Source organism: Lissotriton helveticus, chromosome 1_2 (assembly GCF_964261635.1).
Source record: "Lissotriton helveticus chromosome 1_2, aLisHel1.1, whole genome shotgun sequence".
NCBI classification, from domain to species: domain Eukaryota; kingdom Metazoa; phylum Chordata; class Amphibia; order Caudata; family Salamandridae; genus Lissotriton; species Lissotriton helveticus.
This window is the reverse complement of record NC_136058.1, coordinates 328,249,949-328,394,127: the sequence shown is the minus strand read 5'-3', so window position 1 is coordinate 328,394,127 and position 144,179 is coordinate 328,249,949. Positions and strand designations below refer to the sequence as shown.

The 144,179-nt window shown below is 47.0% G+C and overlaps 1 long non-coding RNA gene and 1 pseudogene across 2 annotated transcripts; one reads left to right on the top strand and one right to left on the bottom strand.

Annotated features, from left to right (window-relative positions):
• The first annotated feature begins 28,080 nt into the window (after positions 1 to 28,080).
• On the top strand, positions 28,081 to 88,120 carry LOC144803001 (uncharacterized; annotated as a pseudogene). The gene is made up of 4 exons (XR_013605494.1): positions 28,081 to 28,137; positions 60,179 to 60,279; positions 64,752 to 64,850; positions 84,748 to 88,120. The product of XR_013605494.1 is annotated as an uncharacterized LOC144803001 (transcript).
• Positions 88,121 to 112,813: 24,693 nt separating this feature from the next.
• Positions 112,814 to 113,443, bottom strand: LOC144807884 (uncharacterized). The gene is made up of 3 exons (XR_013606497.1): positions 113,353 to 113,443; positions 113,164 to 113,268; positions 112,814 to 113,064 (listed from the first exon to the last, which is right to left on the bottom strand). It is a non-coding gene; the product is annotated as an uncharacterized LOC144807884 (long non-coding RNA).
• Positions 113,444 to 144,179: the final 30,736 nt, after the last annotated feature.

Here is a 144,179-nt window from a genome sequence, read left to right as displayed (position 1 = left end):
CTTAATGGCCCAATCAGCACAATAAGTAGGAAAATTAACTTATTCCAGTATTATTTCCTCTTATAATTGCAGTCTTTAAATATAAGCAGACAGATTTTTTAAAACATGTTATAGAGCTGCCTCGACTGCTTTGAATGTTAATTAAAGTAAACAAAGACTAGAAAGCTGTGTTAAAAACTTAATATTTTATACAAACCCCTTTTTAGGTTTTGCCTCGCCAAAAAGATGCGCTCTGCGCATCTTTTTCGCGCAGGCGAAAACCTGATGAGAACTGTAGTGTGCTTTGGGTCGGCCCTCGTCATTCATTGGCTGGCTCCGTAAATGGAGCCTAGCCATTGGATGAGGGGCCTGTCCGTCAATGCCGGACCAGACACGGGGGCGTTCCTGACATTCTTTGGCTTTTGCCGACGTCACGCGACGCCGGGAACGCCCCCGAGTCTGGTCCGGCATTGCCGGCACTTCTGCGTCTCTCCTCCCCCGTTTCCCGCCCCGTGACTGGCCGGCCGGCCAATCCTAGCGCGGCCGGCCGGAAGTGCCCGCCCCCCGCAGCCCGGGGGAAGAAGGAAGACGGCAAGAAGTATGGCGGCGCCCGCGGGGCTCCCGTGGCCTGGAGGGAACCCCGGGAGATGCGGAGGACGTTGCCGGTCTCCCATGCCGAAGAGGGAGACCGGAGAAGTGCCAGAGAGATTGTCGACGTTGCCGGTCTCCCATGCCGAAGAGGGAGACCGGAGAAGTGCCGCCGTCGCAAGGTGCAGGTGAGTCGATTTGTTTTTGTTTTTTTTTCCCTCCTCTCTTCCCCTGCCTTCCTGCCCCAACCTCTCTCCCCCTGTCTCCTACCTTCACTCGTCGCTCGTCATGTCCTCCCGCAGACCTGACCCCGGCGGCCGTACTTCGGTTTAAGCAGGCTGACTTTAGAGAGCGTTGATTGTCATTGAGCAAGGAGGGGCAGAGGTAAAAGTGAAACTCTATGCTTGCGAGTTGGAGCTTCTGCTTTAAAGTTTTGCAAAGCATGTGCTGGAGTTAATGGAAGCACCCTTTGCATTTTTAGAATGGACATTCCGTCTGTGAAGATTCCTCGTGCTCTTGCTCTCAACAAATCCTTAAGAATTTCTATTCCGGTAGAACCCGCATCAAAAGAACATTATCAATGACATACTTTGTATTTTATTTTATTTTGGTCGCCCAATTACTTTCATTCATTTCCACGACAACACTTTACAAGTGTTTTGCGGGTTACACTCATCCTCTGGTCTTATGTCTCTGTGTGTCCGTTCTATGAATGGTGAGTTGTATGGAAAACGTTGTCAGGACCTGATCACATTATGCAGAGGCAGGCCTTGAAAATTTTCCTTGTCATTGGCAACCAGAATGAAGTCAATGTTGAAACGCTTGCCGTCGTCTTTACTTCACTCAGTTGTCAGTAACTGTGTCCCTTTGAACCTATAGAAACGCTGCATCCTTGAGAGCACTATTGTTAAAGACCTTCTCCAGACCGTTTGTAGGTGAGTTCATTTAAAGTGCTTGTAAGGAAGTAAATCAGATGTGGACAAACTTCAAGGAAATAAACTGCCAATAAAAGCTTTGGTGTTTTAATTTAGTAATCCGTATTGTTATTTAGTCCACATTTTCCAGTATGATATTGCCATTATCAAACTTTGTATTTATTACATTTAAGACTACCGATGTATAACTTGCCTCTGACATATGTTGGGTAGGGGAGCAGTTAGTTACAACTCTGCTAAGTGGTCCCAAGTCAAGTATGTTACACTCAGAACTGGTTTATAAACCAACATCATTTAACATGTCTTGACTTCAAAGCCTATATTTCTGTCAACAGGCATTGACAAAGCCCGTAGGTCTTGCTTGTGAAATCTGTTGGACTTTGCCAATGGTTTTTTCTCTCTCCCAGATGGATCCGCGATGGCGAGCGCATCCTTGATGGTTATCTTTGAATTAATTTTCTTATGCTTTAAGAAACTCAAAAATGTCCACCACAGATTGGCTGATCCAAAGCGACCATCTGTGCCATTTTAATATGTCTGCTACTGATGGTGCAGGAGGTAGCACTCAAAGCTCGAGGGTGCTGGTGCAATTGGCCACAGGTAAAGGGGGTTCTAATAAATAAAGGGATTGGGAGGACTGAAAAGGTTTATTAAAGCGAAGGGCTGGGGAACTAGGGGCAGTAGGGAAGCACAATAGTTCCTGATATGCACTTCAGTCTGATGTCGGCAGTGGAAGGATACCTTCCATCCAATCTAAACCCTGTGACTCTGAAATGCTTATTTGCAGGACAAACATATGACTAGTGAGGAAAGCCTTGGGAATCAGAAGCACGAAAGGGAGATGGACGATAAAGCCATCCGATCATGAGTGAGTGGCTAAGCCGACTGTTATATAATTCACAGCAGGTTTTTTACACCAGTCAGCTGAAGGTGTTGATAAGCGAGACCTAAAAAAAAAAATAATAAACCTACAAGTCTCAGAAGACAGACCACTGCTGGCTATAAAGCCTGGCCTCGTTGAGTGCGCTACATAACGTGGCACAACATGATAGCATTAGAGTCATCTCTAAGATACGGGCAGACTTGGAGCAAAGTATGTCTTGTATAATTTTATTGGCATTGCAGCAGGATTGAGGATTAGACCAGTGTTTGGCAATCTGTGGGTGGCGACCCATTGGTCGGTTGTGAGCCGAATTTTGGTGGATCGCATAAGTGCAATCAATAAATAAAGGTTCTTTTAGATTCTGTATCCATCTTCCCACATTTGCTGTACCTCAAAGACAGAAGTCAAGTGTCAGGCTGAGTCTTCTGGCAAATTGGTGCTTATTTTGTTTAACATTGGGGTTGATTAACTAAAAATTAGCATAACTGCTGATATATTGGGGTGAAAATAGAGTCCTGTGTCAAACACCATTTTTGCAAACCTGCAACACCTTCCTAAAGAGGTTTAGTCCTCATTGAATGTATGTGATGAAATCAACCTCATTCGCGAGGCAACAAAAAGGTTGACATTAATACACAGGTCCCGTGATGCAAATTGAAGAAGAAAAAAAAAACAGCCCTTCGTCCCATTCACTCCAGACATCTCCATTCGCACCTCTGCATTATCTTCCTAGAGAACAACCACCAGAGACGAGTTGTTCCCAAATAAAACACAGTGACTGCTACTTGAGGCCCTGAAATTAGAAGTGTGCACAATGCAGTTTCCGGGATCGGACATTAGCACAACTGATTTAAATATGCCTCAAGTTGTAACACGTAGAACAAAGATGGAAATTAAAGCCAGTTCACAAGAGAAGCAACATTCCAGTTTTCACTCCACAGCCATCACACAGCTCCACCGATGCACCCACCGCACAGCTCCACCGATGCACCCACCGCACAGCTCCACCGATGCAGCCACCACACAGCTCCACCGATGCAGCCACCACACAGCTCCACCGATGCAGCCACCACACAGCTCCACCGACACAGCTCCACCAATGCACCCACCACCCAGCTCCACCGATGCACCCACCACACAGCTCCACCGACACAGCTCCACCGAGGCACCCACCACACAGCTCCACCGAGGCACCCACCACACAGCTCCACCGAGGCACCCACCACACAGCTCTACCATGCCCCCACCACACAGCTCTACAATGCCCCCACCACACAGCTCCACAGATGCACCCACCACACAGCTCCACTGATGCACCCACCACACAGCTCCACCGACACAGCACCACCGATGCACCCACCACACAGCTCCACTGAGGCACCCACCACACAGCTCCACCGAGGCACCCACCACACAGCCCTACAGATGCACCCACCACAGAGCTCCACCGATGCACCCACCACACAGCTCCACCGATGCACCCACCACCCAGCTCCACCGATGCAGCCACCACACAGCTCCACCGACACAGCTCCACCGATGCAACCACCACACAGCTTCACCGATGCAACCACCACACAGCTCCACCGATGCAGCCACCACACAGCTCCACCGACACAGCTCCACCGATGCTCCCACCACCCAGCTCCACCGATGCACCCACCACACAGCTCCACCGATGCAGCCACCACACAGCTCCACCGACACAGCTCCACCGATGCACCCACCACCCAGCTCCACCGATGCACCCACCACACAGCTCCACCGACACAGTTCCACCGATGCACCCACCACACAGCTCCACCGATGCACCCACCACACAGCTCCACCGATGCACCCACCACACAGCTCCACCGACACAGCTCCACCGATGCACCCACCACTCAGCTCCACCGATGCACCCACTGCTTGTGCCTCCGTGTGCCCCTGTTGCCTGCTTGTGCTGTGTGGGTGTGTGTGGAGGGCTCTGTGTAGCTGTGTGTGTGGGAAGCTTTGTGTGGCTGTGTGTGTGGGAAGCTTTGTGTGGCTGTGTGTGTGGGGGGCTGTGTGGGTGTGTGTGGGGGGGCTCTGTATGGGTGTGTGTGTGGGGGGGCTCTGTGTGTGTTTGTGTGTGTCATTTGCGAGAGATAAAGCTAGTGGCATTGTAAATGGCAATGCCATTTATTTATGTTAAAAAAACATAAATAAATATAATGTCAAGAGCAATGCCAATAGCTCTAACTTTAACAAAGGCAAAACCATTGCATTGTAAATGCTTGTTAAGTATCTTGTCAGGTGCGTCTACAAAATTTTAAACAAGAACAAATTGCCTATATTTTTCTCTGGAAAAGTGAGCAACCCCAATAGGAGCTTCTGTGAATGAGTCTAACATTACCTCCGCTGTCCTTCAGACCCAGCGCCACTGATTCATCATCATTATGGTATCCGCTGAGTAGGATACATCCGGGTGGGTCGAATGTGATAGTTCTGTCTTCTGAATATATTGTGGCTACAATATTTTACTTTCTCTGTTTTCTAAGTGGTCCTTTTTTAGAGGGAGGTGGTCTACAAAGTATAGATGTCAACAAACCAGGTTCAGGCAGGAGAATCCACATTTGTAAAGCCAAAAATGTCTTTATTTTTAGAGGTCTCTATACATTCTGATAGATCTGATTGTGGTGGAAGACTCTTATTTTTTTAAAGACAAAAATGGCTTTATCTGTCTACTGCCTGAAATTGGCTCTGTTTCAACAGACGTCAGTGGAGAAAATACATTCTGCCGATTATTTTTGAAAAAATCTCTCACTTTGGCCTTTAAAAATTATACATAAACATATTTTTAGACAAGGGTGAGATTTTGAGAATAAAATTGGGGAAATATATTTTCCTCATTGATTTATTAGGAGGCTGAGACAATTTGAGGCAGGACACACCTAAATTAAAGGCATTTTTGGCTTAAAAAATAAGGAGTCCTCCATTTGAATTGGCATGTATGTGTCTTCTGCCTGAAATTGCCTCTGCTTAAATAGAAATCAATGAAGAAAATACATTCCCCCACATTTTTTTCTCATAGTCTCCCACATCCCTGTGCTAAAATGTTGACATATATGTCAAAGGAAAAAGTCTCTGGTATCACAGAGTGGCAGACAGAGTCTTCTGACTGAGTATTTTAAGAGGCAATTATGCCCTTTAACCACTAAAGTAAAACTTAATTTTGTCTCAACTCTCACAGTGTTGTTTGAGTGTACACAGCCGGATCAAATAGAAAGAATGCCCTACAGAAACAGGATAATTTGAAAAAAAGTCCGTTTTGGTGTAGAAGTCTTTCAACATTGTTTGCATATTGCATGGCCTATTTTTCCCAGTCTGTAACAATAAAAGTATATACTAGTAACAGCCTTTGTCTACATTTTCATATATTTTATTAAATACTTTTTCCCAATGTCATCGCTTTGTAAAGAAACTCGCATTTAAGGTCCTGTCCTTTGAGTGTGTCTGAAATACGTTCATGTATGTCAGTAACATCTATATTCTCACGTTTTTCCAGTATGAAGTTTGTATGAACTATTTTTACTATGGGAAAGAGAGGTTCTGTCAGTGGCCACGAGAGAGCGATCCTGATCCTTGCCTGCTGATGAAATAGAAGGGTTTCCTCTTTTGGGTCTGCGGTGGCAAAGACAGCACTAGCAGCTGATGTTTACATCACCACCGGCCTCTCCCTGCAGACAAGGTCTTCGTCAAACTTTCTAGTTGACTTGGGTGACCAGGGGTCCTGCTCTTCAGAAAAGGGCGACTGTAAGTAAGAGAAGGCACAGTTTTCCAAGGTAGTTTGAGCTAGCAGCTCTTAAAAGAAAGCAATTGGCACAAACGAGATTAGGTTTAAAATGTGCATTTTATTTATTCCCTTAGTTCCCCGTCTGTTTTCTGTGTTTTTATGCCAGCGTACAATTGTAATTGTAATTGTCACTGTATTTATATAGTGCTTACTACCCAGACGAGGCGTTGAAACACTTTTGAATGAGTAGCGCGCTACTCCGAACCCAAAAAGGATTAGTGGTTAGTTCATTTAGGGAAATATGAAATGTATTGAGCAGTGGACATGTGAGTTTGTTATTTGGGTTGAAAAAGATAGTGGAAATATAGAAGAGGGAGGGGTTTTCATTTATATAGCGTTTGGTACCCCTGATGAGGCATCAAAGCACTTTTTGAGGAGTAGCACGCTACTGCAGAACCCAAACAGGATTAGTGGTGAATTAGTATGGGGAAATTTGAAATTAATGGGAGCAGTGGAGATTTGCGCCTGTTAGTTGGATTGTAAAGGATAGTAAATCAGGTAGGGTGGAAGAGGCAGCGGAAGGGTTTGGAAATGCTTGTTTGGGAGATCTAAATAGCAATCGAGGTATGAGATAATGCAAGGGATGGATAGCGGAAGAAACAGTCTAGTAAGGGTTATTTTGGGGATCCTAGTAAGGGTAGAGTAGGAAAGAGTCTAGAAAAGGTTATTTTGGGAGATCGTAGTAGTAAGGATATAATGAGAGAAGTATAGGGTGAGAAATAGGGTAGTGCATTGGAGACAGTAGTAGATTGAGGTTTGGCATGAGTTGAGGTAGAGGATATATTCAGAGTGGTATGGGGTGAGATATAGGGTAGTGCATTTGAGAGGCTGAATTAGCAATAAAGTAATATATATATATATATAGATACATTAGTACATGACGGTATGTATGTATAAGTAAGATAATATATCTAGACTTAAGCGAGGGACTCAGCGGGCAGTATTCAGGTAGGTTTATTCAGAATTCTTGTGGCATGACGCATTTCGGGAATTTTTCCCTCATCAGAAGCCTCTGCTCCCTGTGCTGGCGCCTGTTGCAGTCCCTCTTTAAATGCGAAATACATCCTCCTCATTGGTGGAACAACGGAGGACTGCAAGTTCCAGCATCCCTCATTGTCGGATGTCAGAAGAGGCTGCCAGTACCCCAAAAAGTTTCTCTTGGGGCTGAATTTACAATCCTGCACTGCCCAACGCCTTCTGCAGCCTCGTTGTGGGCGTGTCTTGGAAGCGCCGTGTCAATGCTCCGTGCTTCACCGTGAAGTCAAGGTCCCATCTAGGCCGGATGTTCGCCCTCCCGTGGCCGCAGCAATCCAAGTACACCATCGATACCTCGATTTCTTCCGTTGTGCCACTTAGGTGCTTGGCTTGTTAGGACGGGTCACCTCAATTGCCCTGTAGCCTCGCAAGAAATATATATATACTAGCAGCCTGTCCTGACCTTGTCCGGGAGCTTTCAGGCTTCCCCCTACCCCCGCCTGCCCCGACATTGCCAAGCAGCCTGTGCCCCCACCCGCCATGTGCCCCCGCCCGCCCCCCGCCTGCCGCCTGGCCCGACCCTCGCGTGGCCTGAGTCAATCCCCGTCCCCCGCCTTCCCCGACCCCAACATTGCCTTTTGTTCGTTCCCCGCCTGCAGCCCGTGCCCCCGCGCGCCCCATCCCCCGCCTGCCTGCCACCTGGCCGGACCCTCGCGTGGCCTGAGTCAATCCCCGTCCCCATCCCCCGCCTTCCCCGACCCCCGCCTGCCCCGACATTGCCTTTTGGCCGTTCCCCAACTGGCCCGACACCCGCTTGCTTACCCTTTCCGCCGCTCCTGAGTGCACAGCTCCTCACTGCTTGTTCGCCGCCGCTCCTCCACCGCACAATGTCCGCCTCTCCGTGCTGCTCTTCAAGTGACCGCTCCTCCCCCGCGCCATGGCCGGAGCTCCTCTGACGCCGCTCCGACGCCGCTCCTCGACGTGAGCACGCACGTCGCGGCCGGCGCTACTTTGGGGGGGACTAATTTTTTAAAAATATTAATTTTTAAATAAGGTTTATTTATAAACTTTATATAGCCTATTACCATCTACACACCCTGACGATTTCTACGGTGTATCGGGTGTATAGATTGGCGCAGTGGTTCCGGAGTTTACCCGCCTCAAAGCCTGAAACTTTCTCCTTTATTATAGTAGTATAAATTCCCCTGATAGTCAAGCAATTGTAGATGAATAGCTATTATAAAATGTTACGTATTTATGCAGCATGTATGTATGTATGTATGGCATATTTGTATAGCGCAGAAACTGTCACCCAACGGGTATCTTGGCGCTTTTGACTTTAACCCACCATACACGATGTTACACTGTCACAATCTTTACACTGTCCTAGGGAAGAGGTACGTTTTTTATCCTTTTTTAAAGGAGGAGAGGTCCCCCTTTTTTCTCAACGGCAGGGGTAGAGAGTTCCACAGCTTAGGTGCGGTGAATCTAAAAGAGAGTCCGCCCATCCGAGTCCTCACAATTTTAGGAATTACCACCAGACAGGCTGACGAAGAGCGAAGAGATCTGGAAGGTGTATACCAGGAAAACATCGCCTGCAGTGGAGACGGCCCCTGACCGTGAAGGGCCCTAAATACTAGACATAGTGCTTTAAAATCAATGCGCTGGGCAATTGGCAGCCAATGAAGATCCATGAGCGCCAAGGAAGAGGAATCAGAACGCTGTCTAGAAAGGGCCAGCTTAGCGGCCATGTTCTGTATTCGCTGCAATTTATCCACTAGGGTGGCTGGCGCACCCAGAAGTAGCGCGTTGCAGTAATCGAGCCTGCTTAAGATGATACTACGCACTACCTCTGGTCGGGCGTGAACCGGGAGCAAAGATAGAATCTTCCGCAATGTGCGGAGCAGCATCATACACATAGCCACAGTTTTGTTGACAAACGTGTCTAACTGTAAGTTGGATTCGAACAAAAACCCCAGATTACGAACTGAGTCCGCCACCAGCCCAGAGCCCTGGCAGGCGGAAGGCCAAATATCCGGTGGCAAGGGTCGGGGGATACGATCCAACGAGCAGAGCAGTACCTCAGTTTTAGAGCTGTTGAATTGCAGGGAGTTTAGACTCAGCCAATCCGCGGTGGCTGTCATGCAGCGATGAAAGGTCTCCTGCGACACTGCATCCCTAGAGAAGATAAGTTGTGTGTCATCAACATAATTGATGACCGCAATGCCAAAGGATTTAATCAGCCTGACCAGGGGACGGAGGTATAGATTAAATAAAATAGGGCTGATGGCCGATCCCTGGGATACGCCCTGCCCCACCATTTCGATGTCAGATCGGTAGGGCGGCATGGCTACCACTTGGTGTCTGTTACCAAGATAAGAGACCAACCAGTCCAGGGCTAGGCCAGACACCCCAACTTCCTCCAGTCTCCTGACCAGGATGGCATGGCTGACCGTGTCGAACGCGGCCGACATGTCGAGCAGCACTAAAACGGCTGCTCGGCCAAGGTCGACACGCGAACGAATGTCATCCAAAGCGGTCACCAATGCAGACTTAGTCCCGTAGGCTGGCCTAAAGCCAAACTGAGCCGCGTCCAGGCAGATGTTAGTCTCTATAAAGCTGGACAGATGTTTAGTGGCCAGCTTCTCCAAGATCTTAATTGGGAAAGGAAGCAGTGAAATAGGCCTGTAGTTCGCTGCGCAAGTAGGATCCAGTGTATCCTTCTTCAAAAGCGGCGATACCACGGCTATCTTCCAACAGTCCGGGACCCGAGCAGTACTGAGGGACTGACAACAAATGGCATGAAGAGGAGGGAAGAGCTCCTCATCGAACAGTTTCCAGTATCTATGAGGTAACGGGTCAAAGGGAGAACCTGAAGAGACCCTGTTAGCTACTGAACAAAATTCCTCAAAGGACGGGAGGGGAAAGCTGTTCAACCGAGCCTGCCTACCGTCCACCTCCAGAGACTTGAGGGAGGTCACCGGTGCAGAGTTGGACATAACCTGGGAATCCGGGGTGGGTGGAGTACCTAGATTGCTCAAAATAGAAGCAATCTTGTCCTCAAAAGCCTTTGCCAGAGAATCACATAACGATTGGAAGGCTGGAATATCATTACTATCACAGGCAGGGCGAGAAAGATCCTTAACGATCTTAAACAAGGCCTGAGATTTATTCGCTGCTAGCAATATCGTCTCTTCAAGAAATCTGGCCTCGGCACTCTTGATCTGCATTTTGTAGACCGACAGTGCCTGTTTAAAGAGAGCCTTGTCTGACTCAAGATACTGTTTCCTCCAGGCACGCTCAGCCCGTTTACACTGGAGCTTCAGTTGAAGAAGCTCCTTGGAGAACCACGGTCTGGCGTGTTTGGCCCTGTCCCTGGTTTTCCGCACGGGGGACAGTTCATCCAAAGATTTAGAAATTTGCTGGCTAAGGATCTCATAGCTCTCCTCCACACTGCCTCCCAAGGAAAAACCCTCTGAAAGCAGAGTTGGCAGGCTCGACTGTTTCAGAAGCCTTGACCTTTGCCTGCCAACCTTAGTAGTAGCTCCTGTACTACCACTCTTCAGTGTGTCAACAGGAAGTAGGAGAGAGAAATGGACGAGGGCATGGTCCGTCCAGCATTGGGGGATAATGTTCCGTACAGTCACCGACTAGCATCTGCAAAGATCAAGTCCAGAACATGACCCTTTGAATGGGTCTGGGAAAGTACCATCTGCTGCAGATGGATATTGCAACAGGCCTGGACCAGATCCCTGTAAGCTAGATCTGTGGCCCCATCCGGCCACAGATTGAAATCTCCCAGAACCAAAGCCCTGGTGTGGGAGATAGAGAGGTCGTCAATCAAGTCTACCAGCTCAGGCACTGCAGACAAGGCATTGGCCGGGGTTCTATAGCATAGCAACCCGGAGTGCAGGACACCTCCATGTCCTTTTAAGGAGAAGCCCATGAGTTCACAACCCGGAATTTCCTTAATCTCCAGCTGGGAGATATCCAATGCTTCCCTAAAGACGATGCCTACGCCACCTCCTCTAGTCCCTACACGAGGGTTGTGCCTAATTTTGTAGCCCGGGGGACAGGCAAGGCCCAATTCCACTGCACTGTCCGCTCTAGTCCATGTCTCTGTCATGAAGAGCACATCTAACTCATGAAATTCAATGAGTAGTGCAATTTCCACATGATGCTTGCTGAGAGATCTGACGTTGAGCACGCCGCAGGACAGGGAGTCCCGACAGCTACCAGTGGTGTGAGGCTGGCGGCTCAGTGTAGAGCGAGGTTACATACCTATGAGCTCATCTCTCGAGTAGGTATGACGTGTCAGCGACCAAGAGGCAGCGTTCCCGGCACCCGGCGCGACCTGTGCGCGAACGGGCGCAAACGGGCTTACCTCTGGCGCACTTCCGGCGCGCCTACGTCGCGCCCGCTGCGCACCTATGCTGCGCGCTTGGGAGGTGTCCATCTTATATACCGTAGATCGCGGAAGTCCTGTGAGGGCCAGCCGCTGGCCCCTCAGCCAATAATGGCGCCTAGGATTAATCACCTCCTGAAACCCCACACCCAATATGGCGGCAAAAGACGGCGCGAAGCGGACCCAGCCCGCCCTAAATATCCCTCTGTCCCTCTGTCCCGCAAAGTGCGGGTGGCCAGCAATTATAATGCAGGTAAGCTCTACCTATGATTCCCGATAAGTCTACAGGTCAGAGAGCGCCTGCGTCCTGTACTCGCGCAGCGCAGCGCGATTGAAGCGAGTGCAATTATATTTTTAAAAAGTTTAAAACTGAAGGCAAAGGCAAATCAGACGAATAATAATAAAACAGTGCGAGCGCGCAGCAAGTTAGTAAGTCAGTGACATATATACATGTTAAACATAGGAAAATATAAACATAAGTAATATGTACATTTGTTAAACAGAACTAACGAAAATATATATATTTATAAATAAGATCATTATACACATTTATACAAAGAAATACCTATATCTAGGTACACATATATAATCCAAATAACTGCTTATATACACAGAGATGTGTTGTATGTTTATGTTTGAAAACGGCGGTTATGATGGGAAGAGCCGACTCTTGAGTAATCTTCTAATGATAAGGTAGTTTCCGTAGATCTTATGTTAGGGGTAAATAGTTCCATAGTTTGGCTGCTTGAATAGAAAAGGATGTGCCACCTATTGTGTTTTTTCTTGTTTGGTGCGATTTTGAGGCGAAGAGCCAATCTAGCGTGGAGGTTCCTTTGTTGAATGTTTTTGATGATTTTATTGCTGATGAGGTGCGGCCCTGTTCCATGTATCGCTTTGTGGGTGATACAAAGCAGCTTGAATGTGGACCTTTTGGGAAAAAGGTAACCAATGTAGGGCCTTCAAGGGAAATGTGGGCTTGTGGCCTTTATGAAAGAGTAGTCAGACAGCAGAGCTCTGAATCCGTTGGAGTTTTTTCACAGTTGTTATAGATGATCCGTGGTAGAGGTAATTGACGTAAATCTAGTTTTAAGAGATCAAGAGAGATAGTAGCCTGGACCTTGTGTGGAAATCCCAGAAGAGGAAAAATGCATTGCAGAGTTTTTATAGTAATAAAACTGGACTTTGCTAGTTTTTCCACTTGGGCATTCATTGATAGCTTGGAGTCCATGGTCATTCTGAGTTTCTTATTTCCTTCGATACTTTAGGTGGTGTTTCCAGATCGTCAGGCCAGAAGACGAGTTGGCCATCCTTTTTCTAATCTCCACATGTGAGTATTTCAGTTTTAGAAGCATTCAATTTCAGATAGCTCAATGTCATCCACTGATCAATGGCTCAGAGGCAACTGAACATTTGTGAGTTTCCAATTTATTTGGGGCTTTACAGTTTAAGGAGTATTTGTGTGTCTAAAGTTAGGACTCCTAACTTCTGTGAATACCGAAATGAGTAAGTGTATTCTGTGAATACCAAAATGAGTAAGTACCTTTTGTGACTACGAAAATGGTAGTAAGTTTAGGATTTTGTCTTAAGTTAGTTCTGTGAATCGGGCCCTTCATGTTTAAAAGCATGGATGGGATGATAGAGGCTTGAGGGACCTCTGCTTTTGTGAAGTACAGTTTGGATGAGAAAGGGGAGGTATGGGTGACATCAGTTCTTTTTTAAGGTAGGATGTGACCTATTTGAGAGCAGTCCCCTCTATACCAGCTTCGTAGTCTTTGTACCAGAGTGTCATGGTCAACCGTGTCGAAGGCAGCTGAGAGGACCAAGAAAAGTAGTGCAGCAACCCGGATGCAGTCATGTGTGTTCTTAAGGTGATTCTAGATGGCAATGAGGGCAATGTCTGTACCTCTTCTTGGAGGGAATCCTATTTGGAAGTCTGAAAGTATGGAATTATCTTCAATGAATTGTGACATCTGGGCGAATGCTGCTTTTTCTATCAGTTTGCCCAGGATCGGTCCATTTGTAGTTGGTCTGTAGTTGTCAGGATTAAGAGATCTAGTTTGTTTTCTTTAGTAATGTGCGTATGTATACCTTTTTCAGATCTTCTGGCAATATTACTGTAGTTAAGGAATTGTCAATGATTCTTCTTACTGAAGTGACAGCAGAGGTAGTTAACATTTTCTTGACTGTTTGTGGTGGGCATGGGTCAGAAAGGCTGTCGACAGGCCTGCTTGCTTTGACCAGGCCCATAAATTCATTGTGTGATCTTTGTTAGAAGAAACACAGAGGCTGGGTTAGCCTACTCTTGGAGGTTTGCTTTGGAAAAGGGGTGGTTCTGTTTTTTTTTTTCTTTGTTTTAAATTGGAGTCCAACGTGTCTGCTTTGGTGGTGTAATGATTTGCCAGTTTGCCTGTGAAATCTTCAGTGATGTGGGATGAGCTCCTTCTAGGCAATTTGGTTTATGAAATTTGGTGAGAATTTGATAGAATTCTTTATTAGCACATTTAGCTTTTTGAATTCTGTGTGAATAGTATCTTTTCTTAGCCTTTTTGATGGCTGACTAATTTAATCTGTTACATTTCTTTAGGTGAAGTTTGTCTTGATTGGTGTTTGTTTTGAGCCAGGTACATTGCAGCTTTCCAATTTGCTGTTTAATCTCTTTTAGCTCTGTATTTCTCCAAGGGGCTTGTTTTCTTTTGTGTTGTTCTGAGTGGTATTAGGATATCAAAGGCTTTCTGTAGCCACGCATATAGTTATTGAACGGAATTTGTCTAGATCTGTATTGGATGTTAGTTTTGTTTTCTAAGTGTTCAAAATAGAGTTTGTTCCACAGTCGATAGGTGGAGGTATGTACAGTTGTTTTTGGGGTGTTGCTTTGTGCTGTTTAATTTTGGAAAGCAAACAAATGGTGGTCTCACCATATAAATGTAAATGTAAGGGTATTTCTAAAATTCGAATGAGGTTGTCCTGGCACTCTGCACCAAATGTTTATGTCACCTAGAATTTATAGGTTGGAGTGTAATGTTATCAGGTTTGAAACTGTGTCTAGAAGTGTGTCTGGGAATTTAATTTATTTCTTTATTTATTTATTTTAAGTGTTTTATAGAGCGTGAACTTGACCCGTGAGGGTATCAGAACGCTTTAGAAGGTTTACAGAAGAGAACAAAAAGGCATACAAAAGGGCATTTCTGTACAGCAGCATACAAAAAATAAATAAAATGGAGAGGTGCAGTGATGCTGGACCCATGTGGAGTAAAGGAAACACACGTGGATCATTACGTTAACAGTTAGCGACCATAAAAACCCCACAGAATCTTGGGGGTGTGAATAGGTGAACTGCGGCAAAGGCGGTAGTCTTAGTATAGTCAGGCACAACTGAAGTGGTAGACGGAGGAGTTTAGATGAGGAATTTACCCATGAGGAAAGTTTTGGCCTCTTTTTTGAAGAGTGCCAAAGAAGGGATTCTTCTAATGGCGGGTGGGCGAGAATTCCAAATTCTTGGTGCGGCCCCGGAAAAAGCCTGATTGTAGGTTTTTTTCTTCCGGAAATGGGCAGGTTGGAGAAAGAGGTCTCCGGCGGACCGAGAGTTCCTGTTTATTCCAGATACCACTAGTTTCTGTGCCAGATAAGCAGGGGAGTTTGTGTATAGAGCCTTCTGTGTGATGCATCCCAGCTTCAGCTGTATTCTGGCCTTGAGGCGGAGCCAATTCAAAGCTTTTAAATGTGGAGAGATATGGTCAAATTTCCTGGTGCCGTTAAGTAGTTTAGCGGTACAAAAGGGGGTGGTAATGGACGGACCATCTGAACCAATCAAACACTCACACCCAGTCAAAAGATCTGTGTTTAATCAATCACCGTTCTTTAGCCAACTCTGCCATCCCAGTTCAGACATGGCTATATTCAAATCAGTCTGACCCTGTGCCTCATGGGAACAGTCCAGCCCGAACTGCCAAGCCATGCCTTCCCTGGACCGGAAACAAGCTTTGGTGTAGAAGTCTTTCATCATTGTTTGCATATTGCATGGCCTATTTTTCCCAGTCTGAAACTGTAGTGTAGCTCCTATTTTCCCAATAGGCTCTGCGCATTGGAATAGTACCTACAGCAGTAAAGGCCTAGGCCAGACGTTAACTAGGTCTACTACTGTCGATACTAGACTTAATTTTTGGGTTTGCCAGCTAAGCTCAGAGTTCGCTAGAAACTTTCTCGCATGTTCAAGGAAGGATTAACTCCCCTGATTAGACAAGAAGGGATTTAGTTTCTGACAACCATAGAACATGACAACTTTGCTCTCCCCTAATCAAGAGTCAATCTCGAGAGTCGTGTGAGCACAAGGCAATTATTTTACTCAGTCAGTACGTGCATTCTTAGTCTCATCAGAATGTAGAGAAAAGGAAGAGACGGGCGTGTTCAATAAAAGATGTTATTTATTGATCAGTCTCTTTTCTCGTACAAGAGAAATGGATCGATATTATTGCAATACTTATAGTTAAGTAAAGTGCATACATTAAAAGCAATAGTATAAAATAATACTGTAAAAACATTGATATGGTTTCTGAGCCATATGATGTTTTAAATGATTAAAATATATTTACATACACATATACATTTGACTAAACGTACTCAACTGGTGTTTCTAAATACGCCTACCCCGTGTACCTGACCTAAGTCTAATGCGTGGGCGGGAATAGAAAGTTACAGTTTAAGTTAAGTTTGTTTTTGCCAAGTGAATAACTAAAGAATTCTCTGTGAGGGGTTATTCAGTTCTGTACCTGGAATTTAGGATGGATGAGGAATGGTATCTCTTTCTCTGCTCTCGATATTCCAGGCTGCCTGCGAGGGCTACCCGGAAGCGCCGGTGCTGGGTCTCTCGGCTTGAGATAGCAGCGCGTCTCTCAGCGCGTCAGGAAGGCGGGGCTGCTGCCAGCGGGGTCTGCTTCTGCTCTTGGCTTCGGCAAGTATGGCTGCTCCGTCTTGTCACCACGCGTGTGTTTGCATAGGGCAAGGTCGGCAATATTTATACCTTAAAGGTGCCGGGATTGACGTAAGGATGGACATAGAGATGTCATATAAAGATGTCATACGACTTGCTCGTTAGCACATTCTTTACTAAAGTTCTCTGTGAAATCAAAACAATGGCCGCACGGATTATCCAGGTTGTCATAGGTTTGATTTGTTATGAGAACGTCGTATGCCTTATCAGGGGCTGGAGGAATGTCGCTTGTCTAATTAGATCTCAAGCGTTATGACCTAATCAGATAACACGTTCCTGTGCCGTAGTGTGACTGCGTCAGATAACGGTATCTGCATCATGGGGGATTTCTTGCCTCATGGGCTGACTGTTAGTTAACTTGATAGTTAGTTTAACCAGAATAGGGTCAGGAATAGGGGGATCGATTCAGAACCTATAGAAATACACGACACCCACTCCACGCTAACTATGGTCATATCTACTAATCAATGCATAGTATAACATAGTACAACATACTATAGAGTATAGTGTATACCTTACCACCCCAAAATACATAAATGCATTTCGAAATTTTCAAATATACTGAAAAATTGCAGTCATATGTATTGTATGCACTTAAGCCATGAATTAAATGCAAAAGTAAACACGCATTGTTATGCATTATTGCTTTTTGGTATATGAGAAATACACATGAAATGGCTCTTAATATGGCTATACAGAAAGGAAGTTCGAGACCATTTCATCACATAATAAAATATCTGTGAACCTACCAGCGGGCAGCTAAAGTCTATATAAAGTATCTAAAAATAGAAATCTTAGTTCTCTAGGAATAGTTTCTTACTTTAAGCAGAAGATCAGTGTCCCGGGAAAAAATATATAGAAAAATATTTTAAGGGGCTTGCTGAAAAAAGTTGCTGTCCGTGAACTGGATTGTAATTGTTCATGTGACTTTATTTTTTTTTAAAGTTGAAGGCCGAATTCAGGGAACGCCGTGTGCGAGTTTACTCAAAAGTCTCTATTTCTGTTCCGGAGAGAACATCATATCATTCAGGCTTTCGAAAAAACTGTCAACAGCTTCATGGGAAAGTTCCACTAAGTCGGAAATAGGTGTAACCATGCATTCATGCGCATGATTGTCTCCATTGACATTCTGATTTGCATTGCTGACAGAAGGTCGTACCTGTTCGATGTTGCTTTCATCTTGAACTTCACTACTCTTCAATCGCAGTGGTGAAGATTCCAGGAATGCCGTCATCAGGATTGGCAGCCTTTGAGGGCAGCACAAAGCGTGAACCTTGGTAGGAACCAACAGTGTATCTGCATCCACCGGCGCATCCGATTGTAGCGTCAGACAGGTGTCTAACACGCATTCTTCTCCGCATAGCAGACACCTTAGTACAGGTAAAACACATCTTTGCCACATTGGTCGAAATGATAGAAACCAAGTCATGTTTAGGTCTCTAAGCCGGGAGAGTCCCAGGATTTTTGATATCCGGTCCCGGTATCCAATGGCTAGGATCGTATCTTCCATTGTCGCGAGAGTTTGATCTGTGACATGGGTTGCCATAACGAAAAGTAAGGACTAGGAATAGGATTCCTGCAATTAGTCCCAGGATCAGGGGAAGTCCGCCAAAAATCGAATGGACGAAATCTGGAAAAATACCCAGTATGGCTTTGAATGGTGTTAATGCCATCGAAAATACTGTCTTAAATACCTTTGAGACCCCAGTGGTATCAGAAATATTTAAGATTTCGCTCAGGATTTCCGCGAAATGTACGGGGGAATTGGTTGATAATAATGTATGTATCTCTGCAGTCGTCCTTGCGACTTGTAGATCATACGTTTCTTTAGATGACGTGAGCCTTGTAGGCGTCTGAAGAAGCACTGTTTTCATTCTGCTTAAAGTGTCTATTCGAATAGAAGTAATTTTCAAACTGGGCCATGCCCTTGCCTCCCTGTCTGGAAAGGAGCTGGGGAATAAAGAACGTCCACAGCACTTGACCTTCGCCGTCGTAGTGACGAGATAAGGAGTCCCGGGCATAAGACTACAACATCTGCGGTCTACAATAAGAATGTAACTCCCATTATAGAGTCTTTGAAAGAATGGTTCTATTTCAGTTGCAGGTGCGCCTTGCTGGTGACATGAAAGGTTGTAAGAATTCCCTTCACAGGCTCCATGCAAACTAATTCCGTTACACAGAAGCGTGCCGCTTAGTGACATAGCACAATTGTTGCCACTAAGAAACACTTTCTGTCCTTTATTACTGACACATGCATGTGAATAGGGCAGGTTCCAAGTTGTTTTAAGGTACCCCTTTCCCAATTTCTCGTACATGCCAGCCTGTATATATTTTTGGCAGTATTGAAACCTGAAGGTTGAGATTGGAATATTTATGATTCCGTGGATTATCCATTCACTGACAGGTCGTTCTGACATTGTCAACGGTAATCTTTCTAGTTTTTCAATGCTCAAGATTGTATAATCAGCACCCTTCTGCGCCATACTGATTTGTCTATCAGTAAGGTTAAAGATTTGGAATAGTGACGTTGTGTTAATTAAACGCCAAGGCACATAGCCTGAACGCAGATTTTGTAACGTCCAGCCAAGCTGTACAATAGAACGCAATTGTGACTGACCATGTTGTAATAACAGTAAGTCTTGCGATAGTATATCGATTGCTGAAGACACAATGCTGTCCAATGAAAAAATTCTGGAGGACAGAGTCATTAACCCATTGTCCACTACAGAAAGTGATTTTTCCAAATTGATACGGTCAATTTCCCGTATTCTTTCTGCTGTTTCAATTTGAGTAACCTTCCAGGCCTCATTGTATGCTGCATATACAGAGGCTGCTATGAAACGCTTTTGACGCTGTTTGCGTGGTCCCAGAATGAAATCACGCAAGTCAGCACCATCAGTAAGTAAAGTTAGGTGTTGCTTAATTTCAGGCAGTGTGGAAGTCTGTAGCCATTGAAGGCATAATTTGCCCACACTGTAGGTTGTTATTATCCCTGGGTGATGTCTTTGGGGATATCTAGGGTCTGGCCTGGTCATTTTGAAACCCTGTGTTTTATTCAGGAATCTATCTTGACAGTTATTTGTATCAGTGGGCCAGATCAACCATTGTTTCCAATCAGGATATGTTCTGTTTTGGTTAAGTATATGGTTTATGTCTATTCATTCATCTGTATCAGAGCTATTGCTAAACATTGTTGGCTTTGGAATAGACGGATTATTTAAATCTTTGATTTTGGCTAAGCCAAGACAGGTGGTTTGTTGAACAGTGTCATTTAAAAATATCATTTGTTCTGGGATCATGCAGGCTCTAAACAAAGCTTCTAAACCCTGTACTTGCCATTCTTTTGTACCCCAAACACTTTTCAAATCAACATTTTTGTCCCAATAATCAAATCCAAAAGTATTCATCTTTTCAAAGAATATATCTGAATATATCAATTTTGTGTTCGTTATCATGGTTTTCATCCCTGTCTTGTTTGATAATTTATAATAAAATGTTTCAGCATTACTAGTGTTAAAACCTTGAAAGTATGAATATTTGTCATAAACGGTTCTAGAGCTCCCTTTTGGAGGTGTAGCACAATGTTCCCATTGATTATAATTTAAAACATTTCTTGGTTGTGCAGATTTATGCAAAAAACTGTTACCATAATGGTTATAGCAATACATACTATCATAATTTGTAGAACCTTGCAAATAATCATGTTTTGTAAATTTAGCAGACATCACTAAGTCAGACATCATATTGTTTATACTTTCAAAGTCCCAATCATCAGCAAATGAGTTTGGTTTTGCGAAGTCACTCAAGGAGATCTTGATTTGGTGTGGATATTTCAGGATCTCGACCGGACCATAAATTTCATAGTCAGTGTTGTCCCAGGCTACCCCACCAGGTATTGGAATTGCTGTGAAGTTGGCTGAAGAAAGTTCTGAAGAAAGTTCTCTTTTCTCGACGTGTGAAGATGTGTGTGGTTTGAGGATCAAGTTGATGTTCTGACTTGCTGTGTCCATTTTAGCATATTTTCCCTCAATGAAGCGTCCCAAAGTAAATACCATGATGAGCCAAAGTATGAGGATAAATGCACCAAAACCCACCCAAAATTCAATCCATGGAGAAACCAGATATGTTTCTTTCAGTTGTTTCAAAAGTTCCTTAGCTTTGTCTTTAAAGGATTTTGATGATGGCTGTGTTTTTTGTTCGCTGAAACCTTCAGAGGAATCATCGAAGTTGATGAAGTAACCAGATGCAGTTCTGTCAATTGTTCCAATTGGTTCAGGATTTTTGTTTCTTGCATTTTCACTTGGAACTTCATTGTAGATTGGTGTGTCTCTGCTAAATGTTTTTATTTGGGTTTTCAGAGGTCTTAGTTCTATTGCATTGTTGCATAGTCCTTGTTGTTCTTCTGTAGGCGTTTCGAATGTGATGAGCCTCTTTGATAGGACCTCTGTACTGGTAGCAAACCTTGGTGTTCTGCTACTTATTGGGAGTCCACTTGGCCTACTGTTTGTTATCGGCCACATGTTGTGGTTTTACCAGGTCGATGGATACAACTCGGTTCTCCTTTTTTCCAGCAAGTGGCGGTAGTACAACTGATCTTGTCCCGTTGACAGACAAGACAGGAACTGCTTTTCTGTAAGAAGGCCCAAATTCCTTCTTTACCGCGATCTTCTCCCTGACTAGATCCCCGACTTTTGGAATCCAGACAGGTCTTGCTGGGACAGGTGGTGATTCTTCAGTGGTTGTTGGCTGTTGTTTCAACTGTATGTTGCTCAGGTCTTTTCTTGTTTTGTTTAAGTCCTGCAAAATAGCCAAACGGTCTTTGACATCAAAGGTTTTTTCTATTACCACTGAAGTCTGACTATCAAGGTCAGAGATCAACATCCTAGTTCCGAATAATAATTCGTACGGACTGAATCCCTTCAGAGAATTTCTTGGCAAGTTATTTAGACTACGTTGGACACTTATTAGATGTTTGACCCACCCAGCTCCCGAACCTAATATCCTTTCTATTATAGATTGCTTTCTGCCTTGGTTTTTTCTTTACACCATCCCATACCCTCAGGAAGGAAGTGAGAAGATTCCCGCTGGGCTGTGCTCATTTGGCCATGTTTCCCCCCCAGGCTGGATTGCCTGAGTGAAAACAATGGTCGAACGTAGCATGCTCTTAGCGTATATGCCATTTAGACTCGCAAATCTTTGTATAACAGTCCGGACGTCAGCCGAGTGCTGAGGATCTACATTATAAGTGGAAACTAGCCTGTATATGTTAATCGCAAGCCATTCTTTTTGCTGGTAATATTATCTGCCTTGATTCGACGAGGTATTAAACTGCTTCTCTCCCCTCTGCGATCTCTGTTGCAGTTTGGGCAGTTTTTTACAAACATGGTGTAGTGCAGGCTCATGCCTGGCCACCAGTACCGTGATTGTAATTCTTCCAGAGAATCTTTTAATTTAAGGTGTCTGTAACCCTCGCCCATGTGTGCGTCTGCGATTAACAAGTTTCTCCTGTCCATGTTTGGAATCACTCTATCCCCCACTCCAGGGATTCGAGCAAAAGGGACGGAGTTTGCATCGATTATGTATGTATAATTGAGTGGATAGTTGATCGGTAACGCTGAGCAGTCGCCTTTTGATGACGTTTTCACCGCCAGCAATGTTTCACCGTCAATGTATTTTAATGTACGCTTTTTTCGATCTGCGGGAGCCGGTTTAGTGGCTGCCGCTGTGGCTGTCTCAGCCAATGAATTCCCCACAACGTGAACGCCATCACGTTGATGACTCAGTGAGTGTGTCACGTGAGTCTTTGGTAGTTCTTTTTGTAAAAGAGCTATTTGTTCCCATAGCAGTTTCTGCTTTATTGGTGCATCTGTGTCATCTTTGTAACCGTTCTGAATCCATGTCTGCAAATCCTTGTTATATGCTTTGACGCAGTAATATGAATCTGACACTATAAGTGTCGGGAATTCGCGATCCGCATTATCTAGCGCCATTTTCAAAGCTATTATTTCAGTTTGTAGTTCTGAATTAGTTTCTACTGAGTGTGATTTTGTTAATAGAGGTTTTAGTTTACCTCCGCGCCACACTTCTTTTGTAATCTCACATGTGGGGTTGTATGCATGTTCTCCCCAAACGGAGGGTTGAGCATGTCCGTCTGTATAGATTACACAGGCGTAATGTCGTAGAGGAAGAATGTCGATTGGCAGAGGATACGTCTTTTCATATTTTAGATTTTTTAATTCTTCTAGTTCTGGATCAAAGTAGTAGTATACTTTGTCCGTTGTGATTGAATTCACCCATTGTATCCATTCTGGATCCAATGTTGTTGATGGTAAATTACACGGTGTTGTTAATGCCTCAAAGGCTGATTCAGCTGTTCTGACTGTGATATGTCTACCGTCAGCTATGTCTTTTTCTCTAGCTATTGCGGTTTGAACTGCTTGAACAATTTTTCCTTTGTTGCTGAATCTCTGTTCAGCTTTTGTGTACAAGTGTGATTTGAATGCAATTGGTACCTTTTCTCCCTCATTAGAGGTCAGGTATGTGAATCCGCATCTCCCTGGGATGACTCGGATCACAAGGTTGCGTGTATTATCACGGGTTTCTAATTTTGTTTTAATTAGCATGTCTGTTTGTAAGGATCTCAAAATTTCTGTGTGTTTTTGAGTCCAACTGGATCTTTTAAAGTCTGGTTTAATTAGATCGTAAAGGGGTTTGACCCTTTCTGCGTAATTTGCAATGTATGTTCTTCCGAAATTTAGGAAGCCTAGAATTGACTGTAGGTTTTTTAGTGTTTTAGGAGCTTGGATTACGGCACATTTCTCTAGGAAATTGTCTGCCAGGCTTTTACCTTCACTTGATAACTCATATCCTAAGAATAGGACCGTCAGATGGGCAATTCTGGACTTTTTGAAGTTGAATTTGTAACCCTCTGCAGCGAACCCAAGTATTATGGTGTTCACTCTTTTCAAGTGAGTCTCCAAGTCATCATCTGTTAAGTAAATGTCATCAACATAAGATAATGCTTCATCATCATATAGTTGTAGTAATTCTGTTACTCTCGCTGAGAATACCCCCGGGCTGTTCTTGTACCCCTGGGCTAACCGACAGAATTGTTTTTGAGTGCCATTTACTGAGAATGCAGTTAAAGATCTGCTCTCTGGTGCTATGTTTTGACAAAAGAATCCATTGGAGATGTCCAAGGTTGTTTTGTATTTTTTGCGCACTATGTTATTCATTAGTGCAGCACTGTGTGAGTTTTGCACTGCAAAGGTTTTGCAACATGTGTTAAGGTGTCGGTAATCCAAAACTAGACGGTACGAATTGTCTGGTTTGGAGACCGGAAACAAAGGATTGTTCATTTGTGAGGTGCAAGTTTCAATCACCCCCTGGTATTCTAGCTGGTCTAGTATTTCATTTACTTGTTTTTTAGCTTCTTGCTTAATTGGGTACTGCCTTTGTGCAGTTGGTTGTGATTTTAACTGGATTTTGTGAGGAGGAGAATCCTCATCCCATCCTACATGATTTTTATATAAAGCAGGTGCTAAGGCCACTGCCCACTTTCTAGCAAGTGTATATTTTTTATGAATCGGTATTTGATTCGAGAAGGCAGGCATAATTACTTCTTCGCCATGAGGGCACTCCCTGACAAACTCTGGTGGCCAGTCTTTTTCAGCTAGAAGGATGTCATAGCCTTTGGAGAGGTTATCCCAAAATAGTCCCCTTATTTTCCTAGTCTTATCTCCCTCTATACGTAATGTTATCTCGTATATCTTGTGGGGCTTGCTAACTCTGGTATCTGCAGTTTCCACTTGAAGGTATTCATTCGTGTCCACTGTCTCCAGATGATTCATAAGGACTTTGCGAGCTATGCTCACCTCTGCTGCGCTGTCTAGCATTGTCTGAGCCCACTCTCCGTTTTTCAGTTGTGTCCTCAGTATTCTCGGCATTGTTAACTACCTTGATACTGGCTACCTTCTTTTTTGGAAATTGTAATTTCTTTTTCAGTTGAGCAGGTTCCTTGTCTTTGGACTTGGCGTGCTCTTCTGATCGTCCTCTTCTTTCCGATTTCTGTGAGGAATTCTGAAAAGATTGAGAGGGACGTGTATCAATGTCTTGATATCTATCAGGTTTTTTAATATTATCCCTATTTCTAAGGTTATATCTATTCCCAGAGGGGTCACTCTGCGGTGACCTCTGTCTTTGGTTTGGAGATTTCTCTCTTCGCCTAGGAGACCTTCCTCTGGACTGGAATTTCTTTTCTTTAGGATTGGATTGTTTATTTCCATCCCAGTTCTTTTTTGGTGAATTATTATTATTAAAAAATATTTTTTCTGGACTTGTAGTCAGTTGCGGTTTTACTGGTATTCCACCTAGACTATCTCTGCCTAGTTCTTCATAGGATTTTTCTATGATTCTGGCAATTTCAGCTGGTTGGTCTGCTATATCTGTCTCTTTTAACCTCTGGCGGATCGCCACGTTTGCTGCTTCACCTTTTATGTTGGCTAGTAATATAGCCGAAACCTGTTTGAAGTCTTTTAGTAATTTCATACCAAGAGTTAAAGCAGGTTCTGGACCGTATTCATCTTGAATTTGTTTTAGCACATCTGGTATCACCGAAATGGATGGGACACCGTGCGTTTTTGTGTAGATAGAAGCAAAGACTGTACCCCAAGTGTCACAGTCCTCAATGTGTGGTGCGATTCCCATTGGGAGACATATAGTCAGAATCCTGTGTTTTTCTAATGGGGTGGTGTCAGGAAACACCGCCTCTATTTGGGTAATTTTCTGTGCCAACCAGAATGGTATCTGTTCCCGTTTAGCTGGAACTTTACCTAGGCAGGATTGGATGTTCTGTGGTGTAATTTTGTTTGTGTTCCCCTGGTGGGGGGTCAGCTGTGGAAGTTTAATCGCTGGCTGTATTGTTGAAGTCCGCATTACATACTGAACTAATTGTCTATGAATTTTTAGTAGTTGTTTTAGCTGTATTAATATTTCAGCTGCAGGCATCCTATCGATGTCTGGATGTGGTGTGTATCCGGCTAAGACCGGCCACGTTGCTCCTGGTCTTCCTAAAGGACCGAGCCTTGTAATGTGATTATTATGTTTTAGGGCGCCATCAAATAAGAGCAAATGCTCTTGGAATTTGAGTGGTACTTCCACCTCCTCGAAAGGAGTGTACGTTTCAGGAGGTTCCTCTACTTTGTAATAGTGGAAGTACTTTGTTACAGCATTTGCTGCTGGAAAATGTATCCATGTATAGTATACCTCTGTCTGCCGATATTCGTGTGCCTCAATTACGAATATGACTGTGCCACCTCTAGGTGTCAGTCCATTTTCTATAAGTTTTAAGGTTATAGATCTCCTTTTGATGACCGGAATGAGTATTATATCCGGGTCTGCTGCTTGCATGGTAGCATCAGTATCTGCGAGTTCAGTTGCTAATCTAACTGCCTCTCTTTCATCATCACTCTCTGCCATTTTACTGACAGAATGGTATTATATTTATTTGCAGATCAGGTTTCTTTATGGAAACAGAGATTAGATGCACAATATTTTGGAACTGTTTATCCTTCAACGTTGACTAGACCAAGAACCATACATAGGAGTTCCCTCCTGCGAGGTTTTGGAGGATATAACCTTTCACCCACTCCAGACGTCTTTGGAGTATTCGGGAAAAGGGGTCTGAGTGAGAAAGCACGACTGAGTTACTCTAAATGTCTTACGTTAGTTTTATCGCCCTTTCCAAACGCGTTGGGCGCCATGTAGTGTAGCTCCTATTTTCCCAATAGGCTCTGCGCATTGGAATAGTACCTACAGCAGTAAAGGCCTAGGCCAGACGTTAACTAGGTCTACTACTGTCGATACTAGACTTAATTTTTGGGTTTGCCAGCTAAGCTCAGAGTTCGCTAGAAACTTTCTCGAATGTTCAAGGAAGGATTAACTCCCCTGATTAGACAAGAAGGGATTTAGTTTCTGACAACCATAGAACATGACAACTTTGCTCTCCCCTAATCAAGAGTCAATCTCGAGAGTCGTGTGAGCACAAGGCAATTATTTTACTCAGTCAGTACGTGCATTCTTAGTCTCATCAGAATGTAGAGAAAAGGAAGAGACGGGCGTGTTCAATAAAAGATGTTATTTATTGATCAGTCTCTTTTCTCGTACAAGAGAAATGGATCGATATTATTGCAATACTTATAGTTAAGTAAAGTGCATACATTAAAAGCAATAGTATAAAATAATACTGTAAAAACATTGATATGGTTTCTGAGCCATATGATGTTTTAAATGATTAAAATATATTTACATACACATATACATTTGACTAAACGTACTCAACTGGTGTTTCTAAATACGCCTACCCCGTGTACCTGACCTAAGTCTAATGCGTGGGCGGGAATAGAAAGTTACAGTTTAAGTTAAGTTTGTTTTTGCCAAGTGAATAACTAAAGAATTCTCTGTGAGGGGTTATTCAGTTCTGTACCTGGAATTTAGGATGGATGAGGAATGGTATCTCTTTCTCTGCTCTCGATATTCCAGGCTGCCTGCGAGGGCTACCCGGAAGCGCCGGTGCTGGGTCTCTCGGCTTGAGATAGCAGCGCGTCTCTCAGCGCGTCAGGAAGGCGGGGCTGCTGCCAGCGGGGTCTGCTTCTGCTCTTGGCTTCGGCAAGTATGGCTGCTCCGTCTTGTCACCACGCGTGTGTTTGCATAGGGCAAGGTCGGCAATATTTATACCTTAAAGGTGCCGGGATTGACGTAAGGATGGACATAGGTACGTCAATAAAGATGTCATACGACTTGCTCGTTAGCACATTCTTTACTAAAGTTCTCTGTGAAATCAAAACAATGGCCGCACGGATTATCCAGGTTGTCATAGGTTTGATTTGTTATGAGAACGTCGTATGCCTTATCAGGGGCTGGAGGAATGTCGCTTGTCTAATTAGATCTCAAGCGTTATGACCTAATCAGATAACACGTTCCTGTGCCGTAGTGTGACTGCGTCAGATAACGGTATCTGCATCATGGGGGATTTCTTGCCTCATGGGCTGACTGTTAGTTAACTTGATAGTTAGTTTAACCAGAATAGGGTCAGGAATAGGGGGATCGATTCAGAACCTATAGAAATACACGACAAAACAATAAAAGTATATACTAGTAGCAGCCTTTGTCTACATTTTCATATATTTTATTAAATACTTTTTCCCAATGTCATCGCTTTGTAAAGAAACTCGCATTTAAGGTCCTGTCCTTTGAGTGTGTCTGAAATACGTTCATGTATCTCAGTAACATCTATATTCTCACGTTTTTCCAGTATGAAGTTTGTATGAACTATTTTTACTATGGGAAAGAGAGGTTCTGTCAATGGCCACGAGAGAGCGATCCTCGCCTGCTGATGAAATTCACTGAGCACTTTGTATAGAAGGGTTTCCTCTTTTGGGTCAGCGGTGGCAAAGACAGCACTAGCAGCTGATGTTTACATCACCACCGGCCTCTCCCTGCAGACAAGGTCTTCGTCAAACTTTCTAGTTGGCTTGGGTGACCAGGGGTCCTGCTCTTCAGAAAAGGGCGACTGTAAGTAAGAGAAGGCACATTTTTATGTTTTCCAAGGTAGTTTGAGCTAGCAGCTCTTAAAAGAAAGCAATTGGCACAAACGAGATTAGGTTTAAAATGTGCATTTTATTTATTCCCTTAGTTCCCCGTCTGTTTTCTGTGTTTTTATGCCAGCGTACAATTGTAATTGTAATTGTCACTGTATTTATATAGTGCTTACGACCCAGACGAGGCGTTGAAACACTTTTGAATGAGTAGCGCGCTACTCCGAACCCAAAAAGGATTAGTGGTTAGTTCATTTAGGGAAATATGAAATGTATTGAGCAGTGGACATGTGAGTTTGTTATTTGGGTTGAAAAAGATAGTGGAAATATAGAAGAGGGAGGGGTTTTCATTTATATAGCGTTTGGTACCCCTGATGAGGCATCAAAGCACTTTTTGAGGAGTAGCACGCTACTGCAGAACCCAAACAGGATTAGTGGTGAATTAGTATGGGGAAATTTGAAATTAATGGGAGCAGTGGAGATTTGCGCCTGTTAGTTGGATTGTAAAGGATAGTAAGGTAGGGTGGAAGAGTCAGCGGAAGGGTTTGGAAATGCTTGTTTGGGAGATCTAAATAGCAATCGAGGTATGAGATAATGCAAGGGATGGATAGCGGAAGAAACAGTCTAGTAAGGGTTATTTTGGGGATCCTAGTAAGGGTAGAGTAGGAAAGAGTCTAGAAAAGGTTATTTTGGGAGATCGTAGTAGTAAGGATATAATGAGAGAAGTATAGGGTGAGAAATAGGGTAGTGCATTGGAGACAGTAGTAGATTGAGGTTTGGCATGAGTTGAGGTAGAGGATATATTCAGAGTGGTATGGGGTGAGATATAGGGTAGTGCATTTGAGATGCTGAATTAGCAGTAAAGTAATGTATATAAAGATACATTAGTACATGACGGTATGTATGTATAAGTAAGATAATATATCTAGACTTAAGCGAGGGACTCAGCGGGCAGTATTCAGGTAGGTTTATTCAGAATTCTTGTGGCATGACGCATTTCGGGAATTTGTCCCTCATCAGAAGCCTCTGCTCCCTGTGCTGGCGCCTGTTGCAGTCCCTCTTTAAATGCGAAATACATCCTCCTCATTGGTGGAACAACGGAGGACTGCAAGTTCCCGCATCCCTCATTGTCAGATGTCAGAAGAGCCAGTACCCAAAAAAGTTTCTCTTGGGGCTGAATTTACAATCCCGCACTGCCCAACGCCTTCTGCAGCCTCGTTGTGGGCGTGTCCTGGAAGCGCCGTGTCAATGCTCCGTGCTTCACCGTGAAGTCAAGGTCCCATCTAGGCCGGATGTTCGCCCTCCCGTGGCCGCAGCAATCCAAGTACACCATCGATACCTCGATCTACTTCCGTTGTGCCACTTAGGTGCTTGGCTCGTTAGGGCGGGTCACCTCAATTGCCCTGTAGCCTCGCAAGAAATATATATATACTAGCAGCCCGTCCCGACCTTGTCCGGGAGCTTTCAGGCTTCCCCCTACCCCCGCCTACCCCGACATTGCCAAGCAGCCCGTGCCCCCGCCCACCACGTGCCCCCGCCCGCCCCCCGCCTGCTGCCTGGCCCGACCCTCGCGTGGCCTGAGTCAATCCCCGTCCCCCGCCTTCCCCGACCCCGACATTGCCTTTTGTCCATTCCCCGCCTGCAGCCCATGCCCCTGCCCGCCCCGTCCCCCACCTGCCTGCCGCCTGGCCGGACCATCGCGTGGCCTGAGTCAATCCCCGTCCCCGTCCCCCGCCTTCCCCGACCCCCGCCTGCCCCGACATTGCCTTTTGGCCGTTCCCCAACTGGCCCGACACCCGCTTGCTTACCCTTTCCGCCGCTCCTGAGTGCACAGCTCCTCACTGCTTGTTCGCCGCCGCTCCTCCCCCGCGCAATGTCCGCCTCTCCGTGCTGCTCTTCAAGTGACCGCTCCTCCCCCGCGCCATGGCCGGAGCTCCTCTGACGCCGCTCTGACGCCGCTCCTTGACGTGAGCACGCACGTCGCGGCCGGTCCTACTTTGGGGGGGACTACTTTTTTTAAAATATAAATTTTTAAATAAGGTTTATTTATAAACTTTAAATAGCCTATTACCATCTACACACCCTGACGATTTCTACGGTGTATCGGGTGTGTAGATTGGCGCAGTGGTTCCGGAGTTTACCCGCCTCAAAGCCTGAAACTTTCTCCTTTATTATAGTAGTATAGATTCCCCTGATAGTCAAGCAATTGTAGATGAATAGCTATTATAAAATGTTACGTATTTATGCAGCATGTACGTATGTATGTATGGCATATTTGTATAGCGCAGAAACTGTCACCCAACGGGTATCCTGGCGCTTTTGACTTTAACCCACCATACGCGATGTTACACTGTCACAATCTTTACACTGTCCTAGGGAAGAGGTATGTTTTTAATCCTTTTTTAAAGGAGGAGAGGTCCCCCTTTTTTCTCAACGGCAGGGGTAGAGAGTTCCACAGCTTAGCTGTGTTGAATCTAAAAGAGCGTCCGCCCATCCGAGTCTTCACAATTTTAGGAATTACCACCAGACAGGCTGACGAAGAGCGAAGAGATCTGGAAGGTGTATACCAGGAAAACATCGCCTGCAGTGGAGACGGCCCCTGACCGTGAAGGGCCCTAAATACTAGACATAGTGCTTTAAAATCAATGCGCTGGGCAATTGGCAGCCAGTGAAGATCCATGAGCGCCAAGGAAGAGGAATCAGAACGCCGTCTAGAAAGGGCCAGCTTAGCGGCCATGTTCTGTATTCGCTGCAATTTATCCACTAGGGTGGCTGGCGCATCCAGAATTAGTGCGTTGCAGTAATCGAGCCTGCTTAAGATGATACTACGCACTACCTCTGGTCGGGCGTGAACCGGGAGCAAAGATAGAATCTTCCGCAATGTGTGGAGCAGCATCATACACATAGCCGCAGTTTTGTTGACAAACGTGTCTAACTGTAAGTTGGATTCGAACAAAACCCCCAGATTATGAACTGAGTCCGCCGCCAGCCCAGAGCCCTGGCAGGCAGAAGGCCAAATATCCGGTGGCAAGGGTCGGGGGATACGATCCAACGAGCAGTGCAGTACCTCAGTTTTAGAGCTGTTGAATTGCAGGGAGTTTAGACTCAGCCAATCCGTGGTGGCTGTCATGCAGCGATGAAAGATCTCCTGCGACACTGCATCCCTAGAGAAGATAAGTTGTATGTCATCGGCATAATTGATGACCGCAATGCCAAAGGATTTAATCAGCCTGACCAGGGGACGGAGGTATAGATTAAATAAAATAGGGCTGATGGCCGATCCCTGGGGTACGCCCTGCCCCACCATTTTGATGTCAGATCGGTAGGGCAGCAAGGCTACCACTTGGTGTCTGTTACTAAGATAAGAGACCAACCAGTCCAGGGCTAGGCCATACACCCCAACTTCCTCCAGTCTCCTGACCAGGATGGCATGGCTGACCATGTCGAACGCGACCGACATGTCGAGCAGCACTAAAACGGCTGCTCGGCCGAGGTCGACACGCGAACGAAGGTCATCCAAAGCGGTCACCAATGCAGACTCAGTCCCGTGGACTGGCCTAAAGCCAAACTGAACCGCGTCCAGGCAGATGTTAGTCTCTATAAAGCTGGATAGATGTTTAGTGGCCAGCTTCTCCAAGATCTTAATTGGGAAAGGAAGCAGTGAAATAGGCCTGTAGTTCGCTGCGCAAGTAGGATCCAGTGTATCCTTCTTCAAAAGCGGCGATACCACGGCTAACTTCCAACAGTCCGGGACCCGAGCAGTACTGAGGGACTGACAACAAATGGCATGAAGAGGAGGGAAGAGCTCCTCATGGAACAGTTTCCAGTATCTATGAGGTAACGGGTCAAAGGGAGAACCTGAAGAGACCCCGTTAGCTACTGAACAAAATTCCTCAAAGGACGGGAGGGGAAAGCTGTTCAACCGAGCCTGCCTACCGTCCACCTCCAGAGACATGAGGGAGGGCACCGGTGCAGAGTTGGACATAACCTGGGAATCCGGGGTGGGTGGAGTACCTGGATTGCTCAAAATAGAAGCAATCTTGTCCTCAAAAGCCTTTGCCAGAGAATCACATAACGATTGGGAGGCTGGAATATCATTACTAACACAGGCAGGGCGAGAAAGATCCTTAACGATCTTAAACAAGACCTGAGATTTATTCGCTGCTAGCAATATCGTCTCCTCAAGAAATCTGGCCTTGGCACTCTTGATCTGCATTTTGTAGACCGACAGTGCCTGTTTAAAGAGAGCCTTGTCTGACTCAAGATACTGTTTCCTCCAGGCATGCTCAGCCCATTTACACTGGAGCTTCAGTTGAAGAAGCTCCTTGGAGAACCACGGTCTGGCGTGTTTGGCCCTGTCCCTGGTTTTCCGCACGGGGCCAGTTCATCCAAAGATTTAGAAATTTGCTGGCTAAGGATCTCATAGCTCTCCTCCACACTGCCTCCCAAGGAAAAACCCTCTGAAAGCAGAGTTGGCAGGCTCGACTGTTTCAGAAGCCTTGACCATTGCCTACCAACCTTAGTAGTAGCTCCTGTACTACCACTCTTCAGTGTGTCAACAGGAAGTAGGAGAGAGAAATGGACGAGGGCATGGTCCGTCCAGCATTGGGGGATAATGTTCCGTACAGTCACCCGACTAGCATCTGCAAAGATCAAGTCCAGAACATGACCCTTTGAATGGGTCTGGGAAAGTACCATCTGCTGCAGATGGATATTTCAACAGGCCTGGACCAGATCCCTGTAAGCTAGATCTGTGGCCCCATCCGGCCACAGATTGAAATCTCCCAGAACCAAAGTCCTGGTGTGGGAGATAGAGAGGTCGTAAATCAAGTCTACCAGCTCAGGCACTGCAGACAAGGCATTGGCCGGGGTTCTATAGCATAGCAACCCGGAGTGCAGGACACCTCCTTGTCCTTTTAAGGAGAAGCCCATGAGTTCACAACCCGGAATTTCCTTAATCTCCAGCTGGGAGATATCCAATGCTTCCCTAAAGACGATGCCTACGCCACCTCCTCTAGTCCCTACATGAGGATTGTGCCTAATTTTGTAGCCCGGGGGACAGGCAAGGCCCAATTCCACTGCACTGTCCGCTCTAGTCCATGTCTCTGTCATGAAGAGCACATCTAACTCATGAAATTCAATGAGTAGTGCAATTTCCACATGATGCTTGCTGAGAGATCTGACGTTGAGCAGGCCGCAGGACAGGGACTCCCGACAGCTACCAGTGGTGTGAGGCTGGCGGCTCAGTGTAGAGCGAGGGTACATACCTATGAGCTCATCTCTCGAGTAGGTACGACGTATCAGCGACCAAGAGGCAGCGTTCCCGGCACCCGGCGCGACCTGTGCGCGAACGGGCGCAAACGGGCTTACCTCTGGCGCACTTCCGGCGCACCTACGTCGCGCCCGCTGCGCACCTACGCTGCGCGCTTGGGAGGTGTCCATCTTATATACCGTAGATCGCGGAAGTCCTGTGAGGGCCAGCCGCTGGCCCCTCAGCCAATGATGGCGCCTAGGATTAATCACCTCCTGAAACCCCACAACCAATATGGCGGCAAAAGACGGCGCGAAGCGGACCCAGCCCGCCCTAAATATCCCTCTGTCCCTCTGTCCCGCAAAGTGCGGGTGGCCAACAATTATAATGCAGGTCAGCTCTACCTATGATTCCCGATAAGTCTACAGGTCAGAGAGCGCCTGCGTCCTGTACTTGTGCAGCGCAGCGTGATTGAAGCGAGTGCAATTGTATTTTTAAAAAGTTTAAAACTGAAGGCAAAAGCAAATCAGACGAATAATAATAAAACAGTGCGAGCGCGCAGCAAGTCAGTAAGTCAGTGACATATATACATGTTAAACATAGGAAAATATAAACATAAGTAATATGTACATTTGTTAAACAGAACTAACGAAAATATATATATTTATAAATAAGATCATTATACACATTAATACAAAGAAATACCTATATCTAGGTACACATATATAATCCAAATAACTGCTTATATACACAGGGATGTGTTGTATGTTTATGTTTGAATACGGCTGTTATGATGGGAAGAGCCGACTCTTGAGTAATCTTCTAATGATAAGGTAGTTTCCGTAGATCTTATGTTAGGGGTAAATAGTTCCATAGTTTGGCTGCTTGAATAGAAAAGGATGTGCCACCTATTGTGTTTTTTCTTGTATGGTGCGATTTTGAGGCGAAGAGCCAATCTAGCGTGGAGGTTCCTTTGTTGAATGTTTTCGGTGATTTTATTGCTGATGAGGTGCGGCCCTGTTCCATGTATCGCTTTGTGGGTGATACAAAGCAGCTTGAATGTGGACCTTTTGGCAAAAAGGTAACCAATGTAGGGCCTTCAAGGGAAATGTGGGCTTGTGGCCTTATATGAAAGAGTAGTCAGACAGCAGAACTCTAAATCCGTTGGAGTCTTTTCACAGTTGTTATAGATGATCCGTGGTAGAGGTAATTGACGTAAATCTAGTTTTAAGAGATCAAGAGAGATAGTAGCCTGGACCTTGTGTGGAAATCCCAGAAGAGGAAAAATGCATTGCAGAGTTTTTATAGTAAAAAAACTGGACTTTGCTAGTTTTTCCACTTGGGCATTCATTGATAGCTTGGAGTCCATGGTCATTCTGAGTTTCTTATTTCCTTCGATACTTTAGGTGGTGTTTCCAGATCGTCAGGCCAGATGACGAGTTGGCCATCCTTTTTCTAATCTCCACATGTGAGTATTTCAGTTTTAGAAGCATTCAATTTCAGATAGCTCAATGTCATCCACTGATCAATGGCTCTGAGGCAACTGAACATTTGTGAGTTTCCAATTTATTTAGGGCTTTACAGTTTAAGGAGTATTTGTGTGTCACATGCATAGTTTTGTAGAATGTGAGGTGAAATTCACTGATCAGTGCCGGTAATGACTTCGGGCCCGATTCACAGAACTAACTTAAGACAAAATCCTAAACTTACTACCATTTTGGTATTCACAGAAGGCATTTACTCATTTTGGTATTCACAGAAGGCACTTACTCATTTCGGTATTCACAGAAGTTAGGAGTCCTAACTTTAGGACCCCTAAATGCCTTCTGTGAATACCGAAGGTCTTAAAATTAGGATTTTTCTCAGTGTAGCAGTAGTAGTAAAGTAAGGACTCCTAACTTTAGGACTCCTAAATGCCTTCTGTGAATACCGAAAGTCTTAAAATTAGGATTTTTCTCAGTGTAGTAGTAGTAAAGTTAGGACTCCTAACTTTAGGGCTCCTAAATGCCTTCTGTGAATACCGAAAGTCTTAAAATTAGGATTTTTCTCAACTTTACTACTACTAAACTGAGAAAAATCCAAATTTTAATACTTTCAGTATTCACAGAAGGCATTTAGGAGTCCTAAAGTTAGGAGTCCTAACATTACTACTACTAAATTGAGAAAAATCCTAATTTTAAGACTTTCGGTATTCACAGAAGGCATTTAGGAGTCCTAAAGTTAGGAGTCCTAACTTTACTACTACTAAATTGAGAAAAATCCTAATTTTAAGACTTTGGGTATTCACGGAAGGCATTTAGGAGTCCTAAAGTTAGGACTCCTAACTTCTGTGAATACCGAAATGAGTAAGTGTCTTCAGTGAATACCAAAATGAGTAAGTACCTTTTGTGACTACGAAAATGGTAGTAAGTTTAGGATTTTGTCTTAAGTTAGCTCTGTGAATCGGGCCCTTCATGTTTAAAAGCATGGATGGGATGATAGAGGCTTGAGGGACCTCTGCTTTTGTGAAGTACAGTTTGGATGAGAAAGGGGAGGTATGGGTGACATCAGTTCTTTTTTAAGGTAGGATGCGACCCATTTGAGAGCAGTCCCCTCTATACCAGCTTCGTAGTCTTTGTACCAGAGTGTCATGGTCAACCGTGTCAAAGTCAGCTGAGAGGACCAAGAAAAGTAGTGCAGCAACCCGGATGCAGTCACGTGTGTTCTTAAGGTGATTCTAGATGGCAATGAGGGCAATTTCTGTACCTCTTCTTGGAGGGAATCCTATTTGGAAGTCTGAAAGTATGGAACTATCTTCAATGAATTGTGACATCTGGGCGAATGCTGCTTTTTCTATCAGTTTGCCCAGGATCGGTCAATTTGTAGTTGGTTTGTAGTTGTCAGGATTAAGAGATCTAGTTTGTTTTCTTTAGTAATGTGCGTATGTATACCTTTTTCAGATCTTCTGGCAATATTACTGTAGTTAAGGAATTGTCAATGATTCTTCTTACTGGAGTGGCAGCAGAGGTAGTTAACATTTTCTTGACTGTTAGTGGTGGGCATGGGTCAGAAAGGCTGTCGACAGGCCTGCTTGCTTTGACCAGGCCCATAAATTCATTGTGTGATCTTTGTTAGAAGAAACACAGAGGCTGGGTTAGCCTACTCTTGGAGGTTTGCTTTGGAAAAGGGGTGGTTCTGGTGTTTTTTCTTTGTTTTAAATTGGAGTCCAACGTGTCTGCTTTGGTTGTGTAATGATTTGCCAGTGTGCCTGTGAAATCTTCAGTGATGTGGGATGAGCTCCTTCTAGGCAATTTGGTTTATGAAATTTGGTGAGAATTTGATAGAATTCTTTATTAGCACATTTAGCATTTTGAATTCTGTGTGAATAGTATCTTTTCCTAGCCTTTTTGTTGGCTGACTAATTTAATCTGTTACATTTCTTTAGGTGAAGTTTGTCTTGATTGGTGTTTGTTTTGAGCCAGGTACGTTGCAGCTTTCCAATTTGCTGTTTAATCTCTTTTAGCTCTGTATTTCTCCAAGGGACTTGTTTTCTTTTGTGTTGTTCTGAGTGTTATTAGGATATCAAAGGCTTTCTGTAGCCACGCATATAGTTATTGAACGGAATTTGTCTAGATCTGTATTGGATGTTAGTTTTGTTTTCTAAGTGTTCAAAATAGAGTTTGTTCCACAGTCGATAGGTGGAGGTATGTACAGTTGTTTTAGGGGTGTTGCTTTGTGCTGTTTAATTTTGGAAAGCAAACAAATGGTGGTCTCACCATATAAATTTAAATGTAAGGGTATTTCTAAAATTCGAATGAGGTTGTCCTGGCACTCTGCACCAAATGTTTATGTCACCTAGAATTTATAGGTTGGAGTGTAATGTTATCAGGTTTGAAACTGTGTCTGGAAGTGTGTCTGGGAATTTAATTTATTTCTTTCTTTCTTTATTTTAAGTGTTTTATAGAGCGTGAACTTGACCCGTGAGGGTATCAGAACGCTTTAGAAGGTTTACAGAAGAGAACAAAAAGGCATACAAAAGGGCATTTCTGTACAGCAGCATACAAAAAATAAATAAAATGGAGAGGTGCAGTGATGCTGGACCCATGTGGAGTAAAGGAAACACACGTGGATCATTACGTTAACAGTTAGAGACCATAAAAACCCCACCGAATCTTGGGGGTGTGAATAGGTGAACTGCGGCAAAGGCGGTAGTCTTAGTATAGTCAGGCACAACTGAAGTGGTAGACGGAGGAGTTTAGATGAGGAATTTACCCATGAGGAACGTTTTGGCCTCTTTTTTGAAGAGTGCCAAAGAAGGGATTCTTCTAATGGCGGGTGGGCGAGAGTTCCAAATTCTTGGTGCGGCCCCGGAAAAAGCCTGATTGTAGGTTTTTTTCTTCCAGAAATGGGCAGGTTGGAGCAAGAGGTCTCCGGCAGACCGAGAGTTCCTGTTTATTCCAGATACCACTAGTTTCTGTGCCAGATAAGCAGGGGAGTTTGTGTATAGAGCCTTCTGTGTGATGCATCCCAGCTTCAGCTGTATTCTGGCCTTGAGGTGGAGCCAATTCAAAGCTTTTAAATGTGGAGAGATATGGTCAAATTTCCTGGTGCCGTTAAGTAGTTTAGCGGTACAAAAGGGGGTGGTAATGGACGGAGCATCTGAACCAATCAAACACTCACACCCAGTCAAAAGATCTGGGTTTAATCCATCACCGTTCTTTAGCCAACTCTGCCATCCCAGTTCAGACATGGCTATATTCAAATCAGTCTGACCCAGTGCCTCATGGGAACAGTCCAGCCTGAACTGCCAAGCCATGCCTTCCCTGGACCGGAAACAAGCTTCCGAGGACCGGTTTCTGGCATTATAGCCGTCTTCAGCCCGGCTTGCTTGAATCCAGTGGCAAAGTGAGCAAGGGACTCACGGCTGAGCATACCCTGCCACACTTATGGCGGCTAAAAGCGGTACAAAAGGGGGTGGTAATGGACGGAGCATCTGAACCAATCAAACACTCACACCCAGTCAAAAGATCTAGGTTTAATCCATCACCGTTCTTTAGCCCACTCTGCCACCCCAGTTCAGACATGGCTATATTCAAATCAGTCTGACCCTGTGCCTCATGGGAACAGTCCAGCCCGAACTGCCAAGCCATGCCTTCCCGGGACCAGAAACAAGCTTCCGAGGACCGGTTTCTGGCATTCCAGCCGTCTTCAGCCCGGCTTGCTTGAATCCAGTAGTAAAGTGAGCAAGAGACTCACGTCTGAGCATACCCTGCCACACTTATGGCGGCCAAAAGCGGCACAAAAGGGGATGGTAATGGACGGAGCATCTGAACCAATCAAACACTCACACCCAGTCAAAAGATCTGGGTTTAATCCATCACCGTTCTTTAGCCCACTCTGCCACCCTAGTTCAGACATGGCTATATGCAAATCAGTCTAACCCTGTGCCTCATGGGAACAGTCCAGCCCGAACTGCCAAGCCATGCCTTCCCTGGACCGGAAACAAGCTTCCGAGGACCGGTTTCTGGCAGATCTTTTGACTGGGTGTGAGTGTTTGATTGATTCAGATGCTTCGTCCATCACCACCCCCTTTTGTACCGCTTTTGGCCGCCATAAGTGTGGCAGGGTATGCTCAGACGTGAGTCCCTTGCTCACTTTGCCACTGGATTCAAGCAAGCCGGGCTGAAGACGGCTGGAATGCCAGAAACCGGTCCTCGGAAGCTTGTTTCCGGTCCAGGGAAGGCGTGGCTTGGCAGTTCGGGCTGGATTGTTCCCATGAGGCACAGGGTCAGACTGATTTGCATATAGCCATGTCTGAACTGGGTTGGCAGAGTTGGCTAAAGAACGGTGATGGTTTAAACCCAGATCTTTTGACTGGGTGTGAGTGTTTGATTGATTCAGATGCTCCGTCCATCACCACGCCCTTTTGTACATCTTTTGGCCACCATAAGTGTGGCAGGGTATGCTCAGACGTGAGTCTCTTCCTCACTTTGCCACTGGATTCAAGCAAGCCTGGCTGAAGACGGCTGGAATGCCAGAAACCGGTCCTCGGGAGCTTGTTTTCGGTCCAGGGAAGGCATGGCTTGGCAGTTCGGGCTGGACTGTTCCCATGAGGCACAGGGTCAGACTGATTTGCATATAACCATGTCTGAACTGGGGTGGCAGAGTGGGCTAAAGAACGGTGATGGATTAAACCCAGATCTTTTGACTGGGTGTGAGTGTTTGATTGAGTCAGATGCTCCGTCCATCACCACCCCCTTTTGTACCGTTAAGTAGTTTAGCGGCCGCGTTTAGGCAGGCATTTAAGGGTGCCAGGGAGGGCTTGGGTAAACCGGAGAGGGTGGAACAGCCATATTCCAGCCTAGAGATGACTAGTGCTTGGACTGCCTGTTAGACCTGGCACCTTGGCGTGAGTTTCCCTTCCACTTTTTGCTGTTGTGCCTCAAATGCTTTGCTGGTGTCTGCTACTCAGGGCACTGCGCCACGGCCAACCCGTGCCGCAGTGCAAGTGCTCCCTACTGTAAAGTGTACATGTGATTGATGTCCATGATTGGTTCATTGGATTTACTGTTAGTCCCTAGTAAAGTGCACCAGGAGTGCCAGGGCTTGTGAATGCCAATACTGCTAGTGGGCCTGCAGCGCTAGTTGCGCCACCCACAGAAGCAGCCATAAAATGTGTCCAGGGTCTGCCATTGCAGAACCTGCGTGCAGTCTGGTACTGTCACCCTGGCTGGGCAAGTGCACACACTTGCCAGCCCCTAAACCTTCCCTTAACTTCATATTAGTCACCCCTATGGTAGGCCTGAGGGCAGGGTGCATTGTAAGTGTAAGGTAGAACATGCCCTGATGTGTGTGGCATGTTCTAATAGTGAATTACTGCCAAATTCGTTTTTCACTATTGTAAGGCTACCTGTTCCCTCCTAGGCCAGATGGGCTGCTGGAATTATTACACTCTATAATCCCAGCAGGCTCAGGGAACATGGTAGAAATTCATGTTTAGTATGCCTGAACTCAGAATAATAAAATACTTCTTTTAGTAAAGTTTATTTTAATATCCTGGGTTTGCAAATGCTACTTTTAGAAAGTTAGCATTTGCTTGCCTAACCATTTCAGCCCGCCTCTGCTTGGATGTGGATCTGACTGTCTGGTGTGTGTGAGTGACAGGGCTGGGAGTTGACAGGTAGTGAATAGCCAGATGACACCTTAGTGGGTGGTGGGAGTTTCCCCTGAATGATGCATCAGGCTGTGCTCTGCCTCCACAATGCTGGCTCCGCCCCCCTGGGGAGCGACTGATGACTCAGCCTGCACCTGGCCCAGGAAGGACCGAAGCTTGTCAACAAAGTGCTCAGGCTACTCTTGCCCTCACAATGCCGGCTCCGCCCCCCTGGGGAGCGGCTGATGTGCCTGCCCTCACACTGAATGCAGAAGCCAGAAGTACCCACAACAAGTACTCAGAGACTGGAGCAGTTATGCAGAGGCCCCCCTGGCTTGCTAGAACAAAAGAAACTGGGTATAAAAGTAGGAGCCCTGCTCCTTGTAAATTAGATCCTGTTTGTGCTACAGAAGAAACTCTGCCCGAAGAGAAGGACCTGGAAGGACAAGGAGGAGTGCTGTCTCTGGCCTGTGTCTGGTGCCTTGCTGCCAAAGGAGAGGAAAGAAAAGACTACCAAAGACTTTTGCTTATTGAAACTTTGTGCCAAACTCTGCTGAAAGATCTCCAAGGGCTTGCCTGTGAACTTGCCCCCTGACCAGCGCTCCAGGAACAGTGAGCGCTACCCCCTGACCCAGGAACCACTGGAAGACGCTGTTTTCCTTTTGCAAGCCTCCCCAGGAAAAAGCGGAGCGTGCTGTGTCCATCGCGCTCCTCAGCAGCGCTCTGGGAGCTGCCCGCCCTCTAAGCAAAGTGACTGCCGCCTGCCTGGCCCAGAAGCATCGTGAAGACCAGCCCGGCTGATCTGAACACCGTGACTGACCCCGAGCTGCTGCTCGCAACGTGAAGAAGGGTGGTGCCCGGTGCCTGCTTGCACCCCTTCGTGTCTGTGTGCCCCTGAACGCGCCGCCGCTGTCCGAGGAACAGCTGTTGCGTGGGGTGCCTGAACGTCGCCTGGATTAACAGAGGCCTGCGCCGAGGATCTCTGCCCTCTGCGTGTGCCCTCCTGGTCAGGAAATCTCAAGGTGCTCCGTCCCTGTGGCCCGGCCCGCGCCGCAACGCCAACCTCCGAGCTCGAGCCGAGCCGCCGCTCGCTCCAACGCCGGGAGGAAGACCCCGCGACGCGGACCACCGCGCTGACCTGTGGCCGGACTGCCTCGACCCTGTTCATCAAAGACAAAGGTACTGTTGTTGCCCCCGCGGTGCGAACCTCTAGCCTGTTCGCTCGCACCGCCCTCTGACCTGCCAAGCCCTCGGAGTCACGTGTGGAGCGCTCCCAGGGCCCCCGCTCTCTCCCCCGCCAGCCGCTCACAGCCGTGCGGCTCGCACAGAGGGGCGGACTCGAGCCAACCTGCCGCCGCTCCCGCTAGTAGCGTGAGCCCGGGCCGGTCGGGCCCATTCAGTCCTCAGAGGTGCGCCAAGGCGCCAGCAGGCAACGCCGCCTTTGTTTTGATAAAACGTGAACAGAAAGGCCCCCAAAGTAATACCATATTTGGGGGAATTGGAAGCTGATAAAGAACTGTTTTGAAACGCTAAAGATTGCCTATTGCTAGAAAGAACTGTGGCAACCCAACTAAGTAAACTGGAACCGCTATTGAAAGTTTGACAACTGTATTTACAAGCCTGCTTGAAATTTATATAAAGGAGATATATTTTTACAAATACAGTTTGGTGTCATTGTGTGGTGGGTTGGTGGTGATGGTGTAATGTTGCAAATGTTTAACCCTACATGCCCCAGAGATTAGCCTAAGACTGCTTAAGCCACACTACCTAGAGGGTAAGCAGAGGTTGTCTTGAAGGTAGCCCTCAGCCCTGACGGGGAAGAGAGAGTCCCTGCTTGTCGCCAGTGCTGCACTGCGCCAACTAGAGACTCCCCCTTCCTACATTGGACGCAGCGGTGAGGATCGCGAATTTACATTTGCAGTGTTTTACCTTAGCCACTGACCATTGCATAAGTGATTACAGTCCAGTAACTTAGCCACAGACTTTTTGGTTCTTAATTTTGCTAAAGGAGAAGATCCCTAGTGTTGCAAGCATGCCTGGCACAAACAGCATTGATGGAGGAGAGTCCATAGCCTCTGGTGCGCAGGAGCTAGAATGGGATGCATCAAAGCTGGATGACTACACAAAGAAGCAACTGAGTTTTTTTTGCAGGAAACTCAAGGTTCCACACGCAGGGTGCAAAAACAAACCTGAGTTCTACAAAGCCCTGAAGGCCTGGATGGAATCTAGGAAGGCACCTGAGGATCAGGGTGCACCTGTGGATCCTGTGAGTCTGGAAAAACCAGACAGTGTCATTAGCTTTGGCAGAGGCCTGTCGCCAGAGGAGCTGGCAGACAGACAGGCAACCAGGGATCATGAGATAAAGCTGGCAGAATTGAATTTAAAGGGCCAAATGGAGCTTGAAAGCAAAAGAATGGCTCTGGAAGAGCGAAAACTCCAATTGGAGTATGATGTGAAAATGAGGGAGATGAGTCTAAAAGAGAAAACCTTGGATCATCCTCCCTCTGGTGGCAGCGCAACGCCGGTGCAGGTAGAGTCAAGAGTGCACATCCCCAAAGATGTAGTTAAAGAGTTCTTTAAGGGGGATGACATAGGACAGTGGTTTAGGGCATATGAGGTAGCCATGTTTTCCCACCGGGTCCCTGAGAAGGATTGGGGAGCGGGGTTATGGGGAAGGTTCCTTAGCGAAGGGCGGGACACCCTGCTAGATTTGCCCACTGAAGACCAGAGATCCTATCCCCATATGAAAGAAGCTTTAATGACCAGGTATGGGCTTACCCCTGAAATGTATAGGCAGAAGTTTAGGGGGTGTAATAAGCGGCCTGGGAATACATATGTGGAGTTTGTGACTTTTTTTTGCAGAGCACTGGATGGTTGGGTGAAGGGTAACAAAGTGAATGATTTTCAGGGTCTCTTTGATTTAATTGCATGGGAGCACTTGTCTGAACAATGTTTTCCTGAGTTACGCCAGCACCTGATTGATAGCAAGCTGTCCAACCCGAGGAAGCTTGCTGAGGAGGCGGACCGCTGGCTCAGCACCAGGGTCCACAAGGGTCCAGTGGGAGACTCCGCCAAGGGTGGGCAGGGTCCCCAGCAGAAGAGTGGGGGGGACAAGGGAAAACAGAAAGGGTTCCAAAAAGGCCCCCAAAGTAATCCCCAAGGGGACCAGCAGAAAGGTTCTCAGCCTCCCCCACCCCCAAAGCAGAATGGGGCCCCGACAGATAGACCTGTTCCAAAGGGGCCCTTCAATTGTTACAAATGTGGTGACCCGGGGCACATAGCCAGTGACCCCAAGTGTCGCCTGTTTGGAAAACCAGCACCCACTGGTGCTCCGCCCCGACAAGTGACCAGTGTTCACTTAGGAGAAGAAGTGATGGTCCCGGGGGGTGGAGATCCTGTTCAGATGACCCTAGTCTCACTAGGAGACAGTGAGATGGTCCCTACAAACTACCTGCCCTCTAACACTAAAAAATATGGGCAGGTGGTTACCATCAATGGTAAGAAAGCTGAGGCTCTTAGAGACACAGGAGCCAGTGTGACTGCAGTGAGGCATCACCTGGTGTCTCAAGAGCAGGTTGTACCCCATGCCTACTGTAGGGTTGTCAATGCTGACAACTCAGAGAGCCAATGTCCAATGGCTCAAGTTCCCTTCGAGTGGGGGGGGGTCTCTGGTACTCTGCAGGTCTGTGTGAGGAAAGCCATGCCTGTTGACTGTTTGCTAGGGAACGACTTGGAGGACTCCCCTTGGGAAAAGGTGGAGAAAACGACTCACCTGAAGATGGTGGGTCTACCTGACTGGGCGTGCGTGACCACCCGGTCAATGGCAGCCAGTAGGGGTGATCAAGAGGTCCTGGGGCCTGACGGAGAGGCCCAGGAACCGGCCTTAGGGAGAAGGCGCAGGGTGCGCGGGAAACCGGCCCCTGAAGTTCCCACGGTCCAGGAGGAGGCAGACCTTGAGGGGGATGCCCTGGAGCCTACTGGGGAACAGATTGCCGAACTGGGGGACCTGCCTGAGCTGACCCATTGGCAGCAAGAAGGAGGCCCCTCCAGGGAGGAATTCTGCAGGGAGCAGAAAGAATGCCCTTCTCTCGTGGGTATGCGGCAGCAGGCTGCAGACCAGGCCAATGGTGTTCAGGCCAAAACACATTACGTGTACTGGGAGAATGACCTCCTGTATTCAGAGCCTAAGGCTGCTGAACCTGGGTCAGCCCGTGTGCTGGTGGTACCCCAGAAGTTCAGAGCCTTCCTACTGGGACTGGCTCATGATGTGCCTTTAGCAGGACATTTGGGGATGGACAAGACCTATGACAGGCTTGTCACCCACTTCTACTGGCCCCAAATGCACAAGAGCTCAGATGCTCATTGTAGGACCTGTCCAACTTGCCAGGCAAGTGGGAAGAGCGGAGGGAAGAACAAGGCTCCCCTCCAACCCTTCCCTGTGGTCAGTACTCCATTCCAACGAGTGGGTATTGACATTGTTGGGCCTCTGGACCCCAAGACAGCCATGGGCAACAGGTTTATCCTGGTCTTGGTGGATCATGCCACCCGGTACCCTGAAGCCAACCCTCTGAGGACAGTGACGGCCCCCGTGGTGGGGCGTGCACTGATGGGAATTTTCTCCAGAGTGGGATTCCCTCTAGAGGTGGTGAGCGACAGGGGGACCAACTTTATATCCAAGTATATGAAGTCCCTTTGGTAAGAGTGTGGTGTAACCTACAAGTTCACCACCCCTTACCATCCCCAAGGAAATGGGTTGGTTGAAAGATTCAACCGAACCCTGAAGGGCATGATCATGGGCCTGGAAGGTCCAATGAGGCGTAAGTGGGACGTCCTCTTACCATGCCTGCTCTTTGCATACCGCGAGGTGCCACAGAAGTCTCTAGGGTTCAGCCCCTTTGAGCTGCTGTATGGTCACCCCGTGAGAGGACCACTGAGTTTGGTAAAGGAAGGCTGGGAGCAATCTCCCAGGAAACCTCCCCAGAATGTATATAGCTACATGCTGGCCTTCAGAAACCAAACCAGGCGCTTCAGACAACTTGCTGAGGCAAATCTGGAAGCTAGCCAGGAGGAGATGAAGCGGTGGTACGACCAGAATGCCACTCTGGTAGAGCTTCAGCCTGGACAGGAGGTGTATGTCTTGGCCCCAGTGGAACCCTGTGCACTTCAGGATAAGTGGACAGGCCCATTTGAGGTTGTGGAGCGCAAGAGCTCAGTGACATACCTGGTGGACATGAAGACGACCAGGAATCCTTTACGGGTCCTACATGTCAACCGCCTCAAGCCCCACTTGAAACGGTCCGAAGTAGGCATGCTGTTGGCCACTGATGATGGAATGGAAGAGGAGTCTGAGCCTCTTCCTGACCTCTTAGTGGCCTGTGAGAAAGATGGGTCAGTGGATGGAGTTAACCTCTCACCCACACTGACCCCTGAGCAACAGGAAGACTGCCGCCAATTGCTGGGGCAGTTTCCAGATCTGTTCTCCCTGGTTCCTAGTGTCACAGATTGGTGCGTCCATGATGTGGACACAGGAGACAGCTTACCTGTGAAGCATAAGGCTTACAGGGTAACTGACAGGGTCAGGGCCTGCATCAAGGAGGAGGTCTCCAAGATGCTTGCTCTTAGGGTGGTTGAGTCTTCCAGCAGTCCTTGGTCCAGCCCCGTGGTCTTGGTCCCAAAGGCTGCTGCGCCGGGAGCCACACCTGAACTCCGGTTCTGTGTGGACTACAGAGGACTCAATTCAGTCACCAAGACTGACGCGCACCCTATCCCCAGAGCTGATGAGCTCATTGATCGGCTAGGGGCTGCCCGGTTCCTCAGCACGTTTGATTTAACGTCTGGGTACTGGCAGATCGCCTTGACCGATGGGGCAAAGGAGAGGTCAGCATTCTCCACTCCAGATGGGCATTTCCAGTTCCGGGTTATGCCATTTGGGATGAAGAATGCCCCTGCCACCTTTCAGAGGTTGGTCAACCAGGTGTTGGTTGGGCTGGATGAGTTCAGTGCCGCCTACCTGGATGACATCGCAGTGTTCAGTGGCACCTGGCCAGAACACCTGCGGCACCTCTGGGAAGTGTTGATGGCGCTGCGCAAGGCAGGCCTCACAATCAAGGCAAGCAAGTGCCAGATTGGGCAGGGTTCAGTGGTATACTTGGGACACCAAGTGGGGAGTGGCAAGGTGGCACCCTTGCAACCCAAAATTGAGACCATCCTGGCTTGGGAACCCCCCAAGACCCAGACTGCAGTGAGAGCCTTCCTGGGGCTCACTGGGTATTACAGGAGGTTTGTCAAGGGCTATGGCACTATTGTGACCCCCTTGACAGAGCTGACTTCTAAGAAGCAGCCCAGGAATGTGATTTGGACTGACACCTGTCAGAAGGCTTTTGACACCCTGAAGGCTGCCATGTGCACGGCGCCCGTGCTCCTGGCTCCTGATTTCTCCAAGGAATTCATAGTGCAAACAGACGCTTCAGAGCATGGTGTAGGGGCTGTTCTCTCACAGATGACTGAGGAGGGCTGGGACCAACCCGTAGCCTTCATCAGTAGGAGGTTACTTCCACGGGAAAGTAGGTGGAGTGCAATAGAGCGAGAAGCATTTGCTGTGGTCTGGGCGCTGAAGAAGCTAAGACCCTACTTGTTTGGGTCTCACTTCCGGGTTCAGACAGACCACAGGCCCCTCCGATGGTTGATGCAAATGAGGGGTGAGAACCCAAAACTGTTGAGGTGGTCCATCTCCCTACAGGGTATGGACTTCACGGTGGAACACCGCCCTGGCACAGATCACGCCAACGCTGATGGTCTGTCCAGATTTTTCCGCCTTAGTGATGAGGAACTCCCTGGGGAAGGGTAGTTCCCCCCACATTTCAGCTGGAGGGGACACGTGTTAGACCTGGCACCTTGGCGTGAGTTTCCCTTCCACTTTTTGCTGTTGTGCCTCAAATGCTTTGCTGGTGTCTGCTACTCAGGGCACTGCGCCACGGCCAACCCGTGCCGCAGTGCAAGTGCTCCCTACTGTAAAGTGTACATGTGATTGATGTCCATGATTGGTTCATTGGATTTACTGTTAGTCCCTAGTAAAGTGCACCAGGAGTGCCAGGGCTTGTGAATGCCAATACTGCTAGTGGGCCTGCAGCGCTGGTTGCGCCACCCACAGAAGCAGCCATAAAATGTGTCTAGGGTCTGCCATTGCAGAACCTGCGTGCAGTCTGGTACTGTCACCCTGGCTGGGCAAGTGCACACACTTGCCAGCCCCTAAACCTTCCCTTAACTTCATATTAGTCACCCCTATGGTAGGCCTGAGGGCAGGGTGCATTGTAAGTGTAAGGTAGAACATGCCCTGATGTGTGTGGCATGTTCTAATAGTGAATTACTGCCAAATTCGTTTTTCACTATTGTAAGGCTACCTGTTCCCTCCTAGGCCAGATGGGCTGCTGGAATTATTACACTCTATAATCCCAGCAGGCTCAGGGAACATGGTAGAAATTCATGTTTAGTATGCCTGAACTCAGAATAATAAAATACTTCTTTTAGTAAAGTTTATTTTAATATCCTGGGTTTGCAAATGCTACTTTTAGAAAGTTAGCATTTGCTTGCCTAACCATTTCAGCCCGCCTCTGCTTGGATGTGGATCTGACTGTCTGGTGTGTGTGAGTGACAGGGCTGGGAGTTGACAGGTAGTGAATAGCCAGATGACACCTTAGTGGGTGGTGGGAGTTTCCCCTGAATGATGCATCAGGCTGTGCTCTGCCTCCACAATGCTGGCTCCGCCCCCCTGGGGAGCGACTGATGACTCAGCCTGCACCTGACCCAGGAAGGACCGAAGCTTGTCAACAAAGTGCTCAGGCTACTCCTGCCCTCACAATGCCGGCTCCGCCCCCCTGGGGAGCGGCTGATGTGCCTGCCCTCACACTGAATGCAGAAGCCAGAAGTACCCACAACAAGTACTCAGAGACTGGAGCAGTTATGCAGAGGCCCCCCTGGCTTGCTAGAACAAAAGAAACTGGGTATAAAAGTAGGAGCCCTGCTCCTTGTAAATTAGATCCTGTTTGTGCTACAGAAGACACTCTGCCCGAAGAGAAGGACCTGGAAGGACAAGGAGGAGTGCTGTCTCTGGCCTGTGTCTGGTGCCTTGCTGCCAAAGGAGAGGAAAGAAAAGACTACCAAAGACTTTTGCTTATTGAAACTTTGTGCCAAACTCTGCTGAAAGATCTCCAAGGGCTTGCCTGTGAACTTGCCCCCTGACCAGCGCTCCAGGAACAGTGAGCGCTACCCCCTGACCCAGGAACCACTGGAAGACGCTGTTTTCCTTTTGCAAGCCTCCCCAGGAAAAAGCGGAGAGCGCTGTGTCCATCGCGCTCCTCAGCAGCGCTCTGGGAACTGCCCGCCCTCTAAGCAAAGTGACTGCCGCCTGCCTGGCCCAGAAGCATCGTGAAGACCAGCCCGGCTGATCTGAACACCGTGACTGACCCCGAGCTGCAGCTCGCAACGTGAAGAAGGTTGGTGCCCGGTGCCTGCTTGCACCCCTTCGTGTCTGTGTGCCCCTGAACGCGCCGCCGCTGTCCGAGGAACAGCTGTTGCGTGGGGTGCCTGAACGTCGCCTGGATTAACAGAGGCCTGCGCCGAGGATCTCTGCCCTCTGCGTGTGCCCTCCTGGTCAGGAAATCTCAAGGTGCTCCGTCCCTGTGGCCCGGCCCGCGCCGCAACGCCAACCTCCGAGCTGGAGCCGAGCCGCCGCTCGCTCCAACCCCGGGAGGAAGACCCCGCGACGCGGACCACCGCGCTGACCTGTGGCCGGACTGCCTCGACCCTGTTCATCAAAGACAAAGGTACTGTTGTTGCCCCCGCGGTGCGAACCTCTAGCCTGTTCGCTCGCACCGCCCTCTGACCTGCCAAGCCCTCGGAGTCGCGTGTGGAGCGCTCCCAGGGCCCCCGCTCTCTCCCCCGCCAGCCGCTCACAGCCGTGCGGCTCGCACAGAGGGGCGGACTCGAGCCAACCTGCCGCCGCTCCCGCTAGTAGCGTGAGCCCGGGCCGGTCGGGCCCATTCAGTCCTCAGAGGTGCGCCAAGGCGCCAGCAGGCAACGCCGCCTTTGTTTTGATAAAACGTGAACAGAAAGGCCCCCAAAGTAATACCATATTTGGGGGAATTGGAAGCTGATAAAGAACTGTTTTGAAACGCTAAAGATTGCCTATTGCTAGAAAGAACTGTGGCAACCCAACTAAGTAAACTGGAACCGCTATTGAAAGTTTGACAACTGTATTTACAAGCCTGCTTGAAATTTATATAAAGGAGATATATTTTTACAAATACAGTTTGGTGTCATTGTGTGGTGGGTTGGTGGTGATGGTGTAATGTTGCAAATGTTTAACCCTACATGCCCCAGAGATTAGCCTAAGACTGCTTAAGCCACACTACCTAGAGGGTAAGCAGAGGTTGTCTTGAAGGTAGCCCTGAGCCCTGACGGGGAAGAGAGAGTCCCTGCTTGTCGCCAGTGCTGCACTGCGCCAACTAGAGACTCCCCCTTCCTACACTGCCATTTTTAGGTCGGGAATCTTGATGAGAGGTTTCAGCTTCCTTAGGTAGCTCAGACGGAACCTGGCTGACTTGGCCATCAAAGTGATGTGGTCCTGCATGTTCAGGTTGCTGTCGAGGATTATACCTAGGGATTTGGCAGAGTCCACAATGGTCGGCGGGCAGTTTAGGGCTGTGATGACCAGGATCCACAACTGAATCTCAGGGTTGGCTTTTGTAGGGGAGAGTAGGAGGAATTCAGTTTTCTTTACGTTGAGTTTGAGTTGGTTAGAGGCGAGCCATTGGATGGTCAGCTTCAGGGCCTCATTCAGGGAGAGGATCTCCTCGAGCGAAGAGATTTTAATGTATAGTTGGGTGTCGTCTGCGTACACATGGTAGGAGATGTTAGTGGTGCGAAGAACTACAGTAAGCGACTCTAGGTAAGGATTAAACAGAGTGGGCGACAGGGTTGAGCCTTGAGGGAATCCAACCGTGACTGGGTAAGAAGCTGATAGATTGCCGTCAATTAAGTATCTCTGTGAACGGTAGTGGAGGAAGGACCTAAACCATTCTAAAACAGAGCCATCCAAACTCATCCTAAGTTTGAGGCGTTCAAGTAGATTTTCATGGTTGACTGTTTCGAAGGCCGAGGAAAGATCTAGGAGGATAAGAAGGCAGGTTTTGCCTTGATCTAGAGTTTGGAGGGCATCGTCCACGATGTGGAGCATAGTAGTTTCAGTGCGGTGCATTTGTCTTGTGGATCCCGGGTAAAAGGAAGGCAATGGCATGGTGGTCAGACCAGTCACATGGGTCAATGGAGATAAGCTGAACTGAATATTCCTTGGCGATGATCCAGTCGAAAGTGGTCAATTTTGAGTGAGTTGGTCGAGAGCAAACTTGAGTCAGTGCTTGATCGGTTAGGAAATCTTTGATGGCGTTGACGTGGGGATCCTTAGGGTCGTTCCAGTGGAGGTTGATATCGCTGAGGAAATCCTCTTTAGCGTTGGTGGAAATCTTAGTTGTGATGATTTCCAAGAGGTGATCAGTGAAAGAGTCATTTGAACCTGGGGGATGGTAAAAGATGTGCAAGTTGCACTGATGCAATGAGTTGCTGCAAATGGAGAGGGCGAGGTATTCGCAGGAATCAGTGGTGTTCGCCGGGAGTTCTGAGACAAGGAGTCTGGAGCGGTATATGCAGGCAATGCCTCCTCCTTTCCTGCTTGATTGTCTGTCGAGTCTAGCAATATTGTAGTTGGGAGGGACTAATAGATCTAGACAGGGAGAAGAGTATTTGTTGAGCCATGATTGCATTAGTATTGCTAGATCTATGTTTTTGTTCAGGATGAGATCAGCAATGTCAGCGGCATGCTTAACTGCTGATCGGCAGTTGATTAAGAGACCTGATAATGGGGGATCTGGGTGAGTGTCAGGGGTCTGGATGGACAGGAGTACAGGTGCCAGGTTGCTTTTAACCACATTTCTTTTACGGTGGGTAGCTGGCCTGTTGGGGTTGATGGTGACCGTGCTGATGGTATGTTTGGCACTCGCATCACATGGACAAGGCATGATTTGGACAGGATTGTGGTCTTGTCGGATGGCTAGGATTGCGTTTTCCGTGAGGTCTTGCGGGGTTGGGGTGATAGTGGCAGAGTTGTAAGAGAGGGCAAGAGCTTGGGAATCCTCCTCTGAAAGGTGGCAAGATTGTTTGCGTGGGCAAAGATGTCTCAAGGGTAGCGGTAGAGGGTGCTTGGGAGACTCTGTGACCAGTGGGGGGGTGGATATCAGCGGGGGCTTGAGGTTAGCAAGGGAGAGTTCGGCAAGGTGAAGGAGATTCATAAGTTCCAGAATGGAGATATGGATGCTCTTGGTTAATTTAGCCGCTCTGGAGTGTAGGGTTTCGAGATCGGTATAAGCGGGAGGTGCTAGAGGGAAGGGGGGCAGAGGTTCAGGAGCAGTACAGGTGGCATGGTTAGGTAGAAGGGGAGAAGGGTTTGCAAGCTTAAAAGCGGAAAATTGGAGGCCTACCGCACTCACGGCTCGCGTGGAAGGCTGGCGGGTAGGTGGTCAGGGGACTAGGAGGGACCCTATTGGAGGTGCCAGGGGACGTACGATAAAGGTTAGGGTGATCAGTGATGGGAATCATTAGAGGGCTAGCTCTGTCTGAATAAGAGGTCTTTGGGAGCATACTAGTCTCACAGTCAGTGTGGGGTGCTAGGTGGGAGGAGATCATAGGTGATGGGGAGATTCTGTAGCCAGGGTATGGCAACGTGCTGGGGGTGGGATGAACTGTGATGCAAGCTCTTGGAGATGGGGTATGTGAGAGGCTAGGCACGTTAGGCTGGCGGGACGGCGGGTCATTGGTGCGGGTGTTAGTTACCCTGTCAGTGTCGTGCACATGATTTCTGAGGAGGGTGAAAAGGTCTGTGAATTTATTGAGGTTATTGGTTGAGGCTTGGATTAGAACAATGCAGTTTTTGTAGAGAGTGATAGTAAGGTCGACTCGCAGGGTGGAGGAGGGCGCTATTATGAGCTTGGTGCCGTATGGAATGTTCCTGGTAGAGCGAACATTGAGGTCTGTAAAGGAGCAGGAAGTTACAGGAGGAAGATGGTATATGGTTGGTTCTGGTGAAGAGGGCTTCACAACCTTGTATGGAGATGTTGGCAGCTTTAGTGCTATTCAATGTTTGCTTGAAAACGACAGCTGGGCCAACTCCTCTTTTGCCTATACTATTTTGTTTGATAGTTCAACCTAGAGAAATGGCTTCATGCAACACTGGAGCCATGTCATCTCCCAACCATGATTCAGTGTGTCACTGAGAAGGTGATGCTTGTTTTTTGAGAGTGATCGAGCATTTATTAGTACGCAGTTTATAGAATGTCTTTTCGTGATGGTCTGACTTTGTTTTTGTAGAAGAGCGAGCAGGTTTTGTGGGCTCGTGGAAGGCGTGTCCTTAGTGATGGCGTTAGATATGGTTTGACTTTGCTTCACCTTTAGTAGCTGTAAAGTTATTCCCCACCATAACCAGAGGCCTGGGAAGAACCATGTCCTCTGCCATGTGTGAGGAAACCTTACTAGCTAGCAGCATTAGCATACGCCTTGGCTTTAACACTAGCCGCACTAGGAAACCCCATTGCTTTGCGCTTTCTGCTTTCCCCCACAGAATGGGCCAAATTAGTCTTTCACATTAAATTAATCACAGAATTCTCTATATTCGTAGTCACCATGTCCATGGAGACTGCAACAGCCTGATTCACTGAAGCCTGAATAAAGTCATTTAAATTATCCTTGAGAGAATCCTAATTCTTCCTCTTTTTCATGTACTAAAGAAGAAATGTTAATCTCCATAATTGCTAAAATGTGAGGGAACGTGTGAGAAGTAATGGTCACCAAGGGGTTAATATAGGAGGAGCATGAGAAAGAAACCTACTCTCCTACTTATGGGCATGAAACAGGTTAAGGGATCTTGAGGACAAGTGGGCGGGAACTAAGGCCGCACCTCTGGAAGGGCTGAAAGTCTGTGTTGGAGAACATATACCGACCAGAGCTGAAGCAGGACCAGCAAACATATATTTCAAAGAAATAAAGGCCCCAAATATCAGTGAACACAAAGGCAAATGAAGCTGAGAGGAGACGCGTGTCTCGGATTGCGACCATATCTGAGACATGCTAAGTGCGAGGAAACAGTGGCGGCTCGCATAGGCGGGGCGGGGGGGGTAGTAAACTCAGACATACAACGTAATGGAGGAACGTAATAAATACTTTCCTCCGTTCCGTCATATGTCCGAGTTTACTACCCACCCACCCTGCCCCTCCCTGGCCCCGCCTCACCGCCCGCAGCACGCCCTATGCGAGCCGCCACTTGTAGCAATGTACCAACAGGGAATGGGAAAACCAGAAAAGAGTATGTAATAAATAAGTAAACACCAATAGATCACAACTAAATGAATCAATCCTAAACATTATGAAAGATAATATATTTAATACGTATCTTGACTGCGAGCAGCTAGAAAAGAGGACTGTTCACAGACAAGCTAAATGTTATTGGTCATTGTATGTATTACATTTCTTTTTCCCATTGGCTGGTTGTTCCCAGGCCTCATGGGATTTGTAGCGTGGACTCCGACATTAGTTCAGGTCTTTCCTCATTGTCCGTGGCCTCCTGCCTGTCTGTGCAGTTAATCTTCATACCCTCACAGACCCTCCTCCCCCTCAGACCCAAGATCTGCACATGTTTCACCCCAGCCGTACTAGGAGGAGAGAGCTTGGAAATGTCTGCACAGATTTCTGCTCAGGTAGGAGATCGTCAGCACCTTCTGCTGTCTTTGTAGAAATAGACAGAATAATCCTATGGGAAATGTCTGCGAAGAGCTGCGCTGAACCGGGCTCTTCTATCTGGGCTTTCCTTCTTGTGCTCGGGTCATCGCACCTCCACTCTGAGAAATCTGTGCACACTGCACTTCAACTTACTGCACTGTGCGACATCTGTGCACACAGCACCACCTTTTACTGCACATTAAGAAACCTGTGCAACCCACTGTATATTTCTGCACTATAGGAAATCTGTGCCAATGCACTGAATTTGACTGCATTATGAGAAATATGTGCCCACTGCACTGGATCTTACAGCAGTGAGGAATCCATGTATGCTGCACTGCATCTTACTGCACTATGAGGAATCTGTGCACACTGCACTGCATCTTATTGCACTGTGACAAATCTGTGCACAGTGCCCTGCATCATGTTGCACTATAAGGAATCTGTACACTCCATCTTACTGCACTATGAGGAATATGTCCTGCTCCACTCCATCTTATTACCCTATGAAGAGTCTGTGCATAAAGCACTGCATCTTACTGCACTGTGAGGAATCTGTGCACACCACTATATTGTATTGCAGTATGAGTAGTCTATGCATGCAGGGCTGCGTATTACTGCATGGTAGAATCAGTGCACTGGGGAATCTGTGCAAACTGCACTGCATCTTACTGCACTATAAGAAATCTGCACACAACACTGCATCTTACTGCACTATGGGGAGGCAGTGCACACTGCACTGCATCTTAGTGCATTGTGGGAGGTCTAGACACCTACTGCACTATGAGTCTGTGCAAACTATTGCTGCAGTATGGTGAGTCTGTGCATACAGCACTGTATCTTACTGCACTGTGAGGAATCTGTGCACACTGCACTATGTCTTACTGCAGTATTAGTAGTCTGTGTATTCAGCACTATACTACATCTTCCTGCACTATGAGGAATCTGTGCACACAGCACAGCATCTTACTGCACTATGGGGAGTCTGTGCACATTGCACTTCATCTTACTTCACTGTGGGGATTCATTGCACACTTCACTGCATCTTACTTCCCTACGAGGAGTTTGTGCACACTACACTACATCTTACTTCACTATAAGTAATGTGTACACACTGCACTACACCTTACTGCACTATAAGTAATCATTGCACTGCAGCTGACTGCACTATGAGGAATCTAAGCTTACTGCAGTGCATCTTACGGCACTTTGAGGAGTTTGTGCACACCGCATCTTACTGCACTATGAGGATTTTGGGTACATGGCATCTTACTGCACTATCTGTACACACTGCACCTTACTGCTTTGTGAGAAATCTGTACACACGATACTGCATCTTACTGCACTATGGGGAGTCCGTGCAGATTGCCCTACATCTTAGTGCACTGTGAGAAATTGTTGCACACTGCACTGCATCTTACTTCCCTATGAGGAGGCTGTGCACATTACACTACATCTTTCTGCACTACAAGCAATTTGTGCCCACTGCACTACACCTTACTGCACTATGAGGAATCTTTGCACTGCAGCTGACTGCACTATGAGGAATCTAAGCTTACAGCACTTTGAGGAGTCTGTGCACACTGCACCTTACTGCACTATGAGGATTCTGTGCACATGGCATCTTACTGCAATATCTGTGTAGACTGCACAGCCTCTTACTGCACTATGAGACAGGGCAGGGATTGACAAAACCTGGACCTAAAGGGAAGCCAGGGTTGCATCGTAAAGCGCATGGCCTTCAAATGCTAAATTGCTAGCCATCCTGCTGGAGGAGGTGAGAACACCTTCTGCCGAGCAGAAATTGTTCCTGGTCTAAGAGTGTGGGCTCTCCCTTGCGGGGGACAGACACCCATCCGTGGTGGCAGGCTGGAAGATATCAGTCAGCCAACTCTCTAAAAAACTGGTAGGGCTACATGGGGCACCCCTACGTTGCCCTCTGGGTGCATGTCCCTATAAATCTGATACTGGCAGAGTGCAGATTTATTAAGGCAAGGTCTTGGATACCAAACACTGTTACTTTCTGTAAAGCTATCACATAGCTGGGTGACTGGTCATGACCAGAATCCAGTACATGTCCTCAATGGCTTCCTGAACATCTGCAATGACTAGCAATGGAACTGGGCATCACAGGGGCATATCTGCTCATACAAATGTGCCCGCACATGTAATCAAGCTGAGCTAGCCCGTCTTCAGCGGATTCAAAATGCGGCGGCCAGGATGCTGGTTGGCCTCCCTAAATTTGTTTCTGCTCGAAGCACTATCCATGATCTCCACTGGCTCCCTGTAGGCCAAAGAATTAAGTTTAAGGCTTTGTGCCTCACTTTTAAAATTCTTAACTTGGCCTCCCCTCCTATTCTCACCCAGACCATTCTTCACTACGTCCCCTCAAGGGCCCTTCGGTCTGCAGGGTCAAATTTGGCCATTATTCCTCGTTTTAAAAAGTCCAGAATGGGTGGCCGGTCCTTTTCGGTGATGGCGGCTACACTGTGGAACTCTTTGCCTACATCACTGCGCTCCATCCCTGACTTGTCTCAGTTCAGGAAACAATTAAAAACTCATTTATTCTCCTCTGTTTAGCTTCAGTGCTACCTGGTCCTCTCTGTTGTGTTGTGTTTTCCTTCTCCAATAAGCGCCGGGACGCCTCTTGGCTGCGGCATCTGCGCGCTATACAAATTAAAATAACATAACATAACATAACATAACATATACTGCACCCAGAATTTGTGCTCTAAAGGCCTGCTTCAGTGGTGACTTACATATAGTAGTGCTGTGCATATGGGGCATTGCACACTGGGAGTGGACAATGTCATGTTTTTTAAATAACTTGCACCATTACATGCATCCTGCAAGGACAGTCTGCCTGCAGTTTGATTGTGTGTCCCTTTGGGTGGTATAATACATGCTGCAGCCCGTAGGGACCCTCTCTACTTCCCCTGCCCTGAGTACCAGGGGTACCATTTAACAGGGTCTTGCGGGAGGGCTAAAGTGCTTGCCAATTGTGTTACAATTAACACTTGTATAGTTTTTAGGGGATGAGCACTGGCACTGGAGCCTAGTTAGCAGGGACCCAGTGCACTTCCAATCAAGAGCATCAGTACCAGTGGGCAAAAGGTGGGGGTGACCATGTCCAAGAGATGCACTTTCCTACAGTGGGCACACTGCTGGCTGCTTGTTTCCTTGGTAAGAGAAATTTCTTCTGACCACTTGCTCTCTAGATGGATTAACCAGACGGGTTGCGATAAACAAGATGACCTAGACCAGTTCAGACTCGCATGACCTTTAACTGATCATTGGGGGAAGAAGCAGACCCTCCCTGGAAGGAAGCTCTGCACAAGACACAGCTATCAGAAGTCCTGCCTGGAGGTGACCACAAAGCATATGATCCCTTAAGCCTGGCTAGCCACAGTCACCAAAAAACAACAAGCTGCACCCAGGGTCATGGAGTCATGGAGCTGTAGAAATACTTTGTGTCGTCTGATCTGCTCCGATCCTACCGTAGACAAGCTTTATCTGTCGCATTTGAGTCAATCCTACTGTAGAAACCTGTTATCTATCGCCTCTAATCTGATCTTCCTGTTGCTGCAGTTGTTATGGTACCAGGGACCACAAATTGAAGGATAAACTTAAAACAGACAGACAAAGCACAATCCAATAGACCAGCACATTTGCAGAATACTTACATTGTCAGAACATTGCTGAAGCAAGTACGACTTTAGTGAGGGAAGAGATGAGCCAAGCGGCCAATGCATAACCTTCGATTGATGATGCCTCAGCTCACTGAGGTTCCTTTACCCACATCAACTGCTGTGGGAGGAGGTGATCACTGAACTCGGTGCTGGATCACAAAGGTCACGTGGGAGTCTTTGGCACCAACACATCAGACAACCCTGTGAATAAGTTTAAAGTAATTGGGGAAACTTCTTCAGCACGACTGTCTTGGGCCAAAGGTCTTGCTTCCCATTTGAGGATGTGCCACCAAAGAAAAGAATTTCTGTTGTATCTCTGTTCATCTTTAATCATTTAGTAGTCATCAGGAAATAATGTGTATCAAGCAGATCCACTGATGACTGATGGAATAGTCAGAATCCTGATCCAGCCTAAGTAACAGCTGTGTGTCTTTGGCACAGGATAATACTTTCAAACCAATGGAGTGGGCTAACCCTTCACTGCTGCCACATCCAGATTAAGAGAGAGGGTGAGCTATCACAGAGATATCCATAAACTATTGCCTACATTGATGAGAAGAGGGCTGGGAGAACAACAACTTTAGCTTTATTGCTGTACAACATGGCTAAAAGAAAATGACAAAATCAATAGCTTTCATATGGGTGAGACTGATTAGCTTTGCCAGTGCTTGTTGTACCTCTTGATGAATGTACCTATTGGCAATGCTTGTTGTACCTGTTGATTCCTGTTTTTGAAGTTGTAGGACTGTTTGGACATTGGTCTTAGTGTGTGTGTTGTATTATTGTGTGCTGCAGCTGACTTCTCACTATTCACCAGAGCATGTCACTGCTGCTTGTCTTTACTATTTCACTGCTCCTGGAGAATAAATAACGCAAATGAATAACTTGGGGCCAGATGTATGACCCTTTTCCAGAGGGTAGTAATGCATTAGCAAATGGGAAGGGGCAGGCAGTGGTCCCAGGGATCACTACCTGCCCATAAAAAGTGAAACAAAACGTTTCATTTTTTTTTAATGCATCGGGATGCATTTAAAAAACAAAACTGCTTTATTTAAAAGCAGTCCCAGACATGGAGGTCTGCTGAGCCGAGCAGGCACCATCCCTGGGAGGGCCAGCCATTCCCAATGGGGTCGCGCAAGTTGCGAGTGCCTCAATAATATTCATGAGGCTCACATTTTGCGATCCCATTGAGAATCGCAATCAGTGTCTCTGACACTGTTGACACCAATGCTTTCAATCCAATTTGCGACTCGCAATCGAGCGCAAATTGCGAGTCGCATTATACACTGGTCATACATCTGGCCCTTGATGATTAATTTGTCGTGCATTAGACTCCAAGAAAAGGCCTCGCCATCTCTTGTGTCTGACAGATCCTGCCTGAGAGTGCCCAGGTGGAGTGTTCTACTGGGTGTGTTCAGCTGCTATGCTTCTTCCATCTCCCGTTCATTGCACTGCACATGGATCCCTTCCAGGGTTTATTGTCGCATGGATGAGCTCTTCGATTCCTGCAGGCCACAGGACCGTCCTTTCTCACCCATCTGTACCCTCCTGTCTCTTCCTGCTTTTTGTGCCGGACTTGCCAAAGCATTATTGTGGTCTGTATCTTTTCAATTCTCCAGGCTCACTGGCTCACTTATTCTTTTCATGTGGCCCTTGTAAATTCATAGTTCAGCTGTGTTACTGTTTTTTGATCGTTTCACGAAGTCTCAATATATCAACCCTCACCAGCAACTGAAATCTTTCCATATCTGGTATGTTTCACTGTTGTCAGTTCTTTACTCCAGCTGCTGTAGATCCAAAGTCACTGCTTGCAAAGCCATGTCCAAACATTCATGCTTTAGTGTTATAGCTATTCCTAAGAAGTGGCTGCCACAAAGTTTAGCAAGAAGTTGATCCTCCTAAGAAATATCTGGTTCCTCACAAGATTTCCTCCCTGTTGCTATTGTCTACCACACAAGTCTGTACATTACAGCATGTGTCCAGTGGCAGCAATCCAGCTGTTCCTCTTCTTGTGCTGAGGTGTTTCCTTGTTTTAATTTAATGACCAAACATGAAGTATGATCTGTCCGTCAAAGCATGTGTTTATCTATCCCTGAATTAACTGATTGTTCTTTTTCTGCTGCAGAACACCGCAGCCTTTTCACCGCACACCCCCTGCGCAGTCCTATGCCAGAGGTTCGATGAGTGAATCTTCTGGGCTGCTGGACTCAGCAAGTCTTACATCTGGTAAGTCAAACTCATATATCACTAGGAATAACCTTAAATATTAAGGGAAAGAGAAGATTACATTGTCTGTCACACTTCCTCCTAAGTCATAAGTGCACCCAACAAGGTGTGGTGTTCTGAAAAAAGCCCCATTAATTTCTAGGGCTCCAATTATCCATATATTGATTTATCTCATTCGGTTCAGGGATTATCCTTATCAGATACTCAGACCCTCACCCACCGAGGAAGCCTACTTCATCATCGGGTCGCGCTCCAAGATGAATGTGGCTGTTATGATACTTATTGATACAGCGTATTGCTTTGTTGTCAAACTAATAAAAATTGTTTTAATTTAAAAAAAAAATCGGGTCGCGCTCCACGTTGGTTGGGGTGTACAGTACCTGAAGGGCTCCATCAGGAGCAAGTTTTTAGAGATCTTTTTTATTGTTTATGTGTAGCGGTCGAAACACCAATGCTTTCAATCCCATGATAAATGTTAGGAGTGAAAATGTTTTGATTGGGTGATATATAGCTAAAATGACCTATAAATAACCTGTGGACTATTTTATTGTCAGTTGGGTGTATCCATGTTAAGATTAAAAAGAAAGAAGGTTGTGGACTGGCGGGACCTTATCATCCCACAAGTCCAACATAATTAATTAGTAGTCTGTGCATCCTGATAAACACAATCCCTGGCCCTAATGAGGTAAATCATTACAGTGATGATTGTACCCTACAAATTGCTGTTTGTCAGGGTGAACACTCGCCACCTGCTTAACAATAAATACTCACCCACTCCCTTCGTGGACAGGTGCCAACAAGCATTGACCACTAGGGACTGGCAACTGCTCTGCAAGGGGAGAGGGGGATTGGGATGAAAAGAGAAAACCAGGCATCTTCGTCTTCTCTCAGGGTGTTGATGTTTAAGTGTAATGCACGCTTACCGGCCCGTCTCTCCTGCCTCTGATAACGTGATATGAGCTAAACGTTTGCCCACAATAACTTATGGGAGCGAAATACTGAGAGGTGAAATCCTGGACAAAACAGTTACAGCTGCGTATAGGATTATTTTTAGCTTGCCTAATTAGGCTCGAGTTTGGCGTCCAGAAACAGCTCCTGGTAAGACAGGGGGCATACATAACTGTTTGGGACAAAACTCCGAAAAACCAAACAAGGAACCTTAAATGACTATTTATGGAAGGAATTAGCACAACACCCAGCCTCACCAGCCGCGAAGTACCTTTAAAAGGAGCCTGTCGAATCTTGGCTTACATCAGCCTTGGGACACTTCTACAAGCCATATTGCGCTTAAAAGATTGGTCAGGAAAACAATTAAACATCTCATATGGGTTGAAGACAAGGCATCACTTGCAAAAAGGTCACATGGCTGGATGATCCTGAACACGTATTCTACACAGGCACCGCAGAGCTACCTTGATTTGGGCTACTCGAAATGAAATTTTTAAAGTACAGGCTGGGTCTGTTATTTGGCACCTTCTATACTGGTTAAAGGATAAAGATGGCTCCCTCTGTCGCTTATGTGGTATGGTGCCTGAGGACATGCCGCATTTGCTGTGTTCCTGTGACAAATTGCTGGAAGAACGAAAGAATCTGCTAAAATACCATTTTAACCGACGTGGAATTCGCTCGCGAAAGACAGGCAGTTCTTGCCTGCTTCGCACCCCACGATCCTCAGCTGAATTGTAGTCTTGTGAGGTTCATGAAGGCAGTGGAAAAGAAAATGCCAAGACTAGACTATTAACTGTCTGTCAGATATTCTTCGCACCCCACGATCCTCAGCTGAATTGTAGTTTTGTGAGGTTCATGAAGGCAGTGGAAAAGAAAATACCAAGACTAGACTCTTAACTGTCTGTCAGATATTCTTCGCATCCCACGATTTTCAGCTGAACTGTAGTCTTGTGAAGTTCATGAAGGTAGAGGAAAAGAAGCTGCCAAGACTTGATTCTTAATTGTTTTTTAACTAATTTTATAATAGAATTTATATCTATTTTCGGTCATTTAAAAATTGAGATCTTATGATTTAATTGGAAAGGAAAAATTGTTTGTATATAGATGGAATTTAAAGGTTGTAGTGATATATTGTTTTTTACATGTAGACGAAAATTTTAAAGCTTGTATTGCAATGGTTTTAATTAACTATGCAAATAAACTATTACTTACTTACTTACACTCATTAAAGCAAACTCAGTAACTTTGCAGTTCTAATCAATCAATCAATCATGCCATTTGTATAGCGCACTACTCACCCGGGAGGGTCTCAAGGCGCTTGGGGGGAGGGGTATGCTACTGCTCGAACAGCCAGGTCTTGAGTTGTTTCCTGAAGGCGAGATGGTCCTGGGTCAGCCGAAGGTGGATGGGGAGGGAGTTCCAAGTCTTGGCAGCCAGGTAAGAGAAGGATCTTCCTCCGGCGGTGGCTCTTCGGATGCGTGGTACGGCTGCGAGGGCGAGGCTGGTGGACCGTAGCTGGCGGGTGGGCGTGTAGAAGGTCAGGCGGTCGTTGAGGTACTTGGGGCCCAGGTCGTGGAGAGACTTGTGTGCGTGGGTGAGGAGCCGGAACGTGATCCTCTTGTCGACGGGGAGCCAGTGCAGGTTCCTCAGGTGGCTGGAGATGTGGCTGCGTCGGGGGACATCCAGGATGAGTCGGGCGGAGGCGTTCTGGATGCGCTGGAGTCTTTTCTGTAGCTTGGCTGTGGTTCCGGCATAGAGGGCGTTTCCGTAGTCCAGTCGGCTGGTGACGAGTGCCTGGGTGACAGTCTTCCTGGTCTCGGTCGGGATCCAGCGGAAGATCTTGCGAAGCATACGCAGGGTGTTGAAGCACGATGAGGAGACGGCGTTGACTTGTCTGGTCATCGAGAGGGAGGGGTCCAGGATGAAGCCCAGGTTGTGTGCGTGGTCGGTTGGCTTGGGTGCGTTGCCCAGGGCTGGGGGCCACCAGGAGTCGTCCCAGGCGGAGGGCGAAGATCCCAGGATGAGGACTTCCGTCTTGTCCGAGTTCAGTTTCAGGCGGCTGTCCTTCATCCACTCGGCGACGTCTTTCATCCCTTCGTGTAGGCAGGTTCTGGCGGTGTCGGGGTCTCTGGTGAGGGAGAGGATCAGCTGGGTGTCGTCGGCGTAAGAGATGATGTTGAGGTTGTGCTGGCGTGTGATGGCTGCGAGAGGTTTCATGTAGATGTTGAAGAGGGTGGGGCTGAGTGAAGATCCTTGCGGGACGCCGCAGATGACTTCGGTGGCCTCGGAGCGAAACGGGGGGAGGCGGACTCTTTGTGTTCTTCCGGCGAGGAACGAGATGATCCACTCCAGTGCCTTCTCTTGGATACCGATGTTGCTGAGGCGCTGGACTAGGGTGCGGTGGCAGACCGTGTCAAACGCAGCGGAGAGGTCCAGGAGGATGAGGGCCACTGTTTCCCCCTTGTCGAGCAGGGTCCGAATGTCATCGGTGGCTGCGATGAGGGCGGTCTCGGTGCTGTGGTTGGCTCTGAAGCCGGACTGCGAGGGGTCGAGGGATCCGTTCGTCTCGAGGAAGGTGGTCAGCTGTCTGTTGACGATCTTCTCGATGACTTTAGCAGGAAAAGGGAGGAGCGAGATGGGGCGGAAGTTTTTGAGATCGGTGGGGTCCGATGTAGGTTTCTTCAGGAGGGCGCTGATCTCGGCGTGCTTCCAGCTCTCCGGGAAGGTGGCGGTGTTGAAGGAGGCGTTGATGATGTTCCGGAGTTGGGGTGCGATGGTGGAGTCGGCCTTGTTGAAGACGTGGTGTGGGCAGGGGTCGGTCAGTGATCCGGAGTGGATGGTGTTCATCGTGCGGGCTGTGTCTTCGGTGGTCACCGTGGTCCAGGTGCGAAGGGTGGCGGTGGGGGGCGTTGGTTCGACGGTTGGGTGTGTGGGTGGGGCGCCGAAGCTGTTGTGGATGTCGGCGATCTTGCGGTGGAAGAACGAGGCGAGGGAGTCGCAGAGGTCTTGTGACGGAGTGATGTCGTTGGTGCCGGTACTGGGGTTGGAGAACTCCTTGACGATAGTGAAGAGCTCTTTACTGTCGTGGGCGTTGTTGTCCAGTCGTTCCTTCAGGGATTTCTTCTTGGTGGTGCGGATGAGCTGGTGGTGCTTGCGGGTAGCGTGTTTGAGGGCGGTCATGTTGTCGGTGGTCCGGTCGAGGAGCCAGGCTTTCTACAGAATTAACAAAACATTAATACATGTTAATACAGTGCATTGCCAGTTCACACACCGTGAGATTTGTCTATGTATTCATGCAGGATTAAGAACGTGAGTCTCTGCGCAAAATGTTGTTAAAATTCACAACTTATTTCTGCTTGTGCTCTTTCTAAGTCATTCAATTAGAAATTATGGATTTCTTACCCTGAGGGTTGGTAAGATTAGCACAACTGAAGGTCCAGTTTTCGCATCAAGGCGTAGCCGAAAGTTCATACACTAACCTGTTGCAACGCTGTTAACCTTGTCTTTGTTTTCTTGTTTCCAAGTTGGTTGTCCAAGTAGTAGAAGACGGGATCACGGAGAAAACGGATCCATAAGGATGCAGGTTCTCAGAGGCAGCCGCCTTCTGAGCTGATTTCTAGCAGGTAAGTCCCAACTCTGCAAGCAGGAGGCTCCACCACAGCTAACTGAAACAACACATTGGCCTTGTAACTGGGGCATGGTATTTAAACCCACCCCAGTCAAAATGGTTGTGGGTCACTTGTTTCTGATGAAATCTTGCAGACTGTGTGAGAGTTCACAGGATTTCAGTTTGAAAGAAACTCACATTGGATGGGCTTTTGGGGGCAGGGGACAAGGGAATCGGCTCTGTTCTTTACTGTGACTTCTGGGATTTCCAGGCCTTGAACTTCTAGGCCTGAGGGGAGGGGCTAGACTGTCTCGTGGAATACATCATGACACCTTTGGTGGTGCAGGGAATACAGGGGGTAACACTGTTTTTTCTGGGTCGCCATACCTTGCGTATTCCGCTGAGAATACCCTCAGCTGATCTCCCTCCTAGGAAGGCTGAACCTCACTGCTCCCTCTTCGAACCCTCTTCCCAGCTCTCTTCGCATAGATAAATATATCTACTGATCTGAGCCAGGTGATGTGACTCAAGGTATTGTTGTGCCCCAGTGTGTTGTTCTAACCACAGATGCTTAACTTACTTATCCAATCAAATTGGAGGTGGACTTCAGGGCATTTAAAAAAATTGTAGAAGAGAACTTCCTTCCCTTACTAGTCAAGTGTATGCACCCACCTCAGAATCCCAGATTTCGTGACATGGGATGTCAAAGCTTTTGTTCAACCCTCTCTTATGAGACTCATTTCCCTTTGTATCCTCGAGCTACATGGCCCTACAGAGGAACTCAATGTCTGGGGTTCACTTGTTGTTAAAGAAGACTGCCCCAGATACTCTAAGGGTCACCTTTGTACTTCAACTGGAGGCAGGAGCGGATGTGTTTGTGCATTAAGTCATTGAGTTGGGGGTTTCTCTACTTCCAAGAATCTCATCTCTGGGAAGTCTAGAGATCAAAGCATATCCTCCCCGATCGTGTCCTTTCTTTGCATCCTGTCTAGCTCAGTTTGGATATCGGTAGGCTCGGTGAAAAGGCATAGAGTCATTGGATTGGTCTGGTATCTGGTCAGATTCACTACCACTCTGTGGGGCTCTACCTTATTCGGCTGGATTTTGGCCCTGATTCTGGATAGTTATAGGTGGAGAAGGCATTTTGCTTTTTCTAAGGCTACCTCTTGGGACAAGTAAAGTCGTTCTGCTCCTACTACATGCAGTGCCAGTGAACAGATGTAACATGACCTGGCTGATGTCATAGAGTCCACTGCGGTCATGTGCTGATACCACGCGTTGTGCAAGAAGGCGCTATGTCGTGCATGTGGGATGCTAGTGTTTGGGTTGGTATAATTGTAAGTGACATGGTAAAGATCCCTACGCACGTCCTGTGATAGTTTCTGAACAGACTCAATTTTGCCAGGCGGGTCTTTAACATTGAATAGGTGCAGCAGCACCCAACATATACAGAGGGTACATAGAAGTCCAGTAATACATAACTTGTTATTGAACTTTGCAGGTCTTGGTATGGATCCAGGGCAGGTGTCTGTGTCCTCTGGTGATTTGGGTTTGTTGTTTAACAGTTCAAAAAAAGTTTGAGGTGTAATTCATAATCTTGATCTGCATACTGTAGAGTGTTGATGTGGCAGCTGAAAGTTAGTGCTCTTGGAGGTTCGATTGCAGACCTGTTGGATAAGCACTTGATTTATTTGTTAATTCAGAAATAAATTGCATGTGCGCCATCATTGATGAATTTTCCTTCGGAGTTCCTTTATTTCCCTCAGGGGTGTGATCTCCACAGTCTATTTATGCAGTTTTTAGTGGGGTACCAAAAGCTGGCCCCAGCAGTGGTATCTTTTTGTCAGTTACCCTGATTGGTCAGCAGACAAATGATTCTCTTTTGTGAGTCATTGAGTGCCCCCACTCTTTTCTTTCTTCGTATCTAACTAGGTGCTTGGTTTTGTGCAAAAAAATGTTTAATGAGTGGTCTGGTGATCATAGGGATGGATTGCATCAGTTTTTATCTAGGGTTTTTATGGGCACTATCAGTTTTTCCAAGAACATATCCCTCCTGGTTTTGCATGGCGGTACCATTGGTGTGGGCTGCCTGCTTTTCTAACTTACACGTGTGCGGGACTGTGCAATCTGCTACTTTTTTTTTCTATCCTCAGTCGAGGAACCGGGGTCGAAAAGTTGTTCTGTGGTGGCCTCCATGTACCCCTTTTATGTAGTCTTGTGGTGCCTGAGGTCCAGGCGTACTATATTTTTTTTTTCTGGATGGTACATGGGAGCTTTGGTGCGTTAGTTAGCTGTTAGACCTTTTACGGGGCATGCTGGCATGCTCCTGTTTCTATCTTTGAGGTGTATGGCATGGCGACTAGACTCTGGATGTTTGAAAAATCCTAAGGATCCACTGGGATCATAAGAACGTGGGAATCCCGGAGCCAAAGCCAAGAGTCCTCACCGAACTTTGCCTAGGGATGATGACTGGACCGGGACAGCCTCACAATTCTGGGATGTCTGGCTAACCCGACCACTAAGGGCACTAGACGTAAAAGACCAAACCAAGTATGCTCCCATGAAGGCCATTCCTCTTTCCAAATTTGAGCTGACCCCTGAGCAGTACCATCAGGGGGTCAGCAACAGCCACAAACTTCCAAACCAGTCCTGGGTCGAATTCTTAGATTATTCCAGCAAGGCACTGAAGGGTTGGCTGAAGGAATATGGGACAGGAAGTAGGTGATAACACTGGGAAGTACAATCTGAGTTTGAGGGAGCGAATCCTCTTTACCTGTTTTACAGAGCTGTTCCAACACCTGGTAAATAGCAAGCTGGCCGTTCCAAGGAAGTTTGCTGAGGAGGCAGACCTCTATGTCAGCACCACAGTGTCCAAGAAGGTATCTGTGGTGAAGTGGGGGGGACCCCCAAAAGGGTTACCACCAGAAGAAGGAAGGGGGAGATACAAAGGTGTTCTCTCAAGGCCCCAAAATAGTTCTCAAGGGAAAGGGTCCCAATATGGGCACCAGATGAAATGCTCCCATTATAACAAATCTGTCCCCGAGTGCTATGAATGTTATGAGTATGGGCACATCAAGGTTGATCTCAAGTGCCCCAAGAGGGCACAGGCTCCAGGTGGATGGAAACCCCAGAGGTTGAGTAGCGTAGTGCTTGGGGAGGGTATGGCCCCAGTTAGTGGAAGGAAAGTCAGTGACATTACCCTAGTGTCCCTGGGTGACAAGGAGATGGTGCCCAAAGCCCAAATGCCTTCCAATACTTCCAAGTATGGTCAGTGGGTCACCATGAATAGACAGAGGGTGAAGGCTCTGAGGGACACAGGAGCCAGTATGACTCCTGTAATATGTCATCTGGTGTCCTCAGAGTAATTGATTCCCTATAAATTCCACCAGGTTGTGGTTGCAGAAAACCGAGAGAGCCGCTACCCTATAGCTTTAGTTTCCTTTGGGGGTAAGGGGGTCTCGGGTCATTCAGAAAGTTGCTGTGAGCCCTGCCATGCCTGTGGACTGTTTGTTAAGGAATGACCATGAGTTCACTGCCCGGAAGGAAGTGAAGCTCAGCTCCCACCTGGAAATGTTTGGGTTACCTGACTGGGTTTGTGTGACCACCAGGTACATGGTGCCTAGGAGAGGAGTCGAGGAGGTTTGGAGCCTGGACAAAATAGCCCAGACAGCTGCCTAGAGAGGGAAGGGCAAGAGACATGGGACACTATCCCCTGAATGTCCCACAGTGGAGGTGGAGCCTCTTGGTCAATCAATCAGGGGTTTGTTGAAGCGCGGCTACTCACCCGTAAGGGTCTCAAGGCACTAGGGATGGGATTTGCAGGTTCCATTCCATCAAGGAGTGGGTCTGTGGAAGAACCAGGTTTTGAGGTTTCTTGCGAAGATGGGGAGCGATGTTGTCTGTCTGAGGTGGAGCGGAAGGGCATTCCATGCTTTGGCTGTGAGGAAGGAGAAGGAGCGGCCTCCCGATCTGGTCTTTCTGGCGCGGGGGACCACGGCTTAGGAGAGCTGGGCTGATCGTAGGGTCCTTTGAGGTGCATGGAATTTAAGTTGGTGAAGACATTGCCTCCCCTGGTGATCTTCATGAGTTTGCTGGATGGCAAGCAGAAGGAGAACACACCAGGGGGGAATTTTGTAAGGCACAGAGGGAATACCCAACTCTGCAGGGCATGAGGCAGCAAGATGGAGCCCAGGCAGCTGCTGATACCTCTGGAGATCACCTTATATACTGGGAGAATGACCTCCTGCATAGTAAGCCGGTTCATGGGGCAACACATGTGTTGGTAGTCCCCCAATGCTACAGGGTATTCTACTGGGGCTGGTTCCTTAGATACCCCTGGCAGGACATCTGGGGCTGGAAAATACCTTTGCCAGACTTGTCTCCCACTTTTAATGGCCCTGGATAAAGATTTTCTCAGATGCATTCTGTAGGACTTGCTTAAGCTGCCTGAAAGGGTGGGCGTAGACATTGTAAGACCATTGGACCCGCACATAGGATTATTCTGGTCTTGTGGACCATGCCACTAGAGACACAGAGGCCATACCTCAGAGCTCTGCAGGTGCACCTGCAGTGGCTAGGGCCCTGATGGGGATTTTCACCAGAGTGAGTTACCCCAAAGAAGTGGTGTCTGTCTACGTACATGAAGTCAGGGTGTAAGCAATGTGGAGTTACTTACATATTTTTCACTCCCTACCATCCACAAACAAAGAAAGATTTAACACGCCCTAAAAGGGAATATTATAGGCCTGCCTAACCCAGTGAGGTGGATGTTGGATGTTTTCTTACCATGGCTGCTCTTTGTCTACAGGGAGTTACCACAGGATGGTGTTGGATTTAGTCCCTTTGAACTTCTGTATGGTCACAATGCGAGGGAATCTCTCAGCCCGGTTAAGCAGGGTTGGAGTAAGCTTTCACTAAACCCATCCCAAGATGTAGTTATCTACATGCTATCCCACATAAACCAGATAGCCAAGTTCTAGAAGAAGGTTTCTGAGAACCTGGAGGGTAGCCAGAAAGTTGTAAACCAGTGGTATGACAAAACGGCTACCCCTGTGGAATTTCAGCCTGGACGGAAATGTGGGTAATGCAACCCAGGGGCATCCAAAACATTACACTGGGTTTTATGAGATAGATGAGAGGAAAGGGGAGGAAACCTATCTGGTGGACCACAAAATCCATAGACACCATAAAGGGTCCTGCATATCAACGGTTTCAACCCACAGAGATGTCTGAGATTGCCATGCTGTTGGTTACAGATGATGGGAAGGAGGAGGAAAGTGAACCTCTCCCTGACCTCCTGTCCTCTAAACAGAAAGCTGTGCCAGTCGAGGGTGTCAACTTCCCCTACCCTGACCCCAGGACAGTAGAGGGACTATCGCCAGTTACAGAGACAGTTTGCCTCACTGTTTTCCCTCACTCCTGAGCATACACATCTGTTTACCCTTTATATTGATACAAGAGACCTCAACCCTGTCAAGAGGAAAGTATAAATGTTGTCTGATAAAATGAGGGCGATCATCAAGGAGGAGGTCTGAGAATTCTTGGAGTTAGCGGCGATAGTGCTCTCCAATAGCTGCTGCTGCAGCTCAGTGGAGCTAAAACCAAAAGCTGCCCCACTAGTCGCTGCCCAGAACTCTGGTACTGTGTGGACTACAGGGGGTCAACTCAGTCACTAAAATGGATGCTCACCCCACCCTCAGAGATGATGAGCTCATATATAGGTTAGGGCTGACAAGTTTCTGAGTACCTTTGACATAAACCACCACTTACACCTGCAGGAAGTGCTTCTAGCCCTGCATTACACAGGCGTGACTATCAAGGTCAATAAGTGCCAGATAGGGCAGGAGTCTCTAGTGTGCTTGGGACACCTTGTCGGCAGCGTAAAGTGCAGCCCCTCCAAGCCAAAAGAGAGAAAACATTCTGGCGAGGGCCTTCCCAGGACTCGCAGGATATTATTGGAGGTTTGTCAAAGGGGTATGGCACCATTGTAGCCAGCTTGACTGAGCTTACTTCCAGGAAGCAGCCAAGGAAGGTGATCCGGACAGAGGCTTGCCAGAAAGCCTTTACTCCCTCAAACAGACCACATGCCCAGCCCCTATGCTCAAAGATCATTATTTTGTTAACAAATGGATAATTCATGTAGATGCCTGAGAGCACGGTCTAGGGTCATACTTATCACATATTAATGAGGAGGGCCTAGGCCATCCTTTAGCTTTCATCTTTTGGAGGTTACTTCCCAGGAACTAGAGGTGGAGTGCTATTGAGAGAGAACCTTTTGATGTGGTCTGAACACTAAATAAGTTGAGACCATACTTGCTTCCGATTCACTTTTGGGTTCAGACAGACCACTGGCCCCTTAGGTGGCCAATGCAAATGAGGGATGAGTCTCCAAAATTACTTAGGTGGTTCGTCTTCCTGCATGAATGGCCTTCATGGTGGAACATAGACCTGAGTCACACCATGTCTATGTTGATGGTTTTTCCATGTCCTTCTGCCTTAGTCATGCTAATTCCCAGTAGGTTGGGTAGTTCTCCCCAATTTCAGCTGGGGAAAACATGTTAGACCTGTCAGCCTAAAGGTAATTTTCTCCAAACATTGTGCCTGCTCACCTCCAATTTTGGCCTGAAATGTGTTTTTGGCTTCCTTAGGACTCTGTGTACTTTACCAGCGCTAACTAGTGCTAAATTGCTTGTGCACACTCCCCTAAACATGGTTTATTTGGCATTTACTAATTGGCATATTTAATTTACTTATAGGTCCCTTGTACAATGGTATACCATTTACCCAGGGCCTGTAAAATAAATGCTACCAATGGGCCTGCGGCACTTATTGTGCCACCTACTTAAGTAGCTCCTCTAACCATGCCTCAGGCTTGCCATTGCAGCCTGAATGCAGTGTGTCACTGCCATGTTGACTTGGCATTTAAACCCCCTTACCAAGCCTTAAACTCCCCTTAGATTACATATTAGTCACTCTTAAAGTAGGCCCTAATTAGCAGGGGGCTGTGTATTTAAAAGGTTGGGCATGCGATTTTAAGTTTCATTTGTCCTGGTAGTGAAATACTCCAAAATGTGTGTTTCACTGCTGTGAGGCCTACCCCTCCTAGAGGATAACATTGGGGATTCCGTATTACATTCAATAAGCTGTAATTCCTGACTGAGAGCAGGTAGATAAGTCATATTTGGTACCTATGAAATTATAATGACAGCATCTCTTTAATGATAAAGTTGGATGATTCATTACAATTTTCAAGATGCCACTTTTATTGCTGTAACACTTTTACCCATTTGGCATTTTCCTGCCCTTAGCCCTTTTTTGCTTGTAGCCTGCCTTGGGTCACATGACTGGATGTAGCTGACAGACTCAGAATTCCTCCCATACAGCCACACAATAGAGGGATTATGTGTGCCTCAGTTGGTCAAATGCTGGCGGGATGAGTGGATGAGTGATTGGATCTTAGCACAGCCCCACTTACACCTGAAAACCCAGTGCTCTGCCTTCACTCAAAGGGCCTAACAAACCTGTATTGTCACTGCAGCCAGCTTGGAGCCAGGGCAGGGGAATCAGGAAATTCCTGCACTTCAAAGAATCTTTTGAGAAGCTTCTCCCACCTTCCAGAAGAAAGGCACCAGAGTATAAAAATAGACTTTAGACCCATTCTTCAGTTCACTACTGAACTTTAGGAAAGACTCTCAGAGGCCTGCCTGCTACTGTGACCTGCTGTGCACTCTGCCAGATTGCTGCTGTACCTGGAAGGGCTTATTTGTTGCCTGGAGCCTCCCTTGAATTCTGAGGCCAACCCTCCTTTGAACCCTGCATCTTCACTTTCACCTAGGATTGCCAGAAGAGACTCTAGGGGTTATTGTGTTGGTCTCCTGTTCAGAGTGACAGGGACATAAACAGCTCCCATTATCTTGAACCCATACCTGGATCCAGCTTGAATGAGTCCTGAATTTCCAAAACAAAGAACAACATTTTGCCATAAAGTACTCTGAGAGCCATTTAAAGACCAGTACCAACCTGCTTGCCTGTTTGCCAGAGGTGCATTGCCGGTCTGATTGACTTTGCGGCAGCAGCAAATCAGTTTCAGTAGCCTTTTGCCAAAGTGGTATCCCACCTTGGGGAACTGTCTTCAGCTACAGCCCTCTGCTACGTCCTGTAGTTTTTCAACTTCCATTTCAGCAACTATGTCGGAAAGTAGAAATCTTCACTGCGACTTCTACCCAAGGCCATATGACAACTACGCTCCCTCCTCAGACACTTCCTACAGGCTTACCCTGCTGAATTTTACCTTCTCAGATATTTTTTCTTCAAGAATTTTTCTAATTCTGAAGGCAAGTGATGACCAGGCCAAAATCACTTCTTGTATCCGATCCACAATTCATCGCAGTCAGCCTTATTTCTTGACTTTGACGTCTTGTGCAAGTAGATGTCCACGGTTGGCTCTTTGATCTGTTAGGCGCTTGTTTTCACTTAAAACGTAAAAAATTCATAACACTGTTACTACTGATTGCATATTTGTAATTGTAGTGCCATTTCTTTTAACCTATCTATTTTTATATATTGGTTTGGGATTTTTCCTGTATTGTGTTTCAACTTTACTACTGTTTGTGTGCTGCATAAATACTTTACAGATTGCCTCTAGATTAAGCCTGACTGCTTTCTGTGCCTTGCTACGCCGGGTTAAGCACAGGTTAATTTAGTGACTTTTTGTTGTTCAGTGTGCAATGGATTGTGGCTGTTGCTTGACCTGAGCTCACACCACAGTCAACCAACAAACCAGTTTCGCACACAAGTTGTAGTAAATCAAGGTATTTTCCCTGAACCATGAACAAGCATTAGCAAATTCATCTAATTTGGCATTGAAAAACTTTTTTGATAAAAGGTTTGGGCTAAGTGTAAATGCAGTCACTTGGAGTCACTTTAGGGGACCCGATCCAGTTGGGAGCCAGTCAGGACCGGCAAGGTCTTCAGAAACGGTTACCTCTGTAGGTAAAGCAATCTCTCAAGTCGTTTCCAGACACTTTTATCCTTTGCACGACTTTCCTATTGAGTGGTCCTGATACTGGGGATTTAGGAGTCTGAAGATGCTCAAAGGATGCTGTGGATGTGATGCAGTTGACATTGCTCTTGCTCCGACTATTCCTCGGTCCACGAAGGAAGTGAGTTGGTTCTGGTCAGAGGGTCGATGTCCCTCGAAGTCCTCTCCATTTTGGCAGATGTCCAGTCTCCACTGGACTATTAGTCTCCAGTATCATGGTTATTGGCCAGTCCTTTCTGGGCCTATAACTCACCCTCTGGAGGTCCCACCTGCACTTTCATGACACTCCTGGGTTCAGTGAAGTCAAGTGCAACTTTGTGCATCGCGTACTGGTCCCTGGTGCTGCATGGCAGCAGTTGGTGGCAGATTGAAGACTTTTGGCTACCAACTTTCCCCATCCGGCTTCTCAGCTGTTGTGTCTCTGTGTTGTGATCAGTTGGCCAACTCACTGACCCTTGGAGTATATTGGCTTTGACTGGCTCTGGAGACGACTGCTCCTCCAGCAGGACACAGAAGGTACAGTCTCTCTCCTAGGCAGGCCACTAGGTTCAGCAGGTACAGCCCACGCCGGCGCAGCTTCTCTTTGCTGGTTCCACAGTGCAGCTGGGCAGTTCTTTTGCTGTCCTCCTTCCAGTTGAGATCTGAGTTTGGGGTACCAGGGGTGCTCTTCTTATGCTCAGGGATGCTCCTAGAGCAGGATGCAGTTTGTAGTCAATGGGCTACCAGGTTCACTCCAACCTGATGACCAATTCCTGCGAAGTGTGACATTTGGTCATCCAAGGATCCACCGTTCTACCTACTTCCAGTATGGTAGTTCCCCATTCCTGGCATGTGAAGCTCTCTAGCCCAACCAAGACATGTGGCTACCGAGGGGCTACACGCAACTGGATTCCTCTACCCTTCCCTGTCTCTAGCTCCTTCCTGTCTGACTGAATAGTGGAGCAGCCCCTCTTCCAAGAGTTATCCATTTGCCCTTCAAAGGTGGCTTCTGCTTTGAAGCTCGCCTTTTGGGCCAACATCCATGTGGCTTTTTGCAGGAGGGTGGTGACACCTCTTTTCAGAACAGGCCCCCATTGTTTCCTTTCCTGGGAGTTGTTAGCACGTCTACCCAGGAGGGCCGAAAGCTGTCTCTGCGACAGGTTTCCATGTTCAACCACAATGACCATAGGGAACTAAGGGCAACAACAAAAATACTTGTTGTATTAATTTCGACCATAGGGTCAAGTCAGGCTTAAAGTAATGATTAGTTTGATAACCATAGATGACTCACTTTGGTTGCACTGTCCCAGAGTTAGCACAGCTGCAGGTCATGCTTTTCCACAGTGAAAACGAGAATTTCATGTTTTTGCTATAAAACATGTAAAATTATATGTTCTGCCTGTGCGAAACATGACACTCTGCCTTAGGACTGGATAGGCCTGTCATAGGCTTGGCTTACACATATATGAGGGGGAAATCTGCCTTTATTATTGCTTTAAAGGGCAAAGTCCGGAAAGCAGCTCAAAATGCTCTTCCAGTCTACAAATGGTGGGCTGGAGGAGGGCTTGATTTAGTTGTGTCACACCCAGGGTGGCACACGAGTGCTGCAGGCACTGTGTTCACCCTCTCTCTTACATACCCTGGGTACCTTTGTTACCATTTACTATGGACTTACAGGCAAGTTAGTTTAGCCAATTAGGTATGAGCCAATTCAACATATCAGTTTAAGGGTAAGGACACAAGCTTTGAGGTCTGGTTAGACGGCCTCAATTCAATCTCAGAGTCGAAAAACCAGCTGCATTAGTCCTAAATCTTGGCGGAGACCATTCAAAGGAGAAACTACCTTACCGTTTTTAAGTGGCTTTGTGTTTTTGGTGCAGAAATGGTCACGAAGAGACTAATGTCAGCTTGTTGGGGTGGCACTTACATAGGCACCGTAATGGCAGTTCCGATGCAGTGATGCTGACGCAGAGTCAAACGACTCAACCTAATATCCTTAAGTGAGGAATCTGCCAGATAAGGTGCTTACTCGACCAGATAAGGCATTACCGAAGGTAAGTAACTTTTTCTTTTTGACCAACATGCCACTCTACACAAAGGGCCACCTTATGCAAATTAGTAACAATTCTTCCTGAAATGCAAGACGAGGACCCATCCAGAAGAGACCACAAGCAACCCCAGACTGATTTTGCCCTGCTTAGGGCTCATCAGTAGGGTGTAGCTTGAGTTCTTTGCCACAGTGAGCACTTGGACCCACATTTGGGCATACATGTCTCAGTAGCGGCCCGTGGTGGGAGTGCTGCCGGACCAAATGTGATGCAGCACACGCAGCGATATTTGTTATATTTATTTGTTTGTGTACTTACCTCTGTGCGGGCGTATTCTGCAGTTTGCAACCCCCCCTGCCCCTTCCCCGCCTCATGTCAGCACCCGGCAGCACTCTCACCACGGGCCGCTACTGATCTGTCTCACTTAGGACATCAACTGCAACAACAATACACTTAATAAGATGGAATGCTTGAATTAACCTCCCTCACTGGCAATTGCTCTGGACTGAATTCCAGTCCATTGTTTTTCACTTAGCATGCCACTCTAGATAAAGGCCTGTCTTATGCAAATTTATCCTGACCCAGCTCCTCATAAGAGCAGTCTGCCCCGATTGAGAGCCCGAGCTACGGCAAAACTGGCCTTGGGTTCCTTGTGCTTCAGTTCAGAGAGGACCTGGCTTGGCACTTCGGGCTGTACTGTTCATGATGCAGCTGGACCAGGACTGATTTGCAGAGGGCTTGGTCTAATCTGAGGTGGTATGGTGGGCAAAGAAATGATGGACTGTAATGGTACCCAAGTAATCGAGATTAATTCAAACATTCCACCCATCGCATTGTTTACTTCAGTGTGACACCGTAAGCCCAGATGTGGGTCCTGTGCTCACTGTGCCCCTTGAACCTAGCTACACCAGACTGAAGATCCCCCGACTATGGCGAACCCCATCTTGGGTTGCTTGTGGTCCAGTTCAGAGAGGTCCTGAATAAGCAGTTTGCTCTGGACTGTTCTTGTGGGAACAGGACCAAGTCTGATTTGCATACAGCTGGTTATAATCTGAAGTGGCATGGTGAGCAAAAGTGACAAAGAACCACAGTGCGACGTGATTATCAGTGCCTGAATTTAATTCAGTTATTCTATATGTCACTTTGTGTCTACTTCAGTCAAATTGGTAAATGCTCTACTACTGGCCGCAAAGCAGTGTATCCTTGTTATGTTGGGTAAATCGGTTGTGTCCTCCACAAGAGACTGGTCCAACACACTCTGGCAGAATTTGAGTATAGAAACTATCACCTCAGGGCTGCATGGTAACAATCAGAGGTTTGTGAAAACCTGGGGCCCGGTATTGCAATAAAGGCTGTAGAGCCTTGACATGTCCCAGATGTTCACCATGTGAAACATAGACTTTCAGGGCAGAGTATCCGACAGGGAACTTGAGACTTCCACTGTCAAGGGAATATGATCTAGGTATAAATAATGTAAGTATTGTGTTTAACCCCTTCGATGCTTATGACGAGCTCAGCTCGTCATGAGGCACTGTGAAGCTGTGCTCATGACGAGCTGAGCTCGTCATAACTGCCGCGGCCTTCCCACACGCGGCGAATTTCCCACCTGTGCGGGTGTTCTACAGGAGTGGGCGGAGTCATGACGAGTCCAGCTCGTCATGAGCACAGCTCCGCTGTACAGCATGACGAGCTGAACTATTCATGAGTACCGCGGCGCCGCAGGCCCCTCTCCCCCTGCGCCACGGGGGAAGTAGCCCCACGTGGAAGGGGTTAGCCCCTTTATGGGTTTCCCAGAGAGTGGTGATGGAGATGTCCTGGGAGGCTCTGTCCCTGAATGCAGTTGTTAGTGGGATGTTGACGTTATGGGTGCCTGGCCTGCCAGAGACATTGGGTCAATCTCTGCCTTTTGATATCTCTCTGAGAAGGCCAATGGTGCTGATTTAACAGTCTGGTTGTGTGTAGGTTGGAGATGCTGCAGAGAAGAAAGTATAATTTCTTTTGTCGGGATATACTTTGCACTATACATGAATTAAGTCCATTGAGCCCCTTTTTTGCGTAATTGCCCCAGTCTATGTGCTGACATGTCAAGGTCTTTTTTTAGCAATAGGTTAAAGTCTTTGGCCATAAATACTCCATCTGCTTAATGTTGCAGCTCAGTCACTAATTGTTGCAAAAATGTCTTTGGGAACAGTTAGGTGCATAAATGTTGACAATCTTTTTTAGTTATGGAGTGCATAATCTGCATATGCAGTAAATGTTACTGCACTCCTTGTGTCAGGAACAACACTGTTAGGAATGCATCCAGTGCATTTACAACAAATTTGGGCCACAAAACCTGATTGAGCTAATAGTGAACGCTGTAGAGTGAGTACAGAGAAATCAGGGGTGAGTGATGAAAAGGGAAGGTATTGACCTTTTCGGTGCTCATGATGGCTCCCGGCCGTCCTGAGTCACGGTATGCGTGTGCTCATGATGGCTGGGAGCCGTCAGAACGTTGCGGCTCCTCCCACGCGGTGTTAACTCTCTGCCTTTATGGGAGAATTAATCAGTGGGCGGAGTTCTGACGGCTCCCGGCTGTCATGAGCACACGCCCACCATGATTTATGATGGCCGGGAGCCGTCATGAGTACCGCAGCGCCACCCCTCTACCCCCCCTTTGGCCCCCCCCATCCGCACCACGGCAGAATTCGTGCCGCGGCGATGGAGTTAAACTTGGAAACAAGAAATGCCCAAAGGTAGAAATGCTGCATAACCAGCTTTCAATAAATGCCCCCTTCCGCTCTGCCCAGGTGACAACGCTAAGTCAAATATCATGGAAAGGTAGAAAAGGAAAATTGATTAATATGCCCACATCTGTAGACTGTGACAATATTTCAGGCAAATTATTGGTTTGGTGATTCTCCATGTTAAGGGCTAAGGGACTGTCACAACAGCGAAGGAGTACCCTCTCTGACAAACTGAAGGTCTGCTTGCCTGACTTACAGTCAGGATACCTTCAGTATATAAGCAACAGAACTTACCCTCTCACTGATAAATTCCGCCGATGGCACAATGGAAGAAGGTTTGCCTTCTACTGCCGACATGATTTAGAGGACAGTCGGATTCTAGTTTTCAGGTTCCCTGACTGCTGTGAAAAATGTGGCAGTAAGCAACAGTATTTTTAATGATCCCAGACGACGCAAGAACACTTTCATGGAATGTGGGTCATTTTTTAGTTTTTTTCAAAAAACTAAATCCCGCTTTGGGATTTGGTTATCGAAAGTTTGAAGTACTGTATCATCATTTTTAACTCTTTGACAGGAATGGCCATGAGGTTGGTTCCTGAATCCAATAAATAGAAATAACTAGGCAACTAAAGTCAGAGTACATATATTCCAAGCTGTAATCAGGCCCTGAATGACTAAAATTGTTGAATATTAACACCTTGGGTGCTCATGACGAGCTCAGCTCATCATGAGGCACAGTGGCGCTGTATGTACCTGACCACCCTGTGACCCACCTCTCCTGGGAACACTGCCGAGCACTGGCAGGAGACCCTGCAGGGAGAGAGTCTCGAATCTAGGATCGCACGCGCTGAGTTAGCACCACTCGACAAAGGGATACCACACTGTAGGTTTCAGGAGAACGTATTCTTTATCTCTCAAGTAAATGGATCTTTATGATCCACAGATTCTTATGTACAAGTAGAGCAAGGGCTCAAAGAGTCTCGGTAGGGATTAGGGCAGCGGGACAGTCTTAGTGTTCAAGATAGATGTAGGTGCGTATCCGGCGCACAGCTCTCAATCCTCGAGCTGGGGGATACGAGTAGATCTTGGGTCCAGCCGGACCAGGATAGTCTCCGAGCCGCGACCACGTCCGCAGGGCTCGAGCAAGGATGTGGCAGTTCTTACGGTCTTAAGGGGAGCCGCGATCGAATCAGCAGGGCTAAGGTGTTCTCAAGGTTGCGAGGGAGCCACGACCACGTCTGCAGGGCTCAGATGGTTCCGGGCAGAAGTCCTTCTCTACCGGGTAGGAGCCGCGACGATGTCAGCAGGGCTCAGGTGGGTTCGGGCAGAAGTCCTTCTCTGCCGAGTAGGAGCCGCGACGATGTCTGCAGGGCTCAGACGGTTTCGGGCAGAAGTCCTTCTCTGCCGTGTAGGAGCCGCGACGATGTCAGCAGGGCTCTCGTAGTTCGAGCTGCAGCCTAAAATACAACAAGATCTGAACTTTATCCAATTTAGGAAGAACTTGAGAATCTCTTGTTTAAGTAATATGTGCGGGCCACAACCAGGCATTATAAGCAGTCCTAGTTTTAGAGAGATGGATGGCTGTCATGGCGATAGCGAATTCTTCTCAACTCATTACAAATGTGGACTTTACTAACTCACGATTAAGCTCCAGTCTTGGCACCTCAGCTGATCCAATGTGAATAGAAATGTATTGAGAAGAAATGTGTGAGTGATGTTACGTCTGTTATATACTTTCTGAAGAGTTACCTTCGTTATGTACTTCCAGAAGAATTATCTTTGTTAAATAATTCCCGAAACTGAAGAAACAGCAGGACACCTTGATCCATTTCTGTTTACACATTCTGTTCCTGTTTAAATAAAAGCTTTGAGTCTAGCATTTGGGTGCTCCGTGTGTGCCCTAACTTTACTAAGTTACTCTGTGAACCCCCATAAATCACCTCCTTTTCGGAAGAAAATAAGATGTGATGGGTTGAACAGAACTTTTAGTTAAATATCGACTATATGGAATTACCATTAACAACAATGAACTGATCTCTCTTGATCCAGCGAAGCTCTCTAACTACCTTTAATACTCAATTCAGTTAATTCAGATGCAATTTTTACTTACTCATCAGTGGGGCCCATAACACCGCGAGTCACACACATACACACACACATTACACCCGAATCAGTGACAAAAAGGAGAGCTGCCAGTTAGCGGGGTAACTAGGATTTATAGTCTATACATTATATACATTTATATATTCAACATATGCTAACATGTTACCTGGAAACCCCTAAACCAAGGTACTCCACTATTTGGTCAATAGATCATCTATTAGAAGTTAGTTGATGGAGACTAAGACCAGCTTAATCATAGTAATCCTTATAACTTTAGCATTTCTTCTGTCATGACATTTTAATAACATAAATCCACAACTCGAGTTTAGAATTTTAAAATTTAAACTTTATCTATTTAATTTTTAAGGAAAAACGGAACTTAGTTTATTTAGACAATCAAGATTTTTAACATTTATTTAGTGCATGTGAAAAGAAATGAAATTTAGAAATCATATTACCTAGCCTCATTTTTAGAATAAAATCTCTGTAATCGGTCATCTTTATTGCTCCAAAAAATGAAAGTACAAAATTATTTCAAAGTCTCTAGCACCATAAAATAGTTCAAACCGACAGCATGTCTTGGTGCAAAATAAATCCAAGTAGCATTTTTTTTATCACCCTTTCACACAAGAGCTTTTATACCCTTTTTCTCTAACTATCCAACTTAAAATTGAAACTTTTAGGGTCCACGGTTCATTCTGATTGGTCCATTAGGGGGGTGGCTACGGTCACCTCATCTCATTCTTGACAGGACCAGTTTTTCAAAATGCACAGTCATTCTCGCATGTTCCCATAGATGTCATCTCCATTTGTACTTGTCATTTACTCTTTTGAAACAATATCTTCCGTTTCTCACAGTCTCAGATGCAAACATCTTTTGGTACCCTCTAGCGCTTTAGGCCAAGCTGACCTTGACATCAGTTTGCACTGTGTACCAGTCATCCTGCTGATTTAGCTTTTCTGTTAGATTTAGAATTAAAGTTTTTCTGTTTACCACCCACCTTTCTAATAACCCTTATTAGTGATTTCCTAGCAAAAGTGTGACATATAGCTTTATTTTACTTACCAAATGTACTTTATTTTCTTTCTGCTACAATAGAATACGCACTCACTATTAAAGCAAAACACACATACTATTTCTATATTATAGCACTATGTTAATTTGACTCGTTCACAAATATTAATAGGTTAATATTGCAAATAGCAATTAGTTTTCCTCGTGTAAAATGTCTACGTGCATTTTGTTGATTAGTTTTTCATGCATCACTCCATTTATTTGATTATTGGTATACGAAAATAATTTCAAAGGGGGTACACAAAATGTTTTGCCTCTCCCGTGCTCCATCACTCTGAGAGCGATTTTTCCCATTGACTGGCCCGACCACCACCTCATTCTGTTCACGATTGATGCACTTGTCAGCCACCAACCTATTTGTGATGACAAACCTAAGCACTGGGCCAGAAACATCAAAGAAGTCCCTTTATCCGAACTTGAATCCAGGATTCATGCCTATCTTCAACTCCAACCCTCATCATGGACGGCCGATAACCTCACTACACACTTTAACTCAAAAATGACAGAGGTTTTAGACCAAGTAGCTCCACTCAAACTCAAACAATTGAGGCGAACCAAATCTAAACCCTGGTTTAACGTGGATCTGAATGATGAAAGGTGTCAACTCAGACAAACGGAAAGGTCTTGGAAACTAAACCCCTCGACCTTACACCTAGCGCAACTTAGATCTGCTTGACAGCCATACAAAAAACACATTTTCAGTGAAAAGGCGTCTTTCTTCCTCAGCCAACTAGATCTGGTGAAAAACAGACTGAGAGAACTCTGCAACAAAAACCCAAACAAACTGCACTCCCTCTCAAGAAATCAAAGCCACCAATGAGCGATGTGAAGAAATTGCCACCTTCTTCACTAATAAAGTCTCAAAAATTGATCAATCCTTCATCCAAGCCACTAACCCTCCTTCCCTTTTAACCTGCCCCCCTTTAACCACCCTTGACCATTCAGAAAGAGTTCTTAACTAGGACAATCAGGCCTGCCTCCAGCTAAAAAACAATGCTCATTGGTCCGACTTTGAGCTAATGTCGGAAAATGTTGGAAATGTATAATTTCTAACCTAAAACCTGCCTCTCACACTATGAACCCCATCCCATCGACAATTATAAAAGAACTCAACCACACCATTTCCTCTTTCTGGACAAAAATCATCAAAACCTCTCTCACCTCAGGCTGTATCCCAGACTCCCTTCAACTATGACAAATCACACCCATTCTCAAGAAAGCAGGGACCGACCCTAATGATCTTAACAACCTCAGACCTATCTCCAACCTCCCATTCCTTGCAAAAATATTAGAGAAATGCGTTCTTTATCAACTCAACAAACACATTGATGAGTTCAACCTCCTCAACATCTTTCAATCAGGATTCAGGAAAGGCTGTAGCACGGAAACAGCTATGCTCAACGTCTCTGACGATATTCACAAGGCTTTAGATGATGGTGATGCCTGCCTACTCATCCTCATTGACCTATCTGCAGCATTCAACACAGTAAATCATCAGACGCTTCTGGAGACCTTGCCGAAGCGCTCTGGCATAAATGGCACAGTATTAAAATGGTTCACCTCCTTCCTTCAACACCGCTCCCAACAAATTAAAATCAACTCCTGTCTCTCGAAGCCAACAAAAGTCACACTTGGGGTCCCGCAAGGATCGATCCTCTCCCCATCCCTCTTCAATCTCTTCATTGAGCCCCTCACAATAATCTTGACAAAAGCTGGAGTGAATTACCACCTTTACACTGATGACACCCAAATCTATTTCAAAATGAAGTCTCCCAGCGACATCCGGCACCTCAATGCCACTCTAACCGAGATCCAAACTTGGTTCAACGCTAACCACTTAAAGCCCAAACCTGATAAAACAGAACTAATCCTATTCTCTCTAAAAAAACAACCATCGTCCAATCCAAGAGTGGCTCAAGAATCTGGTCACCCTAAACTGCACCATCGTCCTATCCGTCTCAGTTAAGTCTCTAGGCAGCACCCTTGACAAGAACATTCTGCAAAAAGTGCTCTTTTCTCTCTAAAACACCTCAACAAATTGGAACCTTTTCTTCCCCATGATGACCTCAAGACAGTAGTCCAATCCCTAGGTCTCTCTAAAATCGACTACGGAAACTCCATCTTAACCGGGACTCCAAAAGCTCACCTAGCCCCAATAAGGGCAGTGCTGAACATGGCTGCTCGATTCGTATCTGGAGTAAAAAGATTTGAACACATCACTCCAGCTCCTATTTCCCTCAACTGACTTCCCATGGAAGGGAGGTGTATCCACAAGCTGGCCTGCATCACACACAAAACCCTTCACTCTCCGGCCCCTAACTACCTGAACAACAAACTGGTAAGAGCAGGTCAATCCAGAACTCTGAGAAGCTTCAACTCACTCCTCTCACTCCTTCTTATTCCTCTGAAAATGAAAAAGAAAACCAAACAATACTGGCAACGCTCCCAGGATGTGGAACGCTCTCCCTAGAGTCCTCAGATGCTACCCCTCCTTCTCCTGTTTTAAAAGGGACCTGAAACTCCATCTCCTCTACAAATACCTTCCTGCCCCATGTCAACTAACCTAGACTTCAATATCCGAGTTTACTCCTCTATCTTGACATTCAAGGATAGTTGGTGACCTGACTGTGTTAACCACCTTATTTTTCATGCTGTTTTTTAAATTTTATTTTTTTATCCCTGGTTTGCTTGTTTGCCTCCTTACTGCCTGACTACTATGTAATGCAATTTCTGTCTGTTTTTTACAGTGTGTATGTAAAGCGCTCTGATACCTACGGGTCAAGCTAGCACTATATGAAACCTTTAAAATAAAATAAAAAATCAAAAAAATCCCTTGATAAGTTCCAAAGATGATAAAGAAGAGATGTCTCTTGTTACATATTGTGTATTCGCATTCTATCGCGTTTTCATTTCGAAATTATAAATCTCTTTACATCCAACAGATAACAGAACTTGAATGCTCAAGGTTATTAAGAATATGGAAGCTAATACTGCAAACCTACAAGAGAACATTTGGAAATGATGAGCTCCAGTATTCAGGAACAACATCAGTACAGTCAGAGACAGATGAACCTGCACATAGACTGACAGATCCTGGAAGAAGCAGTCAAGAGCAATTCAGTGGATATAAGAGTCTGAGCTGTGCACCTCCACGTCCACAAGAAAGAAATGACCTCTAGAAAATGAAGGCAACATCAAATACAAACCCACTACTATGTAAAAAGGTGTCAATACCAGCTTTGATCAGGGGATCTGTATGTGGTTGCAGCAGTGCTTTGATTTAAGAAATAATAACATACCACCAATCAGTGCTCTCTGCGTATTATAAACACTTTCTGGCCAGACAACAGCAACCAGAGAAAAGCATATCAGAGTGAAACCAGACAATTGAATTGTAAAGGAAAGAGGGGATATCCTGTCTACAATACTAAGTGATGTCCCAATTTGCACCAACCAGAAGGAGGACGACTCTTTTCCAGTAAGCATGAAAAACCATTATCCCATCTAAAAACAATCACCCATAAAGAAGACTTACACATATTAGGACTGTGGCAGGTATTTAGGGATAGCTGTACTTTGTTGTTAAGTAAGAAATTAAACATGCAAAGTACCACACACACATATAGGGAATGTGAGATTAACACAAGTGCTTCATCAGCCATGTTAGCCCTTCAGCAAGCACAGTCATGAGATCTAGAGAAATATATACCTGACCCAGAGACACTAACCAAGAGTGAAAAATCATACACATGCAACAAGGAAGCACCATCAGCAGAAGCCCAAAGGAGAAAGTCAATTTCAGTTGCATTGAATGTGAGCAGAGCTATAGTCAGCTATCACACCTACAAAGACATCAGCGAACACACACACAGGAAAAACTATTCAAGTGCAGTGAATGTGTGAAGCCCTTTAGTCTGCTATCACACCTACTAATACATCAGCAAACACACACAGGGGAAAAACCTTTCAAGTGCAGTGAATGTATGAAGAGCTTTAGTTACTCCTCACAACTAAAACACCATCAGCGAACACATATGGGGAAAAGACCATTCAAGTTTAGTGAATGTGTGAAGAGCTTTAGTTTTTCATTGCAGCTAAAGTGCCATCAGCAAACACATTCAGACAAAAACCATTTAAGTGCAGTGAATATGTTAAGAGCTTTAGTATGTCACAAAATCTACAAAGGCATCAACTTAGACACACAGGGAAAAAACCATTCAATTGCAGTGAATGTTTGAAAAGCTTTAGTCGGTCATCACACCTACAAAGACATCAGCGAACAAACACACGGGAAAAACCGTTCCAGTGCAGTGAGTGTGAAAAAAGCTTTAGTCAATCACAAAGCCTAGAAATTCATCTGCGAACACAAACTGGGGAAAAACCATACTATTGCAGTGAATGCACAAGTAGTTTTAGTAATAACTCTGCATTAAAGAAACATCTGCGAACACACACTGGAGAAAAACAGTACCATTGCAGTAAATGCACAAGTAGTTTTAGTCATACCTCAGAATTAAAGAAACATCAAAGAACACACACTGGAGAAAAACCGTACCATTGCAGTGACTGCGTGAAGAGCTTTAGTCAGTTTCAAAACCTACAAACACATCAGCGAACACACACTGGAGAAAAACCGTTCAAGTGCAGTGAGTGTGAAAATAGCTTTAGTCAATTACATAGCCTAGAAATTCATCTGCGAACACACACTGGGGAAAAACCATACCATTGCAGTGAATGCACAAGTAGTTTTAGTCATACCTTAGCATTAAAGAAACATCAAAGAACACACACTGGAGAAAACCGTACCATTGCAGTGAATGCACAAGTAGTTTTAGTCATACCTCAGCATTAAAGAAACATCAAAGAACACACACTGGAGAAAAACCGTACCATTGCAGTGACTGTATGAAGAGCTTTAGTATGTTTCAAAACCTACAAACAGATCAGCGAACACACACTGGGGAAAAACCATACCACTGCAGTGAATGCACAAGTAGTTTTAATCAATCCTCAACATTAAAGAAACATCAGAGAACACACACGGGAGAAAAAACATTAGCATATAGCAAATGTGTGAAGAGTTGTAGTCAGTTATCAGGCCTACAAAGTCATCGGCAAACACACACTAGGGAAGAACCATATCTTTGTGGTGAATGTGGAATTTTTAGTGAATCATTGAAGATATATCAGCCAACACACTCACAGGAGAAAAAAACATTCAAATGCACTGAATGTGTGTAGAACCTTAGTTAGTAATCAAATCTACAAAGCAGTTAGAAAACGCACATGAGGCAAAAAGCATTCACGTGCAGTAAATATGTGAAGAGCTTTTGTTGATTATCAAGTCTACAAAGATATCAGTGAACAGACGCAATCACTAAACAAATAATAAAATATAGAGTTGCAGCAAATTTGGCAAGAATTTTAGTACATCAGCAAAAATACTGACCGATCTGTGGACATCACAGGAGCAAAAAAGTGCAGTTGTGCTAAGATGAAGGAATTGCCGAAATTGATAAGATTACAAATATGTGGGACATTCAAATACCAGATGAAAAAAGCAGACGATAGAAGAACTGACTAGTAGGAAAGACGAGAAGCACAGATATATCCAGAATAATAAAATTGTGTGTTCCCAGTGATTAGTCATTTGTTTGCACATAGCAGGAAGAAACGTGAAATACTAGGAAACACCTTGTGAGTTTAGCATATAAAGGGGAATAAATAGAAAGGAAACATTCTGAGAAATATAGATATAATAAAAACATTAAAGCACGCCTGATCATGCTAACTGTAAAATTGACACTATGAACAATTGAGGGACGAAGAAGAAAAGGTTATCTATCTGTAGTCCTGCTGCATTGTAGGAATCCTAATTTCAGTCATAAACCTAGAATAATTCCCAGCTGCATGTGTGGATTCTGAAACCCCTATTTCTACGTATACGTAACGTCAACCCCGCGCTCCGTACGGTCTTCGGCCATGTGTGGTGGACGGTCAGGCCCTGCGTCCTACTCCTCTCTACGCACAAACCATGCCCAAATTCCCATGAGTGCAGATGGCTGAATATAAGGTGTGTCATTTTAAATAAGACAGAGCCATTGACTTTGTCAGTAGGTCAGAACATCAAAATATAAAATGTGGGCCTATAAGCTTTACGAAGTGATCAGATTATCAACATACATAAAACACATTTATTGTCTTTGTCATAAAATGACCAATAGTTATAATGAAATAATTATAATGAAATGTATATTTCATTAACTCAAGCACACTTCAATGTTTAATATAAGTGATTGTCAATTAAAAATGTAATAAAGCTTTCTTAAAAACATGCACATGTCTGGCTTTTTATTAACATTTTACAAGCTACAAAATGTATCTATAGAACTAAAGACAAGGGGGCTCCCTCATTAATACAGACCTCATCCCTTCAGGGGTGGGCCAAGAGTGGTGGGTGGCCCATCCACCGGGGCTGACATGAATAGAAAAGGGCCTGGCGTGCTGCCTCCCTCCCAAGCCTGAATAGGCCCTGGGGATCCCACAGAGCCAGACTCAAATAAAAAGAGGAGGTGCACACTGCCCCTTCCCTGATTTTCAATAGACCCTGGGGTACACATCCCCTCCCGAAGCCTGTAAAGACCACGGTTCCCGTCCCACAGGGCCAGCTCAATTATTATATCCCAGGCAGGCCACCCCCGGGACTGAGTGTGGGCAGAGAAACATGTCTGTTTACTCTTGGCAAGAACATTTTTAAAACTCCTGCCGGCTGGGAGCAGACATGCCTTTTCTCAACCCTGAGGGGGTGATGGTGGGAAGCTACACAAGCACCAAATTGAGACCTAGGCTAGAGGATTAAACACATGAAAGAGATTCCTAATATCTTCCATGATGTAAGTGATCTGTCTGGGAACAGATCTGATCTGACACATGGAGGCAAATTTGGATGGACTGGAAGATTCTAAGGCATTGATTATGGATCACAGGGGCTGTAAGAAGTGTGCTTTCTCTATCAAGGAGTGAATGCTTCCTCTATGAGGAGGGGCTACAACCCTCTAGTGACCTTTGTGTGAAATAGAATATCAGGCCACCATAAATCAAAAGAAAAAGTACCCATGGACAACGGCATCTCGCTATGGCACTAAAAAGTGTAGATAAAGAAAAAGCACTCTTCTCTTTTCTACAAACAAGTCAAGTTTTTACAAACTGGGATAGGGCTAGATCATGAGGAGGATTCCTTGGGGGTCTTATGTACGGCAAACAGAAACGTCAAAGAGGAAGTGGTGGGTTCATGAACAAAATAGTGACCAGCTGCCCCACCTGGGAGACCAGAATGATGACGATTGATACCTGGTTGCAGAGCAGAGCACAGGAGACACCATGGACCAGGATGTTTGATGATATCTGAACCTTTACCTCTTGGACCAAATGGAACAACTAATGGAACGCAGAGCTTGAGAAAATCCGTTTTGCCATCGGCATGCTCGCCATCTCAACTAAACCCAGTAAAAACAGAGGTTATGTTAATGGGAAAATCCGCGGACTTCTGGTCGGATGATTGGTGGCCTGCTCAACTGGGCACAGCTCCCACTCCAAACAATCAGTAAAAAACTCTAGGTCTAAAATTGGACCGTGCTGTGACCATGAAGGATCACATCACGGCTACCACCAGCTCATGCTATGACAGTCTATGGCTGCTCCGTAAAATCCTTCCCTACATGCCCACCTCCCATCGCAGGACCCTAGTCCAGCCAATGGTAATTGGTTGTCTGGACTACGGTAATGCTTTGTTGGCGGAAGTAGGAGAGACCCTACTGGTCAAACTACAAGTGGTACAGAACACTGCAGCTAGAATGATCCTAAATCGTCCTGCAGGTTCTCCCTCTATTCCATTGCTTAAAGAACTGCACTGGCTATCGGTGAAGAAAAGATCCTTTTTCAAAATCGTCTGTCTTACATATAACGCTTTGCATGAAAGAGGCCCCCTCTACTTGCAATTTGCCAGACCTGCTCTGGGGGTAGAGCCTTCTTATACCTTGCGCCAAGGTACTGAAATCAGCTCCCCCACTCTGCTCAAAATTTCAAGCAACGGCATCTTTAGGAAACAGCTGAAAGCCTTTCTGTTCTAAGTGGCCTACCTATCTTCATCCTGGTTCTCTAATCCTCAGAATGCTACCTTCTATGCAGCGCCGAGATGCCCCAGGGTGATTTGAGCGCTTTATAAAACACCTAACATAACTTAACATAGCAACGACAAGAGGATGCCAAAAATAGAACAAAGAGGAACAGGATACTTATATCTGGTGTACTAGAGGTAGCATAAAAAAAGGAAACTGGTGTGCTTCGTGGAGCCATTTAGATTTCCCCACAGGTTAGTAAATTCCATGTCATGAGGGCCCACAGAACATTAGGTCCCTCAGCTAGGTCTTCTTCAGATCTCCTATTAACAATATTGACACACATGATAGACTTCTGTACATAGTGAAAGTTATCAGCAAACGCCTGGAAAAAAGGTGCACCAATTACATTCCCAGGCACCTGCATCCTTTTATCTTTTTGTGCAATGATTGTACAATATCTAAGCCACATGTCCCAGACAGAAGATGTTAGATGATATAGCAGCTTTCTGGCCCTGACGTGCTTCTGATTGGGGCACGGAGAGGCAGATGCCTCCTTACGACATTGTCATGTAGTTCCTACTAATCCATGGGATCTGCGTGTTCGTTGGACAAAATAGACTTTGGGTGAGGTGCTTAGACTAATTCCATGCACCCCCACAGTATATGTTGGCATAGAGACCAGCTAGCTCACAGTGCCACCGTTAGCCCCCCTAAACAAAACACGGAGAAGACGGTTTCTGGCAACCACTGAACATGACAATCCTGATCCCCCAGGGATCGTGGTCACAGATCTAGAACCCTTTTGTTCAGTCACTCATGCTCTCTTGTTCTCAGAGAAATATACAGAGAATACACAAGGGAACATTTTCAACATGTTTGTTAAACCAATGTTATTCTTGTATTGAATACCTGTGCAGCGATAACCGTTGACAAAAGCAGATGAAAGTGATTACAAACAACAAAATGGTAATTAGCAAATGTAGTTCCACCATGGTGCTTGTACAGCTTATATATGCAGGTATATGATACAGGGTAGTAATCAGAGGTACTCTTACTATGCAATCCCTACTCTGTGTTTCTATAGTGTGTGTAGGTGCGTAGCCAAGAATCCCCCACGAGATGATTCAACCCCATTATCTGGCGGTAAAGAATATAGGAGATGTCTGGCAGCCTCTTGGCAAAGCCTCAGCATGCAAGGGTCCTGGATGTCAGCTTACTCCCGGAAATGCTTCTTTATAATAAAACATCCTTGCAATGTATATGCTGATTAGCATTGTTGTGAATATGCCAATAGCCCTGTCGCTGTGCGTGAAGGCCTTTTACTCAGTGATCGAGGCATCATGATTATGTTGCATGAAGCAAGATGTCTAAGCAAAGCAGTTTCAGAGAAACTAATCCAACATTGTCACACACGCGAATATGCGCAAAAGGTCACAGCAATGATATTATTGTGCAAAAAGAGGACAATGTACACTGCTACATGGGCCTAACCTGGGCCCATAATAACATAACTCTCTGGGGTGCCTCTTCCTAAGTCCTGGTTAGCAGCTATGGAAATCTTAAGGTTGAAACTTGACAAAAAACAAAAGATGAGCCCTTCCAGCCATATCTAATACCTAGGTCCGGACTACAGGGTTGTTACCAATATAGTATCCAAGAGACCAGATCGATGTATACCAGATCTAATGCACTCTGACCATTTGGGTTACATTAGAGATAGACTGGGATAGGATAGAGGACTCTGGATGGTTCAGATCAGAGCGGACAAGGGTTGGAGTGATGCCCATAAAATGTATGCCATTATAGCAGCCAGTTCGAAGGAGGCACTCAGCCACGTCTCGTGGGTCGTCATATAGCCTGTGCTCATAGAGATAAACTTTACCCAGAGTTGATGAGATTGGTGAGCACATTGCTTCCAATCCCCACTCCATGGTTGGGAGAGATGGTGTTCGCCAACGGCCTCATGGCACTGAGAAGAGGATTGAGAAAGGGATGGCTTCCTTTCTCCAGTAAGTGTAAACCTCTTGTTGTTACAATTAGACCATCTCCTGTGCGGAGAGATTCGGAGGTCTGTGGCGTAAACAATTGAATACCATTATATTCATAAGATGTCCTGTTGTACATAGCAGGGAGATATCACTTGTACTTTTAAAAAAAATTGTATTCTGTCACAACTGTTTTTACCTGTAACACTCGGCTCCCTGGGCACTTCCCCCCCTTGCAGACCTGCTGGAACATCCCTGCGCAGCTCTTGACAACGCTGCCGCGGGTCGGAAAAAGTTACAGCCGCCATTAGCCACCAGCCTCGCAAACCTACAGGCCACGCCCACTGCCGGGAGGCCACGCCCCTTTCTCTACTTAAGGCGCACTGAATAACAAGCACGCACTAGAGAATTGACTCCTGAGGCGGAAGCCAGGAGATATCACTTGTAGTTTTTAAAAAAATTGTATTCTGTCACAACTGTTTTTACCTGTAACACTCGACTCCCTGGGCACTTCCCCCCCTTGCAGACCTGCTGGAACATCCCCGCGCAGCTCTTGACAACGCTGCCGCGGGTCGGAAAAAGTTACAGCCGCCATTAACCACCAGCCTCGCAAACCTACAGGCCACTCCCACTGCTGGGAGGCCACGCCCCCTCCGCTACTATAAAGATGTGCCTTTGTAGAACGCAGAGCGGACGAGCGCAGCGGGCGCGCCGTCAGCGCGCCGAAGACGCGCCAAAGGTAAGCCCGTCTGCGCCCGTCCGCGACCGGCCGGGACTAAGGGCTATACCCCCTGCTGGTTCTTCTCAAAACCTGCCCATGCCGATTCGCTACTCGCGCAGCGAGCTATTAGCCTTTTGTAAAGTTAACGCGGGCATAAAATCACACCTATGCATCCAAACTGAGCCAGGATTATCCTATGGACCTATCTCTTGTCTCTCTTGTCGTTGGTCCAGCATGAGTCAAACCCCACCAGGTAACCACTCAATCCCTGAAAAAAAAATCACCTTGCCTTGAATTGTCTATATTTCAACGCCAGATCCTTACCTAAACATGCTCTAGACATCTGGGATCTACTTATATCCAAGACCCCAGCCCTGGTCTTCGTTACCGAAACCTGGTTATCCGAGACTAGCGCTCCTGACTTAGCAAACGCCCTCCCTTCTAATTACAAAATTATTACGCAAGACAGACCTGGCAAAAGAGGAGGCGGGGTTGCTGTGATATTCAAGGAATATCTAACATGCTTTTCCGAACCAATAACTGCCCACATTGAACATCAGACCTTACCTTTTAAAGTACTCTTCGAGGGCCTTACCATCCTAGCTGGTGCAGTTATATACAATCCCCCCGGACAACAGGCCAGTCTTGGCGCTAAATTACTGAATCAACTCTTGCCTAAAATACAAAAACTATATGATTGTTGGCGACTTCAACATTCATTATGAGAAAATGGATGCCCAGGAACCTCCCAGTTGGAATACGACATGGGAATTCTCCAACTGAAGCAGTGGATAGTGGGCCCCACGCATTTAGCTGGCCACACCCTAGACCTACTATTCACCAATATCGAATCTACCAATATAAGAGAAGTCCACCCCTTATCCTGGTCGGACCACTCCCTTATATCTTTCTCACTTAATTTTCCCGGTAAACCTCTGAAACCCAAAATAGCCCTCCACATCTCCAAACGAGCTTGGAGGCTTATTAATGAATCCAATTTTGAGAAATATTTTCGAGAGACTGATGTCAAACTACCGGACGATTCTCCTGTCTGTAATGACGTCGCCTTACTAGATGCGGGAATACTACAAACATTAGACAAACTAGCCCCCATGCGGGAATCTAGAAAAAAAAACGTAACAGAGAAATGGTATACCCCCACCTAAAAAAATCTTAAGAAGGAATGTCAAAAAAATGAACACCTATGGAGACAGTCCAAAGACAATGAAACAAGACGAAACTATGTCCATAAACGGAAGCAGTACATTCTGGCCATCAAAAACGCAAAGAAGGACTACTTTACTCGGCGTATTCAAGAAAACAGCAACTCAGCAAAAGAACTGTTCAGAATAGTTAAGGAGCTTAGTAAACCATCTAGCACCTCCCAAACTCTCACCCCCTCGACCGAGGTCTGTGAGCGTATCAGCACTTTCTTTTCAGAAAAGATTAAGAAAATATACGCCACCTTTACCCCCCAAAATACCCACGGTAACTCAGACAATCCATCTAAGACTGCTGTGTCACCAGAAGTATCCAAAGACCCATCAGACTTAGGCAATGCACCCCGCCTAACCAGCTTCGAACCACTCTCTGCAGATGAGGTCTTAGCAGCTGTGAACACACTTAAATCTGGATCCCCCTCAGATCCATGCCCCCACTTCGTGTTCTCTAAAATTGCATCCACGCTTTGTCCCCTGATCACTCATCTTTTTAACAAATCGTTAGCCACTGCCACCTTCCCTGATGCTTGGAAGCACGCTTCAGTGACCCCTCTCCTGAAGAAAGCGGGATCTGATATTCTCAACCCAGAGAACTATAGACCCATCTCCCAGCTTCCCTACCTCTCTAAAGCCCTGGAGAAACTGGTCAACGTACAGCTGACTAGGTATCTAGAAAACAACTTCCTTCTGGATCCCTCCCAGACTGGTTTTAGAGCCAATAACAGCACCGAGGCAACGTTGCTGGCAGTGTCGGACAGTATCAGATCCTCCATCGATCAAGGGGGAGCGGTGGCACTGATACTGCTTCACCTGTCAGCGGCGTTTGACACGGTATCCCACGGCTGTCTGCTGAACACACTCCGGAGCAAGGGAGTCCAATCTACAGCACTGAACTGGCTACACTCTTTCCTGAGTAATCGTACCCAGGCAGTACATATGGGTCAGTTCCATTCAAGGCCCAACCCCATCGGCTGCGGGGTCCCCCAGGGTGCCTCACTGAGCCCCACCCTTTTCAATGTCTATATTTATCTCTTGCTGACATTGGAAGGAAGTGGGGCATTGGCATCTGCTCTTATGCGGATGACACGCAGCTGATGGTGGCCATGGACGAAGGGCCTGAGACAACCAAAATGAAGCTACATGACTGCCTCTCCGAAATGGCCCAATGGATGCACAATCACTATTTAAAGCTGAATGCAGGCAAATCGGAGATTCTTCAGTTCGGTGGAGCCAAACGCGTGTGGGATGCCACATGGTGGCCATCCTCACTGGGACCGGCCCCCACCCCAAAACAACATGCCAGGAACTTGGGAATCATCATGGACGATGCCCTGTCCATGAAGGATCACGTTCGATCCCTTTGTGGTAGGGGCTTTGCCATACTAAAACTTCTCACCAGGATATTTCCCTGGATACCCCTGGACTGCAGACGCTCAGTCACACAAGCTCTACTGGTCAGTCGTCTAGACTACGGCAATGCATTATTTGTAGGGATGAACGAACAGTTATTTTCCCGCCTACAGGTTTTGCAAAACCTGGCGGCCAAACTCATTTGCAACAAAGGCAAACGAGACTCGGCATCGGAGTGCCTAAAGAAACTTCACTGGCTCCCGATGCGTCAGAGGGCTGCCTTCAAGCTGCTTAGTTATGCCCACAGGGCTTTATATAAAACAGGCCCCACAATTCTTCAAGGGAAGATCGGTTTTTATGTACCCAATAGGAACCTACGCTCGTGTCAATCAGCTCTGGCTAAAATCAAACGCATCCACAAAGTCAGAACAGGCGGCCGCTACTTTTCTTACCTGGCAGCAAAAAGGTGGAACGACCTGCCTACCGACCTAAGACATACTACAAACTACCCCCAGTTTCGGAAAAAACTGAAAACACACCTCTTCCCTAAATGGTAACCTCTCAGCATACGCCATCAGTAGTCCTTTCTGGTACATAGCGCCGTGATATCCCTTAGGATGAGTCTCGCGCTCTATAAATACTGCAATTAATAAATAAATAAATAAATAAATAGAGTGGGACAGGAGGTCACCAGCAACTTTGACCACCCTCACAAACTTTGGGAACACAAGACAGTGTGGCTAACTCTAAACCCCTCAGGCCCAATGTTTGCCTCAAACAGACTCAAAATCAATGACCTGGCTCACTGACGACCTTTGGCCTATGACAGGAAGGTGGGCTTTCTTCTAAAGCAGAGTACATGTTGAACTTCTTAGCTGCAGTGGGCAATAAATGTATCACATGCCAATGGGGACCTTGTCCAGTTGATCAAGAAGTGCAGCCAAATAACATCTGGAAGCATCCCTGTATAGGGCACACCATTAGGTTCCTTGGATAAAAGACTCCTATGCAAATTGTGTTAGTTTGATTCCAAACTTTATTCGATATCTTTCAGATCAAATTCATTTGTGGATTCTTCTCCATTAAATCTTTAGTTCAATAAATCAAAGTGCAACTGAATGAATGTTCCAAAACAATGCTCCAATACATTTTGGGCGAATGCGCCCTTCATCTGGGAGCTCTACGATAGAAGAATATAGCTATAAATATGCTGTATATACAAAACCATATACGTGACATTATAATAACAACATATCACACATGCAACTGTCATAAAAGTGCAATGTACTCGTGCAAGTGACAAGTGATGGTGGTTGAAACCCGAGTGAGACCCCGAAGATAAAAAACAAAACAACTTACATGGCTGAGGCATATGAAAAAACGTGCACTGCAAGATAAAAAGAACGGAACCGATTGTGAGAAAGTTGTCCACTCGCTTATATAAATGGAAGTTTAACGGGAAGCGGCGTACGCCGACTTACTTCAAATGGTGGATTCAATCCGTTAAGCAGTGTCTACTTCAGCGGGATAGTCCGATGCATGGTAAGCGTGTAGAAGTGTACACGAACTGCTCGCGTTTAAGACGCCATGACGAAAATGGTAAATAATATACATAGTGAAAGGACTAAAAGGAGAAGCAGAAAGTGTGTGGCCATGTTGGAAAGGTGCCGAACGGTAAAAATATAGGTACACGGGTGAGGTGACGGGTGTGGAGATTAAAGAACAAACCAGTCATATGAAAACAAAGTATAAACAACATATATAGGCGCATAAAGGAAAACAGGCATCATGAAAGACCAAGAACTGGTCCTATTATAAATAACATGAAAATTCATTTCGATCATTAAGCCCAAATGGCTTCAGGGATTGCAATCTGTAGTTCCATAAGTTTTCCCTCTGTAAGAGGTATTTGTTGTTATCTCTGCCCTCATGTTTATCGACTGTCTCTAGAATCATAAACTTCAACTGTGCAATATGATGATGCATTTCATGAAAATGTACAGAGATAGCAGATTTCTCATTTTTTGTCCTGATATTGGGCTTGTGTTCATTTATACTTGTTTTGATTTTTCTTTCAGTTTTGCCAATATATACTTTGCCACAGGGGCATTTAATCATGTAGATTACGTTGGTGGCATCACATGTTGCATTAGTTTGCAACTTGATGTTGAAACCCTTCATAGGATGGGTGACTGTGTTTCTTTTCATGACATTATTACAATTACTGCAGTTCATGCAGGGTCTGGTTCCTTTGTATGTGCTTAATGTAGAACTTTTATTGCCAATATTCCTCTCATTTTATGACCTCTGGTATAAGCAAAAATCGGGGGATTTTTAAACACTTCATTGAAATCCGGCTCACTGGCGAGTATAGGCCAATATTTCAAAATGATCTTTTTGAAGGCAGTGCTTAAGGTAGAGAACTTCGACACTAATACCATCCTATTGGTTTCAGTCTTATTGGTGTGCTTCAAAAGTTCCTCTCTGGGGATAAGGGCTACTCGAGATTCTGCTTGTTCGATCATAGTGTCTGGATAGCCCCTGGTTTTGAATCTTTTGCTCATTTCTTTGATGCGAAAGGTGGCTAGGGTTTCATTAGACGTAATCCTTTTGGCACGTAACATTTGTGAAAAAGGAAGGTGACACTTGAGTGAAGGCTAATGGAAACTTGAAAAATGCAAGGTGTTATTTCTATCTGTGCTTTTGCGGTGTAAGTCAGTTTCAATGCCAGTGGGGGTCAAAGTGATTTGTATATCAAGAAACGTGATTGATTTGTCGTTGATCTCCCAGGTGAACTGGGGGCATATTATCAAGGGATTTATCTCCGCTTTTTTGGCTTTAAAAGCCAAGAAAGCGGAGATACAATTATCTCCCTATTACCTAGCTGTCGCTAACACCAGTTAGCAACAGCTAGTAGGAGATAGCGACCATCTTGGGCCCCGCTTTGCATGTCAGAGAAATTTATCACTAATGACATGCAAAGTGGGCATGCCAAGATGTTAGCGACAGGAAACATCGCTATCTCCTATTACCAACTTTTGGAGATATTCGCGCTAAGCGTGAATATCTCCAAAAACTAACACCTGCCCTGAGCAGTTCTTAGCCATGTTATCCAATGGGAGGTGGATAACATGGCTAAGAGCATTTGCTCGGTAATGCATGATTATCGCTGACTTTTCAGCGATATTCATGCATTTCGGCCGATTATTATCGCTTAGGAGATGAACCTTGATAATATCAAGGCTCCTAAGCGATAAAAAATGTCGCTACACGGCGATAAAATTATAGCCGCTAAGCCAACATAGCGATAATTATCGCTAGTTGTTGGTAATATGCCCCTGAATTCTTTCATTGATTTGATTCAACGCAGTTAACGATTCTAGTATTTTCTCTTCAGTGTTATTCCATAAGATGAATATATCATCTATGTAGCGTACTAAGAGTTTAATGTTGTTATTCCAGTTCGGGTCAGAGTAGATGTGAGTATCCTCATACAATTTCATGTAAATGTTAGCGTAGATAGGTGCGGCACAATTACCCATCGAGGTCCCTGACAGTTGTAGATACCATTCGTCTTGATACTCGAAGTAACAGGGCTTGGTCGCCCCACTCACTGCTGCCGCTCCTGCCTGCCTTTGCCGCCTCCTGCCTGCAGATTCCTTCGCTCGCTGCCCGCTGCTCCTGGGAATTTCCCGCTGCTCCTGGGAATTTCCCGCTGCCCGCTGCTTCTTGGAATTTCCCGCCGCTGCCTCCCTGCGGCCTCGCCCCCCTGGGATTCCATTCGCCGCCCCGCTCCCGCCACCCAGTTGCTCCTCCCTCCCGGCTCTTTACTTATGACGCCCCCAGAGCGACCGCGCAGCGGACGCGTGCAGCGGGAGCGCCGATTGAGCGCCGAAGGTGCGCCAAAGGTAAGCCCGTCTGCGCCCGTCCGCACCTGGCCCGCGCCCAGCGCCAGGACCCCTGGCCCTCCCCGCCGAGGCAAGACGACCCGACTGAACTACGACGCCGCCACTCTCAACGCACTCAATGCCGGCCGGACCCACGCCTGCTGCCGAGCCACCCCGAGACGCACCCACGGACCCTTCACCTGCTGCACCTGCAAGTTCACCTGCCTCCGAACCTGCCCCGCACCCGCCAAGACAAACACCAGCAGCAACCACCTCAAGTGCATCCTGATCAACACCCGCTCCGTCCACAGACACGCCGTGGAACTCTGGAACCTCCTCGACGCTACATCACCGGACGTCGCCTTCCTCACGGAAACCTTGATGAACGCCTCCTCTGCACCCGACATCGCCATCGCCATGCCGGACGGGTACAAGATCATCAGGAGGGACCGCATCAACCAGACCGGAGGTGGCATCGCCATCGTCCACAGGAACACCATCCGCATCACGACCGACGCCAACGACTCCTTCGCCGCAGCCGAACATCTCCACTTCCAGATTTACACCGACCCTAAGACGACCCTCAGAGGCACCCTCGTCTACAGACCCCCGGGACCACGCACACAATTCAGCGAAGACATCACAGACTTCATCAGCCCACACGCCCTCCCCTCCACTGACTACATCCTCCTCGAGGACCTCAACTTCCACCTGGAGAACAACAAGGACCGCAACACCACCGCCCTGCTGGAAAACCTCGCCAATCTCGGACTCAAGCAACTGGTCAACACCCCCACCCACTACGCCGGCCACACGCTTGATCCCGTCTTCTCTTCCAGCAAGTACATCACCTTCAGCCACGCCACCGGACTCCACTGGACCGACCACAGCTGCGTCCACTTCAGCTTCAAAAGATCCACGACCCACCACCACCCGCAACAGGTACCTCACAGGAATTGGAGCAAGATCACCGCAGACCAGCTCACCACCTCCCTCAGCCAGAGCCCACCCGCCAACACAACGGACCCCAACGAAGCAGCCCCCAACTTCACACAGTGGCTGACCGCCTGCGCCGACGACCTCGCGCCACTAAAGAACCCTCCCAGCAGACCCAGAAGCAAGAAGGCATCCTGGTTCACCGACGACCTCAAGGACTCCAAGAAGACCTGCCGCACCCTCGAGAAAGCCTGGCTCCTCGACCGGACCACAGACAACATGACCGCCCTCAAACACGCTACCCGCAAGCACCACCAGCTCATCCGCACCACCAAGAAGAAATCCCTGAAGGAACGACTGGACAACAAAGCCCACGACAGCAAAGAGCTCTTCACTATCGTCAAGGAGTTCTCCAACCCCAGCACCGGCACCAACGACATCACTCCGTCACAAGACCTCTGCGACTCCCTCGCCTCGTTCTTCCACCGCAAGATCGCCGACATCCACAACAGCTTCGGCGCCCCACCCACGCACCCAACCGTCGAACCAATGCCCCCAACCGCCACCCTTCGCACCTGGACCACGGTGACCACCGAAGACACAGCCCGCACGATGAACACCATCCACTCCGGATCACCGACCGACCCCTGCCCACACCACGTCTTCAACAAGGCTGACTCCACCTTCGCACCCCAACTCCGGAACATCATCAACGCCTCCTTCAACACCGCCACCTTCCCGGAGAGCTGGAAGCACGCCGAGATCAGCGCCCTTCTGAAGAAACCTACAGCGGACTCCACCGATCTCAAAAACTTCCGCCCCATCTCGCTCCTCCCTTTTCCTGCTAAAGTCATCGAGAAGATCGTTAACAGACAGCTGACCGCCTTCCTCGAGACGAACGGATCCCTCGACCCCTCGCAGTCCGGCTTCAGAGCCAACCACAGCACCGAGACCACCCTCATCACAGCCACCGACGACATCCGGACCCTGCTCGACAAGGGGGAAACAGTGGCCCTCATCCTCCTGGACCTCTCCGCTGCGTTCGACACGGTCTGCCACCGCACCCTAGTCCAGCGCGTCAGCAACATCGGTATCCAAGAGAAGGCACTGGAGTGGATCATCTCGTTCCTTGCCGGAAGAACACAAAGAGTCCGCCTCCCCCCGTTTCGCTCCGAGGCCACCGAAGTCATCTGCGGCGTCCCGCAAGGATCTTCACTCAGCCCCACCCTCTTCAACATCTACATGAAACCTCTCGCAGCCATCGCACGCCAGCACAACCTCAACATCATCTCTTATGCCGACGACACCCAGCTGATCCTCTCCCTCACCAGAGACCCCGACACCGCAAGAACCTGCCTACACGAAGGGATGAAAGACGTCGCCGAGTGGATGAAGGACAGCCGCCTGAAACTGAACTCGGACAAGATGGAAGTCCTCATCCTGGGATCTTTGCCCTCCGCCTGGGACGACTCCTGGTGGCCCCCAGCCCTGGGCACCGCACCCAAGCCAACCGACCACGCACGCAAGCTGGGCTTCATCCTGGACCCCTCCCTCTCGATGACCAGACAAGTCAACGCCGTCTCCTCATCGTGCTTCAACACCCTGCGTATGCTTCACAAGATCTTCCGCTGGATCCCGACCGAGACCAGGAAGACTGTCACCCAGGCACTCGTCACCAGCCGACTGGACTACGGAAACGCCCTCTACGCCGGAACCACAGCCAAGCTACAGAAAAGACTCCAGCGCATCCAGAACGCCTCCGCCCGACTCATCCTGGATGTCCCTCGACGCAGCCACATCTCCAGCCACCTGAGGAACCTGCAGTGGCTCCCCGTCGACAAGAGCATCACGTTCCGGCTCCTCACCCACACACACAAGTCTCTCCACGACCTGGGCCCCAAGTACCTCAACGACCGCCTGACCTTCTACACGCCCACCCGCCAGCTACGGTCCACCAGCCTCGCCCTCGCAGTTGTACCACGCATCCGAAGAGCCACCGCCGGAGGAAGATCCTTCTCTTACCTGGCTGCCAAGACTTGGAACTCCCTCCCCATCCACCTTCGGCTGACCCAGGACCATCTCACCTTCAGGAAACAACTCAAGACCTGGCTGTTCGAGCAGTAGCATACCCCTTCCCCCAAGCGCCTTGAGCCCTCCCGGGAGAGTAATGCGCTATACAAATGGCATGATTGATTGATTGATTGATATAAAGTAAAAATCATGAGCTCCATGAGGAATTTTTGCATTGCGGGTTCAATGTCAGTTTTTAAAATGGCCATTTCCATGGCTTCAATTCCACCGGCATGAGGGATGGAGGTATATAGAGACCTCACATCGGCCGTACACATGATGACATGATCGTTATCATTGACTTTGATGGTAGATAGCTTGAGCAAAAAGTCAGTGGTATCTTTAATGTAGCTGGTCATGTTCTTGACAGTAGTTTCTCGATAAATATCTACAGCCTACTGTAGATATTTATCTACAAAACTGAAAGAAAAATCAAAACAAGACTAAATGAACACAAGTCCTATATCAGGACAAAAAATGAGAAATCTGCTATCTCTGTACATTTTCATGAATTGCATCATCATATTGCACAGTTGAAGTTAATGATTCTAGAGACAGTTGATAAACAGGAGGGCAGAGATAACAACAAATACAGAGGGAAAACGTATGGATCTACAGATTGCAATCCATGAAGCCATTTGGGCTTAATGATCGAACTGAATATTCATGTTACTTCTACACGCTTACCACGCATCGGACTATCCCGCTGAAGTAGACACTGCTTAACGGATTGAATCCACCATTTGAAGTAAGTCGGCGTAAGCCGCTTCCCGTTAAACTTCCATTTATATTACCGAGTGGACAACTTCCTCACAATCGGTTCCGTTCTTTTTATCTTGCAGTGCACGTTTTTTCATATGCCTAAGCCATGTAAGTTGTTTTGTTTTTTCTCTTAGGGGTCTCACTCGGGTTTCAACCACCATAACTTGTCACTTGTATGAGTACGTTGCACTTTTATGACAGTTGCATGTGTGATATGTTGTTATTATAATGTCATGTATATGGTTTTGTAAATACAGCATATTTATAGCTATATTCTTCTATCGTAGAGCTCCCAGATGAAGGGCACATTTGCCCGAAATGCATTGGAGCATTGTTTTGGAACATTCATTCAGATGTACTTTGATTTATTGAACTAAAGATTTAATGGAGAAGAATCCACAAATGAATTTGATCTGAAAGATATCGAATTGTTGCGGTTTAGAAGGAGGGACACTGACACCTGAGCCGGGTAACTGGGGTTTTATTTTTATAAATGTCTTTTTCTTGCGTTGGGACCGTCTTTCCCTTGCTAGAGTGCCCGGATCCAATGTAGCAGCTAGGTCTCGGGATCTGCGTGGACTCGACCTTCCGTCTTCCTCTTCCGAGTTCCTTTCCCGGGTTGGATTCCAGCGCCACATGCAGAAGAGAAAGAGATAGGCTCTTAGGGATTTGTTCTCTATGTATGTTTTCCCATAGGGAAACCTGGGTAGTGAGGACACCGGTGAGCGTGCACAACTATATATGGTGCCTAACGAGTGAAGGGTACTCCTGGAGTGTGGCTGGGTGCAGCGCGGTATCGCGGGCCTCCTGATGCCGCTCCTCCTGGCTTCTTCTCCGCTTCTCCCGCCGTTAACGCTTCTCGTCCGTTCTCTTCGTTCCTTCCTCGCTCTCCTCTCCTCTCCGTCTCCACGGTGTCGGGGCACGCTGATTCCTCTTCTTCCGGGTATTTGTTCACTCCTCTTTGCCACACATCACGAGGTGGCGTGACTGCCTGTCCCCTGCTGTATTCGTTGAGGCTTACGAGCACGTCACAGTGGGGCGTGTCTTCCCGTTCTTCCTGGTCCAAATTAAAGGTATAGTCCTCCTTTCTGCCCTTATGCTTGGTCCACCATTCTTCGGACTCCGATCCCCATGTGTTCTGCAGCAGAGAAGGGGCGTAATTACTGTCAGGGGTCCACCAGTCCGTATCTGTCGCGATACCCTCCACCCCGTTACACTCCTCCCCCCTTGGTTTCTCCCGATCGGGGAGGGGTTGTAGTCTAGACAGGAAGTCTGAATTGCCATGGTCCCGACCCCTTCAATGCTGTATTCTAAATGAAAAAGGCTGTAGGAAGAGGAACCATCTCAGGACCCTTTGATTTTGTGATTTCTGCCGGTACATCCATTGTAATGGAGCATGGTCCGTAAATAAGGTAAACTGCTTTCCCTCAAGATAATATTTCAGTTTCTCAATCGCCTAACGTATTGCCAAACATTCACGTTCTATGGTAGGATATTCCCTTTCCCTGGGGTGTAATTTCCTACTTATGAACAACAGGGAATGCTCAAGCCCATCCTTCCCCAACTGTGAGAGGACAGCCCCGATGCCTGTGTCAGAGGCATCCGTGGCCACAAAGAAGGGTTTGTTGAAATCAGGTGGTATCAGGACGGGACTGGTGGTAATAGCGCCCTTCAAATGCTCGAAGGCTTGTTTTTCTTCAGTGGAAGGGTTCTGAAACCGTTTAGGGCTCACCCCTTTCTGGAGGAGATTGGTTAACGGGCTCGCTGTGTCCGCAAAGTTAGCAATGAATCTTCTATAATACCCTATGAGGCCAAGAAAGGCTCTTAGGTCTTTCTTATTGAGAGGGAAAGGGGTATCCTTGATTGCCCTGACTTTCTCTTTTTGTGGTGCTATTGCCCCCTCACCAAGCATATATCCCAGATATTTCACTTTGGTGTAAGCTGCTCGGGATATTTTTGCGTTAACATGTAACCCGGCCTCCCTGAGGGCAAACAGAATGGTCCGTAGGTGTTCTAGGTGTTCTGACCAAGATCCGCTAAAGATGACGATATCGTCCAGATACACGGAGCGAAAGGCTCGGAAGGGAAGTAAGATCCCATGCATCAGCCTTTGGAAGGTAGCCGGTGCACCGTGCAATCCGAACGGTAACACGTTAAATTCAAACAGTCCTTTATCAGTGGAAAAGGCTGTTTTGTTTCTGTCCTCCTCACGGAGAGGCACTTGCCAATACCCCTTCGTGAGGTCTAGGGTCGTTATGTATTGGGCCTCCCCTATGCGTTCAATCAATTCGTCGATCCTTGGAATAGGGTAGGCATCGAATTTGGAAATAGAGTTTAAGGCTCTAAAGTCCATACAGAACCTTGTGGACTCGTCCGGCTTTGGAACCATAACAATTGGTGATGACCAGTTGCTGCGAGACGGTCTAATGACCCCCAGGCGCAACATCTCTTGTTCCTCCTTCCTCACGGCTTCACGTCTGGCCGCGGGAATCCTATACGGTCGTAGCTTAACCTGCTTCCCGGGCTCAGTCTCTATTCTAGGTTCGATCAAACTGGTACAACCAGGTTGATCGGAAAACAGATCAGAAAAAGGCCTGAGGGTGACCTCAAGTTCCTGCTTTTTGTTGGTCTCGAGTTCCTGGTTTATGGGAAGGGCCTCTAGGGTTTAGGTCTCGGTAGCCGTTGGTAGACTGAACTGAGCATTGCGGGGTGGTGATCCCAGCCAGTTCTTGAGCATATTTATATGAAAACATTGTTTTCTGGCCGGGGATATCTGCAAACGGTAGGTGGTTTTTCCAATGGTTTCTATAACCTTATAAGGCCCCTTCCACTCTCTATGGAACTTCTGCGTCGAAGTGGGCTGAAGTACCAGGGCCCAATCCCCCACATGCAGTATTCTCCATCTCTTTCCTCTATCATAGTTTTTTTTTTCTGTCGTACCTGACTCTGTTCTAAGTTGGAATAGGCAAGATCCCTCAACTTCCCCAACTTGCTTCGTAGGAGCTGGGTATACTCAAGGAGTGACCTCGACTCCTCTTGTTCTTCCCTTTCCCAGGCCTCCCGGGTTATCTCTAGAAGGGATCTAGGCTGCCTTCCATAGAGTAATTCAAACGCTGAGAAGCCTGTTGAGCTTTGTACTTGTGCTCGCAATACATAAAGAGCCAAGGGAAGGAGTCTGTCCCAATCTTGTTTCTCTAAAGACAGTATTTTCCGTAGGGTGGCCTAGAGGGAACGGTTGTACCGTTCCACCTGCCCGTCTGTCTGTGGATGATAGGCCGAAGTGCGTATTTGTTGGACATTCAAGGACTTCGTTACCTCCTTCATGAGTTTAGATACAAACGGGGTCCCTTGTCCTGTCTCATATCGATTTTTCAAATGGCCTCTATCTGGGGGCTCCTATTGGCCAACTGAAAAGATTGCAATACCTGCAAAATCAAGCTGCGAGACTTATTTGTAAAGTCCCGAAGTGGGAATCGATTAGACATGGACTGGAGACCTTGCATTGGCTGCCTGTGGAGCAGAGAGCAATGTTCAAGGTGGGCTGTATTGTGTTTAAGGCTTTGGAGGGCAAGGGTCCCATGTTTCTCAGACAACTGCTGCGTAGATACCAACCTCTGCGCAGCTTGAGATCTACCCACAAGGACCTACTTGAGGTCCCTCGTTTTAAAAGAAAACGTCAGGGAGGTAGCAGTTTTCAATTTTTAGCCGCTTCATTGTGGAACTCACTCCCCCTGACTCTGCGACACAGCAGGGACCTCCTTACCTTTAGGAAGGCATTCAAAACTTTTCTTTTTTCTCAGGCTTATTGTAAGTAGTGATTTGTGTCTTTTATGTACTGTTATGTTTGATTCTCTCCAGCGCCAAGAAGCCTCCGGGCGTATGCGCGCTTAACAAATAATAAATAACATAACATAACATAACTTGGTCGGTAACTATCTCTTTAGGGAACCCTACTCGTGAAAATAGCTCCAGAAATTTCTCCGCTATGTTCTTTGTGGTGGGGGATTTAAGAGCAAAGGCTTCTGGGAACCGGGTGGCGTAGTCCACTATTACCAACGCGTAGGTGTTCCCCTTAGATGAGCGTGGTAACGGTCCTATTAGGTCCATACCCACTCTCTCGAATGGCTGTCCAATAATGGGCATAGGCTGTAAAGGCACAGCCGGGGGCCTCTGTGTGTTCCTCTGCTGGCATATCTCCCATGATCTACAATAGGTGGTAGCCTCCTTATATAACCCCGGCCAAAAGAACCACTTTGTGATATTCTGGATTGTTTTCTCCGCCACAATGTGCCCTGCTGTTAAATGTGCATGTGCATAATATAATACCTGCTCTCGGAAAATCCTTAGGTACTAGGAGCTGCTTGGGATCCCCTACCTTACCCTCCCGGTACAGTAATCCATCTTCTATGATGAACCTAGGGTAAGGGATGTTTGCTACACCTTGGTTTGCATGAGCCAACTCCCAGGCATTGAAGAGCGTGGAGTCGTTTGCCTGTGCAAACCGGAAGTTACGGTCTAGGGTCCAAGGATCAGCTGTGGTGAATGTGTCGCTAGCTTTTCCTTTTGATATCTGGGGGTGTGTCCTGAACATTGCTAAGAAGTCAGGATTGTCGACCCCCAGAATCAAATCCTCTGGGAGCGTATCTACCGCTCCGACCTTGGCTTTACAAGGGGTTCTACCTACTGGTTGTATCACTACCTCAGCCAGGGCATAGGGTTTTACGTCCCCATGGACGCATCTTATGAAAACCTGGGATCCATCAATGAGTTGATGAGGTCGAATAAGGGATTTTTGCATAATTGATTGACGGCACCCAGAATCTAGTAACGCCCTCACCCACCTCTGGTTAACCAATACCCTCACATAGAAAGAGGGTCCCATTTCGGCTGTATACATAACAGCTCTAGGGGCGTAGCCGACTTCCATAGGTTCTTCACTAGGCTTCTTTCTTGGGCACATACGGGCTATGTGGCCCCACTCCCCACAGTTGAAACACTGGGGGCCCTCTCATCACCGGGTATTCTAGTCTGGGAGGTTTTGGTCTAGGTGTTTCCAGGGTGGTTCTCGTTTTTTTCTCCGATTTAGTGGTTGCTGGAGTCTTCATCTTCTCACTCTCCCAGGGGTATGCCTTGGGTTGAGCCCTAGTATACGTGGAGGCCATTTCGATAGCCTGCTGTGAGGTTAGTCCCGCGTGTTGCCTTAGCCACCTCTGTGTCCCGTAGGGCAAGGCCTCCATAAATTGCTCTAAATAGATGCAGTCCATGATCTCCTCTTTGGTTTTCTCCTCAGGTCTTATCCACTTATCTGCTGCAGTCTTCAGGCGGAAGAACAACGTTTTGGGGTTTTCGCCTGATGTTCCTTTCTCCTTTCAGAACCGAACACGGTAGGCTTCAGTGTCCATGCCTACCTAACTGGTCCAGTATTATGGTTTTAACCTCGCGGTATGGAGTCACCCCTGTAGCATTCGCTACTTGATAAGCAGCCTGTGCTTCACCGGATAATAGCGGAGCTAGGAAAAATGGCCATTTTTCTTCTGCCCAGCCGCAAGCTTGTGCAGCCCTCTCAAAATTAGTCAGGAAGGCGTCGGGGTCTTCTCCAGGGTGGAATTTTTGTAGGGATACCCCAGATGGATGCGGTACGGGGGACCATTTTTCTATCAAAGGCGCACTGCCTGGTTCCTTTAGTGCCTTGTGCAGTCCCTCCATCTGAGCGGTCATGGCTGATTGGAATGTCTCGCGACGTCTGGGCCGACGTCATCTGGCGTTCGACTGCCCATTCCAATTTCTCCTGACCCTTGAATAAATGCTGTATGATCTGATCCATCTCTATTATCGGGATGGAGGGTTCTGATCCCACTTCTGACACCAGTTGTTGCGGTTCAGAAGGAGGGACACTGACACCTGAGCGAGGTAACTGGGGTTTTATTTTTATAAATGTCTTTTTCTTGCGTTGGGACCGTCTTTCCCTTGCTAGAGTGGCCGGATCCAATGTAGCAGCTAGGTCTCGGGATCTGCGTGGACTCGACCTTCCGTCTTCCTCTCCCGAGTCTCTTTCCCGGGTTGGATTCCAGCGCCACATGCAGAAGAGAAAGAGATAGGCTCTTAGGGATTTGTTCTCTATGTATGTTTTCCCGTAGGGAAACCTGGGTAGTGAGGACACCGGTGAGCGTGCACAACTATATATGGTGCCTAACGAGTGAAGGGTACTTTGGTGAAGGATAGAAGGTCAGGGGGAGGTAGGGTGAGTACAAAAGGAGAGTTTAGGTATGAGACGCTACATACTATTTTACACGGTGGCTCCCCGCCTTCCCCACCAGCCTGACACACGGTCACGCACATGTGAGAGCCACACTCCTCCTCCTCCTGGAGTGTGGCTGGGCGCAGCGCGGTATCGCGGGCCTCCTGGCGCCGTTCCTCCTGGTTCTTCTCCGCTTCTCCCTCCGTTAACACTTCTCGTCCGTCCTCTTCGTTCCTTCCTCACTCTCCTCTCTTCTCCGTCTCCACGGTGTCGGGGCACGCCGATTCCTCTTCTTCCGGGTATTTGTTCACTCCTCTTTGCCACACGTCACAAGGAGGCGTGACTGCCTGTCCCCTGCTGTATTCGTTGAGGCTTACGAGCACGTCACAGGGGGGCGTGTCTTTCTGTTCTTCCTCGTCCAAATTAAAGGTATAGTCCTCCTTTATGCCCTCATGCTTGGTCCACCATTCTTTGGACTCCGATCCCCATGAGTTCTGCAGCAGAGAAGGGGCGTAGTTACTGTCAGGGGTCCACTAGTCTGTATCTGTCGATATACCCTCCACCCCGTAACACGAATAAAGTTTGGAATCAAACTAACACAATTTGCATAGGAGTCTTTTATCCAAGGAACCTAATGGTGTGCCCTATACAGGGATGCTTCCAGATGTTATTTGGCTGCACTTCTTGATCATTATTACTTAGACGTGATTTGGACGGACACGTTACCTGTTGGAGCACCAGACTTATATACCAACTTATATACAAACTTTTTACCTTTAAATAAGCTGTGCACCCCCGTACCATTTGTTATTCATTATTTCTTCCGACCTTGTCCAGTTCCCATAATTTCACAGCTGAGGTGGAACATAAAAACCATAAAGGAATTGTGGGGCATAAATCAATGACTCAGCCTCCAGGAACCAATAGTCCAGAGGAGTTGCTCCTGAGGGACGGTCCATCTGGGAACAATAGGTAAGCCCACAAACACGTTGAGTAGAACTGACTAGTGGGTCAGACCACAAAATGAGGAATACACACCTAATGTCATGAGATACTAGGGGGAGGCACATCAACCAGGATGAAGGCAACCTAAAGGAACAATTCTGTCCACTGCTGCCAGAACAGCAGGTAGATTCTACATCAAACCGCGTCACACCCTTTCAATGAGAAATAAAGAGCCTCAGAAATGGGAGAGAGAATGCTTGTTCCACAAGAGACCCTCTCAAAGAGGAAAAGGTACGTCTCCATATTGTGCTCTTGGATCATAGTCAGTTGGGCAGAATCATAACCACAGCACAACCATAATAAACATAACACAACCACAACAAACACACCACATGAAATCACAGCATACTGAACACAATTGCAACTACAACAAAAACAACTGCACCATAGCACACTGTTAGAACCGAGGTCTCTAGTGGGCAGGGGTATGCACCCTAGTCCAAGTAGGGACCACCGCTTCCGACCTGGTAGCTTGGCGCAGAGCAGCAAAGGGGTAACTTCAGAGGCAATGTGTAAAGTATTTGTGCAACACACAACGGCGATGACACAGTAAAAACACTCACAAAAGCAACACCACACCAGTTTTGTATAAGAATAAGAATTTCTTTATCTAAAAATTATGCGAGAACCAAAAGCAGTTAAATCGAGCTCCAGACCTGATCAATAATAAAAAGGATTCCAGTTTCCGAGCAAGATCAATAATCAATAAGAATGTATCCAGTTCCCAGGCCTGATCATATCACCAAAAGCTCATGTGTGCCAAGGGCTCCTGCTGGCAATGTCTTTCTCACAGTGTCCTTGGATGGCAAAAGTTCACTTGAGGTAGGTTCTTATGGTCAAAATTCACTGGGGGAAGGTTCTTAGGCCAAAGTTCCCTTGTAGCGTAATAAGTGTGCCTCTCATAGAAATGATGCTCCCAGCGTAGGCAGTGCGGCTGCCCAGGCGCTACTGGTAATGCAAAAAAATGCCCCAGTGTCAATTACCAAGTAATTATGCCCCCGTAGGCCGGTCAGTGAAGGACGGTTCCCAGCCAAGCACAAAGTTCACAATCCAGGTACCTGGCCAACCCGAACCCCGCCCCCTCGCAGCAGCCTGGTTGCACTGAGGCGTTACCTGGGGTGGTAAGTGCGGGTGTGGGTGCGGGTGCGAGGCTCCTCTCCCCCTGCGGCCTCGGGCTCAGCAGGCGCTGCACGGTTGGGGGTCACGGCCACACAGCGCTCCTTTAGCACAGCGCTTAACAGTGCCTCCAAGTCTGGGACAACGACGGAGCCTTCTGCCACACAGCGCTTCGCTTCTCATCGCTACACAGTGCGCTCCGGTCCCCGTGGCGGTGACCTCAGGGCCAGTTTCAGTCGGCTTGCGCCAGAAGCAGAGGCAATCACAGAGCTCTCGGGAGGATCACGGGGCAAGCAGTGCTGAGGGCAGGCACAGCGTTGCAGGGCAAATCTTGAGAGTGTTGTTGCTGTTCCAAAGGGCAGTCTTTAAAATGCTGTGGTCCAAGGACAGGTAGTTTCCTTTAGCTTAAAAAGGGTGCAGTTCCAAAAAGGCAATCTTTAAAAGGTTGAAGACTCTTTAAAATGTGGTTCAAAGAAAAGTAGTTCCTTTGGGATGTGTGGAGACACTCTGGTGGTGATGTTGCAGTCTCCCATACAGGGCAGGATCAGCAGACAGTAGGGCAGCTCAGCAGGTTGTGGGGCAGCAGTTCCTTGGAGCAGTCAGCCTCCTTCCCAGTGGCAATCCTCTTGCGCAGCAGTCCTCACTCCAGAAGGGATTCTTCCAGGTCCAGCAGTGTAACAAAGAAGTGAGGCCAGGACCCTCCCTTATATATCTTTCAGTCTAAGGGCTAGAAAGTGGTAGAAGTCTCTGGAAGGGTCTGGGTGCAGGGGCTTCTGGAAGAGTACAGGGAGTTCTGGTATGTTCCCTGCCTTCCCAGGCCAAGCTGTCACAGTGACGAGAGACAGGCCGTTAAGGCTACAGTGGGCAGCCCATCACAGCTCATCCCAGGGAAGAAGGTGTGAATCACCACTCCCACCTCCCAACCCAGGCAGGCTATCAGTATGCAGAGGGGAGGGGGGAGTCTGCAGAGCCTAATCTAAGTGTAGGCAGGAAAAGGCCCACTTTATAAAAGTGGGATCCCTGGCGTATTAGTGCCCAAACCCCATATATCATTGGAAAGGGTTCCCCGCCCCGAATCCAACAAGACCAAACATGACAGACTTATTAGGTCCCTGTCAGAAGTCATCCCATAAGGGGAGGTTCCCAATGTTAGCCTATGGAGGATTAAGCCTTACTGCGTTATCAGTGGCTTGTGGCAGATATGCCAGCCTCACAAGGTTTTAGGGGGGAGCACCTGCACCTCAGCACTGTTTAGCAGTGGTGAGGCGCTCAGAGTCCTAAGTCCAACAAAAGGTAAGGTAAAAATGAGAGGCTAAAGGGCAAAAGGGTAGGGGAAGACCACCCTAAGGCTGACATGTCCAACACACACCATATGCAAAGTCATGCCACACAGACAATTACCAAAGAAAAATTCCTTTCTGTGTAATTATTTCAGTAGGTGACCATGAGGCCTATTCATGTCAATCCACAATTTATAAATTGCAACTAAGGCAGATGTAAAATAATTCTTGCTCCACACTAGGATAATTTTATATTTTATCTCAAAATTTATTTTCATAAAAACTCTTATGTTTAAAGATGAATTCAAGGATGCATTCGATTATACCTTAGGTGCTCTGGTACAATATTATATACGCTAGCTAACAATTCCGTATTACGGTCTCTATCTCAGAGTCACCCATAAGCAATGTAAAATCATATTATTTCAAAAATCACAAATTAAATAGAAGAATAAAAACATATCATATACATTAAAAAGTCCACTTGTCGACGCGTTTCGGTGCGTTGGTTACAATTGTTGCACCTTCCTCAGGACGGACAGAATTAAAAACAAATATACTTCTTCTTTCTAGAAAAACAGAATGCATACAATTAATACAGAGTTCCTAGTGGGAGTTATCCTAGTAATGAGCATTTTTTCGAGGGATTTTACATATACTATCCTTACTTATATTTGTGGGATTGTCGTCCTTCTGTTGAATTATCCGGACGATTTAATCTTTACTAGTGTACTTGGCGGTAAGAGCCTCTCCAATTACGGGCCAGGGAATTTCTAGAATCACAACAGCATTAAATAAATTTGTGGGCTTATGTTTATAAATGTCTGTTTGATGCGCGTCAAATAGACTGCACTTACTGTTAAAATTCAGATATGACACGTTATCAATGGTGTCTTCTTTGATCCCGTAGCGTCTTTAAATGTGCGCTTCAGGTGTTTTATCAATTGCTGTGCCTGTGGGATACATATAGATGGTACCATATGATCTAGATGGTTTTCCAAAGATCTAAAGTATATTTATAACAGGGCCTGTTAATACATACCAGTCATATTTTGTGCCTATTGACCACTTCCTCTCTTTTGATGATGGTCTTGATGCCTGTATAAAGTGAACAAGACATATGGGTTCGGTATGCCTGAATTTCATATGGTTGTGATTGAGGGTGCGCTCAACTCTTACTATTCTGTTCCAAGGGGTTTGTACATACCTATCGTGATGTTGGCCGTTGCTTCGTGGCCTGAGTGACAGCGCTCTCCTCTTTTCTTTCAGAGCTGTTGGCACAGAAACAAGGATATCAAGCATATGGTTATTGCCTGAATCTCTTGACTGTTCTCAAAAAGAATTTTTACTTGGTAGTTCAGACGATTTGATTTGTATTTAGGGACAGAAAATAATTAAATTGTCCCTGTCCCCTTGTCTGTAGTCTTTACAAAGCGTGGATACCGCTTGTTTGAGTCACCTAAAACTCCGGTATTGCAGAACTTTAAATTACGCTTTCTGAAACCTTCCCTCCTGCTTTTGCTTAAGATTGGGGCGAGTGGCCATATTGGCGGATTACCGTTGGTGCCCTGTGTCTCATTCTCCCACCACAGGCTCTGACCGTTTTTCCTGCCCTATCTACCCCGAAGCATACCTCAGAGTGTATACAGATTCAGGACCTCACCTTTTCGTTTTCGACAAAACCTCCTTCTGGCTACGAGCAGCTTCCCAGGAAATGACGATACTCGGCATTTCCCGCGTGCTTTTTATACACATATTAATTGTTTAATTACGACATAATTGACCCGCAATTGGTAATAATTTTAACCCGTCATGGGAATTGTGAGCGCCATTTTGGTAGTTTGTTATTAGAGCTACCAAACTACACAAACACGCTTCTTTAAACCGGGTTCGCATTGTATGCCTCAGTTTATTAATGGTACTTATATTTACTCGCTACTAGTATTAATAGTCGGTTTTGCTTCGACTAGGAGTCGAACGTAGATATTTTTAATTTGAATGGCATAGAATGTTATCGAATTATCGTCGCTTAATATTTTGCTCTTTACTTCTTTATTATATTTTTGACGCTCGAAGGTAACATAGTTATATGCTACAGGAATAATATCCTGAGCAATCATTTCTCCAGCCTCGGAGCTATAACGGCCGCCATTTTGGTAGTTCTTATAACACTGGATCTGTTAAGATCAGATGCCGGACTTTCAACCTACATATATTCGGCACCCTTTCTCTATGCATTCTCGTATTGGTACGGGGAGGACAAATAAACGAGAATGCACAGGTGATTTAAAGGGCATTATTCTGTTCACCTCCTATATAACTTCTGCTGTGTTGACATGTTGGGGACAAGTGTGGATGTGCCTGGTAGGAAGGTTAGAGTGCGGGGGGGAGTGCGAACATGTTAGGGGAAAAAAAAGAAAAGGGATAAAAGAAAGAGTAAAAAAGTAAAAGGGGGTTAACAAACACAAAACAACACATGCCCCATTAGTCACACATTTCGATCTCTATTCCTGAATTCAAAATGCCACATAATTCTGTCTGGTTGAGCATTTCATTACATAATACAAAATATATCTATAAGAAAACCAGATTATACATTTCATTATGCAATACTGAATCTATCTATAAGCAGGTGTTGCATTTCAAAATTCCCTCACCACTTTCCTACTCATTTATGCATTACTGTGCTTTGATATTGCTAAACTGTCTTTTATTCCTGTCAGAATCATATTGTTATTTGTGGACAGTATTCAATCTGACTTCTTCTGTGGTTTAGTCGATTTGTCTAAAACTATCTGATCATTCTGTCCCATTCTTCACGGCCATTAAGTCCTGAATAGTATGATTTAAACTTGGACATGTAAAACTGTTCTCTCTGTTTGCGCTTTTTGTTAGAGTCTCCTCCTCTCACCGAGATCTTAATTTTTTCTAGAATGAACCACTTCAGGTCATCCACATTGTGATTCTCCGCGATCCAGTGCTCGACTAGAGGGGCATTCTTTCTCTGGAGCCTAATTGCTGATCGATGTTCTGTCAGCCGTAGGCGTACCTCTCGTCCTGTTTCTCCTATATAACATTTATTGCAGGGACAGAGCACAAGGTATACCACATTGGACGTTCGGCAGTTGACATGCTCGTTCATCCAGTGGGTAATACCATTAACTTCCAGTTTATCAGTTTTAATGATGCTCTTACAATGTGCAAAAAACAACAAGTGATGGACTGAATGTGGATCAATGTCACACACTCCCCCAGTCAAAAGATCTGGGCCCAAATCCATCGTTTTTTTGCACTCCACACCACCCTGGGTCAGATAATGGCTTTATGCAAATCAGCTCTGACCCTGTTGCCCCATGGGAACAGTCCAGTCCGAACTACAACAGCCATATCTTTCCCAGACCGGAATCAAGCATCCGAGGACCGGACCGGTTTCGAGGTAACACCTCTCTTCAGCCCGGCTAGCTTGACTCCAAGTGGTGTGGAGTGCCTGGGACCCACGTCTGGGCATCCCCAGCGCACTTAGGGCGGCAATTGCAAAAAACAACAAGTGATGGACTGAATGTGGATCAATGTCACACACTCCCCCAGTCAAAAGATCTGGGCCCAAATCCATCGTTTTTTTGCACTCCACACCACCCTGGGTCAGATAATGGCTTTATGCAAATCAGCTCTGACCCTGTTGCCCCATGGGAACAGTCCAGTCCGAACTACAACAGCCATATCTTTCCCAGACCGGAATCAAGCATCCGAGGACCGGACCGGTTTCGAGGTAACACCTCTCTTCAGCCCGGCTAGCTTGACTCCAAGTGGTGTGGAGTGCCTGGGACCCACGTCTGGGCATCCCCAGCGCACTTAGGGGGCGGCAATTGCAAAAAACAACAAGTGATCCACATTCAGTCCATCACTTGTTGTTTTTTGCTCTTACAATGTGAGCATGACCCACATGGCAGATTTCCCCTGATGGGAGCGTTATTTAGAATATTTCTCTGTCCGTTCATTTTAGGTTCTTTAAACGTATGCACTAGGTGGTTTCTAATGGTCTTGTTTCTCCGATAAGCATACGTTGGTTTTGCCATTGGTATGACTCCTACCTTGTTGAGTATTCCCCAATTTTTGTTGATTAAATTCTTGACTTTATTGCTAAAGCCGTTGTAGTCAGATACCATGATTATATTGTCATTACGATCATTTGTTCTGGTGGTTGTCTCAAACAAGCTGTCCCGGTTGTAGTATTTGGCACGCTTGTAAGCTTGTTTAATTAGGCGTTTGGGGTATCCTCGCTGTGCCAACTTTTCGCTAAGTATCTCTGCATGTTTTTCGTAACTGATTCTATCACTGCAGTTTCGCCTAATTCGTAAGAATTGACTAAATGGTATCCCATCTTTCTGGCATTTTGGGTGATAACTCGTGTGGTGCAGCAAGGTGTTACGATCTGTAGATTTTACATACAGTTCTACATTTAGTACTTGATCTTTTTCATAAATTCTGATATCTAGGAAGTCTACAGCTGATTGACTTTTACTAGAAGTGAACCTTAGATTTGGGTCACCACAATTGATCCATTCAAGGAAATTATCTAGATCCTCTTCTATACCGTCCCAAATAAAAAAAATGTTGTCTATAAATCTAGACCATCCCTTGACATTCTCAAAATAAGGACACATCTCATTATAGATATGCTTGGTTTCAAATCTCCCTACCCATAGGTGGGTAATAAATCACCCAGGCACAGGGTTGTTGCCCATCATCTAGAAGTGCAGCACTGTTAAATGTTGTAATCCAGTGGATCCTCCATCTCTAATCCTGCCTGATTAAAAGAAGTTGAGAAAATGTGGGTAGGCCATCTTTTCTCACCCAGTCATACATCTTTGTATCTTGTTCCTGTGACTGGCAATAGTCGCCATGTTTATTTACATGCCTTGCAAGTGCCACTCACACATTTTGTGACTGTAACACACATTATTTTGATCTCTGCTGGTTTAGTGTTTAATCATTCCTGACTGTTCGTTCACACAGCTGCTTACTGGCCAAATGGCAGACCTGACTACCACTCCTCAGCCCCACCCCTGGCCTGTGTGGGTGGGGCAGCTTTGCAGCCTGCCCAGTACACCATTCTGTTCATTTCAGGAATCTGTGTAGCATAATTGTACCTACTGCAGAGGGTTGGGCTTAGGGCCTGGTTGTGGTGTCTTATAGTTGGCCAGTGTATAAAAGGTAAGGTGTTGTCTTGAAGTTCTGTGTCAGATGGGGTATTTAACAGGCACATCTTATTGAGGTCAATAATGGCAAAGCTCTGTTTTTGAACTTATTCAATGTTTAATAAGTTGCCGAGCTCATTAATGTCTCCAGAGAAAGGCCATTTCTTGTGCTGTTGAATACCAGTAGAAAAAGAAGCATAATGTCTACTAATTGTGGGTGATTTCACAGATGGGCTTCAAGTTCTGCTTGCTGTGAAATTATAAGCCTATTAGAACTACAGGGCTTATGGAAAATTGGGGCTGTGTATTATGAAAAAAAGCTTGCAACAAGCTCTCATATCCGTTGGATGGCCTCATGAGTGATTTCATTAATTATGTAATTTTAGATCCCATCATTTAACATGCAATATAATATGTAAGGTCATACGTAGAGCATGGTGGGGGTGCAAGTTATAGTTAGTCAGTAAAGTATAACTGGTGAATTTTAGTGTATTTAAACATATGTTTTTATATTATTACCAGACCTCAATATAATTGCACTTTAATCTTTGTTTTTAGTGAAAAAAAATGTTCACAACAAATTTTATTGGTTGATCAGGTAAAGGCATATATGCAGCTCTCCACAGTCAGGAGATCACTGCCCAATAGCAACACATGTCTCAATATCTGGAAAGCCCAATCAATAAAAAGAACAACTCCCCCCACCTCCTCCCACCACCCACAGCCACCCAAAGAACCCCACTACCCACCCATTATCCCCCCTAACCCAGTGCACGTGATCACAGTAAGCCTCCCGTAAGTGCTGACACTAAGCCAGGCGCCATGGTCTCTCTAGGCCTGAAGTCCATCATCTAAATCCGGACCGTCGTCGGGATCTGCTGGAGGCTCCAGAGTCAACCCCCTAAACTCAGCCCACCTTTTCCAGATTTTGTAATGTTTCCGTGGGCATCCTCTGGCCTCGAACACTGGGCGCTCTAGCCCCATAAAATAATCCATTCCAGCCTTCCACGCATTCAGAGGGGGGGCTCGTTCATTCTTCCACGCCCGTGCCAAGTCCCGCCTGGCCACCACTAGGCCCAACAACAAAAGATGACGTTTGTAAACATTCCCTCCCACTCCCTCCAGCACAAGAAGAAGACCCAAATGAGGGGTACGGGGGAGATCCCACCCCAGCACCTCCGACAGACAGCTCCATACACCATTCCAGAACCAAGTCAAGCCAGCACAAGACCATACAGTATGCAGCAGGGTACCCATTTCGGCTCCACATTGCAGGCACTCCGGGGACACAATCAGGCCCGCCTTCCACAGCCGCTCCCGTGTATAGTAAGCCCTATGCAAATATTTGAATTGGATCAGTCGGAGTCGTACCGCAATAGCGGTCCCACGCGGGGACTCCAATGCCTCCCTCCAATCATCCTCATCTAGGGGTCCGACATCCCCTTCCCAGGTATCTTTTAACGGAAGTAGGGAGGAGGAGCAGTGGGTGACTAGCGTTTGATAGATACGGGACACCTTCTTATCTCCGAGGTCTCCCATGAAAACCTTCGCTTCCAAGGGGCTGAATTCCGGCAGCGACTCCCAACCAACCAGGCTAGGCGCGAGTGCATGGCGGAACTGTAGATACCTGAAAAATTGGGTCTTGGGCATGTGGAATCCTCCTGGAATGACTTGAGATTTACGCCGGACATAACATCTCTAAGCGATGAGATCCCGATAGAATCCCATCCGCCAAACCCCCGCAGCGAGGCCAGCGCGGGGAGCCGTCCGTTATGCCACAATGGGGTCTCCGCCGTCAACCTACCCCACCAGCCCATGCGGCGCAGCACTTGTCGCCAAACCGCAAAGACTACTTGTGTGGCACCCGTATAATATTGTGTGCAACGTGTTGTCCCCCATCAGTGCGCGCTCCAGAGCGTACGCTGGGTCTCCTCCATCACCGTACCACCAATCATTCAACACCAGCAAATGGGAGGCTTGGTAATATGACAGCAGGTCTGACGTAGCCAGACCACCACAATACATGGACAGAAAGCACGTACGCAGCGCCACCCTGGCGGCACCCCCGGCCCACAAGACGCTGCCTAGGACAGAATTGACCTGCCGGAACCACTGAGGTGCGATCGGGTGCGGATGGTTCTGCAACTGATATAGGAGGCGTGGAAGTGCAACCATTTTAAAGATCGCAGACCGTCCATAGATGGTAAGAGGCATCCGGGACCATGTTTTAATATCCGCTTGGATCCTCTCCCACACCGGTATCACGTTGCGCTCCCACGAGCTCATTGCGGACTCGGACAAGAATACTCCAAGATACATTATGCCCCCGGCCGCCACCTGCAAAGCCGACGCCCACGAGCCCGCACTCGCCCCGTCTCCCAGCACCCATAGGGTGGACTTACGCGGGTTAAGATAGAGGCCCGATACCTTGCCAAATACACGCATGATTTCCAACACTTGAGGGCCTGATCTATTTAAATTCGTGAGAAAGAAGAGGACATCGTCCGCATAGAGCGCAATCCTATCCGTGAGTCCCCCGTCCCACACGAACCCCCGCAGCTGCGCGTCGATGCGCTCCCAGGAGGCCAGGGGCTTCATGGCCAGACGGGTCCCCCGGCCGATGGGAAACCCCTCCGAGACCGCTCTGGAGACATGCACGGACGCCGTAATGTTGGTATACAACAGCTTGACATATGAAATAAACACCGGGCCTAGATTAAGACGAGGCAGGAGCGCGAATAGATAGGTCCAACTCACCGAATGAAAAGCCCTATCTATATCTGCCAGCAGTAGGGCAGCCCGTTCTCCAGTGACCCCCATTGCGGCCACAGCCGTCTGCGCCCGTCGTATATTGTGCCGCGTCGCCCTACGCGGCATAAAGCCAGCCTGATCCGGGTGGACCAGATCGGCCACGTAGGGGAGAAGACGGTTCGCCAGCGCCTTAGCCAGCAGCTTAGCTTCAAAATTGAGCAAGGATATGGGGCGATATGAGGTTTTTAGTGAATTTTGATTAATTTTTTTTACAGTAAGCTAAAACCTGGGGGCCAGATTTACTAACATTTTGTTTTGTGGCTTCAATGCTTTTTTGCAGCACCATGATGCTAAATGCTAAATGGCAGTCTAGATTTACAAAGCCATGCAAGGGCTGTTTTGCTTAGCCTTGCGTTGCTTTGTGAAGAAATATAACACAATGCAGTGGTTTGCACTGTATTACACTACATTTCTGTGCGGTAGACGTTCCCATGCACCCGTCCATGGAATTTGACGCAATCTCAAAATTACTAAAGACAGTGGGCCTCATTTATGAGGCCATGCGTCACTTTTACGCTGCTGGTGCGTCACTTTTTGTGACGCACCAGTGGCGTAAAAAATTCACCTTGTTGCGCCATATTTACAAAGTGACGCATCTAGGTAGATGCGTCACTTTGTAAACCCCTGCGCCACATTATACCTGCGCCAGGTATAATGTATGCAAGGGGGGCGTATTGACGCAAGAAAGGGTCATGGAAGTGACGCAGTGAAATCTATGAGATTTCACTGCGCCACTTCTAGGACTCAAATGCATCAAAATCTTACGCCTGCCTCACCGCAGGTGTAAGACTGACGCAAGCCCTTTCACATGGGGGTTGCCCCATGTAAAAGGACACATTGCTGGAGTTGCGTCCCTTTTGTGACACACTCCAGCAATGCGTCACTTTTGTGCCTACAGATACGTCAGAAATGCTGACGTATCTGTAACTCCTTGCGACATGATGCGTCATACTGTAAATGTGACGCATCATTGGTGTCGCAAGGAGGGCGCAATGTAAAGTGATGCATCGCTGTTTTCACGCAGCGATGCGTCACTTTTCATAAATGAGGCTCCGTGATCCTGGGATTGCGCAAAATTGTACTCCACCGAGCATGGAAAAACGAGGAGAAAAAATCTTGTTTCCTGATCCAGATTTACAAAAGCCACGCGATGGACTGATTTGCATGGCTTTGTAAAGTAATATAACACTATGGGCCAGATGTAGGAGCCCTAATACCGGTCAGAAACGGCCGAAATGGGTTTTCAGATGTAGGGGGCTGAAAATTACAGAATCGGTATATTTACCGAATCGGTAAAATTTCCGATTCGGTAAATTACCGAAACTGTAAATATACCGATTCTGTAATTCCAAATGTAGGTGGCACAGTTTACAGTGCCACAGGCCCTTAAGAGTCGGTATTTTACCACCCAATCCTATTGTGTGGTAAAATACCAAATTCAGGTGTGCATGCACATCTGTGCATGCACACCTGTGCAATGTGACACACAGACATGCCCTTAGGGCATGTATGTGTGCCACATGTCACACTAGCCTGTACTTGGGGTGCTAGAGGATGTCAAAGTGACACCCCCTGCACCCTTGCAGGATTCGGTATTTACCGATTCGGTAAATACAGAATCGGTATTTCCCATTGATTCCTATGGCCTTCAAAGCCCATAGGAATCAATGGGAAATACCGATTCTGTAGTTACAGAATCGGTAAATACCGAATGTTACAGATTCGGTCATTCTGAATTTGAAATTACCTACATCTGCCTCCTTCCTATTTACCTACTCTTAAATACCGAATCGGTAAAATTCGGTATTTAAAGTAGGTAAATCGGAATTACCTACATCTAGCCCTATACCCTTTCCTGTACACAAGCCATTCTGCACAGAAAGGAGGCGCTGTTGCACTATGGTGAATATGCACTATGGTAAATACAGAAGATTTCTGCTCTCTTCCTTCTACGCAGTGATGTGTAACAACTTTGCTTGCTGCCCCTGCATTCTGTGAAAAATTAGAAAATATACCCCTTACTACTTAATTCAAATATAACTTTACTTTAATTTTTGTTTTCTCAGCGAATTCCTGAGGTTTTTTTCACGTAAGGTAAGATATTATTACCATACTTATTTATGTCACTTTAACTTTTATTTTCATCAGTAAATTTCAGTTTTTTAATCATATTCACACAGCTTCCTCACTGAGCTAAGCTTTTGACCATGTGCAGTGGTGTGTTGGCGCACAACCAGGCCTCGCAACCTATTACCTGTGAAACAGACAAGATGACGGACGGAATGTTGCACAATGGCAAAACATTCAGCCCCAGTCACAGATCTGGGTTTAATCCATCGTCATTTTGCTCACCACTGCACCCAGTTCAGACATGGCCATACGCAAATGCCTGTGGGAAGCCAACCGTGCATGGTCTTTGTATGTGTGTGGCGTATTGTTGGCTGCAGTTCCTGCCCTGATCATAACCTCCATTTAGCAACCTCTCCCCAGCGCATGACCTTGGTCCCGCAGCTAGCTCTTGCGCCTAACTAACCACTGTGTACAGCCCTGTGTGGACCGGTCAGGCAGCCAATCCCATATCAGCGATCGACCCACTTTTCTGCCTGGTTTTCAGCATGGGACCGCCGCTGTGTACTTAGTTATAGTTCAGATTTTCCATGAGGAGAGTTTTTATTGTTATGCTAATAACTTTGGTGCCATTTGACAAATCATCTTTGAAAACCTCCCAAAAAAGTGCACCAACCTTAGCTTCTTCTTGGAAAGTTTCGGGAGAACCGTCAAGCATAGGCCGAGAACATGGGAGTGGGATTAATAAATGAGGGGCAGGGTAAGCACACCCTGACCCCATGAGGCATGTAGGAGGGGAGGTATCAAACTGAGGCCACCTCGATTTACAGGCCACAGCATTGATAAGATGTGGAAACCTTTATAGGACTTGAGGACATGTTCCCCATTAAAATGCATTGCAGTGAATGGCAGGTTTGTGGGTCACAAAAAGGAGCGCATACAAAGATTTTATTTGCAATATAAATCATTTAGTGCTGGTACCATACTCGTTTTAGGAATTGTGGTGTATTCTAAGATAATTTTACCCTTGGAAAATTCTGATCCACTGCTGGGATTTTATGAACCATGTTTGAGGGTAAATGTTTTTCTATCTTGATTTTCTCATAGAGGTTATGGGAGGAGCTAGAGAAGCTCAAATGAGAGCCCATTTTCTGTGAAGTCAAACTACTTTCAGCCCTGTGAGAGAAAAGTCTGATGTACTGAGTAAACCATGTACTTCTAACAGCAGCAGCAGTCTGTCAGCTGATTCCCCAGTGTTCTATTGCAGCCTCTCTGAGTGTCTCGATGAAGAACTAGAGTGCTAACTTTTTATGTATGACAAAACTATGGCACACCTGAATGCCATCTTGAATGAAAACTGTAAAACTTAAACATTTCCTACAGAGGCTACTGCAGTAAGAGAAACAAGCACTGGCAAAGTTAAAAGTGTTGCCTTCAATATGTGTGTCTGTTGCTTTCATGACTGAATAGTTTCTATAGTGTGCTATATGTGGAAGAGGTGTGCCGCAGCAGCCAGGGTGCCTAACTCCGGACCACAGGGTTCATGGTTCAATCCTCGGCTCAGGCGGCAGGTTAGCCCAGCATCATGTGACTCTGGGCAATAGCTTGCTTAATCTTCCCGACGGCCCCAGCGCCGGGACACCTCTCTGGGGGTAGCTGTGCGCTTTACAGATGCTGGTATTTTATATGGTATAAATATTCTATGCCTGGGCGTGGCCAACTAAGCATGGAGCAGAACTGCTGATCTCCTATCCACCTTGGCCCAAACAGCATCACAAGCACCCCAAAGTGGATTCAATACGACACTAGTGTACCCCCAGAACACGTAGGGTCACCTTGTGTCTATGAAATTCAGTGAGGGTAGAACCACCCCACTCTTACAACAGTGGAGACTGTGTGGCAGCGACTAGCCAGGGAGGACCCTGTCTGTGGTCCAGCCACCTCGTGAGCCCTGACCGGGAACGTTAGACCTGCAAGGGTTCTTGAGTCCCCTACAACGAGTGGAGCGAGGAGAGCAGTGCGATGAGAGGACCCAGCTCTACAGACCTCAGGAGCTGACTGTGAGACCAGCCAACTCACTGGGGTAGCAAAGTTATTGTGCAGGATGGACTGCTGCTTCTGACCCCAAACTCCTCAGCCCGTGGCCTAGACCGCCCCGATGATGGAATGAAGCACCATCACCAAGCAGTCCCACGCGCAAGACCTCCTTGAGTCAACGGGGGTATTGAGGCCTGTGATGGTCAGCCAATCTCATGGGGGCTTCACGGACCCCATAGAACCACCAACGAGTACCCTGGTGTATGGAGGTGTCAACCTGGAATGATGATAGTGAATGCTACCCTTTGACCTCTGCAACACCATGGAGCTAAGCCCCCACCCCTTCCACCATCTGACTGGCCTATGCGGATGTATCCTTGAAAAAAACACACAAGAGATTGGGTGAGGATGGGCTCTACCCACACGCCCCCAGTGCCTTAAAAGGACTAGGCAGATCAATCACCCCCTCTTATAAACAGGTACACGCAAAGGAAGAAAGTTCACACTGCTCAGACTGGGAAGTCCCTGCACCGTTACAGTTTGTCTACTCTGATGCTCAGACGTGAGTCCCTTGCTCACTTGGCCACTGGATTCAAGATAGCCTGGCTGATGAGGATTATGAATCCGAAACCGGTCCCAGGATGCTTGTTTCCGGTCCATGGAAGACATGGCTTGGCAGTTCGGGCTGGACTGTTCCCATGAGGCACAGGGTCAGACTGATTTGCATATGGACATGTCTGAAATGGGGTGGCTGAGTGGGCTAAAGAATGGTGATGGATTAAACCCAGATCAGTTGACTGGGGTTGAGTGTTTGATTTGCTCAAGCGATCCGTCCATCATCCCCTTTTGTATCGCTTTGTTCGCCCTAAGTGTGGCAGGGTATGCTCAGACGTGAGTCCCTTGCTCACTTGGCCACTGGATTCAAGATAGCCTGGCTGATGAGGATTATGAATCCGAAACCTGTCCCAGGATGCTTGTTTCCGGTCCATGGAAGACATGGCTTGGCAGTTCGGGCTGGACTGTTCCCATGAGGCACAGGGTCAGACTGATTTGCATATAGCCATGTCTGAAATGGGGTGGCTGAGTGGGCTAAAGAATGGTGATGGATTAAACCCAGATCAGTTGACTGGGGGTGAGTGTTTGATTTGCTCAAGCGCTCCGTCCATCATCCCCTTTTGTATCGCTTTGTTCGCCCTAAGTGTGGCAGGGTTTGCTCAGACGTGAGTCCCTTGCTCACTTGGCCACTGGATTCAAGATAGCCTGGCTGATGAGGATTATGAATCCGAAACCGGTCCCAGGATGCTTGTTTCCGGTCCATGGAAGACATGGCTTGGCAGTTCGGGCTGGACTGTTCCCATGAGGCACAGGGTCAGACTGATTTGCATATATGGGGTGGCTGAGTGGGCTAAAGAATGGTGATGAATTAAACCCAGATCAGTTGACTCGGGGTGAGTGTTTGATTTGCTCAAGCGCTCCGTCAATCATCTCCTTTTGTATTACTCTGATGAGGGAACCAGAGATGTTGCCGCCACCTATATTTACCGCAGCACTTATACATTTGCATACTTGATGGATACTTGACTTGCAATACTAGACCAGCAGGTCTTAAGAACATCCACCTATCATATCCGAGGATTAATTTCTGGAGGTTTTGTATTCTGAAGAGCAGTTCTCCTCGGAGGAATCCAGGGCCCAGAAAACCAGGGAGGCAGAAGCAATTGTTCAACAATTGGTCAAAAGTGTATATGTCCCTGCCATTCCACTACAACAGCGAGAATTGGAATGGTGTCACACACAAGACATCGCAGGTCATATAGGTGAGAAGAAACCTTGGAGTTGCTCAGGAGATATATTTTTGGTGACCATCAGTTAACAATGACACTAAACAGTACACACACAGATGTAATTTTTGTGCCCAGAGCAAAAGTTCCCACCAAGCACCTACGGTGTTATTGACACCTTTACACACTCCTTCCTCCCATGGCATATCGTTTCCATTGATTTTATCTTAGATCCAACCAAACAGTACAGAGTACACTACCATGCTTGTAATAGTGGATTTATGACTACAATAGCCAATTTAATCTCCATGAAGGGCTTACCCATGTGTAGGAAACTTGCAGACATATTCCTGCAGTTCCTGGTGCGTCTCCTCAGCCTTTCCTCTGTTGCCATTATCTCTACGTCCCTCGTCCTCGACCCAGTCATCACTCATGAGGTATTCCACAGACAGGAAACAAAACAGGAAACGCTTTTAGGCTCCACCCCCCCTCCTGCCAGGTGCTATATCAGACCTAACCACCAGAAGCACATCCTGTTTTGTTTCCTGTCGGTGGATTACTTGATGGGAGATGCTGGGGTGGGCGCCGGGCACTTACCTCCATCTTTGTCCTGTGGATCCTCCTCTGCTGGGCTCTGGGAGGCTCCCAGGGACCGTTGTGGGATTCTTTGGAGTGGGGCTGCTGAGCTTCCCTGTCTCCTCCTGGGCTTGGTTGACCTGAGCTGCTAGGCTTCTCTGGTCTCCCTCTTTCCTCTTCATGCCTTGTTGCCTGCTGCTGTGCCTGGATGGAGACCGGACTCCTCGTGGACTCGCCTGCTGGCAGGTAGGGTTTGGGAGCTCTGGTGTGCTGTATGCATGCTCCTTCCCATGTTGTTCCTTGCCCCCCCGGGCCTCTCTGTGGTTGTGGGGGCCTTTCCATGGGGATGTTGTTCCGTCTGCCTCCTCCTCTGGTTGTGACCACGGATGCCAGCGCTTCCGGCTGGGGGGCAACTCTGGACCATTGGGCTGTGCAAACTCGTTGGCTCCCGTTGGAGTCTCGCATGTCGTCCAACTGGAGGGAGTTGTCTGCGGTGGAGAGGGTGCTCTGCTTTTTCCATGTTCATCTGAGGGGTTGCCATGTCCTGGTGAGATCGGACAACACCGTGTCTGTGGCCTATATCAATCACCAGGGGTGGACCCGCAGTTCTTCCTGAATCTGGTGGCCTGCTCCATTTCGGACTGGGCGGAAAAGAATCTTCTGGCCCTGTCTGCTCAGCACATTCGAGGTGTGGACAACGTGGTGGCGGATTCGTTGAGCCGGAGCTTTCCTTTGTCTCTCTCCCTGTGTCTGGCTCCCCAGACTTTTTGCTTGATTTGCCTGAGGTTCGGGACTCCGGGTCTGGACCTGTTTGCCTCCCGGTCCGATGCCCTGGTTCCCCTGTTCTGCTCCAGGTCTCTGGAGGTGGGCGCCTGGGGAGTGGATGCCATGTCTCTCCGGTGACCTCCTTGGCTTCTTTATGCCTTTCCTCCCTTTCCTCTGATTCCTGCCTTCTTGCTGAAGGTTCAGCGGGAGGGGGCTCAGGTGGTGGCTGTTCTTCCGCACTGGCCGAGGAGGTCCTGGTCTCCTCTGCTGCTGGGCCTAGCGGTGGGCCCTCCTTGGCTTCTGCCCCGCTACCCCTCTCCTCTGAGGTGCCCGTCCCCTCTTCTGGTTCCCCTCTCATTGGCGGTCTGGAGGTTGAACGGTTGTCTCTTGGGGTCCGTGGTCTGCCCGACCACATCATTTCTGTGATGCAGGCCTCTCGTAGGCCGTCAACTTTGTCTTCCTACTCAAAGCACTGGTCTTCTTTCTCGGGTGGTGTTCCTCGTCTGGTTTGTCTCCTACCTCTTGCCCTGTGTCTTCTGTCCTTCAGTTTTTTCTGGATGGCTTTCAGAAGCGATTTGCTGTGTCTACCTTGAGGGGCCAGTGGGCTGCTATCCGGGCTTTCCGGGACCCGGATTCTTTTCTTCCTTCAGATGGCCTGTTGGTTTCTCGTCTGTTTTGTAGTTTTTCTCTTTCTTCCCCTTCTGTTCGTTCTCTGGTGCCTCCTTGGGATCTCTCCTTGGTGGTTGGTGTTTTACAGTCTTCCCCCTTTGAACCTTTGGAGACTGTGGACCTTAAGTTTCTGTCCTACAAGGTGGCTTTTCTGGTGGCCATAACTTCTGCGAGGCGGTTGGGGGAGCTTACGGCCTTGCGTTTCCCCCCCTCCCCCGTTTTTGCATTTTCTGGATGACGCCGTAGTGCTCTCTTTGGATCCTGGTTTTGTCCCCAAAGTTCGCTCCCGTTTCCATTCCTCTCAGGAGCTGGTTCTTCCTTCTTTGTGTCCTTCTCCTTCTTCTCCTTCTGAGCTGTTGCTTCATTCTTTGGACCTGAGGCGTGCCTTGTCCATTTATGTGGCTCGTTCTGGGGAGTTTTGCTCTTCAGACTCTCTCTTTGTCACCTTTGGTTTGGCTGGTAAGGGTAAGGCTGCTTCCAGGCTCACTTTGGGTCGCTGGATTAAGGCTGTCATCACTCTTGCCTATCTTGGTGCTGGTTTGCCTTGTCCGGCGAGTGTTCAGGCACGTTCCACTCGGGGCGTGTCTGCCTCCTGGGCTGCTTACCATGGTGTGTCTCTTGATGAGATTTGTCGGGCTGGGACCTGGGCCTCCGAGTCCACGTTTGTGAGGCACTACAGGTTGAATTGTGCCCTGTCTGACCGGACCAATTTTGGTCGTGGGGTGTTGCAAGCTGTGGGGGTTCCCCCTCCACTCTGAGTTCTGTTTTGTTTATTAAACTTTTTTCACTTGCTGCACTCCTTTGTGTCTGGTCTGTGTTTTGCTGTGTTTGGGTTGCCAAAGGCCTGTTTGGGCGTTGCTTTGGTATGCCTCATGAGTGATGACTGGGTCGAGGACGAGTGACGTAGAGGTAATGCTATGATTACGTTTGGTAATCCCCATTACTCTTAGTCCTACTCGTCCTCGACCCAGTCATACTTTCCACCCTCCCTCCCTGTCCAGGCCTTTGTTGCTTGGTGTGTCAGGATGTGCTTGTGGTGGTTAGGTCTGATATAGCACCTGGCAGGAGGGGGGGTGGAGCCTAAAAGCGTTTCCTGTTTTGTTTCCTGTCTGTGTAATACCTCATGAGTGATGACTGGGTCGAGGACGAGTAGGACTAAGAGTAATGGGGATTACCAAACGTAATCATAGCACCTCAGACCGCGGTTTCTAGTTTATTGCTAAGTTTTGGGAGGCGCTATGTGGTGTTCTTCAGATTGATGTCCGTTTGCCTTCAAGTCATCATCCCCAGACAGATGTACAAACAGAAAGGGTAAACTAATGTCTACGTGTCAGCTATTACATAATACTGCTGATTGGGAATAGTACTTGTGGGTAGTGGAGTTTAAATATAACTATGTTGTACATACCTCCACTAAGTACACTCCTTTCTACTTTCTGTTGTAACTATGGATTTCATCCTTGCTTTTTAATGCTTCTTTCCTTCCCTACACCGGGAGTGCCACCATTGCAGGACTTTGTAGACATGTACAGAAGCAGCACAAGTGAATCTGGATCAAGCGAAAGATGCATATAAAAAGAATGCTGAAAAACATCATTGACCTACTCCTGACTTCCACATCAGCGACGAAGTATGGGTATCCATGCATTTTGTTGCTCTAAAGGGACCACTCAAATTCCAACCACGGTACATCAGACCATACTGTATCATTAAAGAAATAAATGATGGTGCTATAAAATTGGATCACATTCTTCCTTATTAATCCAACCCATGTGGTTAATGTCTCATTGCTGAAACCTGTTGCCCCTGGAACCTGAAATCCCTTGAAGGCTTTGGCTGTAATGATAGATGATGAACTTGAATTTGAAGTAGAGGCTATTTTGGATTCCAAATGGATACGTTGTGAATTGCATTATTGGATTAATTGGGAAGGTTATGGGCCTGAGAACCAATGGGCATATTATCAAGGACGGTGTTAAAATTATCGCCGGTTTAGCGGCAGAAAACTGCCACTAAATTGGCGATAATATGCCCTTGAGAATTCCAATAGAAGCCCCTGTTCACACCAGAACATGGGCTTCTATTGGAATTCTCAAGTGCATATTATCAAGCCCATTATTGCCGCTTAAGCAGCAGTTTTCTGCCGCTAAACTGACGATAATTTTTAACGCCATTCTTGATAATATGCCCCCATAATTGGGAGCCTGATGGCCATGCTCAAGTGCCTGGCTTACTACAGCGTTTTCACCACCGATACGCGGAAAAACCCAAAGTGGCAGAGGGCACAATTGAAGGGGTCTACTGTCATGACTGCTCGTGCACCGATGTAGCTGACATGTTTGGCAGGGGTGCAGCGCGCAGTCCATAAGGCACACTTTCTCACACAGGAAGCTTGCTTATTGTTTTGGTTGTTTGTGGCAACAGCTTCCTTGAGTCGATTCACTCCCCACACTGAGCTGTTTTCCCTGTGTTCTCCACCTTCTTGGAACTCAGGGTAATCGTCGGCAGCCGCCTGCTGTTAAAACACGAAGGAAAAGAAAACAAAAGCAAAGCTGGACATGAAATATTTCTGATAACACGTCTGGCGAGCTTGTGGTAATTTTCTAAGGACTGCGCATGTGTATTTATCTGATTGTGTTCCACCGCTACAGCAATTCTTTGTGGTTTTAGCAGTCCAGGGTCTGATTGTTCTGTGGGAGATGACAATTCTGAATAATACGGTCTAGGATTTAATTTCGGGCAATGTCAGTCAGTATTGCATATATTTCATTTGCGTTTGCTCACACCTTAGAGAAATAATAAGCGCCGTATATTTCAACCGATGTTGCATTCCCAAACGGTGGGAATAACTAAATTTGAGAATTTGCGTATGCAAAACAGCCTTTCTGTATGTATGAAAGGCATTCGTAGCCCAATATTAGGAAATCGCAACATTTGTGATTCCCTAAAATTGCAATACCAAATTGCGACCTGCAAATTGCATGGCGTAATTAGGTAATCTCATAGTCAATGTATGAACCATTCGCAAATTGGGAATGGTCTATAAATAGGGATTTTGCATATGCAATTTACCACCAACTCAAATCGGATGGTAACCAGGTGCAACCTTTATAAACAGGCCCAGAGTGTATCAGCATTTTCCACAATGGCTGCCCTCTATGTTATTGCGAGGAGGAGGCGGATCTTAGCAGGTTTGCAAAGAAGGAGGATGAGACAAGAGCACAATTTCAGAATGTGCATTACTTTGTTTGACCAAACTGAAGAGGAAATCTATGAGAAGTATAGATTACATTTTACAATTATATTAGACTTAATAGCTGAGTGCACCCACAACTGCAGTGTCACACTCGCAGGAACAATGCTTTTTCCACCCATGTGCAGATTTTATGTTCCCTGCCAGTGCTTAATTTTAATCCGTGTTTTCCTGTGCTCAGCAACGGCACTTAATTGTCGCACTGGAACTTATGACAGCTGCCACATGGTGGCGGTGTTTGTGTCATTTAGAGATGAGCAGAACAACAGTTGCTTATTATTCCAATCTAAATTAAAAACAACTAGTACCTGTTGCCTAAACCATTCTTAATGCTTTGAGGGCCGTGAACAGTCTGACTGTCTCACCTGTAGCAGTGTGATAGTTAGTAGTTGTGTAGGTAGTCATTGGAAGCAATGGCAGTGGTGATGGGTGGTGCAAGCTGAGGTGGCCTCCAGACGAGGGTCCTGGCACTTATTTGTTTACAAATTAAGCACTGCCCTGCATCTCTTACCTTAGGAAGCAACCAGGGGTAAAAGCTGCAGCAGGAGGGGTGTCCCAAAGTACCCTTTCTTGCTTTTTAAATGCATTTCTAGATGGAATGCTGGTGAAAATCAATCAATGCACCATATTCCCTAAAACACTACAGGACTTCACAAAAGGGCAGTGGGGTATAGAATGCACACGGTTATGTGACACCGTAATCAGAGTTCATTTGATAGTGCATCAAAGGAAATTGAGACAACGACTACCCTACGTTGTCAGTTAGTGTATACAAGCCTACACACACTTGTAACTAGACACAAATTCAATTTCCTAAACAAATTATATAAATTCCAAAATATTAGTCCATGCAGTAGTCTTTTTCAAGTATTCGTCCTTGATCTTTACCACACCACAGAACTTGCAGCTCACTAAATTGAAATGTTACCAGATACCACAATTCCCACATATCAGTCTGCATTTATAGGACACATGTTGCAATATGTTCTCTCTCTGTAAATGAGTATATCTTCAGAAATAAGAAATGTACCCATTCATGAAAAATACTAGTGAAACGTGTGAGAAGTTGGCCTGATATATGATGTTTCCAATTCTGGAACCACCTTGTATCAGTCCAAACAACCCTTATGGTGTCTGGTTGTAAGTCAACCTTATTAGACAAGCTATCCTAGGGGTAGCATGGACTAAGCAGCCTTAAAGGCTTAACTTAAGAGGTCGTGTTAAGCGAGCTGTTTTACCACATACAATCCTGTAATATCAAATGAAAGGACACCACACAAGTATATATTATAAAAATATATGCATTTATTACTAAAAACAATCCCCAGTATTCTTTAGGAATAAAGGGGCACAAGCGTTAAATCAAAAGCACAGTATAACATACAAAGCTGCACAATTTTGGATGAGGCCAAGGGGCCACTCAAACCATATACTAAAAAAATGGTATAAGAGAGACCATTCGATCAGTGGTTAGGCCTAGGGCCTAGGGAATCGCTGGGAGCAGTCGGGACAAGCAATGCTGAAGTCGGGAAAAGCCTGCGGGATTCGGGGGCAGTGCTGAAAGTACAAGCATGCATCAATGTTAAGTCAATGGTGCGTAAAAGTTACACAAATAGAGTTTAAGGACACTTCCGCTGAACCTAGAGGAACAAAACTTAAGACACAGACCCTAGAGGTGTGTACCAGTGTGGGAACACCGGCGTTGCAATGTTACCTCACCCACAGGAAGTGGGTGCACAGGGTCGAAGTTGAGTCGGGTTTCATCACGCAGGTTCTTGGTGCTTGAAGCTGAAAGGGCTGCAGGCGAGGTGAAGGAGAAGTGTCCGGTGGAGTCCAAGGGTGGACTCAAGTCGAAAAGTACCTGAAAGCAGAGGGGACAGAGTCTGGGTCACTCAGCAGTGACCAGGGTGGAACCAGGATGGAACCAGGCAATGTCGGGCGCAATCAGGTGGTTGTCGAGGAGCTTCTCTCCGCTGTCACGTGGGCTCTGGGGCATCTACGACGTCCAGGAGCGGGTCACGATCTCTCCCACAAAGGCTCTCGCCGTCGGCGCTGTCGGCTTCAAGATTGGAGCAAACAACACTTGGCAAAAGCAATCCACGCGGAACTGGAAGATTGCTTCTCACTCGGACCAGGAAGGTCAGAGTGGGGGCTCCTTTTCAGGGGAGCTGGTGCAAATCTGGAGCAACCAGAATCACAAGTCGAATTTCAAGTTTCGTCGGCACAGGGGCCACAAGCCGGCTGGCAAGTGACCGGACCAAAGTGTTGAGCCAAAAGAAGCAGAAGGGCCCCACGCAGCACTCGTCGAGTGTGGAGGGCTGAACTTCGGTGCAAGAGTGGCTCAGGGTTAGGGCTTCTCAAACCCCGTTGTACAGCTTTGAGGGTCACTCGTGGGCTGCACGGTCAGCGTCTCGTGGTCTTTCCAAGATGGCGTGCCACACGCTTCCGGTCGCCTCCACGGGTCTCAGCTCTGCAGGGACTGTGGATCGGGCTGTTAGAAAGCAGGCAAGCTTAATCTTGTCGATCTCTGTTGCTCGAGTTCCGGCAGGAACTGCAACAAAGCAGACATCGAGGGCTGGATGGTGCCTGTTTGCACAGGGTGGTCACTCCTTGACCACAAGGGAGATTCTTCAGTCTTCTACGTTGAGTAGGATGTCGAAGGGTCCAGAGTTTCGTTTCTTATGTTTCATCAGGATAATCTGAAGTGCTTTGGCACTGCTCCCATTCTTATACCAATCTAGGGGGCTGGATTACCTGCTAGGTCCCCTCCTATGGGTGGGACCCAGGAAGTGGGTGGATACACCCCCTTCCTTTGATCCAGGCCGCGCTGGCACGAGGGCTGGAGTGCCCCAGAACCGGTTTGGCCGGATTATGCAAGGGGCAGCCTTGTGCTCCCCATGCAGTGTCTGGTTTCTTTCAAACCTCCCTGCTACAATCCACTATCTCCTATCTGGGGGGGTGTGACACCTCCCTGCGACAGGAAACCCTTTGTCCAGGCCCCTTTGGCTGAGTTTCGGTCAGCTTCAGGGGGTCAGACTTGTGTCTGTGGCAGAAGCATCCATTTTGTGGATCTGAGGCCCTTTTAGAAATTAACCGCATTTAAGTAAAGTAACATGTCTTACCCCTCTAGAGGGGTGGAATGCTATCCCCGTCGCCAGAACTGGCGAGGGGATAGTATTCAAAATCATATGACACCTTACACGACATGTTTTGATAAAGCCAAACCAGAGTTGCTATATAACCACGAGGATTATAATGCACTTAATAGTATATGGTATGGCATTATCCTGAAACAGCTTAGGGATTTGTTCCCGACGGCTGCAGACAGGCTCAGCTCATGCTAGAGCTCCATCTCACATTAAACCACGCACTCTGCCTCCAGGATTGATAAGGCCTTCCATAGGAGTGGCTCACAGGTTTATATGTGTCCAGATATAGGTTTAGATATAGGTATACTATATCTAAGCAAGGGGTGATTACACCACCTTGCCCCAGCTGAGTGATCAGCCAGTTGTGTCAATTTAAGAACCAGCCAGGGGTGTCAAAAGATATGCTGCAGCCCCTGGTAGGCCTTGGTGGCACCTATGCCCTGAGCACCTATAGTGCATGGTACAGGGGCTGACAAGGAGTCCATTTCCAATTGTGGTATGTACCTATAGCACATGTATTAATAATTTAGAGAGAGAACAGCAGGCTGGGGGTCTGATTAGCAGGCCCATAGCCTCAGTAGTCTAAAACCAGTGAAGCAAAAAGCAAAAATTTGGGGTGACCATAGGATAGCAGACCCTACTCTCCTACACAACCCCCCCCCCCCAAACGCAGGGACATTAAACTAACCTTGACCAGATAAGTCTTCATGTTCTAAGTGGAAGTACATGGAGAGACCATCTGCATTACCATGGTCAGTCCCTGGGCGGTGCTCCACTGTAAAGTCCATCCCCTGTAGGGAAATGGACCACCTGAGCAGTTTGGGATTTTCACCCTTCATCTGATTGAGCCACAAGAGGGGCTTATGGTCTGTCTGAACTAGGAAGTCAGTTCCAAACAAGTAGGACCTCAACTTCTTCAGGGCCCAAACCACAGCAAAGGCCTCCCTCTCAATGGCTGACCAACGTTTCTCCCTGGGGGTCAGCCTTCTGCTAATAAAAGCAATGGCCTGGTCTTGACCATCTTGATTAAGTTGTGAAAGCACAGCTCCCACCCCAACTCAGAAGCATCTGTCTGTACAATGAACTGTTTGGAGTAGTCAGGACTCTTCAGGATAGGTGCAGAGCACATGGCCTTCTTCAGGTCATCAAATGCCCTCTGACATCTAACTGTCCACTGAACCTTTTTTGGCATCTTCTTGGATGTCAAGTCATTTAATGGTGTCACAATGGACCCATAGTTTTTCACAAACTTTCTGTAATACCCAGTCAGGCCCAAGAAGGCTCTGACTTGTGTCTGGGTAACTGGAGGAGCCCAGTCCTGTATGGTCTGGATTTTGCTCTCCAGTGGTTGAACCTGACCTCCACCTGCTAGGTGGCCCAGGTACACAACCTTACTCTGCCCTATCTGGCACTTGGTAGCCTTGATAGTCAGGCCTGCCTTTTGCAGGGCCTCCAGAACCTTCTTCAGGTGGATCAGGTGATCCTCCCAGGTGGATCTAAAGACAGCAATATCATCTAGATATGCTGCACAAAAGTCATCCAACCCAGCAAGGACTTGATTCACCAACCTTTGGAAGGTGGCAGGTGCATTCTTCAAACCAAAGGGCATCACCACAAACTGATAATGTTCACTGGGGGTAGAGAATGCTGTCTTGGCTTTTGACTCCTCAGCTAGTCTGATTTGCCAGTAGCCAGCTGTCAAATCAAATGTGCTCAGAACCTTGGCAGAAGCCAATCTGTCAATGAGCTCATCTGCTCTTGGAATGGGATGTGCATCTGTCCTAGTGACAGCATTGAGACCTCTGTAGTCTACACAAAACCTCATTTCTCTCTTTCCATCTTGGGTATGAGGTTTTGGCACAAGGACTACTGGGCTGGCCCATGGGCTCTCTGAAGGCTCAATCACTCCAAGCTCCAACATCTTTTGCACCTCAGCCTTGATACAATCCCTGACATGGTCAGGTTGCCTGTAGATCTTATTCTTGACAGGCAGACTGTCACCAGTGTCCACCTCATGGGTGCACCAGTTAGTCTGGCTGGGTGTGAGTGAAAACAAGTGTCTGTTGGCTTGCAAAACCTGTCTGCAGTCCATCTGTTGCTGGTCAGTGAGGCTGCCTACCAAGGCTACTCCATCAACTGAACCATCATCAGGGTTCTGAGAAAGCAGGTCTGGGAGAGGGTCACTCTCTTCCTCCTGTTCCCCATCTGTGGCCATGAGCAAGCTCATGTCCTCCCTGTCGACAAATGCTTTCAAACGATTCACATGGAGCACCCTGTGGGGGCTCCTAGGGGTTCCAAAGTCAACCAGGTAGGTGACTTCTCCCTTTTTCTCAATGATAGGGTAGGGTCCAGTCCATTTGTCCTGGAGTGCTGCTGGGGCCACTGGCTCCAACACCGACACCTTCTGCCCTGGCTGGAACTCAACCAGAACAGCCTTTTGGTCATGCCAAGCTTTCTGTAATTCTTGACTGGCCTCCAGGTTTTTGGATGCTCTCTCCATATACTCAGCCATCCTGGAGCGGAGACCAAGTACATAGTCCACCACATCTAGCTTAGGCTTTTTGAGAGGTAACTCCCATCCTTCCTTCACCAAACATAGTGGACCCCTCACAGGGTGGCCAAACAAAAGTTCAAAAGGGCTGTAGCCAACCCCCTTCTGTGGGACCTCTCTGTAAGCAAAGAGCAAGCAGGGTAAAAGAATGTCCCATTTCCGCCTGAGCTTCTCTGGTAATTCTTTTATCATTCCCTTGAGGGTCTTGTTGAATCTCTCCACAATCCCATTGCACTGTGGGTGATAGGGTGTGGTAAACTTGTAGTTTACTCCACATTCCTTCCACATTGATTTCAAATAGCTAGACATGAAGTTAGTACCTCTGTCTGATAATACCTCCTTTGGGAAGCCCACTCTTGAGAAAACTGCAATTAGGGCTTTTGCCACCACAGCTGCTGTGGTGGTCCTCAGGGGAATAGCTTCTGGATACCTGGTGGCATGATCCACTACCACCAGTATAAATCTGTTCCCAGATGCTGTTTGAGGATCCATGGGACCCACAATATCTATTCCAACTCTTTCAAAGGGTACCCCCACCACAGGTAGTGGTATGAGGGGGGCCTTTGTTGTGCCACCTGACTTACCACTGGCTTGGCAAGTGACACAGGAGCGACAAAACTCCTTGACATTTTCTGACATATGAGGCCAGTGAAAGTGTGAAACAAGCCTGTCACACGTTTTATTCTGGCCTAAGTGTCCTGCAAGGGGAATATAATGGGCCAAGGTAAGAAGGAAACCCCTAAACTTCAGAGGTATGACCAACCTCCTGGTTGTACCAGGCTTGGGGTCTCTAGACTCTGAGTAAAGGAGTCCATCATCCCAATACACAGTATGGGTACCTTGGGCATCCCCTGCAGCCTCAGCAGCAGCCTGCTGTCTGAGGGGTTCAAGTGAAGGGCAATCTAATTGAGCCTGCCTCAGGTCTGCCCTTGAGGGTCCCCCTATCCCCAGAAACTCAACCTGGTCAGGTTCAAGTTCCTCAGAGACAGTCTCCTCTTGGACTGCAGAATCAGTTTCCTGTGAAACCTGATCCTCAACCTGGGGCAAGGTGGAAGGCTCAGCCTTTCCTCTCTTGCTCCTTCTCTTGGGTTGTGGTTAGTCTATTGTTTCAAGATCCACCACTGGTTCAGGAAGGCACTTCTTAGCCTGAGACCTTGTCACTGCAAGGACATGAGCTGAAATCCCTAGCATTTCTGCATGAGTCCTGTACTCCACTTCTGACCAAACTGAGCTTTCAAGATCATTGCCTAACAGACAGTCTACTGGGAGGTCTGCACTCACAACAACTTTCTTTAGGCCATCTACCCCTCCCCAGGAGAAGTTCACAACTGCCACACTATGGGAAGTAGTGGAGTTGCTTGCATTGGTCACTAGGTAACTTTCACCTAGTACAATCTGTCCAGGGTCCACAAAGTCAGGTATCACCATTGTGACACTGGCACATGTGTCCCTGTAGGCCTGAGCCAGTTTCTCATTGATTAAAGGGGTCTGCCTATATTTGCCCAGGTTACTGGGACTCATTGTAGTGGACAAAGCTAAGTCCACATTATATAGGAGAACTGCCTGAGTAGGGATTCTGACGAGGCCAGATCCTACTTCAGTACCCAGGGTTAACCCTACTACACCCTTTGGCTGTGTTCCACCACTGCTTACTGAACTAGGGGGTGCAGGTGCTTTAGGAGCTGCAGTGGTGGGGACTGGATTTTTCTTGGTGCATTCACTGTCTCAGTGTGAAACTGATTTGCAGGTATTACACCAAGGTTTCTTTGGGCCATCATTCTTCTTTTTCTTGTTTCCATTTTGGGAACCACCCTCCTTATTACTATTTTGGGGGCCTGAAGACTTCTGGTCTTTTTCTTTATCTTTCTGATTTCCACCCTTCTGGTCTGTTTTCTTCTGGTCACCACCTTGGTTCTGGGGTTTCTGCTTAATCCTTGTTCTGACCCATTTGTCTACCTTCTTTCCCAATTCTTGGGGAGAGGTCAGATCAGAGTCAATAAGGTATTGATGCAACAGCTGGTTTGTACAGTTATTAAGGATCTGTTCTCTCATGATAAGATTGTACAATCCTGTATAGTCTGAAACTTTACTTCCCTGCAACCAACCCTCCAGAGCCTTAGTGGCACAATCTACGAAATCAGGCCAGTCTTGAGTCTGTACTTTTTGGGTGTCTCTGAACAACAACCTGTATTGATCAGTGGTTAGGCCAAATCCTTCAATAAGAGCACTCTTCAAGACAGAGTAGTTTTTAGCATCCTCAGGTCTAACTGTGAGGAGCCTGTCCCTCCCTTTCTCTGAAAAGGAGTACCATAAAATTGCAGCCCACTGATCCTGCGGAACCTGCTGTACCATGCAGGCTCTCTCAAGAGCAGTCATCCATTTGTGGATGTCATCCCCTTCCTTGTAGGGGGCCACAATTTTTGTCAGGTTTCTATTATCATAGCTCCTGTCTTTTTCTCTAGGAATATTGCTGCCACCAGTGGCATCTAAGCCACACAATTTCTGCTCTCTTGCCAAGGCAAGTCTAGCTTGAGCCAGGGCTACCTCCTCCCTCTCTATTTGGAGTTTGACAGCTCTCATCCTGGCCTTATGCTCTATCTTCTGAGAGGCAGTCATACCTCTCTGAGATTCTCTTGAGGCACTAGAAATATGAGAGTCCCCTGAGGGAGATCTCACTCTTCTGTTGCCTGGGAGAATGATCTGGTGGGATCTGGGGAGGTGCTGGCCCTCTCCATTTCCCAGTAGGTTTAAGTTGGCCTGGTTAAGTCTGGCAACTATAACCTGGTTAACCCCCTGATCCTGATCTTCAGGGTCCTCTACCTCTGAGTCCTCCTCCTCTTCTACCTCCTCATCTTCCTCCTCTGGGGTGGTCTCAGTGGCTGGGGGGTTCACTCCATCTCCTGATTCTAAGGGAACTGCATTTGCCTTTTCCAAGTCATCCTGTTCTAGAATGGCTATCAGGGAAGGACTTCTGCCCCTTTTTAACCCTCTTGAGATGCACAAGGCAACCAAGTCTTTTTGGGTTAGTTTGTCATAGCTGGAAGTTGCCTGGGTAAGGTCAACTGTCACAGAAACAGACCCTGAGGCTTTTCCTGTGTCAGACATGACTCTAGTGTGGTGTAAGTGATGCACCTACCTACACCAAGTGTTTCCCTACTGTACCTTGCTAGTGAGTTGTAGTCAGGGTGTGCTAATCCCTTTAATCTACAACTACTAAGTTCAGTAGAACTTAAATATGCTAAGCTTTTGATTTATATGTACCTAAAGGTACTTGATGTGATCTTTCAATTTGATAAAAAGATTGCAATGGTAAAACAAACAGCAAGCTCAAATCCGCACCGCTGCTCACCAATGTGAGAAGTTGGCCTGATATATGATGTTTCCAATTCTGGAACCACCTTGTATCAGTCCAAACAACCCTTATGGTGTCTGGTTGTAAGTCAACCTTATTAGACAAGCTATCCTAGGGGTAGCATGGACTAAGCAGCCTTAAAGGCTTAACTTAAGAGGTCGTGTTAAGCGAGCTGTTTTACCACATACAATCCTGTAATATCAAATGAAAGGACACCACACAAGTATATATTATAAAAATATATGTATTTATTACTAAAAACAATCCCCAGTATTCTTTATGAATAAAGGGGCACAAGCGTTAAATCAAAAGCACAGTATAACATACAAAGCTGCACAATTTTGGATGAGGCCAAGGGGCCACTCAAACCATATACTAAAAAAATGGTATAAGAGAGACCATTCGATCAGTGGTTAGGCCTAGGGCCTAGGGAATCGCTGGGAGCAGTCGGGACAAGCAATGCTGAAGTCGGGAAAAGCCTGCGGGATTCGGGGGCAGTGCTGAAAGTACAAGCATGCATCAATGTTAAGTCAATGGTGCGTAAAAGTTACACAAATAGAGTTTAAGGACACTTCCGCTGAACCTAGAGGAACAAAACTTAAGACACAGACCCTAGAGGTGTGTACCAGTGTGGGAACACCGGCGTTGCAATGTTACCTCACCCACAGGAAGTGGGTGCACAGGGTCGAAGTTGAGTCGGGTTTCATCACGCAGGTTCTTGGTGCTTGAAGCTGAAAGGGCTGCAGGCGAGGTGAAGGAGAAGTGTCCGGTGGAGTCCAAGGGTGGACTCAAGTCGAAAAGTACCTGAAAGCAGAGGGGACAGAGTCTGGGTCACTCAGCAGTGACCAGGGTGGAACCAGGATGGAACCAGGCAATGTCGGGCGCAATCAGGTGGTTGTCGAGGAGCTTCTCTCCGCTGTCACGTGGGCTCTGGGGCATCTACGACGTCCAGGAGCGGGTCACGATCTCTCCCACAAAGGCTCTCGCCGTCGGCGCTGTCGGCTTCAAGATTGGAGCAAACAACACTTGGCAAAAGCAATCCACGCGGAACTGGAAGATTGCTTCTCACTCGGACCAGGAAGGTCAGAGTGGGGGCTCCTTTTCAGGGGAGCTGGTGCAAATCTGGAGCAACCAGAATCACAAGTCGAATTTCAAGTTTCGTCGGCACAGGGGCCACAAGCCGGCTGGCAAGTGACCGGACCAAAGTGTTGAGCCAAAAGAAGCAGAAGGGCCCCACGCAGCACTCGTCGAGTGTGGAGGGCTGAACTTCGGTGCAAGAGTGGCTCAGGGTTAGGGCTTCTCAAACCCCGTTGTACAGCTTTGAGGGTCACTCGTGGGCTGCACGGTCAGCGTCTCGTGGTCTTTCCAAGATGGCGTGCCACACGCTTCCGGTCGCCTCCACGGGTCTCAGCTCTGCAGGGACTGTGGATCGGGCTGTTAGAAAGCAGGCAAGCTTAATCTTGTCGATCTCTGTTGCTCGAGTTCCGGCAGGAACTGCAACAAAGCAGACATCGAGGGCTGGATGGTGCCTGTTTGCACAGGGTGGTCACTCCTTGACCACAAGGGAGATTCTTCAGTCTTCTACGTTGAGTAGGATGTCGAAGGGTCCAGAGTTTCGTTTCTTATGTTTCATCAGGATAATCTGAAGTGCTTTGGCACTGCTCCCATTCTTATACCAATCTAGGGGGCTGGATTACCTGCTAGGTCCCCTCCTATGGGTGGGACCCAGGAAGTGGGTGGATACACCCCCTTCCTTTGATCCAGGCCGCGCTGGCACGAGGGCTGGAGTGCCCCAGAACCGGTTTGGCCGGATTATGCAAGGGGCAGCCTTGTGCTCCCCATGCAGTGTCTGGTTTCTTTCAAACCTCCCTGCTACAATCCACTATCTCCTATCTGGGGGGGTGTGACACCTCCCTGCGACAGGAAACCCTTTGTCCAGGCCCCTTTGGCTGAGTTTCGGTCAGCTTCAGGGGGTCAGACTTGTGTCTGTGGCAGAAGCATCCATTTTGTGGATCTGAGGCCCTTTTAGAAATTAACCGCATTTAAGTAAAGTAACATGTCTTACCCCTCTAGAGGGGTGGAATGCTATCCCCGTCGCCAGAACTGGCGAGGGGATAGTATTCAAAATCATATGACACCTTACACGACATGTTTTGATAAAGCCAAACCAGAGTTGCTATATAACCACGAGGATTATAATGCACTTAATAGTATATGGTATGGCATTATCCTGAAACAGCTTAGGGATTTGTTCCCGACGGCTGCAGACAGGCTCAGCTCATGCTAGAGCTCCATCTCACATTAAACCACGCACTCTGCCTCCAGGATTGATAAGGCCTTCCATAGGAGTGGCTCACAGGTTTATATGTGTCCAGATATAGGTTTAGATATAGGTATACTATATCTAAGCAAGGGGTGATTACACCACCTTGCCCCAGCTGAGTGATCAGCCAGTTGTGTCAATTTAAGAACCAGCCAGGGGTGTCAAAAGATATGCTGCAGCCCCTGGTAGGCCTTGGTGGCACCTATGCCCTGAGCACCTATAGTGCATGGTACAGGGGCTGACAAGGAGTCCATTTCCAATTGTGGTATGTACCTATAGCACATGTATTAATAATTTAGAGAGAGAACAGCAGGCTGGGGGTCTGATTAGCAGGCCCATAGCCTCAGTAGTCTAAAACCAGTGAAGCAAAAAGCAAAAATTTGGGGTGACCATAGGATAGCAGACCCTACTCTCCTACACAACCCCCCCCCCCAAACGCAGGGACATTAAACTAACCTTGACCAGATAAGTCTTCATGTTCTAAGTGGAAGTACATGGAGAGACCATCTGCATTACCATGGTCAGTCCCTGGGCGGTGCTCCACTGTAAAGTCCATCCCCTGTAGGGAAATGGACCACCTGAGCAGTTTGGGATTTTCACCCTTCATCTGATTGAGCCACAAGAGGGGCTTATGGTCTGTCTGAACTAGGAAGTCAGTTCCAAACAAGTAGGACCTCAACTTCTTCAGGGCCCAAACCACAGCAAAGGCCTCCCTCTCAATGGCTGACCAACGTTTCTCCCTGGGGGTCAGCCTTCTGCTAATAAAAGCAATGGCCTGGTCTTGACCATCTTGATTAAGTTGTGAAAGCACAGCTCCCACCCCAACTCAGAAGCATCTGTCTGTACAATGAACTGTTTGGAGTAGTCAGGACTCTTCAGGATAGGTGCAGAGCACATGGCCTTCTTCAGGTCATCAAATGCCCTCTGACATCTAACTGTCCACTGAACCTTTTTTGGCATCTTCTTGGATGTCAAGTCATTTAATGGTGTCACAATGGACCCATAGTTTTTCACAAACTTTCTGTAATACCCAGTCAGGCCCAAGAAGGCTCTGACTTGTGTCTGGGTAACTGGAGGAGCCCAGTCCTGTATGGTCTGGATTTTGCTCTCCAGTGGTTGAACCTGACCTCCACCTGCTAGGTGGCCCAGGTA